This window comes from Thermobia domestica, chromosome 10 (genome assembly GCF_964235325.1).
Source record: "Thermobia domestica chromosome 10, izTheDome1.hap1.1, whole genome shotgun sequence".
NCBI lineage: Eukaryota > Metazoa > Arthropoda > Insecta > Zygentoma > Lepismatidae > Thermobia > Thermobia domestica.
In genome coordinates, this window is record NC_137463.1 from 801,104 (window position 1) to 922,999 (window position 121,896).

Sequence of the window (121,896 nt, forward strand, 5' to 3'; positions counted from 1 at the left end):
GTTTCCACCAGGAGACAGCTGTTTTAGGCAAATTCACTATCTCTGAGACTTTTCCAAAAATATTGTGATGTTTTAGTTCTTTGCAGACCACCATGTTTCACAGAAGAGAAGCACATTATGAATAAGACAGACCTGGCAGACTTTTCACGAAAAAAAAAAATTGATTATATTTTGCATAGTTGCAACTGAATTTCGAATGTGTTTAACTTCATTATTGTCATTAATAACCAAATTTAATTTATTACTAGTACATTGAAGAAATAACGCCTTAGGATATTGTTTTCGTATTATTCTGTTCACACTATCTTCCGCTCCTACCATTGTGTCGCATCCGTCATAACTCTGTCCACATAATTTCGTCATATCAAGGTCACATTTTGACAAAAAGGATAAAACTTCAGTTACAATTACCTTTGCATTAAGTTCCTGTAGAGCCACAAAACCAAGGAATTCTTCTATTTTGGGTTGATTTAGAGTTGAGTCTAAATATCTAATTCCTATTGACAACTGTTCTACACCAGAAATGTCCACACTTTCATCAGCAATTACTCAGAATGATTTTCTTTATGTGCTTCCTTAACTAAAGCAATTCCTTTTCACAAAGTGAAATCAACTCATTTTGAATTCATTGTGAAGTATATTTCGCATTGCCGACCGTCCTTTAATGTGTTCTTTGAACACAGTGAACTCAGTGAAGATTTCAACTAACATATGTTTCCTGCAGTAGTGAGGCGTTTAGTATGACGCTAATCATACGTCAAAACTACTCTGCTCAAGGCGGAATGTCTCCAGGCTCGACAAGAAAGTCTAACACATCAAGGAACACACCCGAATTTGATTTATCACCTCGAAAAGATATATCATGTGTTGTGCAGAAAAAGATGGAAGATAATATCGGACCTAGCTTTCTTTCTGTTACTTACAACTTGCTTAATTCCGGAATTCGGACAACGCTATTCTGATTTTTTTTTTTTTTTTTTTGCCTCTTAGTAAAAAAAAAAGTCATATCCATTCTGAACACTACACCATTAACAGAAATTTAAAAAAAAAAAAAAGCATCTTCGGCTTCCAAAAGGAATCAAACTCAAACTTTTGTCACCAGAAGAGCCTATAAAATTTAACCTTTTTCGAAAATACAAGGGGGAAATTGCCCCCTCTTGCCCACCTCTGTGGGCGCCCATGGTCTATATTAAACTTTAAGTTTTAATATCTCGAGTTCCGGAAGTCGGAATGTCAAAACTCCTTCAGATTCGTGTTCCTCGTGATCTAGTTTACAAAATATATAAAAATCAGATGGGGGCCGGTTTACTTCCGAGGTTACTTTATGTTCGAATATCTCGAGTTCCGAAATTCGGAATGTCAAAATTCCTTCAGATTCGTGTTCCTCGTCGTCTACTTTACAAAATAGATAAAAATCAGGTGAGGTCCAGTTTGCTTCGGTCGTCATTTTATATTCGAATATCTCGAGTTCCGAACTTCGAAATGTCAAAATTCCTTCATATTCGTGTTCCCCGTAGTCTAATTTATAAAATATATAAAAATCAGGTGGGGTCCAGTTTGCTTCCGTGGTCACTTTAAATTCGAATATCTCGAGTTCCGAAATTTGGAATGTCAAAATTCCTTCAGATTCGTGTTCCTCGTTGTCTAATTTACAAAATATATAAAAATCAGGTGGGGTCCAGTTAGCTTCCGTGGTCACTTTATGATCGAATATCTCGAGTTCCGAAATTCGGAATGTCAAAATTCCTTCAGATTCGTGTTTCTCGTGGTCTAATTTGCAAAATATATAAAAATCAGGTGGGGCCCATTTTGCTTCCCTGCAGCCTACTTTTCAAACGAAACTGAGTTTTCCAGAGTGTACATTTTGCTTCAAACTGAGTTCTGCCTTGGCTAATATACGTAAATTCGCATCTATAAGAGTCTTTAAATTACACTTCAAATTGTCGTTCGGCATTCTTGTAGCTTATGAAGGCATGAATAATTCAAGTATATTTGTCACAACATCTACATTCGTATAGAACTTCCAATATAAACACATTAAAAACACATGAACTACACAAAGAAAACCATTGTGCATTAGAGCAGATCTCTTATTAATAAATGTACCTGCACACGCGCACTGCTCAGATAGCCCACAGCCTGAGCCTGAGCGCGAGTCCAAATTTAACTCAATCGCAATTCAGATTGTCAGAGGTGTGGCGGTTTACGTTGAATATACCACCAAGTCGTCTTAGATTTTTCTCCAATCCCAAAAATCGGGTGGTTTTTCGTGATTAAGATATGTTTAAGCGGGGGGCGAATATAGAACCTGAAAATCGGGTGGTACCCGTTAAAATCGGGTAATATGACAACACTAAGCTAAATAGAAAATAAGGTGTATCCGTATTTAAGATCACTCTACATGCAACTCATAAAATTCAATTTGAAATCTCATCCACCTAGACTGAGATCTTTTATATTATCATTACTCTTTCACCTTGTTTTTAAAAATACTTCCACTGCCACTCTTTCTTTTCTTAACAAAAAAAACACCACTTCCCTTTCTTTAAAAAAAGAAAGAAAGAAAGAAAGAAAATCTAGATCGCAATACACAATTTTATTGTCGACTTGATGCCACTCCGATAAATGTGAATGTTGTGGGTTTGCGTGTGTTGACTGGTTTCTTATCGCAAGCCCAGAAACCTGCAATAGTTCATACGTGACGGAAACACTGATCGTTTTATTCTGAATAACACTCATTCTAGCTTTGGAACTTCTTGTATAAATTAACAGACAAATTCTGACAAAAGCATATATTAACTAATAAATAATAGCGTTACAGTTTCAGCAAATTAACTTTGCCTTCATCTGAATGTGTCTGATGAAGGCAAAGTTAATTTGCCGAAACTGTAACGCTATTATTTATTAGTTAATATATGCTTTGGTCAGAATTTGTCTGTTTTATTCTGTATTTTTTTTAACTTCCCAATAATGATAGCCGTGCCTCTTTGTGAGAAATCGTAACTAATTTTTTTATTCTGCCAATTGTAAAAATATACTCAACAAGAATTTCCCTACACTTTAAGACATTTTAAGAAAAAATATATTCTTTCCCCCTCTGCAAATTTTGAGCTTTTTTCCCTACGCCGAGGGAAGTTTCCCTCCATCTGGAACTGTGAGACGAAGTGGGGAAAGATTCTTAGTTGTTTTCTCGTCGTTACTTGATATTAGTGCTGTCGAATTATTGTGACATTTGTGGTTTTTGGTTTTAAGAAAACCGGTTTTCTGAAAACCGAAAACCGCAAAAGCGGTTTTGAAAACCGAAACCGCAAAAACGGTTTCCAAAACCGAAACCGCAAATGCTGTTTTCAAAACCGAAACCGTAAAAGCGGTTTTCAAAACCGAAACCGCAAAAGCGGTTTTTAAAACCGACATTTCGATTTTATGAAATTTTACTTTTTTCAAAAACCGGTTTTCGATTTTTTCAAAAACCGATTTCGACAGCACTAGTTTTTACTATTTTTTTTACCTTGCATCTCCACTTAGTTTTTGTTTATAACTTTGAAGAATAAAATGCATAAAGGAATGTTGTATTGTGAATATTTGATTTTTTTGAAAGATATATTTATCCTGCTTATCATTTTTTTAAATTTCTGCAATTTTTGTAAGATAAGCAACCACACTTTAATATTTTTTACTTTTTTGCCGCGGAATTCAGGACGGTGAACAGTTTGACTTACTTTTTTTACGGATTTTTTTACAGCATAACATACAAAGTATAAAAATTTATTTTAACAATTGTAAAACAACTAGTTAAATAATTACAAACACCAAAACAAAAGATAAAACCATAATTAAAATTACATAAATAAATGAAAACACAAAAATATTATAAACAGAATACTTAAGATTGTAGCGGAAAACTGAACGCTACATTCTCCCCTGCCACATAAAAAAATAATATGAGTAAAAAGTTAACAGTTTTTAAATATTTTTTTCATATTTTAATTTTACCTAAATATTTTACTAAAAGTACTTTAAATATACTTTAAAAGTACTTTAAATATTAAATATACTTAAAAGTAAAAGTATATTTAATATATAAAAGTTTATGCTGAAGAATATTACGAAGTTAACTTACCATATTAACGTTTAGTAAATACACAACTGTTATTAAATAATGTTTATACAATGAAAACTATAAATTTATTAAATATTGATATAGGCTATAAGAAATGTATTAAATAAATTAATTTGATGTAGTTATAACATAATTTTTTAATTTTTTTTGGGGGGGGGAAGAATTAAATATTTTTAAATTTGAAAAATAGGCCTAGAGTTGATCGATGTTCACCAGGTTATGACGTACGCTGATGAAGTAGATTTAATAGGGCATGATAGGAGAACAATAGAAAGAAATGCAGAGTTCTTATTAAACGCTTGCAGGGACATGGGACAATAGAAGTAAATGTAGAGAAAACTAAACATGGAAGTGCGTCGGGACCGTAATACGGCAAATTATATATGCGTTAAAATATTAAATAATACTTTTCATAAAGTGGATAGTTTCAAATGTCTAGGATCAATATTAACAAACGAAAATTATATTCACGAAGAAATTAAATATCGACTAAAAGCAGGAAATTCGTGTTACTATTCGGTTCAAAACAGGGACGTACGCAAGGGGGGGGACCCGGGGGTCCGGACCCCCCCCCCCCCGAAATTTCGACTTTTTTAAAATTTAGCCTAATTTTAGGGGCAATTTTAGGAATTTTAATATAAAATACTTTCATATTTAGTTTGGAACCCCCCGAAATAAATTCCTGGGTACGCTACTGGTTCAAAATATCTCTTGTCGTCGCGAATTCTGTCGAGGAATTTGAAGCTTAAAATATATAAAACGATAATCATGCCTGTTGTTCTGTATGGTTGGGAAACATAGTCGCTTACTCTGAGGGAAGAACATAGACTGAAAGTATTTGAAAACAAGATCCTGAGACGAATATTCGGACCTAAGAGGAACGGGAATGGGAAATGGCGGAAACTTCATAACGAGGAACTACATAATTTATATGGTTTACCCAACATTGTTAGGGTCGTCAAGTCTAGGAGGCTTAGGTGGGCAAGTCATGTAGCTAGAATAGAAGAAAGTAGAAACGCTTTCAAAGTCTTGACTGGAAGATCAATCAGAAAATCAGCCATAATTAACGATTTATATTAAAGGGTTAATATGAACAGGGCCGTGCCGTGGAAAATCAGCGCCTGGGTCGAGAGTATACGACGGCGCCCCCATACATATTTTATATTCCAAGCAATTTTTCCTATCTTTTTTTCCTTTTTTCTTCTGAATTTTTCGCCCCCTTAGTTCGGCACCCGGTGCCGTCGCCCCGCCCTGAATATGAATAAACTGTGTTCTGATGAGCAGGCCTACTTTATTACTAGAAAATAGTTTGCTGATGGTATGTAATGTTGGAGTTTTTTCAGATCAGTTTGCTCATCCTAGAGTTCCATTGATTATAGAGTTTGAAACTAGATTTAAAAAGCATGTGTCGATTTTCGAGTTACTGGCAAGTTTTGATTCATTCCCAGTTCATGTGTACTTATTTTACTAGTTGTACTGTAATGTTCTGTATTGTTAATTTTACATAACAACATTGATATTAATATATAATTAGTTTAGCAGAATAATAATAAGCAACCATTTTTTCTAACGCATAGGGATGAGCACGAGTCAAGCTAAAACTCGACTCGACTCGAATTCAAGTCGAGTTTCGAGTCAAGTCAAAGGTAATATCCTCCAGTCGAGTTCCGAGCCGATTCAGTTTTTCGCGTCGAGTTTCGAGTCCAGTCGAGTTTGATAAATGGCTCGTTCGTTTTAACTCGTCTTCAAATCATGGCCTGATTACACTGGAAAACGAAAGCCATGAGAAATGTAAGCTAAACAGTAATATGGAATACTTTTAGTGTTGCTCACGAGAGGGAACACTGCTCACATCTCGTCTCGTCTCGATAGCGAGACCACAAGAGATTTTTTATAACAAGCTCAGCTCGGCTCGGCTCAACTGAGAAGATGGCTCGAGCCGGCTCACTTGGGGTGAACCATCGGCTCGAGCTGGCCTGGTAGGGATGAGCCATCTGCTCGGTTCGGCTCAACTGAGCCAAGGGCTCTAACCGAGTCGGTTGGGTGAGCTATTGGCTCGGCTCACTTCTCGGTTTGGGTTGATGGTGAATGAGCTGTGAGCCGAGCTGCTCGAGTCGATGACAATTCTAAATCCGGGACGAGCAGTTTTGAAGATATTTGACCAGTGCCCTATAACTTTTAACAGTGTTTAGCTCGAGCCCGAATACTCAACCTAGACCCTCAACCCAAATTCAAAAGCTCGTGGAGCTCCTTCGTGGCTAAGTGGTTAGCATACGCGCCTTTGGCGTGGGAGACCCTGGTTCGATTCCCGGCGGGAGCTCATGTGGTTCGGATTCCACGTTAATCAGTAGGTCCACGTCTCATATAGCCTCGCTGCTGAACGGGACGTTAAAATCAACTCACCTCACCTCAAAAGCTCGTGAACAATGTCCTTGACTCCTAGACTTCACGACTACCGAGGTTGGCAATCAACTAGTTTTTTAGTATTCAAATACAAACCCCTATCTTTCATTTTTATATACAGTGTTGTTATAATTAATAATAATAATAATAATAATAATAATAATAATAATAATAATAATAATAATAATAATAATAATAATAATAATAATAATAATAATAATAATAATAATAAAAGTTGTAGTAGTAGTAGTGTTATTGATAATAATTATACTGTCTATGTAATATACTTAAAGAATGTACTCGGAACTACACACCGGATTTGGCTCGACTCGACTCGAAACTCGACCCCAATTCGAGTCGAGTTAGAGGAAATTTTTCGAGTCGAGCTTAAAGATGTCTGTTTCTAGTCTAATCGAGTTTCAAAGAAAACTCGCTCGCGTCCTTCCCTACGAGTAACGCAGTATGGCATTTTATTAATGTTACATTATATGAAAATGTTCATATATCAAGTAAAAACTTGTTCTTGCATTTATATAAAGCGATTCAGAACGTGCAATAATAATAATAATAATAATAATAATAATAACAAAGCGGTAGTAGTAGTAGTACGGAAAATTGAACGTGTTTTTTTTTTTTTTTTTTTTACATTTTTAAAGTTTCGGACCTAAAAGTAACGCGTTAGTAACGTGTTGCGTTACTTTTAGGTCCGAAACTTTAAAAATGTAAAAAAAAAAAAAAAAAAAAAAAAAAAACAATTTTCCGTAGTAGTAACGCGTTACTTTCGAAGTAAAGTAACAGTTACTTTTTGGGGCAAGTAACGCGTTACTAACGCGTTACATTTTAAGAGAAAGTAAAGTAACTTGTAACGCGTTACATTTTTACAAGTAACTTACCCAACACTGGATAGAAGTCAGTGGAGAGCTTTTGTGAACGCGGCATTGAACCTCCGGGTTCCATAGGCCATAGAGTTAGTTAGATTACGAAGCATGAGTAGATGCCTAGGCTGATACTACAGATAGATTAACTGAAAAGATGGGTTCTACTGACATTGGGTAGTCTATGTACTCTTCGTATGCTAGGGCCTAGGGGAGAGGGGGAGATAAGATTTCACATCAGGTTACCTCACGCACAGTTGCACACCTTCATTTTTCAATAAAAATGGGAAAGCCAAGAGAAACCAATTTCATTTCACTTTCCTTTGTGGCAGTCGGACACAAATCATCACACTTATCTGCAACAAGCACTTTTCAAATCGGATTATTGGGAGAGCCTCCAGTTCCAATGTTGAGGGAGACATGTCTCTCCATTTCCCCGGAATTTGTGCCCGTACCTACAGCTGAGAGAACTTTCCAGCATGAGGGGGCATATCCTCCTCTGGCATTTATTGCAATTTGTGCCCAAGTAGCGGAAGTGGAATTAATGCATATTGATGAGACTACTAAACGCACTATAGACGAAGTTCAGTTTGAAATACTACAGAATACGATTCTTTTTTTAAAAAAATGGAAAAGCCAAGAGAAATCAATTCATCTTACATTCCTTTGTGGCAGTCGCACACAAATCATCACACTTATCCCAAAAAGCACTTTCCATGTCAGATTATTGAAGGGCATCTCCTCCTCGTCCCCCGCCGGGATTTGCGCAAGCAGAAGCAGTAGCTGTTTGAAAAAATGAAAATGAAATCTTTAAGTTTTACGTCCCACGTTTATGCCAATTAGGCTAAAGGAGACGGTGATTATGAGAAATGAATGAAATGGTGGAATGAAGAAAGTGTGAGGAAACAGGTGAACCCCGAGAAAACCTACGCACACGGTGTTTGTCCACCACAAAGTCCACACTGCTCAAGGTGGGATGGAACCAGGGACCTCAAGCACCGGAGGTGAACGCTCTACCACTGAGTAGCTGTTTGAGTGAAAGTCTATAATTTACCTTAAAAAGTGGAAAAACTAAAAAGGGTTATGGTGTGCTTTCTTCTAAGGATTAAGAAGTTCAAATAAATGAAAATGCAAAACTTGAAAGATCACAGAAGGGGAAAAGATAAAACAGCCAGAATAAAAAAAAAAAAAAAATACTGCGGAATATTGTATTTGTAATTTCATTTCTGCAACTGGGAATTCCCGCTCCTGCATGATAAGACAACTTCGTATAACGCCACTTTAACATTCCCTTTCGTCCTTATGTCACTCCCTCCCTCAACAAGGGAATCAGGATCTCTTCCTCCCCCTAGCGATTGTCCCGGAGAAATAAACAAAATATTCATAACATGTTTTGTGTTTTTGCTGCTCTGTTATTTAGCTTCTTTTGTAGTTGCTGCAGTTGTTCGCTGGTGGCGTTTCGCGCGTTGAGCTAAAGGAGAGAAAGCAGGTCTATTGGAGCGTGCGCCAGTGTTAGTAAACGTAGCTGTCATTGACTGCAGACGACATATTAATGAACCAAAGGGCAAGAGGCAATCAGTTCGTTTACAACTGCTGCTGAGATGTTGTCTCATAACGTAAGGAAGTGGTTGGAGATAATGTTGGTCCATTGGAGAACGCTGGTCGTTATTTTAGTGCCTTTGCTTCTTCTGCCGATTCCTATTCTTTACACGAACAAGGTAAGTGGATGGATGTAGGTCACGGTCAAAATTTTTCTTTCGACTGTGACACGCAAAGTGGGCACATTATTGCTTTCTAGAATTAGGTTTTTAAATGAAATGAAATCGTTAATCTAACGTCCCACCATTATGTTCAGGCGGATGATTAATGAAGATAAATCATTAGGGAATAACTAGTGGAATGACCATGTGAGAGAATCCGAGAAAACCCATGTTGTTCACAAATTCAGACGGCCTGGATCGAACCAGGGATCCATCGCACGAGATGTAAGTGTTGTACTACTAAACTCTCGTGACGTCAGCTTGAAAAACTTCTAAAATAAGTGTCTTTTTTTATGTTAATGGAGTTCAATGTACTCTATACAGGAATAATGGATGCAATCCGTAGATTCAATCCCAGTAATTGATTAAGTATTAAATTACTAGATTCAACAGGTGAAAGGATAAGAAGTGCAATGCGAGTCAGAATAGTAGGCAGGGATGTAATGAGCGCCAGAAAGATGTTAATCCTAGTTGACTATATGTGGAACATTAAAACTGAAGGAAAGGAGTGTTCACTGCAACTGAAACACTGACAAACTATTTTCGTAATCAACTGTTAAGGGTCTTCACTACAGCGAAATTAAACTACCGCTAACTTTAGAGTTTTTCTGTAATATCTTCAAAACAAATAAAAATATTCAAAAAGTAGAAACGTAGTAAACTAGACAATACAATTTTGCATGTGATACCTTTACCACAATTCACCTATCTGCTTTTCGTATGCCGCTATTTACAGAATCCGCAAAAAATGCTAAATCTATCTAAGGTTGCAAATCAAAAGCAGATAGATGAGTTGTGATAACGGTATCACATGCAAAATCGTGTTGTCTAGTTCATTACGTTTCTACTTTTCGAATATTTTTATTTGTTTTGAAGATATTACAGAAAAACTCTAAAATTAGCTGTAGTTTAATTTCGCTGTAGTGAAGACCCTTAAAATGTGATACCATGATAATATGTTGAAAATTGCAGAAGACATATTAAACTACGGGCATTGCAATAATGTAGCGTCATTTTCTCAGTGAGTGAGTGTCCGTGGTGATGAATTTTTATAGGCTACGCAGATTAGACTTAATTCGTTAACCATAAACTGAGTGCGTGAGATAATAGATTAGCCTTTAAAATCCATGTTGTTAACTATAGAAGTAACTTTACTATGTTGCTTAGGACATAGGACAATTGCGTGGTCTGACTTCCTTTGGCTCCCTACTAATATATGGAGGAGAACAAACAGAACCATGCAACCAATACCAAATAAATTACATCCCTTGCGTGTTGCTGTTAAAACTATTACCACAAAATATGTATTTTTTGAGACCAATGATACTGAGTTCTACCACCGATTTCGTGCAAGCACGCGGAGGCTCCTTTAAAATTGGTGCGCAAGCTTAAACCCCTCACGCACCCCTGACTGACGCTGAATGGCGGATAGTGATGGGTAAATTCCCGGGAAGATATTTTTCTGGAATAATCCCGGGAAGATTCCCAAAATGGGAATTCATGTACAATCACAAAGAAAATTGCATTCTATTACTATATTATGATTTCAAAGTTAACCCATTAACGCCGGAATTATTTTTTGTTTTCAATTTTGGCTTATTTAGATGTGAAGACCACGTATGAGTAATTTTAAGTTCGTGACGTAAGCTGTTTCGTTGTGGGACCCCGTGATCATATGAACACGCTAGGCGTTCAAGTAAGCACCTTCGGATAACATGAGTATATCAATGCCCTGTTAAATTATTCACACATACGTAAAAGAAAAAAAAAAACGTTTATTGTCTTAGAAACTGTTACATTCTATAACAGCGTTTCCCAACCTTTTTCAACTTGCGGCACACTACATGTGTAACTTGAATTCTCGCGGCACACTCATAGATATTATTATTATTATTATTATTATTATTATTATTATTATTATTATTATTATTATTATTATTTGCAAATATAAAATACCATGGTATTTTTTTCTGTGATTACTGATCATCTTCTCACAGAGATGAAAGCTCGATTACTGGTTTTCCCCTATGCTAATTCATTATGCTTATTTTTTATTCTAATTTTAAGATAGAAAACAATTGCAATTAAATATAGGACTCGGATTTTTAAAAATACACTTTCTTTTTCGAAAACTGTATCCAACCTTTCACTAAGAACGAAGATCACTAAATAACGAACATACAAACAAATGTCTTGTACTTTTAACTTTGCTGTTTTAACCAAAACCGGTGCATATTATTGCAATCACACAGCTTGCTATGCGTCGAAGTCAAAACACAGCTCTTGAACAAAGTGTTGTTCTGTCATTAACGTGAGAATGAGGTTCTATGAACGTTCACTTGACGCGTACTGTACAAGTGCTTCCATTTCTCGGTGAAGTATGACTCTCAATTGAAGCGTAACATAGCAGCTAACCGTGGAAATGTGTACGAATTGAAATACTGTCTGCTACACAGTAATAGATGTAGAATAATATATTAAAATTACAGTAATATTTTTCCATGGTAGAAATTCATAGTAATGTGAAATATAAAAATATGCATTTTTTCCTATGTCTTGCAATTTGGTTGCTATAGAATTAATAATTTTGTTTCTATTTCCTCTTGGCACACCGGTTGGGAAACGCTGATCTAGAAGACAAAATAAGCACAGTATTGGGATTAATGAGTTGTAGGTTATGAATACCATTATCAATGGGACTTTCTCAGGGAGACCGAAAAATTATAGGGGGGCATTCCATGGTTGCTATATTAGTCTGGTATTGAATATAAGCAGTTTGCTATATTAGGTATATATTTTCGTGAGCCATGGGGGAGACAGGCCCCACCTTCGGGCGTACATGGCCTTTATAGATTTTTTTAAAAAAGAAACTGTCTACGTAAAAGCCCTCATTACATTTGAACCATTTCGCAAGAACTGTGCTTGAACACAGGGTATACCCACAACGTTTACCATTAGTGCGAACCTCTAAGTGGTATATGTCATCAAAATGAACGTAGCCACTTACACAGTATTGCTCACTGCTCAACTTCGAAATAGCTGGACCTCCTGCACCTAAGGGAACTGCTTTATATTTCTGCAAATAAGTTCAAAATTATAAACGTGAAATGTTTATCCTATTTCTGCTCAACAGAAGCCATGTATTTCGCACCGGTACATCAATCATCCAAGAGAAAAGTGCCCACAACCACCATTTGGACCTGATTTCAATGCGATGAGATATTCTGGTCTATTTGATCAGTATCTTCCATGTGCTTGTTGTATTCTTCTAATAAATATAGACGATTTACGCGTGTTTTCTTCTTTTCATTCTGGAAATATCGCTCAACATTATAAACAGACTGAGCCCCGTTACATACAGACGCAGTTGTGACCACTTCGTTGTCACAACATCTTCAACCTGTCCAGTATTATCTGTGAAAAGAACTTCAGCGTGATTGGTAAATTGGTGTCCTGTAAGGTTGTCGATTCTCCTGAATCTTCCTCTTGAATCACTGCATTTCTCTTCTCCTGAATCTTCATCCGTTAAGATGTTATGTTTCGGGGGTTCAAAATATATGACTTGTATGTCTTGTACGTCATTCGATTCCAAAATATCAAGGATTTGTTGAAGTAAAAGACCTCTTTAATAAAAGGAAAAAGAAATACCAGTAACAGTAGTAGCAAAAGTCATATAATAATAATAATAATAATAATAATAATAATAATGATGAAGTGAAAATAATAACACAAGTGAAATGAAAGCATGTACAAACTGTTCTAAATGAATTTATCTGCAAAATTGTACTGTACTATCGACATTTTTACATACATACGTAAGAGAGAAAAATATATTTAAACGCCTTGCGTGTTCATACAATCACACTGATGAAAAACTTGATTAAGCATGTCCCAAATATGTTCAGATGAGTGAAATGTACAGTGTTACAACATTTGGCATCTCTAAAATATAACCAAGCACAAAATAATTTGAAAGGATAAAATATAAGAATATTTTGTAATATCTACTGTGAGGACAATGCCGTTTTTATTCTATTTTTAGTGAAATGCCAACAACTGTGCCTCCAGATTGCATTGAAGCTGCAATATGGAACTTGTTTTGTTTGAATTGTGTTACCATAACCTTGTCCTAGTAGGCAATGCATATCATGTAAGGAAACCACTGACACCAAGTTACACAAGACTTGTTTTGATAAGTACTACCTGCTGTGATCACGCACGGCACTAATGGGTTAAATTAGTATTTTTTTTTATCACAGTATATTATTACAGCTGTCTCCAGAGGATTCTTTAAAATGTATATTCTGAACGGTACTATGTAATTTTATTATATTTAGATTACGTAGAATATGTTCTATGAAAGTAAATATGTGGAAAAAATCAAGGATGTTATAAATAGAGGATCTGCCCATATGTATCTTCGTCCTATTAAATCGATGAAGCCAAAAAAACAATCGAGCATCGGCACGTCTGATTGGCTACTCTCGTTTCTGCCATCGTCTGATTGGCTACTTTCGTTTCCGCCATGATTGTTGGCTCAAAACATTGCCATCCTATTGGGCGGAGTGGGCAGAGTAGGGGTGGCGAAACTGTGACGTATGGCTTCAAGATTTTGTTGTAAAGGCAGATCCTCTATTTTATAAGATCCTTGGAAAAAATGGTATAGTAAGTCCACATATTTTCACACCACTAAACAGTTTAAATTTATAAGTAGGGCCTAAGTGGATTTTCTAAACTTCACTCTAATACTGATATTATAAACATATTAAATATTTAAATGTTATAAACGAATTAAATTGGGTAACTGTCAGAAGATACATGTCTCACCAATTTATCAACATTTGCGCATACATATTTATGTTCATAAAATTTGCAAGATACTGACTTATCTTTATAATTTACCACGTAACATTGCAATACACGACATTTCTTCTTACCTATTTCTCGAAATTCGATGCGTAATTCACATGTAAAAGAAGCCCGAGCACCTCTTTAGAGACAGGAGACAGGCCGGCGTCTATTACTAACGGTAATTCGTGGTATATTAATAGTACTTAATCTCTATTTCTACATTACTGTACAAACTGGTTCCTTTCATCATTTGTAAATTAGTACTTTGCTATTTTTTAGTGCAAATGGAAATGGAACTAATAAAACATATGATTAGTTATATAAAGTAGTCAATGAATTTTATTTTTTTATTCTCCAAATTATTTAAAGCCTAGAAGTAAATCATAATAAATGAAAATAAAGTAATTAGTCATACGGTTCTTATAATTTGGAAGATAAAATAAAGAAATTGAAATAAATTCCTTTCCGGAATATTTCCACTTTTTATTTTCCTTCCCACCGGGAATATTCCCACTGCCCATCACTAGTGGCGGATCTAGCCCGGGACAGGGGCGTAACCTCCTCCCCCAGTTTGTTGAGTGACAAAATGTTATCAGTGTGCTAGGGCTGACCAAAAGCTTTAAAGCAGTTATAGAAACAATTAGACCTACTACAGCCTCTGATACATCACTTGGAACTCGCCCCTGTGTTCCTCGAACCACTCCATCACACTCCTGGCCTTATCACATGGTGCATTATCTGGTCGAAAAATGCCACTACCGTTGGGAAACATGGTCGTCATGAAGGGGTGTGCGTAGTCTGCAAGCAGTGTGCGATACGCCTCGACCGTCATGGTGCCTTGCTCGAGCGGTCCAAAGATGGGGAAAATGGTTGCCCAACCATCTCCGAAAATTATAAAACTTTCAGTGTGACGAACCTTGTATATGAGAAGGTCAATAACATCATTCACGTTGCCGTATGTACAGATCTTTCTGAATGACAGCCATTTTTGTTGTCAATGGAGTGCAATTTTTTTTTTTTTTTTTTTTTTTTGCATTTGCAAGCTTTTACCAAAACTACAATTGCTCAGGACGTACGTATCAGACGAACTCCAAACAAGAGTGAATGTTTAGGGGAGAGACTGAAGTACATGGAGAACATACTCTTGCTTCTAAATAAATATGCAAGGTTGCAAACCAATACATGAAATCACTAGAAAAACTACAGAAAATTACACTTTTAAAGGAGCTTTATTTTGGAATGGCATAAACCCAGAGGTTCATAAGTTTTGTGCTGAATACTATTGCATGCAAAGAGTCTGTAGAAATATCCACAGATATGATACTACTTTCACCGTAGATTTATGGGGTCCGAAATTTAAATTTTGCGATTTTGATTTCATTTTTGGGGCGTAATATCTCAGGAGGGCAAAGTGCTAAAAATTGCTGCTTAGACCACAAAGAAATGATGTATCTGAATAAACTCTTGCAAAAAAATGAGAACATGGTAAAAACGCGAAGAAAGCACTCACGTGACGATGGTCTTAGCCCAGAAAATTTAAGTGTTTTTATACGTTTGATGCTAGATCTAAAAAACTACGCATGATTCAGCAATTAGACCCGCTTTTGTTAGTGCTCAGTTGTGCAAAACTTGCGAGTTGCGAGTGGCGTTTGTTCCATCTTCCTAGCTCCATGATCATTGCCACGTCTATATGGTAAGCGATTAGCTTCCCTTTGCACCCACGACACCCATCGTCGAACTGGACCGCGGAATTCAGGCACTTAATGTATCAGCAAAGTATTATTGAAATCCAGTCCCATTTACGGAAGTTAATGTGTTCACTAGGTTGCGTTACACTTGGCTGCTGCTGCCTGCATCTATCCTGTCCTGCTAAAAATGGCGTATTTGTGGAAAACATTTAAAATGATTGTTGCAGTAGCTTTTAGTAGCTGTAATTACATGTTCTCGCAATTACACGAATTAAGCAGTTTGCAAACTTCAGCAATGTTTATCGTATCTCCGGAACGGTTTGAGCTATCGAAGTGCTCTAAACGGCATAATAATTTACACGTACATTACAAGCCATACAAGTAACTAGATATGATACTTACCTAAGCATTTTTTCGAAATAAATGTTTTCAAAAAAAAAAAGTTAAAATTTTCAAGCCCAGGTAACTTCGTTCCTATACATTCGAAACAAGCCATACCATGAGCATGGTATCCAGCACTAAAGTACTTTCGATGTACATTATTCTGTGCATCTCCGTTATGCTGTATTTGCGTTAGAGGTTTCCGAACTTTGGATGTTTGTGATATTATAATACCCTTAGTTTGCAACGCTGACTAAAAAGTGGTATTTTAAGTTTACGTTTGACACGTTGATTTTAAATGTGTAGTAATCTGACGTAATGCCATTTAAAAAAAATAAAACTTTATATTGGGTTGGCAATACTGTTTGCTGACTGTTTAATACACACAAACATCTTCCCTTCTTATAGTTGCTTCGTGCAATGTTTCACTTTTCTCTCTCGTTTGGTTTGTCCGTTGTAGCAGATGGTCAAGATAAATTGTCCACTCTGTAGATGTGGCAATGATCATGGAGCTGGGCCTAATTGCTGAATCATGCGTAGTTTTTGAGATCGAGCATCAAACCTATCAATACATTTAAATTTTTCCGGGCAAAAACCATCGGAATAATAATAATAATAATAATAATAATAATAATAATAATAATAAATACTTAAGGATATCCACGAAATAAGAACTCTTTGAACGGATAGGCTATGATTTATATTGAAACTGAAATAACGAAGTTCCAGAAGAAATATATTTCATCTTTAACGAAATACTTTCTTTCACGGTAAGCCCTCTTCTTCAAATCAATAATTATAGGATGATAGTAATAATTGCTAATAATTCAACCGTTTTTTGTAGAATTAACTGCTTTCTACTCCTACAACTGCTAGTAGCTGTCAACTTAGCTATACTTTAATTTATATAAAGCTTGTATTTTGTTCAAATTAGAATGGATTTGACCGTATAGAAAGGTCGGAATCGCGAATGATGTTTAACACGTACCAAGCACTGCATTCTATTGCACAGCCTGCATATTAGGTAATCTATTATTATTATTATTATTATTATTATTATTATTTTTATTATTATTATTATTATTATTACAGTAAAACCTGTCTTCAACGGACCCTTTATTAAACGGAAAACTGTCTTAAACGGAAATATTTCACAGTCCCATGAATTTTATAGAACAAAACGTGTAAAAGCCCCTTCAGTAAGCGGAAACTGTGTTACGCGGACAACGGAAAGAAAAATAAACATGTAACGGAAAATTCTGAGTTCCGGACTACAGCGTTTAGATGTTTCGACATTCTGTGAGACATATACATTACACTGTTTGCGATTAAATGTTCGTTCTTTTGTTAAATATTTCTGCACAGTGTTGACCTTCCCCTACCACTACTCATATTCACCCCCACAACTTAATCAAGAATCATAAGGAATGTCGGAAAGAAGAAAACGAGGTATAGGAAGAAGAGGAATACGATACAGAGTTCCAAGAAGAGTGTAGAATAAATACACATCAAAATTCTCTCAGAAGTTTAAAGGAACTGCAAAAATTTGCTTTACGGAAAAATGATTCTGATTCACTTAGTATAATTTCTCAGGCTAAAGTAATATATGCGGAAAGTCAAGCAGCCAAGCATCAATGCACACAGAAAACCCTGCTCGACTATTAGAAAGATAAAGAAAACGTGTGCATAATATTTTATATTCATTTTATTATTATTTTTATTTTTATTTTGTATTTATTCGTAGAAGAAAGAGTACTGTAATCGAACAATGTACGTACAGCAATATATTTTCTCAGTATGCCCCTTTATAAGCATGTATTAAAAAATTAGGTCTACCTCCACTAAGCGGAAACCTGACTTTAACGGAAATTTTTGGAAGTCCCGCTCGATTCCGCTAAAGACAGGTTTCACTGTATTATTATTATTATTATTAACCATAGTCATAGCAGGATATCACTACCACTGATATGAAGAAAAAGTCAAAATTGGTGGAATCTAATTTATTAATGCTGAATGTGGAGCTCTCCCCTCCACCATTGGCCCCGACAGGACAACCAACGAACTTTTGTGTTAATTGCGGAGCAGAGTAGTAAAGATACCGTGTTTGGTATCGTTTGGGTTTATTTCGTTAATAAATAAATGACTGCTGTAATAGTTGTCTAGCAACCGTTGCCTGCTGTCAATTATGCATCAGAGGGTTGTGACAAACCTCACCTATGACAATCAGCAACTAATCCTTAGGATAGATGTATTTCAAATATATTTTTTAACACCTTCCTTCTGATAAAAAAAAATCGAATTGCACGTTTCTAGCCATAAAATTATGGCCTGGATAGGAGTACATTTGATAAATATAGAATAAGCCTAGTTACCCTTTTCAATAATTCCGTGGTAGAGCGTTCACCTCTGGTGCATGGGGTCCTTGGTTCGATTCCACCTCGCACCAAATGAGATTGTAGTGGACAAACACCGTGTACGTGGGTTTCCTCGTGTTCTCCCGTTTCCTCCCACTTTCTTCATTCCACCATTTCCTTCATTTCTAATCATCACCGTCTCCTTTAGCCTATCCGTAGGACGTAAAAGTAAAAAATTTATTTTTCAAGAATTGTAATGTGAGGGCTTGGAATGAATTAAATGTAAAGTGAGTACGAAATAATTAACACCTTCTGTTAATATACTAACTTTGTTTCATAGAGTTTATCCCGAAGATCCAATAGCGTTTTACAGGAATCCGGCATTTGCAGAAAGAAAACAGTTCTTGAAAATAATATATGAATTCTTCCATCATTTACTGTAAGTAGTTAGGGATGGTTACTTCTGGCGCATTTCCCCCTCCCACCCCTAACTACCAAAAATTATGAAGCCGCCACTGACCATTGAACTTTAACACAGAAGGATACCCCAAGTGAGACTGAATATGCTTTTATGACATTTAAAATCATAAAAACTTACATCTAAACTTACATCTAAAAACTTAAATCTAAAACTACAACTCTTCTAACTTATAATGTCCCCATGGTAGGGTATTGATCCCATCCTTTAAAACACATCTCTTATCATCTACACAACTTAAAGCTAACTTATTTACTTCTATACTGTACAAATCGTGCTTATAACTTCTAATCAAGTTCATCTTCTTATAATATTCTTTTTGGCTAATCAAACAGTCCTTATATTCGTTAAATGAAAGTTCTTTATACACAACACTCTTCTTAACACCTTTAGCCTTCTTACAACACTTTTCTTTATCGAACTTACCTTTAAAGTCTTTATCTGTTAAATCTATTTGAGGTGCTTTTATACTGTACATCTTACTTCTTAAACCTACAAACTCTTCTATGATTGTGCCTTTAATCTCATCCTTCATCTTACCAAGTATTTTCTTATTGATTTGTGGTATCTTATATTTATTATCTTTAGGGTAATCACTCGTGTCGAAGTAATCAATGTAATTTTTCATGTCCTCGTACACATCTTCTGTTTGAATATGGTATATATAGCTATCAGTATCTGTATAACATACTTCTATTTTGTCTTGGTATTTTGGCTTCATCACATTATAATGGAAGTCGTACATTAAATATTTTGACAAATCTAGAATTGACATACCAACATAAATCGGTTTGTTAAATTGCACTTTAACCTTGTTCATGTGAACTGCTACTAAATTTTCCGTAAAAACTGTGGTACTCTTATAATTCGGTTTTGCTACAAGCTTCTCGTATTTTTTCTCATCACTTACAAGTTTGATATTAACTCTTTTTCTAATATTTTCCATAGTCTTTCCAAAAACTGAATTGTTCATGAGCTTATAAAAGTCTTTTTCAAAGTCATTTGTTGCTCTAGTTCTCATCTGCGTGTTTAAATCAATATATTTCTTTAACCAATCTGATTGTTCGAACTCTATTACTCGATGTATCTTGTTAAGTTTTAATCCAAGTGAAAGACATTGTTTTAGGTTTCGATAGTGAATTACATATTTTTCTTTGTCATATAGGGTTGTTAAGAGTTTTGATTGTTTTGAACCAGGTGGACATATGTTTTGAGGTGCTAATGGGTAGTCTTTGTGATAGTCATGCAATTTTTTAGGATATTCAAGATCAACTTCTAATATGTAACCAGTATCAGAATCATCAGGTATATTTGTGAAATCTATTTCTTCAATCTCATCCTCGCTTAACCATCTAAATCCCTTATACGGTAAATATTGACTCATTGCCCACCCATACAAGTTATTGGCGTCTAGATACATTAAGTAAGAATCTTCTTTATCCTTATCGTAATCTTCCATATACTTATTGTTTGCTTTCACATATCTTTTTGAACATTGGCTAATCCCACCTCTTATACCTTTCTCTACCATTAATACCATATCATAATCCCATAACAGCTCTAATTTTATATTTGTCATCTTTAACATAGCATCCCAAGCTAAACCTGGTGCTGTCATATACCAAGCTGGATCAAGATCATAAGCTTTAAGACATGTTTCTCTAAAGTTCTCAAACACATCTGCTAACAATAATACATCTGTTTTCAAATATAAATCATGGTATTGTCCGAGATTTTTAATGTCAAATGTTCCCCACACTTTCTTTGCATGCTTATAATCCTCATCGCTTATATGTGTGTTGTTAAGCTTGTTGTAGAATGCTTCTTTTGGTGGTAATTTTCTTTCTTTAAACCTATCCCAATTGTTAACATAATCATATGGGTAAACACCTTTTCTTATCACAAGTTGAAACTGTTCTTGATTAGGATAAAAGTGTTGGGTATGTATCATTTGCTCAGGTTTCAAGTTCGATGACAATTTGTCTAAACTGCAAGCCATAAATCTAAATGAATCTACAAATTTCAATTTAATAGCTCCAACCTTTTTACTGAATGATATGTATCTTTCCTCGTTATTGGGTATTAGATCTATTTCTTCTTTATTACATCCAAGCTCTTTTATAAACAGGTGAGAGTCATATCCTGTCAAGTTATGTATGATCACTGGTACAAACTTTGGTACTTTAACTTTTAAATTGCAGTTATTACATAGAGGTGCTACAAACTCTCCTGTTATATGATCATGATGTTTAACTTTGTGGTTTTCTGGTGTATATTTTACTTTACAGTAAGAACAGGATTCGGATTGGTTGAACTCTTTTCTCTGACTTTTTGTTAATGGTAATTCGTTATTTTGTTTGTATATGTTCGATATGTGTTTGGCTTCTTTTGTTAACAGTCTTATGAACTTCTTAGCTGCATCTTTACCTCTATACACAACAGGATTGGTTTTACTTCCATCACTCTTTACTACATAATAACAAAATCCAGATGGTTTATGTTGTTGATATTTTTTGGTATATGGCTCACTATCTGGATAACATTCTTCACAACCCATAACTTTATGTAACAAACATTCAAAATCAGCATAAATCACAAATGGCATTTTCATTATGTATTGGTAGTTTTTAAATTCAACGCATTTACCTTCTTCAGGCATTATTATTTTTACTGGCTCATTTAACGAACAATCTTGCTCATGTTTATTTAAAGCGTTTTGTGAGTAAAAGTATAACAAACATCTGTCACATAAATATTTTCGAGCTCTCTTTTTAGTTAATTGTGTACATACTAGTCTGCTTAAATCCTTAATCCAACAATAGTGTGTTTTAACTTGGTCTTCATTTTGTTCTTTTACATATAATAAATTGACATGATTTTCTTGCTTGTTTTGTGTGTGATGTAGTATATAGATTGAATAGTCTTTATCATATGCATAAACATTTATAGAAATATTAAGTAATTTTTCAGCTCTTGGAATATCGCTTAGTTTTACAGGGAAATGAATATTTTTTAATTTTTCTTGTAAGTATTTGACAGCTTGCTTGTACTTGGAAGGTCGTTGTGGATCTTTATTAACTGGGTATAGTGCAGAACAAATTGAATATAAGAAACATTTTTCATCTTCATTCTTTACATTAATTACTGCCTTTTTGTTTTGAATTTGTTTAGGTAATTCTATGTATGTTGATCCTCTATATGGTGTATATTTGACGATTGCTAGTTGTAAAAAGTTAATGTTTATAAGAGCCCAGCCAGAACCTCTAGCTTGGAACTCATCCATTCTTGTTCTTAATCTTTGTTTCATCTTAGTTATTTCTTCCTTTAGATTACTTGATCGATATATTTCCTGGTTTTCAGTGTTAAAATAGAAGTTTTCAGTTTCTTCACCTTTCTTATATGTACAACTTATATAAAGATTAGCTTTCAATGAACTATGTTTACTTAAGCTAATTTGTAATCTGTTTGATATAGCTTTAGATGTTGCAGTAATATATTGTTCAAGTGGATCTTGTGGTTTGTAATCTGTTGTAAATCTCCATGTTTCTAATCTTGATTTTAATGCAATGTTCTGCCGTTTTACATCGATTGGTTGTGATTCAACTTTGATTCTTGGTTCTTCAATTACTTCTTGTTTAAATGGGAATATATTTCTAATCTGTCTCCTGCTTTGTTCATCATCATGTTGTTTAAGAAGGTCTATCAGTTCTGCTTTTCTTAATCGGGAATATCTTCTGATTCCCCTCTCTTTACATTGTCGCCTTAACTCTACTACAGTAAATCTATTATAATTATTCATCTTATTTATTATATAGAAAATCTTTCTACTCTTCAATTTTTATCTTCACCGGGTTATTTCAGTTCATTTTCATTTGTCCTAGTACAACGCTTAACATTGTACACCCCTGCCATTGTCTACATATTAAGCGTTATATTAGAACACGGCTTTCATGGGATTAACCCATCAAAGTCACATATACACATTTAAAACTGAATCATTTTTGTAAGCTTACTCATCATCATCATCATCAGTATCATCATAATCATCACTACCATATTTATATTCATCATCACTACTCAAATCAGATGTTTTTTGTTGCATTACTAATAACTCTTTTTCCTTTAACAGTATTTGCTTCTCTAGTAGTGTTGCTAAGAGTTTAAGATCATGATGAATTAGTTCAAGTCTATCATGTAATAAATCAAAATGCGCTTCCATATTTGTTATATAGAAAACCAGCAAAAATGAATCAATTTAAAAAATCTAAGAATAAAAACAAACATGACTAGTGCTAAGGAAATATTGTCTTACAAACCTGTATTTGATTGTGTATGTAAATATTTAGATATTGGTGGTTATAATGACAAAGACAAAATAAATTTTAGCATCTCAATAGGTATGTTAGATCATTTGTTCAAGAAGGCCACTAAAGAAAACAACTCATTTCTTACACAAAACATTCTCTATGCAAACGTTATGAACTTGTCCGAAGAGATGTTAGATTCACTGACTGATGAACAATGGTTATCTATAGGCTATGATGATTATGAGGAGGAATATAACTATGATCACATTACAGAAGACTTCATACGCAAATATCTGTCGAAAGTTAATTTGAGTGAAATATGTTTATGGAAAGAGTTATCGGAAGAGTTTATAAGAGAATTCACTGATAAAGTTGATTGGGAGATTATTTCAGGAAGCCAAGACTTATCAGAAGACTTTATAAGAGAATTTGCAGATAGAGTTGATTGGAAAGAAGTATCGTATCATCAAAAGCTATCTGAAGAATTTATTAATGAGTTTATAGATAAAGTTGATTTTGATGCTATATCTTACAAAAACGAACTCTCTGAAGCCTTTATACGAGAACATGCAGACAGAGTTAATTGGTGGTACATATCTGGAACTCGTCAATTATCAGAAAACCTTATAAGAGATTACGCTGACAAAGTAGATTGGGAAATGATTTCAATGTCTCAAAATTTAACAGAAGAATTTATTGCAGAGTTCAAAGACAGAGTTCATTGGTATAACATTTCAACTTATCAAGACCTCTCTGTAGATTTTATATATATATTTAGACATTACGTAGATTGGAGAGCCATAATAAGAAAATATCATAATAATCCTGATTTAGGTAGTATGTTGAATTTAGCATTCGATGTTATAACAGATGGTTTGTTTAACGCTTGAAATTGTACTTTGATGGATTAAACCATAAAAGTCGTAACCTATCATACAAGCAATCTATACTGTTAATCAATTCTTCTTCTGATAGGGGGTGTCCAAAACTCATACCCCTTACCTTTACGAATCTCTTATACTCAAAAACAAATCAACAACAAACTCATCGTCGTATTCTCCTTCAATATCCACGTGACAACCATACGAAACAACACAGCTGTATTTTTCTTTGACTTTGTTTAGGAGGTTGACTGAGTTTGGATCTTTGGTTTCTGATAACACTGACATTCTTGGATACTTTTCTTTAAGACACTGAAGTCTTGCTTTGATGTTGCGCTGCTGAACCCTTCCAACCCAATATTTGTATGACTCGTAACGCCTAACCTGATCATGTTTGTCTATGTCGTACTTGTCTACTATGTCTTGAAGCTGACCAGCTGTGAGGTTCTTTTTAACGATAATTAACTTGTGTACTTTCCCTGGGTCTTCTGTGTGTTCTGCTGCTATATCTCTAAGTTTTGTGTTTTCTATTCTTAAATCGTTCATTTGTTGTTCTATCTCTTCTACTCTTATTTGCAACTCTTCTTGATCTTCTTGAATCTGTTTAAAATTAGAAACGAAATAGTCTTGGATAATATCATAGCACTTGTCATAGAAGTCTTGTGATACCCATAAAGCAATAGCGAGAAATATCTTTTTATACATATACGTTCCTGAGACTAGATTGTTTATTTCGTTACCAGCTAGTTTTATTGTGTAAAATGAGTTTCTGAAGTCCCCAGAACCCCGGGAACTTCGAAGTTTGTTGTAATACTCAATAAGCTCCTTAGAGTGTTTGTTTTCTAACCAATGATCAAACCTCTTACCACCACTCTGACACAGCTTAGTAGCGTTAAAGTATCCTGTACTCTTATCTATAATCAACTTGAAATCACCGAAGATACCATACCAATAATTGTCTTTAATCTGTTCGTAGCAAATATCGTTTAAACTAGAACTATCCATAGTACTCATATTTATTATATAGAAAATGTTGATTTTTAACTTCATTTTCGTTACCAGCTAGCCGGCGCCAGATATCCCGCACCGGCTTTGATTTATGTAAGAGACCCTGGAAATATATGCTATGAGGGTATTCGATACCCTTATTTCGTTCAAACTACCCTTTTATGGCATAATAACCATAAAAGACAAACATTTATATTTACACTACAACATTACTCTTATCTATCCAACTATTATGCGAATCATCAAACCCTAGCCATTTAACATATACTTTATCACCTTTCTTTCTCAACACCTTTTCTACCAAGTATTCATCTTTGTGTTTCGTCTTTAATAGTTCTGGTTCGTAAAATCTACCTTGCACATCCTCTTCTTCTAAATCTTTAATTCTATAGGTAGGCGGATTAGATGGAATAACTTCACTAATAACAAATACTTCTGTTGACCAATTAGGTGTATATCCTTTCTCAAATAACCCTTTCGACTTACTTATACGAACATGATCACCTAACTTGTATTTGGGCTTAACACGCTTATATTCTTTTTGATACACTTTCTCCAATATTGCTCGCTCATTCTTTTTGCTAACTTCTATAGGTTTTAAACCAATTGTTCTATGAATTTGATGATTATACTCTTTAACTAGTGTTGGTAATATCTCTATCCATTTGTAGTTCCCTTGTGTTGTGAACCTTTTCCACATGTTCTGCTTAAGCGTTCTATTGAATCTTTCAACCACAGAAGCTTTCTTACCACTATAGGTTGAGTAGTGATTAATCTTATTTTCTTCCATTAACTTCTTAAACTCTTTATTGTAAAACTCTTTACCTTGATCTGTTTGTAAGTTGCTAGGTTTTCTCGTTCTTAATATGGATTCGAATGCTTCTGTAACATTCTTCCCACTCTTATCTTTAACAGGAACAGCAAACGCATATTTCGAGAACACATCTATAATCGTTAGCAAATACTTATAACCTTTATTGATTTTGGAAACACCTTTTAACACTCCACTATCCATTTCTACAAGATCAGCCTGCCAAAGATCATCGATACCTTTTATAACTACACTTAATCTGTCAAAGTTTTTTCTAGATGGTTTGTGAATTTCTTCTACAATGTCTTCTCTAACACCTTTACCTTCTTCTAGTCAATCAGGTTTTTTAACGAATTGAGTTTTAGTAACACCACATACAGAACAAATACCTTTCTTTAGATATCTTCCATTCTTTGTTTGTTCAATTCTAATAGTATCTTTCTTCGTATCTGTCACTTTCTTACACTTAACACAATACATCCTGTTTATTATATAGAAAATCAATAACTACCGTTGTTTAATATTATGCTTTCAACATTCTCACCATCATCATCACTATCTTCGTCTTCTCTTTCTACATGCATAAGAAGCAATAGTAATTTACCATGTTTGAGACCAGAATCTTTAGAAGGCCTAACTGCTAATAGATCATTTGTATTAAAGTGCAATGGAAAAGTTTCAACTAGAGAATCATTTAAATATAGATCTATATAATACGTATTGTAAGATGACTCTATGTGCATTAACCTACCTTTATAAAGAAATTTGTATGCGATAGATAGATTATGTATTAAAAAGAACGGAGTTTCAACATTTTCTGATATCAATCGACTATGAAGCTCTATAACATAACTCCGTTTGATGAAGTTAAGCTCTTCTTTCAACATAGCAATGTCTTTTCTCACAACTGCATTATCTAACTCTGATGTCATTTTAACATTACCAAAGATATCCATATTTATTATATAGCAAACGTCTTTAGGAAAGCTCTCTCTCTATATACATTACAACAAACAATAATTGTCCTTCTTCCATAGCAGAATTTTTATTTGGTTTAATCGTAATTATATCGTTCTTCTTAAAGTCAAAAGGTATCTCTTTAACCAAAGTATCACCCAAATATATATCTAAAAAGTATTTATCCAAACTTAAGTCCATGTGCATTATTTTCCCATTATAGAGAAATTTGTAACCATTAGAGAGATTAAATATTCTAAAGATTGGCTCCTTAACGTTTTTAGCTCTTAATCGATATAGTAGAGGCATGGTTTCTTTCTGCATAACCAATCTAGTGGTATCCATTCTAATCTTTTGAAAATCTTCTTTCTTGATGTATGTGTCTTGTAACGTTTCTAATGCATCTTCAAATCGTTTTCTATCGTTCTCTAATTGGGTTTCTATTGACCTGAGTTGACTTATGCTAACAATATCATTTAAATTCTCCAACAATTTTATTTTTTCTTCACTAATATCAACATCGCCTTTTCTATCTTTAACATTACCAAATATATCTATACTCATTTATTATACAGAAAATGCCCATCCTAGTTTTTCAAAACATTTCTTTAACATCTCTATTTGTCTAGGTGAGCGTTTAAAATCAATATCAACATGAACATCGTGCTTTCTCAACAGATAGTGCAATACACATTTCAAGTTAATAAATAATGCTCTTTCCGGATACAGCTCCCTAAAGACCTCGTGTAAGTTTTCGAAGTCGTTTATAAGTGTTTCTTCCATATGTTGTAATTTTAATGGTTTTTGATCGGTAAGGTGATAGTGTATTAAATAGACATCATCATAATATTTTGTGTATTTGTTTTTCTGTAGTACTTCTAGAACATCTTTTGTTGATATTAAATCTCTTGGTATATCTCTAAGTTTATCATTTAACACCTTGAGCACCTCTTCGGGAATAATTCTATCCTGTAAAGCTTGCAAACGAGATAGCTGTAACTTAAATCTTTTTATAGTATCATACCATGGTTTTCTTACGCAAGCAGCTTTCGTTTCTTCACAAGTACTGTAAACCCAACCACTCTCTACAGAACAATCGTCACAAATGCAACTACTCATACCTTTTATTAATGACTTACTACCACAATAACTGCATTGTAATGGCTTAGAGCTATAATTCAACAACAAGTCCTTTAAGGTAATTATTGGACGTAACTTTTCCAACTCTTCTTCCGTGTACAAAAATTTCGGTATTAACCTTTTCCATAGATCAATAACATTATATACGTTGTCTTTATCTTTTAAGTCTATCTCGCTAACATCCTGAAAATACTGACAAAAATTATATGTATCTAGCGCATCTAGTTCATCCTCATGCTTCTCAAAATAATCTAAAAATCTATTGTGTATAGCTTCCATATTTATCTTAAAGCAAAACTTTTATGGATACAAAACCATAAAAGCACTTAATCATTTTTAATCATATACATAACGTTACTAAAAGAATATCCTTGATTTAGAAGATTTAAGACCTTAACACAAAGATGACCACATATAACTGAGTTAAAGTCTTGTATTCGTTCGTCATTGTAAAGTAAGTTTTCGGTACCAAGATATTGTACCAGTTGTTTAGGAGGAACACCACCATAAGAATCGAACACGTACTTTATGTTGTTATCTTTCCAATAGCATATCCAATGAGTACCAATGTTTTCTGATTTATCGAGGTTAACTACGCCACACTCATGTACATAAGGTTTTTGTGGAAGTTCATCACTCATAAATACACCTCTAAATCGTTTTATCTTTAATTCTTTAGCCAACCTCTCTATATCGAAGTTGGTCAATGGTTTTAGTTTTTTGACTTCTTTGGTTTACCTGCCCCCTGCTTTTCTTCTATAGCCATATTGTGCCTTCTTTGTTCTTCAAGTTCTTGTTTGTTCTTCTTAGCATCCAGTACAGTTTTAGTAATCGCTGCTGCACCACCTGCTAATGAGCCAACTGCTCCTAAAGCTGCTAGAATGGCTGGAATTGTAAAGATAAAACCGCCAATATGCTCTTTCTTAATCTTTTTCATTTGTGCAGTAGTTAAAGTTAAATCCATTCCTTTACCTTCTTTAATTTTCTTAGCTTTATCGTTAAGTTGTTTCTTTGTTAATACATGATCAATATTTAGATCCTTTAGCTCGTTATAAGGAACACTAAACATACAACCTTTAATAGAACACATCTTCCTATTTATCTAAGAGAAAATCTTGGTTTGTAAAAGTACAGTTGTTGTAGCTCCACCAAAATCAATTAAGGAATCATTCTCATCTGTTATCCTTATCTCAAAATTGTCAACCTTGTCTTTGGATATAGGGAAAAATAATGGATAAGTGGGCTCGTAAATAATACTATGTTTGAACTCAGCATCTGTTTTGAATGATGCTATAATTCCTGTTTCTCTATGTGTGTATTCTGTATCTTTAACAAACATGCCATCTGCTATATTACAGTGAACATTTATAGTATCAAACGGATGAAACTTTGGCAACTTACTTCCAATATGTGTTTTGTTCTTTTCTAAAACTTCAAAAACATTAAACCCGAGGACAGTGCCTATACTCCCAATTGTAACATCATTACTATCAGTTTCAATTTTGACTCTATTTCTTAAATGATCTTCTGATAATGTTATGTTGATGGATTGAGATTTTAAATATTCATTAAGACTGTTTAAGCTGTATTGCCCTTCTGGTATAAAAACTTGTCTATCACCATATGAGAAACTGTTTTTTTCTGTTGTTATGTTTGGAGTTAGATATGTACTGTAAAACCCAACTAGTCCTATACTTAAATAGTTGCTCTTGTTGTCTAATTCGTAATGGAGTTTCTTCTTTAAAACAGAAGTATCGCTCGTTAGCTTAAATACCTTAGCCATTTATTATATAATAAATGAATGAGTTTGATTTACCTAGAGATATTCCAAGGGAGAAAGTAATCAAGTTAATAGAAGATGTCATTCGAAAGTTAGAATGCAGTTTAAAGAAGAAAAAAAGAAAACTACGAATTGTTAAATATGCATACTACACTTTGATCACGTTGTCGGTTATTCTTTCTGCAACAACTGGGTTTATTAATATTTTTATACCTGTAACAATTTACTCAATATTAACAACATCTCTTGCAACTGGAAGTGCTATAATAACAGGTTTGTCTTCGAAGTTAAACATAAGCAAAAGAAAAGACGAATATAAAACCATTGTCACTTGTATTAACTCATTTAAAGAACAGTTAGAGATGATAATAACATTGAATGGTGAAATGGATGGTGAATATATAAAAGATACGTTGCTTAAGATTAGAGAACAACTTAAAGATATAAGATCATAAGATTTGCCCCGCTGTATTCGGAGGTCCAACATGTTCTTAAAGGGTGAGCAAAACGCTCACCCTACAGTTCATCCTCAAACTGTTTGAAAGGGGGCCAGTGCTGGTGGCCCCCTGATTTTCTCTATAATAAATGAGTAAGAAAACTATTAATTGGGATGTAAAAGAGATGATAAAAGAAACAACAGCTAAGAAAAGAAATGGAGAGCTTATACCTGATGATGTTCGTTGTCTTATCGTGGGTCCGTCGGCGTCTGGTAAAACGTTTTTGCTATTTAACTTCTTATTACAGCCAGGTTGGTTAAACAATAATTACTTCTACATATATTCTAAAAGCATGAATCAGCCAAAGTATGAGCAGTTAAAAGATCGATTTGAAAAGGCAGAACTAAAGTTTAAGAAGCAAATAGCAACGTTCTTAAGCGGTAATGATTCTATTGTACCTATTGATGAATGTGAAAAATACTCTGTTGTTGTGTTTGACGATTACATTTTGGAGAATCAAGATACTGTTAGAAATTACTTTACAAGAGGTAGGCATAGACATTTAGACTGTTTCTATCTTGCACAAACATATTCAAAAGTACCTAAACAGCTTATAAGAGATAACGTCAACTTCCTATGCATATTCAGACAAGATGATACTAATCTTAAACATGTGTATAATGAGTTTGTTGGGGGAGATATGTCTTATGATAAATTTAAAGAGATATGTTCAAAATGTTGGCAAGAAGATTATGGTTTCATAGTAATTGATATGACAAGGAAGGTAAACAATGGTAAGTATAGGAACAAGATAAAACACTTCTTAAACGTTTGATGTTTATTGACGTTTTACGTTTTAACGTTTGACGTTCTTTGACGTTTATTGACGTTTATTGACGTTCTTTGACGTTCATTGACGTTTGTTCTTTAACGTTCATTGACGTTTGTTCGTTTGCTATACAATAAATGGATGAGAAAGAAATTGATAAGAATATTAAGCTGAAGGAGTTCTTGATAAAGGGCTTCAAATCTTGGAAGAAAGAAAGAGCAGGTATATACGATAAATTTAAGACACAAGAACAGCCTGTAATTGATGCTATTCAAAACTTGGGAAGTGAGATCAAAGAAGTAGCAGAACAAAATAAAAATCTAATAACTGAACTTGTTCCAGTTGTACATAAGACGGCTTCAATAGATCCTAGTCTACTAGAAACACCTAAAAAGATACCTTATGATAGTTCTCCAAGCAGTAGTGATACACCTATAACGGGAGAAATAAAACAAATGAGAAAACAAATTAAAGACAAAGTGGAAGGAGTAGAACCTTTAACAACAGCACAATCATTTGGTAAGATTGCAACGAAATATTATAGTAAAAGAAATGACACTGTGTTTGGGATAAGAACTGTAGAAGAAGATGGAAAAATAATAAACAAGATAGGAAATTTGGAAGTTAAAGTGAATGGTGATGATTTGATAATTAATGGTAAAACTTATAAAGGAACAGAAGGTCTATGGGAATTGTTAACGACGAATACTAATAAAACCATTGAAGATTATGATGATGATGATTTTGAACAGTACAAGGAAATAATAATAGACTCAGATGCCGCCTTCCAAAAATATAATCGAGATAAAAAGGTAGCATCTAGTAGAGGTTCAAAGTACATTAATATTATCAAGCCTATTTGGGATAATTATATTAAACCAACTTTACCCCCAACTCCTAAAAAGAACACGACGCCTAAAAGGAGTGGTGAAGGAATTAAACAATATACAGAGATACCTAAAGAATATGTATGGATGGATGATGTGAGAAAGTTAATTGATCGGTTAATAGTTATAGATGGAGAAGAAAGGGCTGGTAATCATAACTTTTACAATGAGAAAGTAGGTATAGTGAGTATGATTAATAATAAGCTTTCACAGTTTATTCCTAATGATCCAAAAGGTATAGGTTATTTGATTAAGATCTTAAATACGTTACCACCACGATTCTGGAATGATGAGAAGCTTGGAAAAGGACTAATGAATAAGATCTTAAACATGAAGGGGATACCAGAGTTACATATACCTGGCTTCAGATTTTGTGGGCCTTTTACGAAGCTTCAAGAAAGGTTAGAAAGAGGTGATGAAGGTATTAACCCATTAGATGAGGCCTGTAAAGAACACGATATATACTACAGAGACAATAAAGATACAGAGTCGAGACATATTGCAGATAAGGAACTGGAAACTAAAGCATGGAAAAGAGCATTTAGTAGTGATGCGCCAATTGGTGAACGATTAGCTAGTTTTGGGGTTGGTACTGCTATGAATGCTAAGGTTAAGTTGGGATGGGGGTTATAAGTTTCAGGAAATTTTTCCTCGATCGACTTTACGACAATGCTAATATTTATATAGCTTGATGGTGTATACCATAAAGCGCTGTTTCAAGATTTTCTTTATAATAAATGGATATTGAGAGTTATGAGTTACAAAGTTTTAAAGCTAACACAAGAACATTTAATAATTTGAATGAAGCTAACAAAGATATTGAGTTCGATTTCAACGTGGGGGATGGTTTTATACACCCACACAAAGCAGATTGTCATATGACTTTTGAAGTTGTTGGTGCATCAGCTGGAGGAACATTTGGTGCAAACGATACTATAAAACTTGTAGATAACTTCTTCCCATTCTTCTTTTCTGAAATTGAGGTTAGAAAGCATGGTGTTGTTATAGACAAGATTGAGCTACCAGGGATAACATCTACAGCTATCGGAACATTAAAGATTTCCAAACCAGAAGTTGAATATCTAAAACAAGCAGGATTTGAAACAGATGATAAACTTGGTCTAAGAAAGAACTTTAGTGTTTTGTATCCGTTAAGATTAATTCCAGGCTTTTTAAGTGATTATAAAGAGGTTATGTGGAAAGGTGGATTGAGAATAACATTTACAAAAGCTAACAACAATAACGATGTCTTGTACAAATGGGCTGGATCAGGAGCAGCTCCTCACGATGGAAAAATAACAATAAAAAGTATGGAGATAAGAATGCCTATTGTTGAATACGAGTCTAATTACGAAAACAAGTTAAAGTTGAATATTCTTAAAGAACCTAAAATCATGTTTTCATTCCATACTTATCAATGTGTTCAAAAGACTGTTGTAGGTTCTTTCTTAGAGTTTGATGTTACTACTCAATTTAATTCTAGACAATTTGATATGCCTGATTTCGTAGTTGTAATGTTCCAAACTGATAGAAGTGGCAAACAAACAGCAGATGCAAGTAAGTTTGATCATTGTAAGGTAAAGAATATCTATCTTAAGAATGGGAGGAATGAGGTATTTCCAAAAGAATCAAGAAACTTAAATATTGCTAACAAGGATTACTTTAAGATGTACGAAGATTATACTGCGTTTAAGAGAATAACGTGTGGCAACACCGAAATGTACTATGACCCTAAAGAGTTTATAGACAACAGACCAATGTATGTGATTAATTGTAGTAAGAGGAAGAATGTATCAGTAAATGAAAGAACAAACATTAAGATTGTTGTAGACTTTGCTGAAGTTGTGGCTGCTAATACTATTTGTTATGCGATTTTAATTGGGCGAAAGAACTTTACATATGATTCTAAGAATGAGAAAGTAGTAGAAGAGTTTTAGTTAGTTAGCAAAATATCAACGGGCATAAGGGTATCGAAAAGATACCCTCAAACTGTTTTCATTAACGATTGTTTTATGGAAGTTTTTCCATCAAACGAAATTGACGAAAATGATTAAATATTTTTGATTTTCTATATAATAAATACGATGGCGAGTCACATTGAACTTTTAAACAAGCTTGGAAGTCTTGAGCAAAAACAAGTTATTGGATTAAGAGAATTAGAATTAAATACAGAATATAAGATTGTGAAAATAGAAAAGATTAAAACTAAGTTTGGGAAGAGCATTTTAGTTGAATGTGAAGAGTTTAAGATATTTCTTCCACCTAGATTTACAAAACACTTAACAGATAAAATGATTGATGAGATCGTTAAAGATGGAATAAAAATCAAATACACTGGTCTAAAAGAAAACTATCCAACTGTTGAGTTCTGTATGTAAATCCAAAAATGAATGAAAATGAACAAAAATATGTTGTCAGAACCAAAAAATGGTGTGATTAGAATGGATCCTCAAAAGAAGTTTATACTGACTAACAATTTCAATGTAATTGTGAAAAATGTGCAAACCGAAGTTCAAGTTGTTTTTGATATTAACGGTTGTCTATTCAGCTTGAATTACGATCAGTGGACAGAGTTTAAGAAGTCATTGTTTCCTATAGAGAACGAGATTAACAGAAGATTCCATTATCAGTATCCGAACTTGTAATTTTAAGTATGTTCTAAGTGTTTTATGGTTATAAAGCCATAAAACTGAAATCTTTAAACATACACAATGCATAAGGAGAAGCAGTACTTTTGAATGTCATTCGAATTTTAAAGATACATGTATAAATAAGAGATTTATTTGAGTTTTTCTAATTATATCCTTAGAGTTATGCAACTTATAAGACATTCGATAGATAGGAAATTTATTTGTCTATTGATTGTCGTTTGAATTTTGAAAATCGGTTAATATTTAACGAAGTTACAGCAAGTTCAAAATTTCGGGAATTTTTTACGGGTTTATTTTTGAGTTTTCGAGAAAATGTTATTCTTTAAAAAAGTCTTAGAATTTTGTGTAGATTATGCTAATATTTTTTATTTTTCAAATATCTGAATTTTTATTTTTGCAGTGTTGCAAACTTAGGACAAAATTTGTTACTAGACTTAGTGATTTTTTAATTTTATAGGTTGGCAACACTTATGGGTCAGCCAAACATTAATTGCCAAAAATTAAATATCAGCCCTCTATCTCTTATAGGAACCAAGATATCCACAATTTTCTTATTTTTCGTTTTAGATTTGCCGGGCAGGTGAACATATTCAAGCAGTTACTCACCTACTCAATAGATGACGTTACATATCACTTAGTTTATCACTTTGCTAACAGATGGCGTTACTTGTAGAAGTATTTGTTCATATATAAGGACCGATTTTCACTTGATTTCTTGAGCGTAGTGTTAGCCGAGCTCGCTCGCTTGCAGTCTGGCCAGCTGTAAGTAGTTATCGGCGTGGACGTCGCAGGTTCGAGTCGCCTCCAAGCCAGAAGAAGGATTTTCACTCCCTCATCTATAAGCAGCAAATCAGATTGAGTTGACGTGAATGGAGACTAGCGCTAGTCGGGAAAAGAAAACGAAGGCACAACAGAAGCAGCAGCAGAAAGAGAAACGGAGGCACAAGAGAAGCAGAAAGAGAAACAAACAGAAAAAGGAGCCTGAGAGGCAGCCAAAAGCAAACCAAACAAACAAATAAGAGAAAGGCGTAAGTCCTCTCAGGTCCACCTGTGCACAGGTTTTGCTGCTTTTTACTTTGAAAATTTATGATTTTTAAATGTCATAAAAGCCTATGCGACATACTAAACTTTATCTTCTTATAATTCAGCTATTTCTGAACCGATTTCGATCAAACAAAAACAATTTTTTCAATCAAAGATAGCTCTATAAGTTATAAGTTTTGGATATAAGTTTTTATGATTTTAAATGTCATAAAAGCATATGTGCAGTGCAATTACCCAATCTACTTTGTGCTATTCTTCTTTGTTAAAGTGTAATGGTCAGTGGCGGCTTCATAATTTTTGGTAGTTAGGGGTGGGAGGGGGAAATGCGCCAGAAGTAACCATCCCTAACTACTACTGTATTTGTTGTTAATCTCCTCCCGTCTTCACCAAGATTTCATTTTCTGTCCTCCCTCCTTCCTTTCCCCTCTTCCTCTTCTATATTTCAGTTCTTGCACTCGTGACTCCCTTAGGTCGTCCATACAGATTGAATTTTAATTTTTATTCTTATTCATTTATATATGTACTTTGAAAATGTTTCTTCCCTCTAGAATTGAGCATAGTGTAGTAAACATGCGAATTGACAGGTGTCACTGAAATCAGAACATGTGCATATTTTATCCTGTCTTCGTTGTGTTGTCGATGCTTTCATATCTACTGATGCAGAGACAAACGTGGCCAAAATAAACGATCGAATGACATTAGTTACGTAACATTCATGCTTCCGTTGTTTTCGCAACTCTGATTACAAAACATAACTTGAATGACATTCGTAAATGCATGTACTGAAGACTGACTGTGCGTGCGAAACAATAAGACACGACAAAATAGTTACCATAGGCCTACATACGTAAAGGAAGTAAGCCTAAAAACGTTAAACTTCGTCAGAAGCAGATTTTTATTTTAATTGTGCAATATGTTTGTTCCATATATGACAACTTAGTCCTTGTCATTTACTAGCAAAGAAGAATAATATTCTGTTCGTGAGATACGTATTTTCTGAAATTGAAAAATTACTTTTCCTCTCTGTTTCTTGGCATTCTAGGGGGCACGGTGGCTCAGTGGTAGAGCGTTCACCTCCGGTGCTTGGGGTCCCTGGTTCGATCCCAGCTCGCGCCGTGTGGACTTTGTGGTGGACAAACACCGTGCTCGTGGGTTTTCTCGGGGTTCTCCCGTTTCCTCCCACTTTCTTCATTCTACCATTTCACTCATCTCTCATTATCACCGTCTCCTTTAGCCTAACCGGCATAACGTGGGACGTAAAACTTAAAGATTTCATTTTTTTTCTTGGCATTCTACTACCATTAATATAATTGTATGTTGTATCATGATCTTTCAACTTTTTTATTTTCAGCAAATAACGACAAGTAATACTCCTGCAATGGATTTCGAGAAATTGAGAGGGCGAGGCTAAAATTGAAGCTCCGCCACTGACCAAATCTAAAAATACAAACATTCATATTCTAAATTGTGTTCTCTTGTAGCTTTCAGTTTGCAATTCCGCGTCTGTTATAGATACAATTCGTAGAAGAAAGAAAAGGGAAAGATAACACATCGGAGTGAGGCTTAGTTTTCGTGGCGTAACATTGTAGGTGTGAAACGATTCAGTGAATACATTCAAATCTACAAAACAGTTTCCAGATATGACGACTGCCTCTCGGTAAACATTTCTGCACACGAAATTCATATCACATTAAGAAACGAAATCTTTGAATTTTACGTCCCACGATTATGCCAGTTAGGCTAAAGGAGACGTAATATATGAAAAATGAATGAAATGGTAGAATAAATAAAGTGGGAGGAAACGGGAGAACCTCGAGAAAACGCACGCACATGATGTTTGTACACCACAAAATTCACTTGGCACGAGCTGGGATCAAACCAGGGACACCATGCACCAGAGGTGAACGCTCTACCACTGAGCCACCGCGGCCCCATATCACATTAAGAATGTGACATATAGTTTGAACTTAATCAAAATATGCAAGCTGCGTTCTCCGACATTCTAAAACTCATAAATATTCTATCCTATGCGAAAGCAATAATAACCTTTTCGTTCAATAATTACCCATTTCTCTAATACCTTGCTTTCTAGTACCCTCCTACCTAAAGGTCGCTTCCCAGTTACAAATCGATGGACCCTGCGAGTTCTGCCGAATCCACCGAAGCTAATGGAGATAGTAATGATGCAATGGATGAAATCATGGCAGAAATAAGAAAGTAAAAGCAGTCAGTCTGTCCCTTCGTGTGATCACTTTCAACACAAATCACTGACCTTTCAAACGAGAAAACTTTCTCGAACTGTCTCAGTTCACAGGTCATTAGTTGGATTTGTGTTGAAGATTGTCTCAGTTTTCTTTCTTTCAAAACATTTGGTCAATTTGTTATACACTGTTGTCTATTTTTCTGTGCCTAAATATTATTGTATATTTTGTAAGGTCAAAGAAGAAAGAATGACAGAACTACAAAAGTTGACGGTCGTGTCGTTTGAGGAAATGAAAATAAATGGACTCATTTCCTTTGACAGAAACATAAACAAGTAATAAGTGCAGATTAATTAGTGCGTGTAATAATGGTTCGAGAATTGTATGAGAAGTGAATGCAATCAAATTGTTTTGATTTCGACAAACCAGTGACTACATCAAGCTTGTAGTTAGTGATGAAAGCACTTCAAAACACTGGTTATTAAAGTTGTTACCAAAGTGTGGGACTTTGGATGCATAAACCATTCTTTGTGGGAAGAACTAGGAATAGTCAAAAACCCACATGATAAAACACGACAAGAGTTGGTTTTTGTACTTGTAAAGATAGCAAAGCTAGTATGAACCAGTTGTTCAAATTTGCAAATAAAGTTTGACAAGTGAAAATTAAATGAAGATTGTCTAGAAAACTTCTTTTGTTATATGTGAGGCATGGCTTCAAACAAGGATCATCTGAATTTTCTGTTATTTATAATTTACCATGGAACGAGACAAGACGAATTTTTTTTCTCTCTTCTCTCAAAAGGTTTTCTCCTCTCATTTCGTAAGTTTTTCCTCGAATTGTCGTCTCATGTCGATTCTCAAAGAATTCTTTCTCTGAAAGCTTTTGTCGTGTCGTCTCGAAATTTTTCTCGCCTTATTTTATAAATTTCTGTACAAATTTTGTGGCTTGATTTCCTTATTAATTTCATCTGGAAATTAGTCGTCCAATATAAGAAGGTTTAAATCATATTTATTAGCTGAGTATATTGTGTAATGACGTTGTGTTCATTAAATAACTTTATCGATTTATATTTTTTTTTACTCTGAATAAATAAATGTTTTTAAGATCCATTACTTGAGCCAACTAGCTTTTCTCACGAGACTCGAGAAATTTTTCCTCTCGAAAATGAGACTAGAATTATAATGTTTCTTATCTCGTTTGGAAATGGAATTCTCGCCTCGTGAGCTTCATTTCATACACATCGTCTTGAATTTGTAGCTGGGCAGGTAGTTTTCAAATTTAACATCACTTCCTGTTAAAGAAGTTCGTGCAAATGTGCAATTGGAAAAGTTCATCTTAAGAGTCTTCATCCCAGCGAAATTAAAATACCGCTAATTTTACAGTAATTACGTGATATCTTCAAATAGATAAAATATAATTGAAATATGGAACAAGAGCGCCCTAGACAATATTATTTTGGGTGAGGTACCGTTATCACAAGTCACCTAGTGGTTTTTCGTTTTCAGCTATTTAGAAATGCGAAAATAAATGCCGATTTTCAAAATGGCTCGAAATCCAAAGCAGATAAGTGAGTCGTGATAACGACTTCTTATGTAAAATAATATTGTCTAGGGCGCTCTTGTTCCACATTTCGATTATCTTTTATCTATTTGAAGATATCACATAATTACTGTAAAATTAGCGGTATTTTAATTTCGCTGGGATGAAGACTTAAAAGGAGAATTCATATTTTCGTCAAAAGAACTTTTAGACAATCACAATAGCAAAGAAATATTGTGTTTTGAATATCTCCAAAGGACAGAGCATCATTATAAAATTAATAGATATCATAAATGAAAGAAATTGTTTTGCCTCTAACAGTTATGTCGGTTAGGCACTGTCGGATGAGACAGTGACTATGAGAATGAGTGAAATTACGGAATGAAGAAAATGGGAGAAAATGAAGAGACTCCGAGAAAACCCACATACACAGTGTTTGTTCGCCACGAAGTCCATTTATACAGATATCATAAACAGTGACCTTCATAACACATATGAACTGGAAGTTTTAACAGATTCTATTCGCCTTAGAATGCATTGTATATAAATGAAGAACTAAGAAACCTTTCCTCCAAAATGTCTGTTTACAACAACGTGGTAAAATGATAAAAAGTTCAGTGAGGAAATTCTGATTGGCAAATAAAAGTATATTGAGCATCCCGGGGAAACCATGGAAGGAAAAAAAGGAAAAAGAAAAGAAAGTACGGTCAGTACCTCGAGGCTGGTAAGGAAACTTGTCCAATGACACTCTTATTTTCATTTTTAAAATAAAATATATTCCCATCAGAATAATGTTGCAGTAATAAGCATCTGGACTAGAAATAGCAGGCAGACATCTGTACGACAACAAGAAACAAGGAGACAACAGCGTTACTCCTGTCCCAAGCGTGTGTCGAAGGTGACGTCAATGCGCGAGAAGGATGCAAACTCGTCCACTGATGAACTTACCTTGTTTATTTGTACCATGGAACCAAATGGTGTAATGAAGAAAGTGAAACCCTGCTCGCACTAAGTGGACAAACACAGTGTGCGTGGGTTTTCTCAAGGTTCTCCCGTTTCCTCTCACTTTCTTCATTCCATCATTTCATTCATTTCTCATGATCACCGTCTCCTTTAGCTTACCCAGCATAACCATGGCACGTGAAACTTATATATATATATATATTAAGAAAATGAGACTAATTGAGAGAACGAGACACAGTTTCGTCCATCGAAAAGCTCAGTTCGTGCGAGCAAGAATCGGACCTCGCACCTCACGGACCAAAAATAAGTACTCTATTACTAAACTGCCCCGGAATCGTATTTATTAAGGTCACCTAAACTTTTTTTCTTAATTTCAGTGGGTCACTTTGAAGAAAAGATTAACATCAAAAATGTAGCAAGTGATTAACGTAGTGTGTATGAAGTGTTGTTAAACTGTTTCCAAAGCTTTGCTTATAGATCACACATTTTATGACTACGTAATTGCTAGATATCCATATTTCCCTTACGAGTTGATCAACCCGAGCCTTCGGTCCGCTCTATATTATAGGTTAAAAGCTCTAATTGGTTACAGTTAACTTTTTCCTTTTTTCATACTCCATTACATGTTAACGATCAAATGTACTAGGAAATATGGTTGCAGCTGTTGTTCTATTGTGAAATAATTAAATTGAAATTCTACAGGTTTTAAATCGGGCAGTTGTCTTAATAGTTGAACACCCGATAGCGCAAGTAGACATCTCTATTCACTTAATTATTAGGGTTAGCGTGACGCAGACCAAGACGTTACGATACGAAAAACCTTAAAACAATTCTGATGGAATAGCATTTAGCAGCTTCATTCTCTAAGTTATTGATTAAAACTCAGATAAATGTAGGGGGAGGTGATCGAAGACCCCCCACCCCACCCCCGGGATCTATCCACTTATTATCCTGAGAGCTAATCAGCAACTCCCTCACACGCACGCAAACTAGTTTAGAGGAACGAAACTCGTAACTGTAAAAAAAAGTAACGAGAGAGAGAGAGAGAGAGAGAGAGAGAGAGAGAGAGAGAGAGAGAGAGAGAGAGAGAGAGAGAGAGAAGAAAACTACCGAAGAAACCTGTTTTAATAAAAATTTCAATTCCCGAAAACCTCATGGAAGCAGCTAAAAAATCATCTTAGTTCTCCTTTGTCGATAATAATAATGTTGCTGATAACAAATTACTGAATTGGCGGCCCCCTTCCCCCTCCGATTGTTTCGAAAGATCCTTCTTCCTTGTTTTCAGTGAAATGAAGCTTTTGTATTTAAGTTCAGAAGAGTATAGTATTTTGTCACACTGGTGTTATCTCTGCTTTATCTTTAGAAGTTCTACCGCACCAATCAACTGTGATTGAAAGATAAACATGGAAATATTAGGGAAAAAAAAAACATATTTCAATTTCTTCAGAGTAGGCCTTCTAAAAATAAAAATATTGATTTTCCTTGATCGCGTCCGAAACAAAGAAGAAAAATTATTTCTCAGTGAAAGGGACAGCGCGTGGTGTGTTTGGATTCTAAAGGAAATCACATGTTATGCGAACCAAAATCTGTGAATACCTGTTGATTATTTCAAATACAGCAGAAAGAACAAAATATTGTTTGATCTTTTCATACTTACAGTTAGGTGTGTTGTATTTCCTTGGAAATTCAAATTACAACAATATTAACATTAATATGTATTACGACTGTAGGGTGTAAATCCCGACCTTTTTGAAACTCACCCGGACCATTCTTAAGGCTCGAAAAAGAGATGATGTCCAGGTAAAAGATGACGTCACACGTCAGATAAGCGTAATGTGGTGTAAAAGAGCCTTTTAAGCAAATCTCAGTGACCAAGTTGTTGGAAGTCCTAGTGAATGACGCGTTTACTACCATTAATTTCAGGCATCATCAATGTGAATAACAGCTGGAGCACTGTGTTGTAGAAAGCGACGGGAGATTATTATAGCAAACGTTATCTTTGAATATATTGTCAACATAGACTTCAGTGTTTCAAACGAAGGGCAAATACTGTAAATGGAAATTTCCCGTTCTCACCCTCTGTTATTAAATTTATGTTTCCTGAGGCAAAATTAAAAGTTCTTATCCTCCTGCTTTGTTAATCGTTCCAACTTAGATCATAATTTGCTGATAGCGTGTAAATCAACTTAAAATCTATGAACGCAAGAATAACATTCTTTTATAACTACACGCAACCCCTTGAAGAAATAAAGACTGAGATTTCATTCTTTTAATAGGGGTGACTGGATTTTGGAATAAATCATCTGCACGAATGCACAACAGGTTTCTCTTCAATTTTTAAGTTTTTTTTTATTATTTTCTTAAAAATCTTCTTAATGGAAGTTTCTATGGAATGGAAATGGTCTTCACCTGAAGGCATTTCTAAGGAAGCAATATCTGACGTTTAAATCCTCTGTTAATATGGTCTGAGCATGGCACCGTTGCTAAAGCAATTTTTTAAAGCAAAATAAAATACTTTCATGTTTGTATATCGGAAAAACTCAATATAGATATAATTAAACAAGAAATAGTTTTTCAGAATAAGTAATGTCTAAATGTAGAAGACGCTTTTGCAATCAACGGGGAAGTACTCTATTCAGTCTCAAGTCTCCGCTGACAATTACTATCAACTGACAGTGTCAAAACATTTGTCATTGAGACTCCATAATTTAAAAATATTAATAGCATATTATTGTTATTATGTAGACATAGCAACATTGACTGAAAATGAAATCCGTGCTAAGTAGGCCTACAAAAAATGAAAAAGTTTGCTTTAACGTAGTTTGGTTTAACACTACTGAGTTGAAATCTAGTAGCCACTGTGGAAGTAGTTCAAATAATCGTCAGAAGAGTGCGCGTGGGCATATATGCCACCAGTCCTGAATTAAAATCTGGGCTTTTTACTCAACATTTTTATTTATGGATTTTATAGTCAACCTACATATAGCGATTTTTCTCACAAATTGTTTCTAGGCTTGAGGCTGCTGAAATAGTCCCTACCCCGAACTAATGCGCTGTTCTTTGATATGTGTAAAATCAGTGTTAATTTTCACTTTGTAGTCTGTTTTTATTATTATTATTATTATTATTATTATTATTATTATTATTATTATTATATTTTCTTATTCAGTACTGCTGTTGTTATACCATATGTAAACAATAAGGTATCAACGTTATATATGTCGTCAGTTTCATCATAGGTTGTGCAAAAATCCAGCCTTTGGACATAGAGCACAGCTCTCATAGCTTTTCTGAAATCATCAGTAACTTCGTACTTCTGAACGATTCTCTTATCGATGTGTTTTCTTCTTTCGATTCTTTTTGATTAATTTCAAGTAAGATCAACATCACCTTCATGGTTTCTTTTCCCGACTTTATGCAGGAAATGAAGTCTTGAGTCTTCGGTTGGGGGTCTACCGATCAATGCATTTATTATTCCATCTTCTACAGTATTATTAGTGCTGTCTCCCCGCTGATAGCAAGTCCATTTATTCACAGGACTATCTTCATTACCAATTACTATAAGCTTCGCCACTAATGAGTAACAGACCTTCACACATGTCATATGATTTCAAAAAACTTAACTGCAATTGTCCACTGTAGTTTATAATCATTATTATAACCACAGACCAAGTCGAAGGATCTCTTCATGTGAAAGAACCACCATTCACATATATAAATTGAATCTTTTCTTTTAATGCTAAATATGGCTGCTGCTTCAACCTCAATTCAACCTTTGGAGATTCACACACAACAAATAGCATAAGCAAAGAAATATTTTGCTGATGTTAAATCTCTTTGCTACTTATCAGCTTCGTGAGTAATGCCTTTACGTGAGTAATATTCCACTCAACTCTTCGGTTAGTTTTGACCCTCAATATAAAATGTTAATCCTAAATGTGTTACAAACATATATCTAAGATGATTAACAACTTCCTCGCAATTGTCAAAACTCATTTTTGAAATGATCTTCAAAAGAAAATTATCACATTTATCTCGGGGTTTCACCTAATTGCAATTGTCATATATTCATGAAAAATAGCGTGCAATGATCAACTTTGTAGAGCACCGAGCACTAGAATAAGTTGTCTTATTTTGAATCGTACAAATTAGCCACAGAAAGGCTTTGCTTTCTCTTCATCTGACAGTGTACGGTGTTATTCCCGGAATAACTAATCGTAGAATTGTGTGCTTCAGGTATACCGTATTTTGTAAACAGTAATATCGTACTTTTATGAAGTCAAAGTATAAGAAAAAGAAATAACTTTTTTTTTTAATCAGAAGTGTATTCTTCCATCACAAAAACAGAAAGCGCCGTGGTGGTGTACCTCTCATGCTTAGGGTCCGTGGTTCGACCCGAGCCTATGCCAAGTTGTGTTTGTGATAGACAAACATCATATATGTCGATTCTCCCATTTCCTTCCTCTTTCTTCATTCATTATCATCATCCGTGTTACTTAGTCTCAGGGGTAATCGTGGGACGTTAAACCAGACATTTCATTTCATATTAGGTTGCAATAAGCGGTTGCAGTCACGAAGAGTTTAAAACTCGCCATCAGTAAAGGAAAAGTAATAGCTTATCTCACAGAATCAGTGATAACGTTTAGAAATATTAAGAAAATTCGTAATTTTTCCTACAAAGATCTTTTAATCTCTTATTTTCTCTTTGATTTCCATTGATCAAAGGAAAATTCCCTCCACGTTCTAAGATGAAACAGTAATTTCTGTTACGCCTTGCAATAACATTAGAATGCGAGCGGAAAACATATTTAAGGCAAAACAGCTGTCGACCACCGTCTCTCAACTCCTTTTCCTTTATCCTTGATATTTTTCAACATCATTTTACTCAATGTTCAGCTGTGTAATTTTATGCTTTATCTTGTACGGTATTATCGTATATTACATTATAAAATTGAAAGTGACTATGTTTGTGACTCTTGATTTCTTGAACCACCCGACCAATCTCTATCAAATTTTCAACATAGATGAGGTTCAGGCCTGAGATGGTTTTTGTAATATCACTTTGACGGTGCAAGTTAGGGGAGGGGAGTGCGAGACACATTTAAAAATGATCGAAAGTGACCGATATTAGTGTCGAATCTGTAGTTTTCAAGGTTGCTGGGATAAACAGTGACGCTTCCGATCCCGTTTACGTGCAAATTCAGCCCCGTAGCTTGGGGAGGAAGGATATATATTATCGATAATTGCCATTATCAGTGACGAATACATGTGGTTTTCGGGGTCACTGAGATGAACAGTGACACTTCCGGTGCCGTTTAAATCTAAATTCGGTCATGCAACATGGGAGGGCATGGGAGATAAATATAAAAATGATCGATATCAGAGAACGTTTTAGCAATAGTAGAAAGTGACTGAGTAACGGAACATACTATTTTTTCTTATTTCAACCCAGCGATGCGGCTAATTGATGCTTCATTGTTTCTTTGCAGAAAATTAATTTGAACTTCCTCATTTGAAGTCGTCGTCCCAATCCCTTAATTATAACGTTCCGTTCATTTTGTTGAATCGCCAGAAGCGAAAATTGCATAGTTCCAACTTTCAAAAACAAAAAGAAAGGAAAAACTCGCTTTCCCTCGACGACACGACTCCTGTTCATTTTGTCAGATGATTTTAATTTCTAGGAAAGAGCATTGCAATTTTAAGTACATACCAGTTTTTCCCTTTAAAGAATGGTTTCCTTCAAAGTATGAATTATAAACCATGTATTTCATATGCTTTAATTCACTTCATTTTCGAATTCGTTACGAGCGTAGAACTTAGTATAAATTACTAAATAAAATTAAATAAACACAGCAAACTTGTAGTGTCAAATGCAGATAAAATATTGTTATTCGTCTGAAAACTAAATGCACACGGTCATCATACTAAACCCGCTTTGCATATGATGTGACTCTTGTAAAATCTTGAAAGGAAATGAACGTTAGAAAGTAAAAAGTACCCCTGTATGTCAAATATAGAAGTAGGAGGGTGGAAAGAAGAGATGATTAGTTTTTGATATTAAGTATCATTATTAGCAAAATCATGAAGTGTGAATGTGAAATAGCAACGATAAGAATGGCGAAAGATGCATTTAGATAGAAAAAAGTATTTTGTTGGTGGTTGAAAAAATAGTTAAGAGAAAAGTGACAAAATGTTTGATATGGAGTGCTGTACCCTCTGTATGGGGCATAAACATGACCACAATGTAAAAGCGACAAAAAGCAACACGATACTTTCAAAATGTGAATGTGTAGAAAAATTTAAAAAGTTAGCTGTTTTGAATGAAAAAAGTAGTAGTATTAACAATAGTAGATGACAGAATTTTGGGATTAATTAAAAAGAAGAGAAACTGGTTGGGAGATTGACTGATGAAGAACTGTATTAGATACGTGGTAGAAGGAAAAAGAGGGAAGAGAGAGAAAGAGACTACGGTTGATGAAGGCAATTAAAACACACAGGAATTCCTACAGGAAGACGACGTTGGCTGAGGACTGTCGAACATGAAAGTTTCTAATTTTGATGCAAGTAATCTGCGAGTGATGCTATAATATCTTTAATCATATCTGAAGGCAGGGGCGGATCCAGGACCGACTTCTGGGGGGGTGGTGGGTTGTCATACTGCTACTTTTAAGGGCTCCAAACTTTGGGATGGGTTTTATTTCGATATATATATATATAAAATAAAAAATTCCTCTTGTGGGGGGCGATCGCCCCGATCGCCCCCCCCCCGTGGATCCGCCCCTGTCTGAAGGAGCAATACATGCCACTTATAAAATCGTGTTGACACACAGCTATATACTGAAATGCACCGTACGAAGAGGAGATAGAAGCGACGAGAATATATTGCGTCATACTCGGTGGCTGTACAGATTTAAAACATTTTCTCTACTTTCACAAACTAAATAAATTATAAATCGAGTAAACTTTTCCATGTTTGTGTTGATCAACAGTCAAATGTGAATTGGAGGAAAAGCTTTTTTTTCGTGGGAAGAAAACTTTCAATGGAATTAAATGAATAGCTTGCACTATGTAGAGAAGTGGGTGTAACGCTAAAACCTTGGGGGAACTCCTTGGGAAACCGGGTAAGATGATGTATCATTATTATATATGTTATTCTGTGATAAAGACAGGGAACAATACAGGCCGCTGGTAATCGGAAGAAAAGGAAAACAAAATATTTAGTTTCCTGAGGTAACGTCCTTCAGGCTAAGGAAGACGGATGATTATGGAAAGTGAGTGGTTATGGAAGAACTAATGGAATGAGAATGTAGAAGGAAGTGGGGGAAACTGACATGATGTTGTCCACTATACTCACATCGGGTCGAATCAATGATCCATTGCCCCAGAGAGTGTGTGATCTAATAGTACTGAGACACATGCTCCCTGGGTGCTTAGAGTAATTAATACTCGCGGAATGCTCGTGCTTTCCTTTCCTGGCTTTTTGTGGTTGAATGTTTTATTCTAGACTGGCTGAATAATAATAATTTGATATGTAGTCATCATAGTCAACCACTGTAAATCCATTACTGGATGAAAGTCTCTCGAACTCTCCTCCATAAAAATATATTTTGAGTAATCCTATACCATGCTTTGTTTCGTCACACTACCTATTAATGAAATGACGACATTTCCTAGGTTTCTTTATGTCTCTGTATCCAGTCAAGAATGGCTTTCGTTCATCGATCATTTCTTCCACTTCGGTACCTTTATTTTCATGCCGTGACTCCTGTCATCTTTCTGATCCAGATGATTTCCATTCCTATTTCCTCATGCTTCGTTGTATAGACTGCAAATGATAAATGTCTGAATTTGTTAATATTCACGTTTCTGATCCATATGTCGACAGACGAATTAGTGATGAGCAAATACAAGACCAAGAACTGGAACCCTTGGTCTTGGTCTAGTACTGGAACCCTTGGTCTTGGTCTTGCACACCCAGTCTTGGTCTTGCTTGCAAGAGTCTTGCAAGTCTTGCTTTTAAGTAAGCTTATGCTTTCCATAGGTAAATTTTACTCTGGATAAATTCTACAATGCGCCAATAGTAATGGAAATACAATCTATGTTTCTAAATGTAATATAGTTTCCCTTCGTGTAAGCATGATGATAGTGTATAAGCATAGGCGATTACTTTATTTTTTGTTTTTCAATGCGTGCCCACGCTTCACTACTTATAAGATAAATCACAACGTTTCGTAATCTTTTTATATTTTTTAACAGATCCAATACTTCACTGGTTCCCAAACTGTTGAGGCTACCCCTGAGACGCATGAAAGAAAATCAAGACAGCACAGATTACTAAAATACCATGAACTGCAAAATATTTTTACACTCTAAAGGCGTCAGATCTTTTTCTTTTCAACTACGATTAGGTAACCTTTGTATTGAACAAACTTCCAAATAAATATTGAGTTTTACTGATTTCAATATGTACTCTATGGAGCACAAACATGGACATTACGCAAAAACGATTTAAAAAAATGGAGATTTTCGAAAAAAGGATGAAATAGCTGAGTTGCACAGAAAGCGAATGAGGTGTTAGAAATAGTAGCAGATGGGGAGAAAAGAATTTTAGATGTAATTAAGGAGAGGAAACTGAACTGATTGGCACTTGGCTAAGGAGGAACTGTATTATGAGGGTCGTGCTAGAGGGTATGGAGGTAGGAAAGAGAGGGAGGGGGCAAAGAAGACTAGTTGAAGGAAGGTATTTAAACAGAAAATTGCTACGTCAAGACGAAGAGACTAGTTGAGGACCACCGTACATCGAAGCTTCTGAATTGCAGCAAGTGATCTGCCAATAATGGAAGAATGCCTGTGATGATATGCTTAGCAATATTGGCCAAAAAAAGAAAAAAAAAATGAAAATAATAACGATTATAGTCAAACCTCTTGATATTTTAGAATAGTTTGAGTGAAAATTGAAAACGACTCAACTGTCTGTCTTGTGTAAACTCAATTTATATAAATACTTTTGACTTATATTAGAAATACAAGATAACGATATCAAACCCCGAGTTATTCAAAATCACTCTCACTTGTGAATATGAATTATTTATTGTTGTATAAAGTTATATCGCTCAATCCTCAATGTGCCGTATACCTATTCAACATATAAGCATCCGCCCATAAAATCAAAGTTGCGGTCACATGCACTAAATTTTTGTCAATATCATGAAAATGTTATTTCGATATTAATTTTATGAGTACACATTAAAAATTTCTAACGGATGCTTGAGCCTCGGAACCAAGGACATACGCATGTAGTCGGCACCTATGGTATACGGAATTACCAATGTTCAATACTACATTTCTTCTTAGTTTTGGAAGAACACTACTAAATAGGGGTAAAAGTGGTTCTGAAAAGGTAGGGGGACGGTAGGTAGCGGCATGGCGTCACGCCCGTTCTGCCTACCTATCTTTGCCAATTGTAATATTTTAGGGTCGAGGGGGGCCGTCGTACATATTTTTTCGAGGTGGGGTACTGCGTTCTCCCGTGTTCCCCCTCACTTTTACCCCTGCTACTATGTTTTGAAATGATGTAATATCTAGTTTAACGTTCCACGATTATGCACCGAGGCTAAAGGGAGACGGTGATGATAAGAAATGAATCAAATGGTGAAATGAAAATGTAGGTGGAAAGGGGAAAACCCTGAGAAAATCCACGGCAACGTTGTCTGTCCACCAAAAAAGCTTACATGGCGCAAGCTGGGATCAAACCACGACCCCATGTACCAGAGGTGAACACTATACCACGGACTCAATACTTGTGCAAGACTATTGCGCAAGAGTCTTGGTCTTGCATGCAAGACTTGCAAAAACTGCAAGACCAAAGCTCTTGCGCTCATCACTAGACGGAATACACTCATTAAAAAATTCACGCTGTAGATATATAGAAATTTAAATTTTTAGGAAGCTGTTGCTGATGAATGCACTCCAATTATCTCAATACGTCGATTAATTTCCTTTTTAATCCATGAATATCTTCTGTCCTATATATCTTATGTATTCACCTCTTTTAATTTCAAATTTTCAATTTGAATCTTTGACTTCCTTGTGAATTTCATGAACATTAAATATGTTTTGTATTTTAATTTTCAACCCGATTTCGTTGACTTGGTATTAAGTTCTATCACATCCTGCAGACCTGTTGTTGTTTGAGAAGAGAAAGATGTCATCAGCGAAAGAGATGAGTTAGATGTTCTCAATTTACATTTATTCCATTATTCTTCCAAACACAAGTATGTTTGAAAAAAACTTGAAAAAAAAAAATATCACCCTGTCGTGCACCCTTTCATATTCTTTTGATTTCCGTACATCCAGACAGACTTGTTACCAAATATTATCTACAACTTTTGAATAAACGTCTTCGACACAAATTGATTTAAGAGCCTTAACAACCTACGATGTCTTCACCGAATCGAAAGCTTTCTCACAGTTGATGAAACCAGCATTTAAGGGTAATTCATACTCGTTTGACCTTTCTATTAGTTCCCTCATTACTTATTACTTATTATTTTAAGTTATCCAGCCCCTACAATTAACTACACTATATAGGCCCTTAGAAACAATTGACGCTCGAAGAGATTAAGCATTGTCATTAGTTTAGAGCTTTTGTTTCATCTCAGTAGCAAAAGACAGTGACCGATCTAGAAGGTAAAAACTGGGGGTCAGCCAGAATCCAGACCATGATAAGTATATCATGAATTTACTATAAATTTTCAAAATTTATAAATGCCTTAAATTAATTTTGTCACTCAAAAAACTGGGGGCCTGGGTCCCCTGGCAGGCTAAACCGCCACTTCCAAAGGCAGACAGATTGATGTGGAATCCTTGTGATTCTCAGAAAAAAAAATGTTGTGGAAAATGATAAATTTGAGGTTCCAGTACGCGTAGGAAGGATGCAATTCTCTGAGTTACAGAAAATCGTATTCGAATTGTTCTCGAAGTTTTCGAAAGACGGAGAATGGGACGAGTATGCATTGTTGTTAGCTAAGAAATGAAGATACGAGAAAGAGTTTGCTTATTTTGTATAATCTGAAAGAAAGAGTATTTTCTAAATCTGAATCTGTTCCCTACTCTTTTATTGTAGAGCCAATTAATAAGCAACAAGCTATAATTGAGTTTTGAACTGTCATCTAATAAAGAATGAATAATGATAATAAACGTTTGGTTTTGTTGCAGGAATCCCGATGTGCGTACGTAGTTCTTTTGCTCGCCCTGTATTGGGTGACGGAAGCCCTTCCTCTGGCGGTCACCGCTCTGCTCCCAGTGGCGCTCTTTCCTTTGCTGGGAGTTTTGGACACCAACTCCGTCTGCATGGCTTACTTAAAGGATACTAACTTCATGTTCGTCGGAGGGTTAGCAATGGCAATCGCCGTGGAGCATTGTAATCTACACCAAAGAATAGCTCTTCGAGTTGTCTTGTGGATTGGAACCAGTCCTCGCTTGTGAGTACACTTTTTTATTTTGTTAACTTTCAAAGGAATGACTAGGCGTCGCTTGCATCTAATAATCCGGTTTCGATTCCCGTTTCTGGTACAGAATTGGGAAGTCAAAACCAATTGGAAAACATCAATAGAAAAGGCATTTTTAGCCTAAAATTGACAATTTTTTGACCAAAAACTAAAGTAAACAGCGTAGGAAACCACTTTTGAGGTATATTAATATATTCGTCATAAATGAAACCAAACATTGCCATAATGAAGAAAAAAATACATAAAATAGCCAAATAATGACATTTTCCTCAAATTATGCGTGTTGAATAACAAAAGTATTATGAAAATTTCAAGGTCTATTCGCGCCACCTAAACGACCACCAAAAAATCAGACATCTTTTTGGTCACAAATAGCCATTTTCCGCACTACCTACCTTAACATTTCGAAAAAAGTTTTTTTTTTTCATACACAGTATATATAACTCGGTTGTTAAAAAAATAGAATAACACCACTGGGGGCAAAGATGGCATTATAATGGTGGACTACCTATCGCATGGCGCCTCTATCACCGAAGAGTGCGCTAATCTTCTAGACCAGCTGAAAGGGGCAATTAAGAGGAAACGTCGTGGAAAGCTCACAAAAATAATCACGATATTGCACGATAACATCCGTATACAGGTCCAACATTGGTGCTACCAAATTGGCCACCATAGAATTCCAATTGGTCCACCACTCACCTTATTACTCAAACCTGATCCCTTCTGACTTTTGTATTTCCCAACCTGAAAAAACACCTGAAGGGTCGCCAATTTGAAGACATTTCTGACGTCATACAGGCTGCTGAGAGCTGATTTGAGTTTTTTTTTTTTTTTCATGGGCTACAAAAGCTGTCAAAAGTGCATTGATTTCAATGGGGAATTCGTTTAATATGTAATCTCGGACCTCTGACAGTGTTTTTTTAATTGGCAAAGCCAAGAATTTTTCAGCACCCCTTTAGACACGTTAAACTTCATTAATCTAACATAATCGTGAAGTCAGGTTTCGGCAAGAAATATTTAAAATGTTTTTCATAAGTAGGCATATTTCAGTTTTGTGTACTTTATGCTAGTTTTTGTCACCCTCTTGCAAATGTAAGTGTTGCATGTATGGTAGAGCCGGCCCAGGCTACAGTCAGCCAGGAAACGAGAAGTTACATACTTTCTCATAATTATTACTTCTTAACGTTTAACCGTTATCCAGGACTTCGTTTGGTGTGTCGGTCTTTGGCATTATTCGGTACCATTCGTTTCTTTGTATTTTGTATTTCGGTATCTTTCGGTTTTTCGGTATATCGATACTTTTCGGTATTGAAAAAACACTGAAAGTTGTTATTGAAAAGTGAGTACAAAACACCCCTGTGTATACCTGTTAGAAACCAAAAACCATTCGGATATTCAAAATACATCATGAAACCATTCACTCTTCAGAACCGTGATATTTTAAATACAAGCAGAATGAGCGTAAATAGTATGTGTGTCATAGTTAGGAAAACACAATTTAGGCTACTAGTTAACAATGTTTTCCGCTACACATAAAGATTACGAAAGATTTTTTAAAAAATTGAATTATTCTTATTATTGGCAAAGAAAGACGATTGTGTAGCGCTTAAAAGTTCGTTTATTTTCTTCAATTTTCTCAAACTATGGATAAAGCCTCAATCGTGTTGTTTCGTTCAGCTTGGTATGAAGTATCGATTGATATCTTTGGAGAATGTTTTAGTTAAACATGATTTAATATTTAAAGAATAAATTATAATTTTAGACTGCATGTCATTAGGTATACGACGTTCTGTCATAATGAAGTATCAACTTCACCTCAATGTACCACATAGTTCTCCAATTTTTAGTCTTCAAAGAAATTGGTTTTCCTCCATATTCTCGAAAAGGAAGCATCATTCATCGACATGTACTGAATGGTAGAGCTTATATGTTAAGGCTAAACTATAATAATAATAATAATAATAATAATAATAATAATAATAATAATAATAATAATAATAATAATAATAATATAGTGACTGTAAAATTACGAAAAAAAGACAAAATAATAAATCTTTTCTGTTATGCACAATTACGTCCTTTATGCCATCATTTCTCCAACTTTTTTTTTTTTTTTTTTTTTTGGAATGAGGACCACTTTTATCAGTGAGAATATTTTATGGAGCAACCTACTCTTGTCCTCTTCAAACCAAATTTACTTTTTTTTTTTTTTTTTGATGTTTTGAACACACGCCAGTATAATTATATTTTTCAAACAATATTAGTTGAATTCCCTTAATTTTATACAGGTATTAAGTTATTTTATAATAATCCAAGGCTATCAAAAATATTTACAGTAATACTTTTGAATAAGCTATTATGATTTTGTGTTATCTCTACTTGACTCAATTCTATAATCTATGTTTGTTCGAGATTCTCAACTGTGAGAGAGAAATTCACTGGAATTTTGTATTTTCAGTCTTTGTGTGTAGAATAGTATAAGAGGACCATAAAGGCAGACTTCAAGGACAATTTGTAGTGTGCGTATCACAGTTTGACAAACATTGATTTAAACTAAAGGAAACGAATGACAAGTAAAATTGGAATATGCTAGGAAACTAAAAATTCTGAAGAAAATCCAGGGGCACGATGTAATTGATCACAAACTTGTATAACCTGGGATAGAACTGAAGGCCCCTTATATCACACGAGATGAGCGTTCCAGTGTCCGGATGGACTCTGTAGTATATGAAACAAGAGTATAACAGTTAGAGAAATCTTTCTCTCGTTATAAGTACTTTAGATTTAACTATTTAACCGTGTTTTAAGAATCACTGTTGAACTTTATTCCGTAAGTTAAGTAATGACAAACATTTTCCTAATTCTTTGTTCAGGTTGATGCTTGGATTCATGTTGACCACGATGTTCCTCTCCATGTGGATCAACAACTTCGCTGCTACGGCCATGATGGTTCCCATTTTGAACGCTGTTCTTGAGGAGTTGCATAAGGTGAATACACAAGCTGATCTTTTTCCTTTTGCCATAAATGTCGCCTGAGCTTTATTCAGATTTACAACCAGCATTAAGTTATCTTTCCATATTTCTCAAGACTCTTTTTTTTTATCGCATATCTTGTGAAGTCTTTCGAAACGTAGCCTTGTTTTTAACTAGCAACTTGTTATCCAGTTCTTGATGACTGGAAGTATCCTGCATTTAAAATTTTACTATTATAATTTTTATATTGTTTTTCGTATTCCCACGTCCTGTTTTAAATGCAATTTTTAACAGCTTATTTGTGTAATGCAGTGCTTCTCAACCTTTTTTGACAGACGACACATTTCATTGAACGTGCAGGACATCCAGACACACTTCTTTGGTATTATTATTATTATTATTATTATTATTATTATTATTATTATTATTATTATTATTATTATTATTATTATTATTACTGTTATTAATAAATATAATAATAGATTGGTTATCATAGTGAAACCAATTTGTTTTTATAACTCTATGTAGCTCTTAGTGTTATTGCTACCGCTGGAGGTGTTGACTGGTACAGTCTGTCTCGATTTTAATTAATTACTCCTTTGCGACACACTGTGTGACACACCAGTGTGTCGCGACACATTGGTTGAGAACCACTGGACTAGTTTGGATTTTTAAAGGCAGAAGAAAAGGATCTAAAATAAGACGAAACGAGGGACAAAATTATTTTATTTCCCTCAACTGCTCTTTTATCTTATTCAAAATAACAATATAGGCCTAAACTACATATTTTTCTTTATTCCTTATTTTAAGCTTTCACGACAAGAATTTAACATTTCTTTCACTGGTTTTCAGGACGTGTACATTTCATTGTAAGCTGACCAGCAAAAGATAGTTGGTTTAAAATTAAATATACACAACGTATTACTTGAAAAGCATAAAGATTAGCTCTTATTAGCAAGGAGAAACAAAGCTGTTGAATTTAATAACATTAGCCGTCCACATCTCCCAAAAAGTTCTTAAATGCAAACTCGTTTCTACTTAAAGATAAAAGGTCTTTGTAGCTTCTGTCCACATTAACTCGAGAGCTCCCTCGTAACTAAACGGTTAGCGTACGTGCCTTTAGCGTGGGCGATCCGGGTTCGATTCCCGCCGGAAGCTCATATGGTTCAGATTCCACGTTAATCAGTAGGTCTACGTCTCCTATAGCCTCGCTAAACTGAAAACCCCATCAAATCAAAATTCGTATTCACTCGGAACGTCAGCTCTGTTGATGTTGCAAATTTGACCAACATTCAAGTTCTTCTGAAGATCAACTTCAAACTTTTCTTTGGTAAAAGTTTAAATGTTGTTTCGCCGAAGTAGATAGCCCAGCCTTGTTTTTCTAAACACTATTGTTTCAAGTTTGTAATGGCAACCGTCAAGTATTTGTAAGCCTAGATACAAAATAGTTATCTATAAATCATGAATTTATCTGGTTGGAGAACATAGTGCGCCTTAGAAATTATATGTGCGTCGTTTGGATGCAGAGAAACCACAGGCTGCTTCCAAGGGCGCCCATGTTGTGGTTTCTATGAGGGGGCAAGTATAAGCGACATTTCAAACGTAGTTTCCAATTTTGCGGTAAATATTTTAAAAATCTATTGGGTTTTCGATCTTCCGAAGTACAATTTCCTCTAGAGGGGGGCGAGCCCTTGGCTAACTTGTTAATATTATAGTGCAAAAAAGAAAACACTCAATGCACGATAAGCAGTAATAGAAAAAGAAAAGGAAAGGGGATGGGGGAAATCAAGGGAATAAAAGGCTAAAGAACCCAAACGAAAGGTGCTAAAAGTTGTCTATTTCCAGCTGAAACAACATTTGATACGTACAGTACTTTCGGAGGGTTCGTTTTTGCTTATAAGAAATTGCTCACCTAAAAATTAACCAGTTGCAGTGTTATTTCAGTTCAGTAAATATTCTATGTTGCAATGCAGATTGTGTTTTAATCTTAGTAAGTCAGGAATAGGATAGGATGTGTTAAACTTTATTCCATTCATTATGTTTGAGCATTTCATTTCCTTTCTTTCTTTACATTTTCAAGTCCGTTCCATTAGTTTTCTCCAAATATAACCTAATCGCCTCAGAGAACGGAAAATAGTTGCAAGAAAAATGTTCAACACCTTTACGTGGAATTTCAAACATGCTTGAATCGGTTCGATGTAAACTATATAGCGAATTAAATATAATTAACCGTTTTTTCGGATTGCTTTCGACAATCTGGAAGAGGAGAGAGAGAAAGAGACGATCACGGAAAGTTCAAGAGAGCGCAAAACGAAAGGAAAGTACCCGTCACTATGCACGGGCGCAAGAGGGACTTTCTCTCATAGGTACCAAAGAGCAATCCCGCTTCTCCAAATTCAAACATCGCGCAATCAAAGCTCGCTCTCTTTATCCGTGGATAACAAGGAAAACTCGCCGGAGGAGATTATAAAAATGATCGAAAATGACCGATATTGGTATCAAATCTATAGTTTCCGGGGTCGCTGAGATGAACAATGACACTTCCGATGCCATTTAACCTAAATTCTTGGGGGAGGAGGAGGGGAGAAATATAAAAATCATCGAAAATAACCTTAATGAGAGAGCGCTTCAGTAATAGTAAAAAAGTGACTGACTAACGAAACATATGACTAATTTTTCTTATTTTAACACAGCGAAGCAGGTAATTGGTTCTAGTTTATAATATAAATGACTAATCATGTCTTACATAAACATAACGAACAGCTCTCTCAAATTATGGATTGCTTACCTTACTTTGATAGAAAATATAAAAAATTAGTTATTTAATGGATAGAGAGTAAGGAAACGCATTTAAATATGCTAAATTGTTTAAAATTCCTTGTTTGTTGCAGTGTGAAAAGAAAGCCCAAGAAGAAGAAAGAAAGGTAGAAAAGGAGCCAAACACCTTCGTTTTATCGACGATGAATGGGAACTGCGAGGCGGACACTGAACTTGCTCCAGAGGACAACATTCAATTCAAGTAAGCAAACGAGGCGAATGCTTTTCTACTTTAAAATAGACGGGAGAACTCATACTGTAGAAACAGTTCCCAAGCGTTGCTGGTGGGCATGAGTTTTGTTGATATTCTTCACTTTCCTCCCACCATTCCTTAATTGTCATACGTCTACAGCATAATTATGTCAATCTTTCCGCTTCACTAACAGAACATTCCACGTTTGAACCTGCAGTTAAGATTTTTGCTCGATTCCTCTTGGCGAAAAGTCATACTTTAAAGATCTTGTTTCACTTCTTCTCCCTCTCCCCCCCCCAAAAAAAAAATGTTCTTAACATTCTCAGTGTTAATGCAAAATGGCTTCCGGTTACATTGAAACTTTCCTACTAAATATCTACTCTTGTTCGTTGGGATTCATTATTTATTCATTAAAAATACTTGATTTTCATTATTTTTTTCCAATTTCATAACTATAATTTTATTTTCATTTAGTTTGAGAACAGTAACTTTTCGTGACAGTCGATTAATTTTCCCGTGCGTTTCATTTTGTTCATTAACTTTTACTACTCAAGGTCATTTTCATTCCACAATATTGAAAATTATGCTTAATTTTAATCAACTATTTTTTTAAAGTTAATTTTAACTTTTACTTTTTTCTAACATTCATTTTAAATTTATTTTGTCTTCATTTTAATTTTTAATTTTAATCCCTTAATTATTTTTATTAATTTTTCCAATTATAAATATAATAAAAGCAGATGAAGGGAAACATTTAATACGGAATTTGACAATAGTTATCAGCAAGCACATGAAAGTAGTAGTCCAAGAGAGAGAGAGAGAGAGGGGGGGGGGGAGATGAAGGAAGGAAGGAAAAGTTTGGAAGGCTTTGGTCTCGCAATGTTTCCCTCAAAACCATGATAGGGTAAAGGTTCTATATAACAAAATCTATAGTCATTTTACATAACCTTAATTAAGGTTTACTCGAATCCAATATTACCTAGAAATGATTGAAATAATTGTAGTAATAGAAATGTAAGGATTCGTTGAAATTGTCACGATTTAGTTAACCCAACACATAAACTAAAATTATTAATACTTTACAGGCAGGGGTGTAGCCAAGGGGGGGCCCATCGGGGCCGGGCCCCTCCAAATGGTTTCCTGCCCCCCCCCCAAATGACCAGCTTTTAAAACATCATAGTAAAATTATCTCGTTTCATTCATTTAAAAGTAACAAAGTTTATTGACAATTAATAATTTATGGTAAAATAGTAAGGAGAAATATTGTTTTTTCCATACCGATCGAAAAATAGGATACATTTTTTTGTGACAGCAGATTACACAATTTACTGCGATTTATATTTCACAGTTTGAAGACAAACGTTTTAACAAACTACTAGAAATAGAGCCATAAAACAAAGGTATTAAACTGATTTGTAACTACAGTATATTTTTATATGCTGTAACAAGTGTTTTAAAAGACATAGAAGATGGAAAATTTGGTGGGAAACAATGCTTTTATTCAATTTGGATTTCATTCGCTCTCTCTCTCTTATTTCTACTCAGTGTAATAAAATAATTGTTTTTTAGTCACGAATAATAAATATTTTTGTCAGGAAACCGTAAAGAAATTAAGTGAAATTTCAAAGAAAATCAATCTTGTGTAGATAGGTTCTGTATACAAGGTCTTAAATTTAAATATAAAGGTAACCAAGAAAAGTTTTGTTGCTTTTTCACCCACCACCTTCGAACATCGATATGTCACCTAACCTGGAAGATCAAAAATAGTCCCATCAGCATCGACGACCTACTGAAAACGTTCTGGAAGGCCATGGAATCCATCGCGGTAGAACTTGGTGGGCCATGAAACGAAGATAGTATCACGTGCATTTTGGACTTTTACTAGGGATTTGAACTGGCGTCCTCTAAGGTGATTGTTCAAAGAATGGTACAGGTGATAATCGGACGGTGCAATACCCGGGGAATATAGTGGTTGCAATATTGTTTCCCATCCAAGGCGGAAAATGGTGTCCTGAGTCATCTTAGCCACGTGGGACTTAGCGTTGTCCCGTAAACGAGGACCCATTTGCAATTCAGAAGCGATGGCTCCAGAGTTTTGAGTTTTTTGTTGAGCACAGCTCAACTGCTGGCACTACACAGTTACATTGATACTCTGACCAGCTGGTAGCAGTTCCCGATGCACGATGCACCAAACACACAGAAGGACCTTATTCTGGTACAGTGCTGGTTTCGGCTATTTGAAATCGGTTCATGGGATGTTAACCAATGATGACGGTGCCGTGGAGCTTCGTATAGGACACATTTTTTATCACATGTCAACGACTCCGAAATCACAGAAATGGCTCCGAAACAGTAAATAAACCCAGGCGACTGCCGCGTTGCCTTCTGGCCCGGAGTCAAAATATGAGAGACCCATTGACCCAACTTGTAGTGCTTCACAAGTTGATGGATGTGCTGCCAAATGGTTTCTCCACACACTGAATTGTAGTCCCAGTTCCTCTTTGTACATGTATTGATCTTCTGTCACGTGGTGTTTTCGGGTGTTTCGTCATCGTCCCTAAACTTGTTAAACCATCGCTGGAATGTCCGCGTCGTCACGACACCCTCACCAAAGGCCTGGCATATCTTCTGTCCCGCTACAGCGGCGTTTGACCTCCATTTGAACTCGTTTAGCATACATGCTCTTATGATGCTCTGTGGATGTCCCATGTTCCCTCTGTCTTTACACAGTTCACGGTGTGTCTGAATTGCCCCAACCAGGTAGTATGTTGGATATACCCACACCAACAACTGACGTTCGATTTTTCTCCACTCGCATTCAACTCACGGTGTGAGGTCCAATTGAACACAGACCTCCACAAAAAGGGACAGAACTTTCTTGGTTACCTTTACAGTTATGCACAAAAGTATAGGGTTTGGTCGCGGGCAGTAGTTCTTGATTAAGCATAATAAAAACTATCTTGAATATAATTTATGGATAATAATAATAATAATAATAATAATAATAATAATAATAATAATAATAAGCTAAAATAGTGTTTTTAGTTTTCCAGAAGAAAACCAAAATTTTCCTTTCTTTCAGCCTAAAAAACACTAGCAGCAACACCTTTTTTTTGGCTTTGTACATTGTAGCTGGCCCCCCCTCAAAAACGACGGGCCCCCCCTACACAAACCTGCTGGCTACACCCCTGTTTACAGGTATTCATTATTCCCTATTAGTCATTTAAATAAAAGCAAATCTATTTGCAATTTTCAATTCCTATTTATTGTAGTAAATTTCTGATCATTTTGGGTCAGTTGCAAAGGGTATTACAACGGTAGTGCATAGTACCAAAGACCCTGGGTTCGAGGATCGTGCTGTCCAAACATGAAAATATTATATCCTTAATTGACAGTATTGGCATGAAATATAATATTACACAGATCAGTTAATAGTGAATTCAAAGAGTTATTCGCCATAAAGACGAATTACGAAAGAAAGCAATATTCAGCTCCCTATCTACTCAGCTCCCTATGACACTGGGCCAACGTCATAATGAGAACTAGTTAACTCTATCTCGAGTTATCTTGATTAATCAATTATGCATACTGGAAATATAAGACTTATAATACTTGCATAAGTACAACAATCCGTACACTTTTAATCAAAATATAACGACAAGTAAAAGTGGCATACACTCAAAGTGACTTAGGCACAAGTACACTTTGCCTATAGGCCACGGATAAACGGAGAGATCCAGCTCACTCATAGGTCTGAATCGTACTGATTGTCAACTGGACTGAGACAAGTCGTTATGTACCATCTGAATTCTCTTCCACATTACAAACCGTAACTTTGACCCAACTACATCATAGCCCTGTATCCTATTCCACTTTGGCCAAAATACTATTTTTGATATTTCTAAATTTGGTCACTGCTTTCCTTCCGTCTTTTAATGAGGACGCTCAGATGTATTTCCATCGAAGATCCTATTTCTTCCGTTCCTTTCGACTGTGACGTCACTCAGATTTCTGTACAGTGGTTGTTAATAGTCTTGTGAAGAATTCTCTTCCGTGATGAAGACATTTATTGTTTTTACTTTATATGAAATTGCTCTTTTCTATGTTCACTAATGTTTTTGATGTGTCTCTCTCTCAGAAGTTTTTTGATTTTATATATATCGTCCCTTTTCTCCATTGGAACGTGGTAAAAGAACAACCGGCGGAGTTTCCTTTTTGCACCGAAAGCGAACTGTTTGTACATTTCCGTTCTCGTTCATACTATAGATCATTTTAACAAAGGTATAAAATTACGTTTTAAATAGACTTTTGGGGTCAGAGATGGCTTTAAACTTTTAAAACTTCATTCAACATAGTGTGTTAATTTCCGATCCATGCAGGGGTGCCTACAAAGGGGGGCTATGACGCAAACTGCGTCATTGTAATATTTGGGGGGGGGGTTAAAAATCTATATAAATATGTTTGACGGGGTGCAAAAATTAATCGAAAAGATTATTTTTTTCATGGAAGAACACCTACGGATAGACAATTGAGGGGGGTGCGTCATGGATATGACGGGGTGGGCACCACTGGATCCATGTACTGTATTTTAGTTGTTCACATAAATTTTCTTTTTTACTTCGATTGTATTAACTAGCGCTGATATATTGACTAGCTAATATATCAGCTAGTTCAGTGGCTAATATATTGCCTCCTGTCCTCTTCATTCTTTTCTAAGTCATTTTAAAACAGTTTAGGTTAAATGTGTGTCTACGGATAATTTGCAGGGTTCTTACAGATCTGGAAAACACGAAAAGCAGGAAAAAGTAAGGGAAAATGAAACGGAGGGCAAATGTCAGGGAAAATGGTGCTTAACCTGGAATACCTAGAAATCAAGGAAAATTGGGGATTTTTCTCAGGAAACGAAACTATTGTTCATCTTACCTATTTGTTAAGATAAGGCAATAGTTCAGTCATTATTTGTTGAAAGAGACACTACAAATAAATGATTTTCGTTTGTTTCAAACGTTATATTTATACTATGTAAGTTTAAGTAAAGTAGTTACTACTTCACGTATCGTTGTATACAACATTATTTCTAATATTAAGAATGCAATTTATGAAGATAGTTTGATTTGTTACACTTCACGTTATAAATGGTGGCATTTCTTTCTGTTGAGAACATAATAGTGTAGAAGTACTGTTAAATAAATTAGGGTAATTTGCTACTACTGTATACTTTTTCATACCATAATAGACTGTAAACTTTTTTTAAGAATATATGATAAAATTTAAATGTCGATGTCCAATGAAGAATACCGAGGATAAAACATGCTCCAGTGTGCCGTAACAGACACTATTGTTAGCATTTTCTTTCAGGAAGCATTTTGGGATCTTTTTTGTACATACCTTGGAGCTTGGATCAAAGATTTAATAAATTATATCCTGAAATTCAGGTGGTAATTTGTAATATTTTTAAGTAACATGTGATTTTTTGTTTGTTTTTTTTTTCAACTGCGAAGCTAGTTACAATTCGTGTAAACACGATGGCTTTAGTCTTCAGACTGTTTCCAGACAGTAATAATTTTCACCTGTTAAATGTAGCTACACTATATGTTATTGCCCCATTTATGCAGGGAAAAAAACTGACAAACAGCTTGGAAAAATGTGAATATTTTGTTGTTGCGTTTGACGAGTCGTTTAACAAAATTGCTGGGAAAGGTCAAATGGACCTGCATGTGCGATTTTGGGATCAAATTGAATGTAGTGTTAGAGCAAGGTACTTGACCTTTTGTTTTTTATATAGGGCAACTGCAAGTGATTTGTTGTTGAAATTTAAAGAAGCTTCCCCAGAGAGTTTTGTTTTGACCAAGATACTTCAAGTAAGCATGGATGGACTCAATGTCAATTGGAAGTTTCTAAATTCTCTACAAACTGAAATGTCGATACAGGAAAGTGAAATCAAACTTCTACAGATTGGATCCTGTGGTTTGCATGTGCTACTCGATGCTCTTTTATGGAGACATTTAATGGTTGAATGGAACCTCAACAAGTTTTTACGAAGTCTTTATTACTTATTCAGTGAATCACGAGCCCGAAGAGGAGTGTTTCTCATTTTGTAAGAACAGTGAAAATTCAGAGGAAATTCTGTTTCCCCAAAAAATTTTGTAAAGTTCGATGAGTGGAAAATGCTGAGTGTGTAGACAGGGCTTTAAAAATATTTGAAAATGTGAAAGGTTTCATTGAAAGTCCTGACACTAAACTTCTCCAAAATTGCACCGTGAACAAAGTGAAACCAGGTGTTCAAGATAATCTCATGCCTGTTAAACTTACATTTTTCAAATCTGTGACGTTGGAGCTAACCATTTTAAAACTAAGTTCCAGGTCAAAAAACCTATGGCTCCTCTCTTATATGAAGAATTGTTCACTCTTATTGTAAATTTATTGAAGCGTTTTGTAAAAGAAGAAATTCTTCACTTTATCATAACGGCAAATAAGTTGATGTCTGTAGATCTAAAAGTTAAAAGAATCTTCAAGCCCCAAAGATGATATAGGATTCGGGACAAATCAATGGTTGTCAAAACTTCTCAATTTGCATTCTCACAATTGCATATACATTTTCACATTATTTTGAAAAGTTTAACTCATTGATTCATTTTCTCATTTTATTGAATTCAAAGAAATGTTGAGAAGTTCAATTAAAGTATTGTTTCTTCGTTTGTTTACTAAATTTTTAGGAGCGCGTCTTATTTTCTTCGAAATTAACTGAAGCAATTTGTTGAGATTTTTTAAGAATTCATAAGTTACAGCTGATCACTGGGAAGGAGGGTGACTAATTTCTTCTTCGTTCTTTCTTTTTTAAAAATAAGTGTAATGTGTAATTTTATTTGAAGATGTCTTATAAAGTTTCTTCACTAGCTCAAATAGCAATTCTTTGATTAGCTTACACTGGTTTGCTTGTTTACTCTTATTATCCTTTTGTATGGCTCTGTATCTACTGTATAGTGTTGCAGACGGAAAAGGCTGATCTTTCGCAGCACACAGGTTGAGAACCACTGACCCAAACCTTTATTTTTCTCTTACAGGCATTCATCATCAGTACACCGTTATCTTATTAAATGTCATGGGTCAGGGAAAATGGTTGGTCTTGTACCTGGAAATCAGAGAAAATGATAAAAGTAATTTTGTAAAAACCCTGAATTTGTGATCACAGCGAAAAATATTTTTAGAGTGTGATGATACTGACTTTGTGAAAAAGATCGCTGAAGATTGATCAAAAAATGCAAAATTTACTTTACTGGCGTCCAGCGGCGTAACTTAGATTTTGTTCTGGGGGGGGGGGGGCAATCATTAATACGCGTAGTTGGGCCCCTAGAAAAAGTTATCTTTCTAATGTTTGGGCCCCTCTTGCCATCTTTCACTTATTTCTTGATGCCCTCCCGCATGGCAAGGTCGCCCCTGGGCAACACCACCTCGATCGCATTAACTTCTATTATACACCCTATTCGGCTGCGGGCCGGGGGTCACCGGGGAAGGGGGATACCGGGACATATAAAAGTAATCCAAAATGACCGATATTAGTGTCAAATCTATAGTTTTCGATGTCGCTGACATCAATAGTGACATTTCCATTAGCGATGACTTGCAAATTCAGCTACCATTGTATGCGGACAGTATCTAATGAAGCCAATATGTTCAGTTAGTTGGTGAAACTGTCACACATTTGTTATCAATGTTCCATGTTGCACCACGATGGGGTGCTGAAACGAAGTGCAGATCAAAAATTAATTTGACGAAGTGTATACTATCTGGTGCGCACTCCATTTCTAGACATCGAACGTGCATCCTCGAAGTGTGCACTTTGTCCTAGTGACGTCATTGTCACCGACAGCCACCTCTATTCTGGAATCTCGATCACTTCTTGTCAAAGATGGTGGATGAAGGAACTTAGAGTTACGGACATCCTCGCATCTCAAACTCCACACTTCTTTCGTGATGGCATCCAATTGTTGATTGGGCCATGGCAAAAGTGTGTGGCTGAAGTCTGAGGCTACTTAACAAGGTATCGTAGATTTATTTCCCTTTTATTTGTCTTTCTCTTTGTTTCTTTAGCCTTTGAAATTGGCACACACCAGTCGGTTACTTCAGTTGTCTAGCACAGTACTTAAGTAAAAGTGTAGTATTATTTTTTCCCTTCTTTCGGAATTATATCAATATTCATGTTGCAAGAGGTCGGTATGTTCTGGTACCCAAAAACATATAAAATTGATTTGATCTACCGTATTTACTTATTCTACGCAAGCGACTTCAGCCTCTGATGATTGACTTATTCCTAATAATTTATTTAATAGATATGAAAGAATGTAAGAAAATAGAGGGAATCATAGATAGGAAAGTATACTTTATGAAGAAAGGACATGAAGTAATATAGCAAGTAAATATGATTTAGGAAAATAAGTGGAGAAAAGGTTTTTTTTTTTCTAATTATTTAACGTCCTATGGTTTACGCTCTTTAGCCTAAGGAGGCGGATAACTACTGGAACTAAATTTTTGGTCTCTTTCAACGGGGATCGATTCTAGGACCACGCATGGCAGCCAGTAGACCAGCTGAGAGGAACAATATATAGTTTAGGGAAAATTAATAGTGAGAAGAAGGGGATTGAACTTTGCAGATAGAAAACGTGTTGAATCAGTACCCAAAAAAAAATGTGATAACGTTATTCCTACCTGGGGCAGTATCCATTCAACAACCACAGATATCAAACACACTCCGTAATGATACGTAATAGGTAGAAATATTTTAAAGAACGTGAATATTCTCATTGGATAACTTGTGATGGTTGAAGTGAAATCGAACTGAAAAATAACCACAGGGAAGAGAAGTAGCAGACAAGAAGGTAAATATTGAGCATCTAAATCTGGGGAAGTAAAAGCAAATTCGTTCGGAATTTCGAAAGAAAAATAAGTTGAGAAGATACAGAGACAGAAATTAAATAGCGTTGGGACATTTCGATCTTTCTGGTCGTCAAATAACGATATGATAGAAAAGAGCAGACTGAAGAAGCCTTCAAACTGAGAAAAAATACAGAACCAAACTTGAGTTTGACGAAGAGAGAATGGTGTCTTTCAAAAAAAAAAAAAAAAAAATGCTACTAATCCTTAAACATGGAATTAATGTAAAGATGGTGATAAGGGAATTAAATCTGAATAATGTATCTGAAAGTAAATCCACTAGAAGTATAAACAAAGCAAGAAAGAAATACTACGAGGATATAGAAACTAAGGATTGAAGAACTTTGAATATTCGGGATTATATTTGAATCAGGTGAAAAGGATGAAAAAGTTGTATGAGAGCAAAATGAACTGCTTTTGAAAGAAAACACACTGATGAACGTTTAGAACAATAGACGTTAATTTCGAGGAAACTATAAATAAAATGAAGAAAAAAGAAACTAAGGTACGCATACCTATTGAAATGATTAAGAATACCCGAGTATCTATGAAAGTGGAGGAAAAGGAATTCGGAATTTATAATCAAATTACGAAAAAGTTGCCACAAGATGTCTTACAAAATGTTGAATACGTCAAGTGAACAAAATTCTTAGGCTTATCCACAAAGACACACCACTTCGTACATTGGGGACATGCTCCAAAATATTCAAGTAATAAGAGCATGTTTAAATTATGAAAGAAGTGGAATCAACACAAAAATGTTTTTAGACAACCTTGCATTCTTCCATTAACATGTCTCTCTATATGTTCTATGATTAGGATCTTCTCTAGAACTATGTAGGCTGACATCCACAACCAGAGCACAACATATAAAACTGAACTCGACATAGCAAAATATAAGGATCCAACTACAGAATACAACCATCCAAAATATGCTTCGAATTTGAATAACAAATGCGAACTGACAAACTTTTCGAGTAGGATCCATTTTGGTACATTAATTTCTAAAATATATGTAAACAACCTCAAAAGCTCAATGGTGTTAGCATGATAATTTCGGATTACTCTTCTGAGAAATGGGACACTGCTTTATTTTCTCATTCAACTCTTTTTAAAATAAATGGTGCTCTGTTCTAATATATGAGTTTTCCTTCACAGCTCGAAAAGCGTGTGACAATAACCCGGGTAAGTGGTAAGTTGCAAGATTTTGGTCGTTGTAGGAGGCGTCCGTGCCTAATAATTTGCACACTTCTGCCCGATCTGTCAGGATTTCCCGTAGTTTGACGGGAATTTCCGTAATCTAGGGAAATTTCGTAGGTAAATTTAGCAAAAAGGGAGAAAGGGGATTTTTCGATAAAACTTGGAAAATCCAGGGAAATTCTCTAGCCGAGTGATTGACTAATATCAATGCTTATATTTTTTCTTCTTTGTTCTTCAAATAAAGCAAAACAATAGCAATAGTTTGTGTGTGTTCAAAGTAGCATAATTTTCACCCATTGTTGGCTAGGTATATACAACTTGTAGCCTATGTAGATATCTTGTTAAAAAGAAAAAGAAAAAAAGCAAATGAATAAAACAAATGAGGCTGGCACTTCATTTAATATAACTAAATTAATCATATCGCATAACTACTGCCATATGAATTGAACACTCAACAAATAAGAAAAAATTTATATGGAAAGGGAAATTTTTGAGTCCGTTGAGGGGGAAATTTTCTTAAGGAAACACTGAGTTAGGGTCAGAAACAACGAATACGGAATAATCTCACTATGACGGTAACGCTAAAAATAAGAAATCTGAAACATGTCATGCTGAGTACATATTACACATGCCCCTCTCTATATATGAAATATAGGAAACATTTGTTGATATCATGGAAAACGAATATATACTTCATTATTTTGTGATCTTCCAAGCTATACTATAGGAAATCTTTCTAAACAATTTTCTTCGTCGGTCTGTTTGTAAATAGGTAATAGAACAACCATTTTGAAGACTCTACGAGAAAGCGTCTTAATAGGATGCAGCTCTCCAAGAAAATGCTTGGTCTCTGTCCTTAGGTCTATATTCAAACTGGAAATATAGAGGTAACCAAGAAAGTTCTGTCGCTTTTTCACCCACCACCTTTGAACATAGATATGTCACGTAAGACGTACCTGGAAGATCAAAAATAGTCCCCATCAGCATTGACGATCTTCTGCCAACGTTCTGGAAGGCCATGGATTCCATCGTTGTAGAACTTAGTGGGCCGTGAAGCGAAGAAGGTATAAAGTGCATTTTGCATCTCTATTAGAGATTTAAACTCGCGTCCTCTAAGGCGATTGTCCAAGGAATGGAACAGATTATAATCAGACGGTGCAATGTCCGGGGAGTATGGTGGATGCAATAGTTTCCCACCCAAGTTGTAGAATGGTGTCCCGGGTCATCCTAGCCACGTTAGTCAGGAGCTTAACGTTGTCCTGTAACAGGAGGATCCCTTTGCGATTCAGAAGTGCTGGCTTCAGAGTTTTGACTTTTTCTTGAACATGACTCAACTGCTGACAGTACACAGTTGCATTGGTGCTCTAACCAGCTAGTAGCAGTACCCGACGCACGATGTCGCGAGCAGTCCACCAAACACACAGAAGGATCTTCTTCTGGTGCAGTGCTGGTTTCGGCTATTTTGGAACCGGTTCATGGGATGCTAACCAATGATGACGGCGCCATGGAGCATCGTACAGGACCCACTTCTCATCACATGTCAACACCCTGTCCAGAAATGGCTCCTTTCTGAGACGAGACAGCAAAGAAATACAGGTGTCTGCTCGCGTTGCCTTCTGGCCCGGAGTCAAATCATGTGGGATCCATCGACTTAACTTGTAATGCTTCCCAAGTTGATGGAGCTGCTTCCTAATGACTTCTCCACTCACACTGAATTGTGGTCCCAGTTGCTCACATGTCTGGCCACTGTTCGCCTCAATTGCTGCCTAAAGATCTTATTTTGTACGTATTGGTCTTCCGGCACATGGTGCGTCTTCGAGTGTTTCGTCACCGTCTTTAAACTTCTTAAACCACCGCTGCACTGTCCGCGTAGTCACGATACCCTCAACGAAGGCCTCGCATATCTTCCGCCCCGCTGCAGCCGTTTGACCCCAGTTTGAACTTGTACAGCATACACGCCCTTATGACGCTCTGTGGAGGTCCTATGTTCACTCTGTCCTTACCAAGTTCACGGTGTAACTGAACTGCCACAACCAGGTAATATGTTGGATATACCTACACCAATAACTGACCTTCGCCTTATCTGTTCTCATTCAACTCACGGTGTGAGGGCTAATGAAACACAGACCTCCACAAAAAGCGATAGAATTTTCTTGGTTACCTTATAGTAGGTCCGCCATTCCCAGTTTCAATGTTGGATTTTATCGTTTGGGAGTATAGAGTAGTTCCAACGAAAGGCATTTAGTTTATTTTTGTATACATATCAATGCATACTTCCTGTTACTTACCAATCTAAGAATAAATTGAATCATGTCACATGTGCGTGTGTACAACAGTGTACTGTTAAACGCAAAATAAATAAATAAATATGGAAATTATACCATCATACCAATCTTCCAAACAGACCCGTAGCCAGTGCAAAAATGTAGGGGAGTCCGGTAGAAGTTAGAAGGTGTCAGATCCAATTATATTATAGTTCATTTGCAAACCTATCGTGAAAATTTTATAAGGCCTCTCCCCCCCCCCCTTGTGAATACGGATCTGGTTGCAAACATAACGAAGTTAAGGTATTGCTTTGCATTGTATTAGAATTAAGCATTCAATTTCTTTCTAGCATTCAATCTCTCAGTTATGTCCCAGACTGCTCCGATTCATCATTCTCCATACCATTCAATACGAAAAGTTGCTCGTGTTCTCTAGAACAAATGCTATCTTTACCTAGCTACATTAATTGCATGCAATTTTAGAATTCAAAACCTCTAGTGATATGTTTATTATTTGTTGAGGTCTGTGTTGTACACTATAGATATTATTACATATTATGTTAGACCATTGATTCGTATTTTTAATCACTTCTCATAGTTAAACCTGTATTATTGTTTTCTTATATTTTTATGCGTCTCTACCATCTGATATCTTCTGATTGTTTAGGATGAGCCAATCGGCAGCGGCGAAGGAAGACAAGTCAGAGAAAGAGTTTCGAAAAATGAGAGTAGGGTTTATGCTGAGCCTTGCGTACGCAGCCAACATCGGAGGAACAGGCACAGTCACTGGAAGCACCACGAACCTCGTGTTCCAAGGGATGGTCGAAAAGTAAGTGTACTTATTATTATTTTTTGTTTGTTTGTTTATCGTCACTTTTGAGCAACGTGGGAGCTATAGTTAGGGATGGGCACGAGCGAGTTTTCTTTGAAACTCTACTCGCAACAGATATCTTTGAGACTCGACTCGAGAAGTCTGTTCGAAAAATTTCCTCCAACTCGACTCGAATTCGGGTCGAGTTTCGAGTCAAGTCGAGCCAAATCCTGTGTGTAGTTTCAAGTACTCTTTGCAAGTATCTTACACAGACAATATAATTATTATCAATGATACTACTACAACTTATTATTATTTCCTAGTACGCTTTCCTCCTCTTTTTTGCTCTTTCGTACATATCTATTTAGGTCACCCCCAACAATTAATCTTTTATCCTCAAGTACTTCCATTAATATCTGGTCTAGATTTAACCAAAGCTTTATTTTTTCATGCATCTCCCTGAGGGACATGGGAGCATTAATGTCACCAAATCACCTCCTAACTTTATTATGACACACTCACGTGGTCCCGGGTTCGATTTCTAGTGTGAAAGCAGTAATTTCACAACTTTCATTAATCATCATCTCCTTTAGCATAAAGGGATTAAACTAAAATTTGATTTTATTTGATGCTCTTAATCTATCACAAAATCAATCCTTTAACAATTTTGACTCCATTTTCCACATTTGTTTTTTCCCAACTATTGGAAATAACTTATTCTTCGCTGATTTATCTTACTTTCTTTATCCTCGTGTCTCTTGTACACATAGGATATTCATCTTTTTTTTTTTTTTTTTACGTAACCTTAGTAGCAAAATCGGTTGGCCCAACGTTGGTAAAATGATGGCGTTGCGACATATCATTCTCCCAACGTTCGGCCAACCCAAACCCAAACGATATTGAGAATGTTGGGCCTTCGTTCACCCAACCAAATCCCACCAGTCTCCCTACGTTAGCTCGGCGAAACCTCGATGTTGGATGATGGTTCACCGTCCAAATGTTGACATTTATCCAGCTAAATCTAGCACAATTCCCTGACTTCCCCAACATGTCATCGCGGCGGCTGGGGCAGAATAGTGATGCATTTGGTTTGGCACGTTTGACTTTTTATATGGTATTCCTGAGATATTCCAATTATTTCATAGTTAATCTTGAAATATTCGATTAATTTTTAGTTATACTTCGACCGTGGACGAAAAGAAGAAAAAAACAAACAGCAGTGTATGACGCAAAACCCCAGTTACCCGGTTGGCGAGCAGGCATGCTTCCAACTTTTTTTTTAACTACTGATTACTACTTTTTACTTAATTTTACTTTTTTTACTTATTTTTTTTCAGTAACCTAGAATGACAAGGACACGAACACAGAAATATCGAGGACAGTTAAAATTTCAAAGGAGATCCGACCGAGAATCGAACCCGGGATCCCTTACACCAAAGGCGCAGTTCTAGCCACTAGACCAGCGGGGAGGGCAACTCGGCCATAATCACACACTTTACAAGTGTTGGATATTTGACAGTTGTTGTGTGTTGTAAATCTTCTTTTAAAAAAAGCTTACTATAGGCTACACTAATATAGGAAAATGATTCAATACACACAACACGAACTCATCTTTAGTTTACGTAATTGGAACACAACAATATGGCGGTGAACAACTGCACATGAGCAGTGACGCACACTACCCAGCATCAAGTATGATTGAGTTAGCGACCATTAGCCAACGATAAAACAAAGTGGCCGAGTGGTGGGAAAAGTGCTTTTCATAGAGGAGGTTCTCCGACATTTAGTTAACGCTAAAGTAAAGTTTCTTCGTTGGGAAAACAGTCAGTTCCAGTATCGTTGCGTGAAAGTCGGAAGAATAGTTGGTTTCACAACCATACATTTAACCAACGTTGGGGCAAGGGAAGTTTTCCCGCTATAGGCTCATCACCATCACCACCGTTTTGACCGAATCTCACTCATTTCCCAACGGTGAGCCAACCAACCTTGCTACTAAGGATGGTCTTACGTCGGTCCTTTTCTTCACACTATTTCCATTTAGAGCTCTGATATTCAAGGTTCTAATCCTTACACCGATTCTTTTGTTTTTCGCCTCTCTCGTCTTCTGGCGCAACTTCTTTAACCGAACCTGTTCATGATTCGGTAACCCTTGATCACTTATCGCAGTTCTCGGGCAATCTTCTCCACCCTGAATCTTTGTTTTACGGTTCTTTGTCTCCCACAATAATTTTGGTAGGTTTTTACGACCTGATGCCAGTCCTGACGCTAATCTTTACCATTTACTCGTGTTTGGGACCGAGGGACCCTTGGATTAGATTGTCCTTGAAGTAATTATAGGATGGAAAAAGAGAGGTACAGTTCATGAATAATATTAGACCAATCCTTATGTGGAATCGAATAGGTATTACTGTCATTTTCCTCCATTCGTGGTGAGTGATTGTTTTGATTACCGACTATGGAAAGTGACACTGAAATTCAATATGCAGTTTATTTCAAATTCCATATTTTTGATATTTTGAATTATTTTCATATCTTACGTACCGAGAGGGTAAATGTTGGCTAATATTAAAATTTCAAGATGATTGAGATTGAAGTTTAATCCTTTTCTATTCGTCTCAGGCATTTTCCCGAGTCTCCTCTTAATTTTGCAATTTGGATGGGATTCAACGTACCAGGAATGTTACTGAATACACTATTAGCATGGATATGGTTGCAAATTTTATATACAGGGCTATTCAGGTAGGTCGGAAGAGTTTTAAGTATTTACCTAGTTTCTAATTCTGAATGTCCATTGTCTAGTTATCTTAATAGTGACATATCTTTGAGTTAAATTAAATGACTCTTAACAGGACTAAGGTCTTTCACAAGTATGTCCTGGTATTTTAGGGAATACCAAACCAACAAAGCAATACACTTACAAAAACATTAATTCATTTCTTTAATTTTATGTCATACGTGAAATCGAGATTACAGTGTTAGAATATTGTATCAACAACTGTTTCCTACGATTTCAATACGTGAAAGTTGGTTATTTTGAAAACTCTTATTAAAGTAGTATCCTACACAGAGGAACATATGAGTATCATGAAAAGTAAAGCTCGAAAACCTTTTAAAAGGGCTCCAAAATTCATTTACTGTGTTCATACTAACCACCCTCACGATTATTGTGTACATCCTTATATAACTAGTTATATTATAAATACTGTCACAATGTTTGGAGTGGCGCTGTATCATCCAGAGTGGCACAGTGCTGCCATCTGTGTATAAAGCGGAAGATGCATGTAGTGTGTGTTTAACTGTTCATGGCATACGTTGATATTGTACTGAGTTCTGATGGAGTGGGGCGATTATGAAAATCGTGTAGCAGTAATTGCGTTACACAAGGTCGGGAAGACAGCAGGTGAGATTTTCGACCTCCTGAAACCCCTACAAATCAGCAAGAGATTAGTGTATCGCGACATACAGCGATACACCGAGGCTGGAACGGCAGCTGACCGCGCAAGGAGTGGAAGACCACGAACGGTACGAACCCCGCAGATCCAGAAAGCAGTCGCAGCAAGAATTAAAAGAAATCCTGTTCGAACACAAAGTGTGATGTCTGCTGAGATGAACATCAGCAGAAATTCAATGTCTCGTATGCTCAGGACTAACCTACATCTACGGGCGTATAAGAGGCGAACTGGTCACTTTCTAACCCAAACATTAATGTTGCAGCGGGTCCTTAAATCAAAGAGACGGTTGCGACGTTAGGCCAACAATCTGCACAGAAAGATTCTGTTCACTGACAAAAAGGTGTTCACAATTGAGCAGGCCTACAACGCCCAAAATGACAGTGTGTATGCCACGTCATCTACTGCAGCTGCCGAGGCAGCTGCAAGGGTTCAAAGGGTACATCATTCTGCCTCAGTGATGGTTTGGTGGTGAGTGAGCTACTCAGGCACAATCCAGTTGCATTTTTGTGAACAAGGTGTTAAAACATCTGCCAAGGTATACCAGTACACAGTGCTTACACCTATAGTGAACCCACTGTCTGTAACAATGTTCCCTGGAGAAAGGTGGACTTTCCAGCAGGATTCCGCTCCAGGTCACAGCGAAGACAACCCAGGATTGGCTGGCACGGAACATCCCCGACTTTATTTCTACCACTGATTGGCCTTCTAGCAGCCCGGACCTTAACCCGTTGGACTACAAACTTTGGGCAGTCCTTCAGGCAAAGGTCTGCCATAAACGGTATCCATCTGTCGACAGTCTGAAACAATCCTTGACCCGAGCAGAGAACAATTTTCCCATGGACGTGGTGCGTAATGCTATTGACCGGTGGCCGGACAGACTTCGTGTCTGCATCAAGGCCGAGGGGGACATTTCGAAAAATGATTCGTGAATCAAGTGTACAACATATCAATGTAAAACATGATCAAAATAAATTGCCTTGGTGTTAATACTCTGTGTTATTCACATTCCAACTTGTGACTGTATTTTAAGAGCGAGGTCAGGAGGAATGGGAGCCTTTTATTAAACTGAATCAAAATAAGTTAACTAGATGAGCCCACAATTATAGCTATATGAGTAGTTTTTCAGTTGAAATGTCAATGTGTTTAATGATTTCATCAATCAGCTAGGGAAATGTGTGACGTCATTGTTCGTCATGCATACTGTTTTCTGTTTACATGGCCCATGCGAACTCCTGTAGATTGTCGCTGAAATTATATTCCTTGTTCTGTCTGCAGAGTATTTTACACTTGAGCAATCTTGTTTTCATTTTATAATTTAATACTGTTATTTTTGAAGTAAAAAGAAAAAACTCTTATATTTGCAACAAGTTTTGCAAGTAGATTTCAATTTAAGATGTAAACTACAAATGTGAGCATTGAGTTAATCTCCAATTTATAGAATTTTAGAATTCTTTCTTTTTCAACATAAAATACAAGAAGTTGTGAAAAGAATTGTGACTATTACAAAGAACTTAAGGAACAACAAATAAGATGAACTTTTAATATTATAAATATGTTGTTGTTAAGTTCATTTTAATAGTCACATTTCTTTTGACAACTTGTTTCTATGACCGTATTTAATCCTTAAATTTTATTTTATGTGTTATTAAACATCTCGCAGAGCCTCTAGGTGTCTTTTAAATCTTTTATTTATTTATTTATTTATTGAAATATTGGGTAAAATTACCATTTTAGTGTATCTAGTACTTTTGTGGCTTCCATTATAATGTACATTAATTAAATATTTAGAAGATATTTTATCTTTTCCTTGGCTGGCTCATGACACATAAGCCCTCTTTACTGAAGATGTTGGGCAGAATTAAACCAATTCAAACATATTCATAAGCGACCTAAGGAACGAACCGAACAATAGCAAAAACAAAAGGCCTTTTGTTTTTAAACCAAGTAGTATCCGAATATTTTTTTTAATCTGGCTTTGAAAAGCCCGTCTTTAAAAAGAAAACTTCATAAGTTTGCTCAAACTTCACAAAAGTTTTCAGAAGGTTAAATTTGAGGTACTATTTTGGATATGTTCATTAAATAAATCATTAAATTCACTCACAATTAATTTCAGAAGTACTGAGTAGTTTATTTTGATCAGAGCAGTTTGTTGCTTCCAAAACTTGTGTTGTAATATTCTTGTGAGTCTTGAAATATTTTCAGGATAATGTTGTGGGGTTCACAAACACCCAGACGCCCACTACTATCCTTCATCAGCAGAATCCCATCGTTAAAGATCCACAATTGTAAAGTGTTGGATAATTAGCTATAAGAGAAAATCCATTAATGAGCTATTCAGCTATAAATATACATCTCGAAAATCAAAGAAACCGGTTTCGTTCAAATTCATGTTTAGTTATTAATAATGGCAAAGCCTTACCTGATATTTCACAATTGCTCGTAATACCTGCAAATATAATTTTACAGGAACAAAAGATCAGAGAAAATAACACTAATTGAAAATACAGAGTGATTCTTTTAAAACTCACGTATTTCATTTGGGTATAGAATCTCTAATGTCCGATTTTCATTCGGTTTGTGGCAAATGATCAAGTAAGGATGGGAGATTTATGGGACTATGTTTACTGGTTTAAATTCATCCGGAATAATATCGGCCACGCCTCAAGAAAAACAGCAAATATTCATCAGTGTACCTTGCAATTGGAATGAGGTTTTGGATTTTTAAAGCGAAATTGCAGAATACAAATTAAATATTAGCAGTAACACCCAAAAATCCCATGTTGAATAACTACAGCCGATTTCTTACGACAAACAACGGAGAGATATCTTGGGCGACCTAAGGAGTCTATAAATGACATTTTCCACAAGAGCTGCCTATAGGGTCCGATGCTTCCCTGTCTTACTCAGAAGCGATCCTGTTTCTTCTAATTTATTCTCTAGCGACCATAGGTATATTATGTTACTATCTGGAGCAGAACGTGAGACAAATTTGTTTCTAATGACCTTCGCGAAGCAACAACAGATTCCGTTTACCAAACACTTTTAACGATAAACTTAAGTTGCTCCAAAGAGTACGTTATTCTCACTGTGTCCTGATCATACTCAGAGAGTAGCACAGAATTGTACAGCGCAATTCCTAATACAACATCCCAGTTTCCTATTTCTTATTTTTATTGATCTTGGCAAGGTTTCCATGTACGAAGAAAATCAAATCTTCACACCGCACCGCACTTGATTCCAATTGTAAGGTACACTGGCGAATATTTGCGGTTTTTCTTGAGGCTAGCCGATATTAGCCCGGATGAATTTAAAACAGTAAACATGGTCCCATAAATCTCCCATTCTTCCTTGATCATTTGCCACGAACCACATGAAAATCGGACTTATATTAGAAATTCTAGAGCCAAATGAAATCCGTGAGTTTTAAAAAAAACACCCTGTATAACAGCGTGTCAAGTAAAATATAAGAAATAAGTATTTAAAAACATAAGATTTTAACTACACTAATTAGGTTAGTATGGTCAAATGTACAGTTTCCATTAATTATATATATTCAGTCGTTACATGACTTATACAGAAGGCTGTTTCAGCCTTATGGTAGTGAAGTACAGACCCGTGCCCTAGGGCGTAAAACCCCATTTCCACCAGCGATCATGTTCGATATGAGAGCCTCGGTGGTGAACGATTGCACGACATCGTAGTTTCCACTGAAGGAGACCTCTATTGAGCACTGCCTGATTGAATTTCGCCCACTCCTCCTTGCACACTTTCCAAAGGCCACCAAGTGTGGTCGGACGATGCTTTTATTGATGTTCCGTTTGAGGAGGCCGAAAGCACAGAAGTCCATAGGGGATGCATCTGGTGACTTGACGGGGATGTTTCGAAATGGCATAGCGTTCACACCTATCTCCTGTTCCATACGTGTAATGTAGGCCACCGTTCGTTTGGCAGTATGGCTGCTGGCCTTGTCCTGGTGGATGAACACTCTGTCAGTGTCATTGCCATACAAAGCCGGGGCATGTTGGCGATAAATGGGTTCCAGTACATGCTCGATATAATACGCTGCATTCACCTTGACATTTGATGACACCCGGTGTATCGGAAGCTTTCCTTTTGCACAGAAACCCGTCACTACCATAAATTCCTTTGGAAAACTCTCCTTGTAAGAGCGCCTACTTTGCATTATCGGTTCCATCACTGCGGCGGTAGTAAATTGCACGCATCTGCTGGGATCCTGTCACACATGTTTCATCTAAGGTGATCACATAACGCCATTTGTCACCTGCCAGGTACCCTTCATACAGCCTTTTGCATGCCACCTGCCGTTCTCCGATGTGCGTTGGCTTCAGAACAATGGACCTGCCGCTTGTGTGCACTTCTGAGTCCCAAATTGTCGCATATGATTCGATGTACAGTTGCAGTTGACCGTCCAACACGCCTCGCTATGTCACGTTGGGTGGGTGGATTCTCCTGGGTCACAAACCGGCGGACATTGGCAATGACGTCTTTACTGCGTTGTGGAGCCGGTTGCTTCTTTTGCCCCTTTTGACGACGCATGGCAATGGTTTGCTCTGCGTTTGCATTGCGATGGATGGCTGCATTAATTCCCTTATCAGACTCTGTGAAACCTTTCTTCTTGCACTGTGTTCTTATTCGGCTATACCTGTCCCAAAAACGGTCGATTTTCGGCGGCATTCTGCTCACATACGTCTCTCCTTTGCACGACTTATGCACAAGTGTCTGGCTACTCCGTACTGCGTGCGTCACGTTGCTGACGCGAAACTAGCGCCTCTGGTGGCAAATGCAAAGTGCTACCATAAGGATAAAACAGCCTTCTGTACAGTATTCATATATTAGATTGCTTTAATAAGTTGTGGAACTAATTTTGATTGTGCCATCTCTATATCAATTCATCCTTCCGTTTGCAATATCACTCTTATTGAAAACGCTTTTTTAGTAAACTACGTGTTAACACTTTCTTCACGTGCTTCCTAAGATATGCATACATTTTGAGTGCTTGGATAAAACATAATATATATTTTGTTATCATCTAATTTTGTTACTTATGCATAAGTGCACTTTAATTTAGTATTCAAAAGTATGCAGGAAACCTTCGTTAAGATGGATCTTGCAGAAATAGGAATACAAAGTGGAAATTGGATCCAGTTGGCTAAGAACAGAAGTCAGTGGCGAGCTTTCCTGAACGCGGCATTTGCACCTCCGGGTTTCATAGCCCATAGAGTGAGTGAGTTATATATTTTAGTCTCAGAAAGAAGCAAAAATCTGAAACTATTGAGGGAGGCATTAATTTACAAATTAGGAAAATAATTTATGAAGCTTTTTTTTCTTTTATTATTTTACAGAAAATCCTGTACATTTTTCACGTACTATGTTCTTTCCTTCTATATGGTGGACTAATTTCATTATGTTGATCATGTGTAATAATACCTAGGTAGAAAAATTGAACAGATTCTACGCTTGCGATGCCAAATTCACAATGCATTGCGAGCAGAACACAGAAAAAACCACATTTCATTTTCGTTATACATTCCAAACCATAGCATACCGGGCCATGTTTCATTTCCCTTCACCCGCTGACGTAGCATTTGCTGAATGTGTGTAGGTCATTGATTTTATGAACCTTCGTTCTATTTTGCGTATCCTGCTTCTTGTTTCATATGTCAAGGCTACTAACATCTGAAAATAATCCTATGAAATCTCCATTATTTTCTGTCGCAGCACGAGGTCTTACTTTGCAGAGTCAATAAGTATATTACAATGGAAAGCTACACTCTTTGGGCTACACATAAACATTTTTTAAAGTACAAATCGTACATGTTCGTGAGTTGGATGCGGGCCACCATTTGCCCATCACTGTTTTAGACCGTTCAAGGATGTTTGTTTTAAATGAAGTTTTTCCTGTTTAATCTTGTAGTTCAAGTAAAGGCAAACGCCAAATTACCAACTTAAATTCGGCTGAAGGAAGTTTTTAGTCAGGTAAGTCTTTAAACATAAAATAACATAGAACTCAAACAGAAATAGAGGTTCTTTCTTTTTCGATAGACGAAAGGGTGACCAAGCGAAGGAGCTACAGATGGCAGCAGCTGTGAGGAAACTCTTAACAAAGACATATAATGATCTGGGACCAATGAGCTTTCAAGAGTCTATGACATTGGCTTTATTTGTGATACTGGTTCTCCTCTGGTTTTTCCGCGATCCACAGTTTATTCCTGGATGGGCTTCTCTTTATCCTGCTGGGTGAGTGAGTTGCAATAAACAAGTGTAAATAATAACAATCTCCTTCCTTCTTTTTAAAATAGGATCGTGTTAGGTTTTCTGAAAACATTCTAATGGTTTTATTACAAAATCTAATAGGATGACTGTCCCATTTCATAAAATTTATATTGTTTCTGTTGCTATGACGCAAGTTTTGTAAACATATAACATAATACTATTTTGTCTTAAGTAAAGATTCAGGTAGAGAATAGTGTTTAAGCCTTACTAGGGATTGTTGACACATTATTCTGAAAAATCTAAGTTGTTTATGAAGTTTGGTCTCAGGCTCTTCAAAACAAAGTCCAGAAATCATGCTTACCAGTTTTGGTGAACTTCCGCTTGTTGAACCGCTGGACATCATCTCGACGTCGGTAAATTTGGCCCAAATTTCTTTAAATCTTGAATGTTTATGTTCTGGAGTGGAACAGATATAATATGACTAAATTTGTAACTGCCTTGTGAGGGATCTCCGCGTGTTTTGTATTTGGACTCTCAGTGTCCACTTCGTAGACTTTGTATTAAGTAAACAATTTATAATATGTATAACAATACATAGATGTGGCACTGCTTATGCCAAACGAAATCTTTCCTCCTATTTAACACATCTGTTCTGTTCATCTTAAACGCTCTTATAACATGTTATATGCTGGCTTTACTAAGATTACTGTAAATAAAAATAAATATCCCCGCCTGAATGCCTTCTTGTTAGTCTCCTTTGCTGAAAGACCATTTTAGTGGTCGTGATTTGGTGGTTGCAAGTTTTACAGCAACATTACTTCCAGAAAGAGATGACATGTGGATCTTACCTTTCCAAAGCAGCGTCCGACTTGACCACTATTAGTTATTTAATACAAGATTAACAAAAGTTCACTAACATCTGCTTGTACGTTTCTCTTCATTTTAACCTATAATTGGTGAACTTTTCATTTCTTGTCTAAGTTCCTCAAACTTCTCAGAGTAAAGTGAAAAGAGAATATACAGTGAGGGCGCTAGAACAGAATTAAATCATATTTATGAAAAATGGCTGTAGTAACTTTTGAAAATAATTAATAATCTTGAGAAAATCCTAGTTATTTGTTAATACGGCAACGAATAATCTTACGGCCTGTAGTAAGCTTGAATTTGAGGCTGAACTAACGTATAAAAGTCACGAATCGTTTCCAGAACAGTGGTACACCATTCTTGATTGTATTGTATTGTATTGTATTTTTTTCGTCCTTTTTTCATATATTTAGCACTGTATTGCAATGCATATGAAGTGGACACGTCATTTATATATAAACACAAAAGCAAAAAGAACAATAATAATAAAAATTACACACACTAGGTTAATAATTAAACATTACACCTTACATCTTATCCATTACATTTTGCATGATATTATTAAAAATAAACTAAGAGTAATTATTACTTGCAGTGTATGTAGAAATCCTTGAACATATAGCAAATGCTAAAAATAAGCAACGACACTGGTTACTGTAGATAATGTTTTTTTTTTTTCTGTTAGCAATTCATGTATTCCTCTATCGAGTAAAAGCAGTGTTTTAGTAAATATTTCTGTAGTTCTTTTTTAAATTTAGCGACAGAATTTTGAGTGTATATATCTTTGGGAAGTTTATTGTTTAGCATGATACCCGCGTATTTACACCCTTTTTCATATAATACGGTTCTGTGTTCTACAATGGAAAAGTTTTGTTTGTTTCTTGTATCATGATCATGTTTTTCTTCTACCTGTGTAAGGACACTCTCTAGGCGTCTCTTAACAAATATCAGTAGATTTAAAATGTACAAACAAGGTACTGGGAGTATACGAAATTTTTTAAATATTGGTTTGCAGTGATCTTTTGGTTTAGCAGCCGCCATCATTCTTATTATTCGTTTCTGTATTGTAAAAATTACCTTGGCTTTGTGTGTATTTCCCCAAAATATAATGCCATATGTTAAATTTGACTGGAATAATCCAAAGTAAATCGTTTTTAAAGTAGACTCTTTTAAAACATTTTTGAGTACTTTAATTGCGAAATAAATTTGATTTAATTTTTTACCAAGTTTAATTATTTGTACATCCCAGGAGAGATTTTTATCTATCCAGATTCCTGAGAACTTAGTGGAGTTCACATAGTCTATTCCGTTATTTTCAATTGAAATATTAACAGGCTGCGTATGTTTGTTGCGGATATGATGAAAATTGATTGCTTGTGTCTTTTCAATGTTTAATTTAAGCTTATTTTCTTTAATCCACTGAGATAGTTTATGAAGGATTTCATTTGCATTACCTTCAACATCCTCATTTGTGTTCCCTTTTACTATGATATTAGCATCGTCTGCATAAAGGGATAGTTCTGCTGGAGCAATATTACATGGTAGATCGTTAATGTATATCAAAAATAATAATGGACCTAATACGGATCCCTGTGGCACTCCACATGATATTTCTTGTTTTCCTGATATGTAGTATGTAGTTTGGTTTGTATCTTTGTTACTGTATGTAATTTCTACTACTTGCTGCCGATTTTCCAGATACGATTTAAACCATTTGGACGCAATGCATCTTATTCCATAATCTTGGAGCTTTGAAAGAAGATTCTATGTGACGCTAAGTCAAATGCTTTGGAAAGATCAAGGAAAACACCTATACATTTCTCCTTACTATCTAAACTTTTATGTACAATTTCTACAAAATTATATATTGCTGTTTCTGTTGATTTCCCTTTTAGGAAGCCATGTTGCTCGTGTGTTATTAGATCATGTTTAAGTAAAAAGGACGATAGCCGGATACTCATTATGGTTTCTAAAATTTTTGAAAAAGTTGAGAAAAGTGAAATAGGCCTATAATTTTCAAGCTCTGATTTGTCGCCTTTTTTATAAATTGGTTTTACTTTTGCAATTTTTAATATACTAGGGAATTCTCCACTTAAGAACGTCATATTTATGAGGAAACACAGGGAGTCAGCAATATATTTAATGCTTTCCTTTACAATACTTGGCGGTATACCATCTACGCCAGCTGACCATTTACTTTTCATCTTCTTCACCACTTTTATTATTTCTGCATTTGTAACTGGATGCAGATAGATTGTTGCAAGTTTTTGAGAATATTTTCGTGGGCATTGCTAGCTCACTATTGTACGTTTTTGATAAGTTGTAATAATTATTAAATAGGTCAGCTATTGTACGAGGATCTTTAATTACGTTGCCGTTTTTAATTACCTCTAAATTAGTCATCATTACGAGTGTTTACACTTAACTCGCTTTGCACTAGTTTCCACAACGCCTTCGACTTATTATCGGATTTTTTAATGATTTTGTCATTGTGTAACTGTTTTGCTGCTTTCAGAACTCCTTTATATATGTTATTATATCTTTTGTAATATGTCTCTGTATATGGTGATAGATTTCCTTGTGTTTTAGCCTTGTTAAGAAGTCTCATTTTTTTTACTTGCTATTCTGATCCCTTGTGTTACCCAGGGTTTTGATTGTTTTCTCGAAGTTACACATTTTACAACAGGGAATGCTAGATTGAAATAGAATGTTATGGTGTCAATGAAGTAACTGAAAGCTTCATTGACCTGGTTATACAAGTAAAGCTCGTTCCAATTTTCTTCCCTGAGGAGGTGATTAAAATATTGTATATTTTCATCATTAAATTTTCTTTTGTACGTTACATTACTTGTTCTTGTCTTACAAAAACTTTTATTGGGAGTTACATGTATATCGAGTACTTGGGCAAGGTGGTCTGAAAAACCACCGTTGAAGACGTCTACTGTGTTGTAGTTAAGATGTTTGCTCACTATGAACTGGTCAATTGCACTTTTGGAGCATTTTGTGATTCGTGTGGGAACTTTAACAACTGCCTCCATATTAAATGAATCTAGAAGAAGTTCCACCTCGTGTTTTATCGGCTGTAAAAAATCTATGTTGATATCCCTAACAATTACGACAGTCTTCTTGATTTTTATAAAATAATTTAGTATGGTGTCCATCTTATTTATAAAGATTTCTATATCACTGTCAGGAGTTCTGTATACACATACAATTACAAAGTTATAATCTACAATTTCTAATGCACAACTTTCAAAGTGTTTTTCTACATTTAAATATTTAAACCTAGTACATTCTCTCGTTTTTAGGTCCATTTTTGCATATATACAAGCCCCTCCTCTATATCTATTATGTCTGCAGTATTGTGCTCTTAGCTCAAATTGAGGAATGCCTAGGTATTCTAAGCAGCCTGATTGTAACCAGTGCTCTGTTATACAAATTAAATGTACTCCTAACAGTCTGTCCAAAAGTAGTTCTTCTAACATGCTCTTTTTATGAAACGTAAATCCTTGTACATTTTGATGAAAAATGACTATATTATTGCTATTATATTTGTAACCTAAGTTGTCAGACTGTATACTTTGATAACATGTCTGCACTCCAACAGTATCACTCTTACTAGACCGTAGATTTAATTTATTGTCAATTAGACGTTTATCAAAACTGGAATTTTCTTTACGGATGTCTTTGTTTTGGGTTGATGATCCTACCATAAAAAATAATCCAGACGATGTGTTGGAGGCTTTCTTTGTCTTTTTGATTTCCTATGTATATTGTCCTGATGTGATGTAATTTCTTGAGGAGAAACAATGTCATTTGAAGCACCCCTATTTGCAATATTCGATTCTACACTGATATCTTCTTCGTTAGATAGTATGGCATAATTTTGTCTTCCATTTACTACTCCAGAACAGATCGTTTCGTCGATTGACTTTTGCGAAAACTTACTGTTACATGACCTAGCCGGTGTGCTAATGCTTGTTTTCCTGTTTGTACTTACAATATTGCTAGCTTTTGGTTCATCTTCTACACTATTACTCGCTAAACAAAGACTGTTGTGATTTGTTGGAACTTTCCATGTTGCTGGAATAGCATGGCATATTTTCTTCTTGTTCTGGATATACTTTGCCAGTAGCTGGCTTACCTGTTTCTTACCTATCTTATGCAGCCAGATTAACCAGCAATGGTTGAGAAGCAAATCTGCAACGGATTCACTTTTCTAAAACTTACCATAGATGTTCAGTAATAAGTTTGGGGATTGAATAGACCACAGAATATGCAAAATTTATCCTGATGTTCCTCCAACCACGCCTGACATGTAATTTAAGACTATGTAGTTGTTAGAGATGGTCAGTAATTTCTTTGAATGGTAACTGAAGTTGCATGAAATCACGATACACATCAGCATATGTTCAATGGTAGAAAGTAGTCAGTCCTGAGCACATGTTTCTTAGAGTCTCTGCTAGAATGAACCTGATCACTGAAAGTGGCTCATCGAATCAGATTCTCTCTTCCAATTATACGCGATTCAGCCTATGTTCATTATCTTCACGCTACCACGTTGGCGGTGGTGAATAAACAGTTCTAAAATTGTAACCTCCAGCTTGGATGTCGAGCTTGTGGAGCTCCAGATGCTGAGTGAATCCTCCAGACAGTTGTTCCATTAGCTCTACAGTTGTTTGTTACAATCCTCTTTTAATGTTCTGCGGTACTCTCCAACATGGCTTTGGTTCCCATCCACCATTCATCTGTTCTGATAATGTCTTCCCATGAGTTATGTATCCCTTCAGCACCTTGGATACTTTTGCTCCCCATACATCTAATACAATGGCAGCCTTAAGTGCAGTTCCTAAGATTCAGTGTGTTAATACATATCAACCAACCAGATTCTACTTTAAATTATGAATCACACCTATAAACCCTAAGGTTCATAGTGTAAAGTTTGTAGTTGGTCCTTAAAGTAAAACTTTAACTTTTTTTTACATTTCCCAAATTTAAAAGATGATCCTACGTTCACTTCCAAAATTTAAGAAGTTTACACTATGATACCTTAGTCCTATTGAGGTGAATGGAGCCCTGTACTCACTCATATAAACATATTAGGCAATCAAATAGCATACATTAGGTCCAAACCTTTCCGTGATAATACATATGAATTACATTTATTTTTGGTAATTGTTACCCATAAAGAAGACAACCAGGACCAATTTAATTTATAAAATTAGATATTCAAGTTCTAGAGAACATTTACTAATATTTATTTTCTCAGAATTCTCAATTTAAAGGAGTGGGTCAATGTACACTTCCCGAAATTTAAGAGGAATGTATCAATGTATTCATGTCGTACGAAAGAGAATAAACTCCTTTACTAAATTATATAACCACAAAATGTAGTAACGCATCGTCAAAGAGAATATAATAGGTAAAATCTCCAAATTTTGAATTCTTGATATTTTTTTTTTTTATCCATAAAAGAGGGTAAACAGGATCAATCAAGCTTATAAAAGTATATATTCAAGTTCTAGAAACAAATTTAGCAAATTTTATTTTTTGACACTTCCCAAATTTAAAGGATGGTCATATGTACCCCTCCCAAATTTTGAGAAAGGAGCATCAGTGTACCAGGTTCTATAAAATGAATCGAGCCCCTATATTCAATCATAACTATATCAAAGAGCATAATTAAAGTGAGAAACCTTCGAAATTTACATTTTTTCCCTAATGAAAGGGAATGAGATGGACCAAACAAACTTAAGAGATACATTCTTTGGTCCTATACTGCCATACCAAACTTTGTTTTTAGCAATTTCCAAAATTTAAGGTGATAGTTAGTCCTAAAGTACCCTTGCCAAAATTTAAAAAGGTAACTAGAATTTAAAATTTCTATCTACCCCTAAATCATCGACTCTGAGCCAGGAACTCTGGTTTTGAAGCAGAGACCACCAAAACTTTGTGCTGACGAAGTGTTCAAAAAACAATAGGTACTAACTATTATGATCCCTATTTGATCATGGGTTAATTCTCGCTGTCCACTCATTTCAATTACAAGCGCTTGCATGAGGTTTCTCTGACCGTTCTTTTCTTCAGTCGCCACGCGTACTGCATTTGTGACGTCTGAGCCGATCTACTGATCATTTGAAGGATGTCAGGCTATTAATTGCAATGCAGTGTACAACAGGTCTGCTTAAATTAAAACTGTATATTGAGAGGAACGCATACGAAGCTTACTATAATTAAAGCTAGTAATCCAACCACTGGCGTCTCTGGCATGTGAAATTTAAGGGGGAGGGGCATCCAAGAAAGTGATTTTAGTCATACTAACTAGCCCAATCTCTTTATCATCTTCGATTCCATTTGTTACCTTTCTGCTTACCTTCACGGACCCTCTGAGGTATATCAAGAACTGTTATAATAGTTTCACAGCCTGAATATTATATTCCAAATAAATATAATTTTTATTATTTATATGTTATTCTGGCGTTAGTAAATAAATTAAATTGGGATAAAATATTGAATATTTTGTACTTCAAAATATTGAGGGGACGTGTCCCTCACGTCCTCCCCTTCGCCAGAGACACCCATGAATCGAACTGAACACTGCTAAAGGCAATTTAAATTAACTTTTGTATTCGATTATAGATAAGTTTCGTTAAAATCTTTCAAAAATAATATCTGGTAATTTTAGCACGTTTTTACAGACACACAGATTAAAAGTGTTAACGAATGCTTTTATTGTTTGTTTCTTTTTCACTTTACTTGCATTTTAAATTCTCAGTCAACATCTCTAAGTTGTAAGAGAAAAGAAGCTGTGACGTTATGAGAAGGTACTAACTGGATGAATTTCTTTTGTACAGGATAACTGCCCCAAAGGATGCCTCTACAGCAATATTGATGGTCTCTCTACTTTTCTTTATTCCTGCCAACCTCGATTTCTTAAACTTCGAAAGAACTGGTACGTACACCACAAGACTCTTTATCATGAATAACATAAAGTTTGTGTACAGTACAGGGTGTATCAAAAGTCCGAACCCATATGATAACTAGATCATGAAGAAGGTTGTCGGAAGAAGAATTTCAATCTAAAATGATGCGATTTGGGCTGCGCATTGCTAAAGTGCCGTGTGTTAATCAACGTTACCAATTCAGTAAGCTATTCCATTGGGCCCTCAGTACACCATTACCAGTGTGAAAAACGCGGCTTGTGCGATTGCAAAAATCCTACCATTTTACATTTAAAATAATTTATTTCCAACAACTTCCATTTTCTTCGTATGTTTACTAATAACTGAGTTGGCATCAGTGGCGTATTTAGGGGGGGGCTTCCGGGCTTAAGCCCCCCCCCGAAATCTTACTTACTATAGTAAAGTATATGAAATGTCTTGCAGAATTTTCACATTTTCAGGCAAAGCCCTCCCCGAAAGTTAGCAAAGCCCCCCCCGAAAGAAAATCGTAAATACGCCACTGGTTGGCATATTGCCACGAACTTTCGATACACCCGGTATATTAGAATATTTTATATTCAAAATAGAAGTCTCTCCGAAGCATGCTATTGATTTCGTGAAAATCGAAAAGATTTGTATTTGAGATGTATTTAAGAATCTCTGTATGCATTTACGGATCTGACCGAGAGTTTTAATACACAAAAAAAAGAAAAAAAGAAAAAGAAAAGAAAGAAGGAAGGAAAGAAAAAGAAGAAAGTAATAGCAGGTGATAGTGATTCCAATAGTACCCCGGACATGTTATTCAAAAACTCTCTCGAATAACACTTATCATCCCGGGCGGTAGATAGGGGTATATATAGATCCTGATGATATGGTATCCAACAATGTCCGTAGATTTTGATGTAACTGGACGATGGTCGTTGCTGTCTGGGTATGCACACGTGTTTGATAGGGCTTATGTGCAGAACTTATGTAACCCAGAGTTAAATGTGCATGTAAATACAACATGTATTGGTTTTACTTGCCGTATCAAGACGTGCGTTATTCTGCTACAAGATGGGGTCCCACAGAGCTTCTACATAATATTAGAAGACAAGAATGACGTCACGAACAACGCACAGATCATATTCCCCTGCAGGGCCGGCGCGAGGGGGGGTCGAGCCGTGCCACCGCCCGGGGCGGCAAGTCTGATGGGCGGCAAAATTTGAAAAAAGAAAAGAATACAGGGGCGGCAAAATTTGAGAAAGAAAACAATAAAAGGGCGGCATGTGAAAGAACCGCCCAGGGCGGCAAAACTTCTACCGCCGGCCCTGTTCCCCTGAATGGAGGCGAGGCAGTGTAGCTCACAAATCAGAATGTCAGGTGTTGGTCCTGCAAGAGAGTGTGAGGGCCCGCTGGATTTGCCTGCTCACGTCTGATTGCGCGTCTACGAAACACATGCGACCGTCACTGTGCGAACCAAATTACTGCCAACTGTGAATACCACCGTCCTCTATTCTCATCTCTCAAATAGCCTAGCTGTTGAAGTCCCCACTAAAGCATAATCATTAATTAATTCTCTTAGTCTTTCTCCACGCCACAAAAGACTTCTCAGCGATGAGTAGGTGTCAGAAGTAGTCTTACAAAAAACACACAGAAACCTAGATCTATGTTGAACAATAGTTTGGTTTAGTGTTCATATCCTCACATAGGGGACTACCGTAACTGATTGCGCTAGCAATTGCCGGCCTATTTGTTAGAATGTCCCGAACAATACTTCTGTTCAGATGTGTCGTAATGACACTAGAAGGCTCCATCTCCCATCGTGTACACTATTGACTCGTCAAGAGCGGTAATGCTAGAGAGCGACCATAGGCTTTCTGCAACCCAGCCACCTGGCCACATTCGAACTCGATTAATTGAACAATAGGCGTTCGCTGGCATCGTCTTGGCTTACAAATACAAGCTGTGATCCACACACAACTGCATGCACTCATCGTGTTGTCCGATAACATTTAAACTAGTAGTAGCATCCACTTTACAAACATTGCCATAAACTTGTCCTTTATGTTCGTTGGTGTACAGGGACCTTGAAACTTCCAGCATTCTGTGGTATGAATTTGTTCGAACGGCACAGTCTGTATGAAATGTTTTTAAATGTGCTTCCACCTCTCTCTCATATATTCCGAAAATTTGTGTATAAATTTCATTTTCGTGTTCCATAGAAATGGTAAAGCCTAGGAAAGTGAAAGTTGATATAAACAAAGGTCCGAAGTTCTGTGAAATACTAAAGGAAGGAAGGAAGGAAGGAAGGTTGGGGAATCAAGGATTAATGAGTTACAGGGTCAAAGGTCAAAATGTTTTTTTTTTTTCTTTCTTTCTTTTGCTTGTGGGATTTTAATGTTCAATTCTGATATGATATAAAACTTTTGCAAATATCCACACAAATTGGTTTATTTGTATAGCTTCTTATATGGTAATGAGAAATGGTTAACTGTAATCTTTGATCTCTATCAAGTCAACCTTGACTTTTGTTGCGACAGTACTCATTGCAGCAACTTCTCTTAATAATTCAATTCAGCCAAAGAAAGTGTCATTCAAGATACACTTAAACTACCGACCCAAGAATAGTCTAAATCGAACAATTAAGTCACCAATGTCAAGAAGTTAAAGGTCACGAAGCTTAGGTGCCCTATTTCAGATACTTGACTGATAGAGCAATAAATTCTGTGAGAAGATTAGATTTAAAAATAATAACTTCGGTAGTTGAACACTGTGACTCTTGGCCTCTTCCAAGGTTATCTGTGACATTTGTTTGAGCAACAGAAAATTCAACAGCTAACTGCACAGATAATTTGAGTTATGTGTAATCCAACGTACAGATAAAGGACTTATCTAGTGTTTAGTATAAGCCTAAGAATATCGCAAATCTCAAGAGGTCAAATGTCATGAAACTAAATGTCCTATTTCAAGTAATGAAATAAGGCAGATCCCAGTTCTCTCTGGAAAAGAACGCAAACTAGAGCTCGATTAGCCCAGGTAAAGATTTTGAGAGTATCGTAGCGATTATCCCGGAAAGAACGTAGCTTCGGATCCTTCAATGGGTGCGAAACAAATGAAGGTGGGTGTTTTCCCATCGTACGATGGACAGATACCGTGACGAACTCTGCCATTACCGAGACGCTAAACTTAACAAAAGATCAAAATTCAAATGAAGCATGAGATGCAATAATCAGTTTCATAAAGTTATATTGTTACAGAAGTATTAAATTATATCTGAATATAACGAAGTAATATGAAATAAAGTAAAACGAATATGGAAGAAACATCCGAAGTTTAATTACAAATTTCTGAATAATAAATTCACATCATCATGTCATAAAGGTAATTATTATTCAATTACGTATTATAAGTAATTAGTTTTAACGTATATTGCACACTTGATATATTTTCTTCGTGAATAAGTGTATGGTTGATGGACATGTTCTGGATGTGTACTGCGTTAGAATTAGTTTAAGCTTTGATATTAATTTCATTACATTAAGTTGATTAGGTTAGGTTAAACTTCATTGATTATTCGTTACTATTTTTTTCCTTTTCTCTTCGGGCGCGTCGTTGTAGTTTATCATCGAGATGTCTACAATCAACAATGTCGAAATTGAAATTTAAAATTCTAGAACTTTTTCAATAATTCTCATGTATTATATTAAAACGAAATTTAAATAACCAAGTGAGAAATGTTTTTTGGAATTAAGAAAAAACTTTTCAATTTATTAAATAAAACTTCAGTATTTTATGTTCATAAATCATAATTTTTCTACTTTAGTGATTTGAAGATTTTGAACTCTAGTTGTTGAAACTCAATATGATACTTTTATTTCAGAGTATGAGCTTACCGAACATGATAAATAAGATTCTCCATTAAGACTTGTCATATATATTAACGTCAGTGCTTTATTTATTTTAGAGATGGTTTTGGAATCATATACGCACATCGACTTTTCGTAATAGTCAGTGTGTTGAAGCAGATGGAATTTCGAAGAAAATTTATTATTATGTGCTAAGTAAAATTATTTCTTTACAGCTGGATTGATTTTTCCTCAAATTCTGTGTATTCCACATGAATTCTTCAAGAGTATATTTTTTAAATTACATTTTCTTTTCTTTTCATAATGTGGTCCTTATGACCTTATCATTCAGCATGGGGTGGAATCGGATTGAACAAACTGGGAGGTATCAGCCGTCTCAGTAAGCAAGGATGTTAGATCCTGGCATAATCTACGTAGCTGAATTGCTGTAAGTTTAGACGGATTATATCTATTCTTGTGCTCACCAACCAATTTTTCAGATAATCCGTGTCTGTACTTTCTGATTGAAAACAACTTCAAATCGAAAGCACAAAAATTATTTCAAGAAGATATATATTCATATTTCTTTCACATCACTTTAAACCTAATACTTTCTATACAGACGACTTTTTTTTGTTAACTATAAAACATATTTTACAAAACAAGCTAATGAAAGTCTCGGTACACTCATGTCTAAATTGATTGTCGCATGTCTATAGATATGTTGTTGTAGGAATAGAATTTGATAACGATTTCGCCCGGTATTTCTTATAATGTTAGTATATGTGTAATCGGCAAAGACATGTATGTGGCAAATTTCATGTCAAAAGAGCAATAAATAATAATAATTTAACGGAAAAACTTTCTTCTTGTTCATTTAGCAATATTTTGTTTTACTCATTCTAATTTTCGTATTTATAATTATTTTCCTATGAAATTTACTACAAATACACATTCACATAGTTCCTGATTATACACATAGTAACAGTATTAAAAGTACCCTGCGAAATCGCGATCAAATTATATTCCCACAACAAGGCAGTTATAGATATGCGACAATCATTTTAGACATGACTGTATGTTGCACTTTATAATATCGTGTGTACATTGATGTTTTTATTATGTCTATTAATATTTGTAATTTTTAGGATTTATTTGCCAGAAATTAAAAATATTTACATATCCTATTTTATTTGCAGATACTGTAATGTATATGTAGCTTTTTAAGAATTTTTTACTCACAATAAACGAAACAAATTTGTTTAGTTTAAAGACAGTTACTCCTATGTTATTGTAATAATTTACATTATGCTAATGTAATTTTGATTTTTTAGAAATTTTATTAGGAATTTTTAAGTATTAAAGTATTACACGAATTCAATCATGTGGCAATTGTATTGTATTTATTTTCATCCTTTTTCATACACATTGTTCACAACGTGAACGTATGAGTTGGACATGTCATAAGAACATTGAATGTGTACATATTTATAAATTTAAATCTTATATACAATATTACAAATAGTGTCACTTTAAGTTAAAGAGGTGCATTTTTTGCTTATTCTAATTTACATATAACGATATAAAAGCAAAATAACAGTTAATAAACCCTCACATTATACATATGTAAAAAATATATATACTTCAAACCTTATTAACTACAGACATTTTTTGATATAACTGATTATGGATTTGCTAGATACTTCTACACAATAAAAGCAGTGCTCGAGTAGGTAGTACTTGACTGCTTTATCGAAACGGATGTTTTGTTTTTAAAAGTAGAAGGAAGCTTGTTATAAATATTCACTGCCATAGCATATGTACTATTCTTATGCACTTTTAAACGTGAAGACTCTACATGAAGATCCGACGCCTGACTTGTATTATGCAAATGAATATCTGAGTTCAACCGGAAGCTGCTTGTACCTATCTATATATCTTTTCTTACAAATTTTAAGAATTCATATATAACATGGAAGAGATAAGTTTTCAAGAAATTTAATAAGAAATGTTTTGTAAAGCAAGACCAAAATCATAATAGTGTTTTGTTTTAGCATTAGAAGAGAAGAAGAAAGTACGTTTATTATATTTGAATGAGAAATGTGTTAGAATTATGAATCTGTTTCGTGTATTTAAAATTTATTTCAGAAATTCATAGCAAAATTACATGCATTTAAACTTTTGGTAACGATTTTATTTTAGCTTAGTCAGAAGAATGTTACAACATCCTGACAACAAACTGTTTCAAGTAAGTTAGAACAGTTGCAAACAGTTACATTTTACGACCTTAATTTGAAATTTATTAACTAATATCATCATATTTCCAGCCACACACAGGAAACTCGATGAAATATTTCTCAGCATTTGTAGTTTTGATATATTGAAGATTTAAAGTGTATTTTATTTCAGCCATGACGTCATATTTACGAATACATAAAAGCATTTATTGCTACGAAGGATATTTCATTTATGTATTTTTGTTACAGTCCACTCATGAACTTCGAATGAAGAAATAAGAGATACTATTAGTACATTTTCTTATAGTCATAAGATTATGAATATTAGATTATGTATTTTGTGTAATAAACAATTTTAGACTTAGAGCACGCATTTTAGATACATCAGTAGTGTTCTATTGCGTCAGGACGACTCAATTTTGCGAAGATGGGCCGAAGTTACTAAAGGAAGTTAGTATTTTTAGCACAACGACTATATGAAACTTCATTTAATAAGCAATTATTGAAATATTTATGAGGACAGTGTCTATCCATTATGCTTCTAGTATTTTTTTCAGATGTCTATACTATGTATTGAACTTCAAGATTACTAGTATTGTAAAAGGAGAAGCAGCATAATGCCAAATATCTTAATAGCTTCAAGTATGTTTAATATTGATTTAAACCTTTTTCAGGATTATAATGTCCGACGACTATTATTGAAACTAACTTTTAATAGGTCGAAATGTATTTTAGCAATATGTTCAGTAACAACTAATTTATATTTTCATTTAGTACATTAGCCTATATACATGGGACATTTGAAAAGTATAGGAGATTATAAATATAACTCGTAACTAATACGAACTACATAGGAAGTTTGGAATGTGGTTTCGTCCATGTGTTGAAAAACGGAATTTATTAACTGTAAATACTTTCATGATAAAAGTTTTGTGGGTGTTTTCCAGATCTCTAATTTTTTCGAAAAAGATCTTATTTTAATATGCAGATTTGCTGTTCCTATTTACACATAAATTTCCCGTAATTTTCTCAAATCCTCATGCATAAAATAATTTTACAGGTTCAATATGCATTAGAATGCGTGAGTAAAGGGGTCAATATTTTAATATTTGTATTTCGTTACGTAAATTTCGGTAGGTGTTTACGTATATATTCACGTATATATTTGGATTTGGATTAATATATATAGAATTAAACAAAATGAAAAGTGTCCGAATTGTGGACACACAAACTTTTATAATCTCATATAAAATCATGGGTGTATTATCATTTATTCAGAGTTATTTCAAAACTTTTTTTTTATTAATATTCTTAGTAAATGCAGAGAAAACTAAATACATAGAAGTACGTCTGGACCGTAATACAGCAAATAATAGATGCGTTAAAATATTAAATAATACTTTTTGATAAAGTGGATACTTTCAAATATTTAGGATCAATATTAACAAACGAAAATCATATTCACGAAGAAATTAAATGTCGACAAAAGCAGCGAATTCGTGTTATTACTCAGATCAAAATCTCTTGTTGTCGCGAATTCTGTCAAGGAATGTGAAGCTTAAATTATATAAAACGATAATCATGCCTGTTGTTCTGTATGGTTGCAAAACATGGTCGCTTATTCTAAGAGAACATAGACTGAGAAGATTCTGAGACGAATATTCAAACCCAAGAGGAACGGGAATATGGAATGGCGGAAACTTCATAACGAGAAACTACATATTTTATACGGTTTCGCTGAACATTGTTAGGGTCATAAAGTCTATGAGGCTTAGGTGGGCAGGTCATGCGGCTAGGATAGAAGAAAGTAGAAACGCTTTCAGTCTTAACCGGGAGTGTTAGTGGAGTGTTTGTGTCTGATGAAGAGGACGTTAGGTCCTTGAAACTGTAACATTGTAAGTATAGTTTTTAATATATTTCATTCTGCTCTGGTCAGAACTGTGTTTTATTTGTTGCTTAAGCATGCTACTAGCAAATTATTCTATGTCGAGTGCCAGTTGTGACCATTCCACCGTTCCATGATTTTTACCCGGGTGTACAATATATTTTTAACCAGCATTTATTTGTTCGTAACATTTCTAATTTTATTTGAGAAACGCAGATGATAAAAACATTCTGAAATCATTTTTTTTTTCTTTTTGCACTGAACAATATACTTTTTATTCATGGAAACCAGCCGGCTGCCTCTCCAGACGTTTTGTCGTCAACGAACTTTTGATAACACACATAGCTTGGGAACACAAGTGTTTTGTGAATTTCAGAACGTAACTAGGCAGAAAGCCAAACCAACAATAACACAATCAAAATTACCAATTTATTATTGTTTTCTGAACTGTCTTCAACTTCTCACATTTTCCATTGAAGTCAGTTGGAAATATTTATAGAAGATTGTGGATCGTGAGAAATACCTATTGGACATATTCTCAAGAAGGTAAAAGCGCGTAGTGACTCGAACTAAGCATATCAGTCTAAAGGCAATTGTCATACACTTTCATATAGATTTTCATTTGTCTACTAGTAACATCTTAAGGAGGCTTAAGAATTTTCATGTTTTACTGATAATGCCCAAACTAAACGCTGAGAAACTTTGTATTTCTCATGGACAGGGTATCCGTATAATTCATCGATATAGAAGCTTAGTTAGGTCGTTCTTCATTTGAATGTAGTGCAATAATGTTCGAAGTTTTATATTTGATAGAGATAATGTAGAGAAAACGCTCTGGTTAATGATTTTCCATTAAGAGAGAAAGTTGAATTGTTTCCTGTGTTCTTCGCTGGCTGAGAGATTTCTGTCAAGCTGTTACAAACAGTTCAATTGTGGTAGTTCAACCAACCATCTTCAAGCCGCTTGGAGGACTAGTAGAATCATCATGGCAAGGAATGACCAATTCCCCCTACGTCACCGATCCCTTAAATTGTACTCCCTCCCACTTGTGAAGTAAATATCAGTATATTTAATTGATTCGAAGTGTCAGAATAGATAATAGTGATAAATTTTAAGTATTTTAATCATCCATAATCGTAATATCGTGCTTAGTGCATGCAAGTGTTCATGTTATATTTTCGTATATAGTTTTCTGAATATAAACAATAACTATTCAGTATCTAGGTAAATTATTTTATATAATTGTTGACATTTCATGCGTTTCCTACATCGTGTATGTATGACATTTACCAATTCGAAGAGAAGAGAATTTTATCCTCTCTAGATTTATGACGATAAATCTACAATCTTTACGATATATATTACATCTACAATACATATTACGAGTATTGAGGGTATTCTTTGATTTTTTCTTTCTTTTTAACGTACAACGTTCCTGAACAGAGATTACCTTGACCGAGATATGAAGTAACTACTACTCTTCCGGGCCAGATCCCAATTTTAAGGTTACCAGGAGTAACTGAGTTTGACACTTAAGCATTCTTTTTCCAAGGATTACACCCTAATTCAGTTGCTCATGAGTATATAAAGAAATACCACACAAAACATTCCATTAGTTCCATCAATTCATGCAGCGAATTTCTAGACTTTCCTACTTGTTCAATAACAATTCGGTAAATTAATTATTTGTGATTGTAATATTATTCTTTGTCCATTACTTTTATATTTAAAAGATAATAAATTATTTTTATCGAAAATTTCATAGTTTCACCAACATGAGGAAAATAATATTTTTAATAGCTTTCTAAAGCAATTATTTACTGTAAACTTTAAAAATATGGATTAAAATAGTTTATTACTATTCGTTAATTTACACAGACTTAGAACATTAGGTTAGTCCTGGAAAAGTAGCGAAAGCATTGAGAGAAATACAAAGATCTATACTTACTTCCTTGTATACTTAATTTATTTGTTTCCATTTTATATACTACTTACCTTTGACTTTATTTATGTACTTGCTTTGAATTGACTTTTAACGTTCTTTTTTCACAATCTAATTTATATGAGGCGTAAACCATAGCTTAACGTGGGATCGGAGGCATATGAGCTCCTTACGAGAATAGAACGCATGTATGCTAACAAAAAGGAGCTGACATTTGTTTATTAATTTCTGGTGCCCCTCAAAACAATAGGCAGGAAGCCTGTCCGGTGTATATTTCAAGCATACTTTTGGTGAGAATGAAGGAAGTCTGAAATCCTATCTTAACCGGTCGGCTGGTGGATGAGCTATGGAAGAACGTAGTTGTTTTCTTGTTAGGTAGCTGCAGGCTCATGCACCTTCCTCACCGTAATTTTTGATATTTACTTGCTTGCTGTGGCCACTGACTTATGGGAACTTTGTTAAATGTTTTACACACTTGCAAAGATGACATCGATACACGAGGTTGACGAGGTCTATTTGCTTTTACAGAAACATCAATTTTCGAAGATCGGAAGGGCCTGATACGTTTGTGTTGTGCGTCTTGCTTTGAATTTGGTTACAATGCGGGAGTAACGAGTTCTGGATATTTAAAATGAAGCACATACAAAGTATTATCTTCGAAATTGTCCCTGCAGTAAGCATGAGAAGCTGACTGTTAGTAGCCCGTAAGAAAGTTTCTGCTGTTGATGGTGTAAATTGCTTTCGTATGAAGAGAGAAATAGATCTGTTATTTACTTTTGAAACTGTGCCGTTCTTGTATGCACATTCTGTACAATATTCCCTATATATAGAACTATCGAAGTTAGTTCTTTGATTTTATTTCTTAGCTTTCAGCAGTTTTATTGCCATTAATTGCTAAGGATTCCGTCGTAAATTAGCCTCGTCAACTGGCATTTGGAAAATGGTTAAATAAATAAAATCGGCTGAATTATTTCAGTTAAAGAGTAGAAAAATACCTGTAAATGATGTATTATCAAGATTTTCAAATCACTTAGAAAAATAAGTTTGTCATAATTTGTTTCTGCAAATGTAGGTTAAATTTTTGTAATAAAATATAGAACTAATTATATTGTTCAGAAATATACCAAGAAACATATTGATTTATCGCAGGAACACCTCGTGGACCAACTCCAGCTTTACTTAATTGGAAATTATTGGAAAAGAAAATGCCATGGGGAGCAATTCTACTGGTAGGTGAGTTGATGAATTTGTTTTAGTAAATATCAAACATTACTACATTTATGAACCTCAAATGAATTTACAGTAGTCACTTGTGAACTGTAGTTTCGTAGAAACAAAGAAAAAACGAATTGTAGAACTAAACTCGTGGTGTTCTAATGACGGCATTGTTATATTCTTAAAATTTCTTTAATGAATCTGTAGAACAAGGAATACTTGAATATAAAAAATTGAGAAACCAAGACACACAAAATTATAAAGTTGTTGTTAGAATTATTCAGATCTAGTCACTCAGAAACACGATTAATTTATTCGAAAGCAGTTTAAATAATTGTACAATTTGCGATTATTGCCATTACAGTATAAATGAAATTCTGTTGACTGTTATTGAACACTATATTCAACTTATTTCGAAGCCATTGTTTAATATTTCCAATTATTCGTTTGAAACTGGCATCTTACCTGATAATCTAAAAATGGCGAAAGCTATACTTTTCATAAAATGGGTATTACTGATGATATAAAAAATATCGACCATTATCTGTCGTTTCTGTATTTTCAAAACTTTTCGAATATGTTGCACTATCACGATTAAACAAGTTTTCTGCTTCCCACGAAATTATCCCTCCCCTTCAATATGGTTTCCAAAGATTCAATTCCCGTACACTGTAGTGTTCGATTTTGCTGTGGAAGTTTCCTACACATTAAGTGTCAAGGAATAATTATATATCCTAATGTTTCTGACATGTTCTGTGTACTTGGCCTTCTATAACCATTATGTACGGAAAGGATGAAATAAACTAAACTAGAACTTAAACTTTCTAATTTTTAAAAAATGTCTGCGAAGTCTTGTTATAGTAAAATATACTGAGGGTCAAAAATAGATTTAAAATTATGCTCGATTGTGTATGTTTACGTATACAAAGCAGTTAATTAGAAGAGAATATTGTAACCAAGTTGTTTGTTGACTGTAATCGCTGTCCTAAAGTCGTGTTCCTATCCGAGCACTGATTATGTAGTTGATAAATGTATCGATTGTTCTAGTTCCGAATTTTGGACATTTAAGATTTTACTCACGAGACTGAAATAAATTATTATTTTCCTGTCGAGAGACTCTCAGGACTATTTGACAGATTGCATGATGTGAGACCGTCCAAAATTTAGGATGTCAATAACTATTTGTAATGAAAATATAAAAGTTTATTTTAGGTTAAACATTTATTGTTGTAACGATATGATGGCAATAGCTAAACAAATATTTAAAAAAAAAAACTTCCAGTATCCTGTGTGTATACTTTAAATTTACTGATATTTGTAGACACACCTGGGAGGTGTCCTTACGTGAGTAGAACATCATCATGACCATGATACAAGAAACAAACAAAACTTTTCTATTGTAGAACATAGAACTGCATTATATGGAAAAAGAGTGTAACTACGTGGGTAATCATGCTTTACAATAAAGTTCCTAAAGACACAGACTCAGGACTCTGTTGCTAAATTTAAAAAAGAACTCCAAAAATATTTATGGCGCGGGAGACCCGGGTTCGATTCCCGGCGGGAGCTCATGTGGTTCGGATTCCACGTTAATCAGTAGGTCCACGTCTCATATAGCCTCGCTGCTGAACGGGACGTAAAACTCAAAATCAATTAATCAATCCAAAAATATTTATTATAACATTGCTTATACTCGGTAGAAGAATTCATGAATCTCTAAGTACATTAAAATTTTTACATGATCTACAGTAAATCAGTGTTATTACTTGTTTTTAGTACTAGATATAAGTGCAAGGAGATCTACATACACTGCAAGTAATAATTACTTACTTTATTTTTAATAATGAGATCATGCAAAATGTAAAGTATAATATGATGCAAAATGTAAGGCATAGTTATTAACCTATAGTCCGCGTCCCCGAATTGGCGTGTGGCATCAGCCAATAAGCTCACAGTGCACTGTTACTAAACCTTCAGAGAGGAACCTAATCATTCATAACTGTCCACAAATACGAACAAAACCAGTTATGAATGATTAGATTCCTCCCTGAAGGTTTAGTAACAGGGCATTGCTAGCTTATTAGCTGATGCTACACGCGAATTCGGGTGACGCGGACTATAGTGTGTAATTCATATATATTAACTTTTGTGTTTATATATAAATGACGTATCCACTTCAGATACATTGTAATGCAGTGCTAAATGTATGAGAAAAAAATACAATAAAATACTCGAGCATTTAATACACAAATAAAAAAAAAAATCTCAAATATTTTTTGAGAGAGAACAAGAAATTCAATGATTACGTCAGTTCTATCCAAATTTGTGTTTTGATCAGTGAATATCAATACAGAAGTTCTTTACTTCTCACAACGTAAGTTATTTTTATTTTGTAAGAATAAAACTTAATGAACCAATAGTTCGTAATCCTTTATAAAACACAATCTGATTCGATATCTTGAGTAAGCCTTATCATGCTAGATTCACGTGAGAACTTAAGAATAATGTATGCAAACTCTTGTTGAAAACAGTTGTAAATGCATTGAGTTTATTTCAGGACGAGTCCTTGACTGTTTGCCATACGTGATTCCTGATATTACCGCTTTGTGGTGCTGAATACACTCGTTGAAATGAACGCTATTTCAACACGCCATAATTGTATCCCAAGTTACACAGTGTTCTCGCAGCTGTATTGTTGACCTTATCGCCATGCACGTATAGGAGAATGCCGTAGAAATATCATGTTGATGGTTTCATGTATGGAGAGTGGTCAGACCCAATTAGAAGTGCGTATGAACGCAATGTCCCACAGTGTTTTTTCATGGGTCTGGCAACGACTTCAAGATGATGTAAATGTTTATCGGAGGCCGTCGAAGGAGTACCACTGCCCAGAAGTACCGTTTATTACACCTAACAGCTAGGCGCAACAGTCACAGCATTGCCTTAGACCTCGATAGTGATTTTACAGCTGTTAAAGTGACACCATTTCAAGGTTTGCTGTGTACAGACGGTTAGGTGAGGGACATCTACATACCTGACGAATAGCAAGACGCCATTCGTCTCACTGCAAAGAACAGTCTTTGAATTGGTGCAGGGAACATAACGTATGAGCCAAGGAGTAATAGTCATGTCCTGTTCAGAGAAATCTCGATTTAGTCTTCCTATTGACTCTCGACATATATTAGTCTGCAGAGAACCTAGAAAGGTTTCTTTCAGCTAACCTCTTTTCAAAGCTCCAGAAAATTCTCCAGAAGGGAAAATTCTCCAAGTCAATCAATATTGTTATCACCTCACCCAAACATAGTACATGGATTTCACTAAATATCATATGCATGATTGTATCACATATTTATTTACCTAAACTGGCATTCAAATTAGCATATAGTATCTCAATCAAGAATATAATCATCAACAATATAAGTCCCCTGTACCTATGTATTTCAACTTGGACTATTATACGTGAATAGAGAATAGTTTACACAATTTATGAAAACTCGTAGGTTTACTATTACTCCGCCAGAAATAAAGAAAAGTTATTGCAATTGCAAACTTGTTTCTTAAATTGGACAGGAAAATGTACAATTCTTCAGATTTTAAATATATTGAACCAGAACAGAAGTTGAATATAGACGTAACTTATTAGTGAAGATAATTTCTATTCTATGTAAAATGTTTCAAGATTCTCATTAATGTATCCTCGTCGCCATAAGTGCCTTTACATCGCAGTGACGGGTATGTGACCGCGCAGTACTCCAAGGAAGGGATGGTTGTATAAGAATTTTTTATTAATTTTGAAGAGTTTTTATTTTGACTAGGGAATTAACATAGGTATAGGGAGTAAAGACAAAGATTTGAAGCATCAGTGCACGAAAAGATTCGTATTCTCAGTTTTTCTATTTATTGCTTTATATGTTAAGTTAAACACCACAATATGTATCACTGATATCACAGATCGAATTATTTTGTAAAATCGTGTCTGTAACCTATTGTCAAAACACTCATCTCAAGACATGATGTAGAGAAAAGAGAGAGAGATAAGACATCTGTAATATATGTATAATTACTCAATAAGTAATTATAAGTAAATTAGACTCAATAAGTAATTGTAGAAATTAGTTAAAGGACACGTAAGAGAGCGAAAAGTAGGTCTAGAAGTCTGAACTTTTTAGAAACGTCCTAGATGAGTGAAAATATAGTTAAAAATTGCAGAAGGTATCATGTAATTTATCTTTCTTTTCTTACATCGTAGTATACTTTTTTCTTTCACATCCAAACATCTCTATTCAGAATTACGAGATAAAGATGAAGAGAGAAACATTTCAATCTCAAGAATTATATCAGAAAAAAATCTTTTGACTTAGGCTAGATTCGAACTCGTAACCCTTGAATCCATAAGTCTGCGCTCTACCGATTGAGCTAACAATTGCTGTTGCAAAAGACTGATTTCTACAACTACCGATTGCTGAATGGTGTGTATTAACGAAATTGGCCTAGATAATGGCTTCATATAGCTATTGCAATAATAATAATAATAATAATAATAATAATAATAATAATAATAATAATAGTAATAAAGATGATGAACAGAATTTAAAAAGTCGCATTGTTAAAAGTTTAGTGTGCGAAGTTAGTCCTAATATGAGATTTTATTAATTATATATAATAAACGTAAGCGTGGTTTATTCGTGCGTGCTACTCAAACTGCGCAACTCATAAGGGTTGTACGCGTATGGTACAGTAGCATTGCATCCTCCAACCGTGAAGAAAGATTCGGTTTGAACCTATGCGTGTCCTAAGAGGAAGGAGGAGATTCAAAGAAAGAGAAGTGGTTTAGAAATTATGCAAAAATAGAATATCTCACGAGGTGAGGTGATATAGAGTTCAGCGTGTCTTTCAGCTGTGACTCTATACAAGATATGAATCTACGACGTAACGTGGAACCCGAACTACACGACTCCTGCCGGGAATCGAAACCCATATCACCTCTAGCTGTATCATGGAAGACACAGGGACATGTAAATATAATCGAAAATAAACGATATTAATGTTAAATCCATAGCTTTCGAGGTCCTAAAAATTCCTAATTGAAAGATATGAGTGTCTATTCAATAGTTTTCGGGGTCGCTGAAGTGAATAATGACACTCCCGATACCATAAAAGCCCAAGTTTTTATTCTTCGTTAGCGGCAAGTTAATTCATTTGCTCCTGCTGGAAATGGATTCGTACTATTTCATTCCGATTCAAATATGTATTCTACTGGGAAAACTAATCTCAAATATATCTTTGAAATATAAACCTATTCTTCCCTTGCAACGCCGGGTATTTCAATTAGTAAATAAATAATTTAAGAAACAATGAGTATATTTAATGGAAACAGACATATGTATTTTTGAATGTTGTATATGAATTGCTAATTCATACTTTATCTAGTAGAAAATGGTGCATCCATTATATATTCTGAAGCAATAAGGAGAACTATTGGAGGTGTATTTTATTTATCTACTGTCGAATTTAGTGTGGAATAATTTCAAATAATTTATTTCGGAACTATCGAGACGAGACTGAGACCGCTATTTGTCGGTTGAAAGGAGACTAATACTGTAAATAGTCTCGTATTGTCTCGTTTTGATAGCAGTCCTACTTCGGGGTTTGTTCTCTAGTAACTGGTTGCGTAGTGCACCTACAGTATATAAGACGTCGTATATTTAAATGTTTGAGAACTTACCCCACCTCCACTTGACGGATCGTTCTAACTAAAACTACCAGACCGTTTATGTAATTTTGCGTTTAAGTACAGGTCCTATCCTTATGTCAATTATTTTCTTGCAACAGAGAATGAAAAATGTAACAGTTATAATGTTGATCGCTCATAATCCTGTATAGATAAAAGGCACTTTATAGAGTGTCTGACTCCGTGGTGTAAATACAGTACAGTGGAGTCCGGTTAATTCGAACTTGGATAATTCGAAATATTGGATAATTCGAACAGAAGTCCATTCCCCTTGAAAACTGTATTGAAAACAATAGTAAAAAGTCGTGGATAAATCGAACTTTTGAACCTATGTTTTGGATAATTCGAAGTAAATACAGTTGAAAATGTTTAATGTTGGACATATGTAAACAGAGAAATACAGTTTTAATGTGTTTTCAGTTATCCAGATGCAGCCATAGGGAAGAGTAATACAAAAGATAAATAGAAAATCTATGTAATGATAAAGATGAAGGTGAAGATAGAGAACGTGTGCCAATCTCATCTTGTTTCAGGATTAGTTGAAAATTTAAGATGAATTATTGATATAGTCAACCAAATGTTATTTATATCGCATTCCACGCAATACATGAAATTCAAGATTTATTGACGGTACAAAAACAATCAAATTTAAGTAAATGAGGTTTACGACTTCTTAAAAGTGAGAACAGAATATTCAAATTGTTACTGGTGTTTAATTGTTTGGGCTTCAATGTATGTTGTAGTGTTGTACGTAAATATATTTTCCATTGTGCACGTAGTTTGAATTATGTGGAGTCAATGCCGTTTGTTAGTTTGCGGTATTCGATCACGCAAATAATAAGCTGCTTTAAAGGTAAAGTCTACACCATATGAATATGTTTTTGATGCACAGTACTTTGGTTTGTTTGTTGTTATATATGTGAAAATGAATGTTGTCGGATAATTCGAATTTTGGATAATTCGAAGTTTTTTCTTGTCCCCTTGGACTTCGAATTAAAAAGAGTCCACTGTAGTTACTGGCTTGGTAAGTTCATCACTGAACGCGTTTCCGTCATATCGTGCAATGACGTCACCTTTGACACATGCTCGGGACAGGACCACAGGAGGAGTAACGCTGTTGTTTGCTTACTCGGTGCTGTTTATTCTCTTTGGAACCTGATGTGAAATTACTGCTTTCTCCTTACTTTCAGCTGTTTTTGCTATTTCTAATTTAGATGTCTATTATACTGTATTAGTGGAATTTTATTCCATCATGGAAATATATTTTATATCTTTTTAAATGTAAATAAAAAGAAAAGTCTATTTGGACAAGTTTCCCCACAACTCTAGAGGTATTGTCTTGGGTGCGCTTTTCTTTTCTTTTCCTTTAGGGCCGCGGTGGCTCAGTGACAGAGCTTTCACCTCTAGTGCTTGGGGCCTCGGTTTCGATCCCAGTCCCCGCCAATTGAACTTTGTGGCGGACGAACACCATGTGCGTCGGTTTCCTCGGGGTTCTCCTATTTCCTCCCACTCTCTTCATTTCATTCATTACTCATCATCACCATCTCCTTTAGCCTAACCGGCACAACCGTGGGACATAAAACTTAAAGATTTCATTTCATTTCTTCAACACAAATGCAATTAAAACCTGACTCTGAGAGCGCAACAATGTTATCTTGTTCGAAGGGTCAGTGATTTTGTGTCGAAGGTAATGCCACGCGAAGAGACAGGCTGCGCGTGGGCTTACATTGTCTTACGTTTAGCAACATTGCTCTTGGTCAAGTGGCCTATTGCTTATGCCTTTAGGTATTTGCCCTAAAGCCATACAGCGAGCTGTGTGCGTTCTGTTACTCCCTCCCTGCCCCTCGCGGTGTTTGCGAAAATATTATTTGCTTTTCATGCATTGGGATAAGGGGTAAGGCATAGCGTCGGACAATGGAAGGGAGTAACATATAAAATGATCGAAAACGACAAGCGATGTTAAGGGTCTTCACTACAGCGAAATTAAACTACCGCTAATTTTAGAGTTTTTCTGTAATATCTTCAAAACAAATAAAAATATTCGAAAAGCAGAAACGTGGTGAACTAGACAATATGTTTATGCATGTGATACCTTTACCACAATTCACCTATCTGTTTTGGTTATGCCGCTAATTACAGAACCCGCAAAAAATGCTAAATTTATCGACAGTTGCAAATAGAAAGCAGATAGATGAGTTGTAATGACGGTATCGCATGCAAAATAATATTGTCTAGTACACTACGTTTTTGCTTTTCGGATATCTTTATTTGTTTTGAAGATATTACAGAAAAACTCTAAAATTAGCGGTAGTTTAATTTCGCTGTATTGAAGACCCTTAATGTAGAGTTCGTAGTTTCGAGGTCGCTGAGATGATTAGGCGTAAAGCTATCAGCTATTTTCTGTTAGTGGTTTCTTCATATACGTCTACCAAGTTAACAAACCTAGACTTATCCGCGTACAGTAGTTGGTTAGTGTGTCCTCGATGGCTATTTTTACTTTTTCCATGATCATCCCATACCATACAGTATTTTTTTATGTTTTGAAAAAGCTTGATTTTATCAATTCGTTAAACAATGTTTCTTTTTTTCTAACCATGTTTCTTAGTATTATCCTCTTCATTCTAACTAATTTAAATATTTTCAATAATTCAGAATTTTGACTAAAAACGTTACAATGATCAAGATTTGTATAAGAAGAGGAGCCTTCATTTCTAATCATTGTCATAAACGGAAGGGAAAACTTATAAAAAATTGAAATAACTTAGTAGACGTAGAAAATCGATAGAAATAATGAACATCAACTATTAGTTGACTGTTAGAAGTATAGTAGATATAGTTCTCAACCCAAGTAGAAGATGCACTCTTTGCTTCATGAAAATAATAAACATTTTTGAAAAATAATTACAGAAAAGTAATTTGAAGACATTTACTGAGCGAACGAAGGTTACTGGTTAGTGTTGACGCTTCGTAATTGAGAGTCTCCCGGTTCAAATTTCGATACGAGGCATCCTGACTAGTGATTTTGCAGTACCACTGGGCGAATACCAGGATACCTTTAATACATAAGCTTTGGCAAAAATTTCTTGAAATCTTTGTTCTTATGTTGTTAATGTTTCAGTGTGAAATGGCATTTTGCTGCATGGAAAATATTTTTAGTAAACAAAATATAGTAGATGAATGGTTAGTGTTAGGAACTCCTACTTGTATGTCTTAGGTTCAAATCCCGACTGTTCTTATTGATTTTTTCTTTTAGCTACGCTCATATGTTGCACTCCAGAAGTTTAATTTTGAATTAAATATAGTCGCAGCTAGTTTAAACTGAAATTATTTTCAAAACTATTTGCTATTACATGTTTTTGTTTTACTTGCGATGTTTCAACTTTGATGTTAGATCTTAGAACCGTAATGTAACTCATTTCCCTACGTCATATCATGATGAATGTTTCCACAACAACGATAATCGGGCGGTAATACAGAATTTCATTGTTACTGCAGGGTCGGATCTTGAAGCCTGCGAACTACGCGTTCGCAGGAGGCGCCAGGTGAACAGGGAGCCAAATTAGAAAAATGAATTTTGTTTTAAATGTAAATATTTATTTAAAAAAATATTATGATGAAAAATTTTCCTCATATAGCTTCAAATAAATATTGTACAGACTGAGATATGGATAAAATACATCAAAAGGACAATAAAGTCGAATCTTTGCGTGGTTGGCTGTAAAACACCCTTTACAAATGAAATGGACTCGTACATCAATTGGTGCCAATACCACACGCACAAGTGATGCTAGTTTGAGGAAAATTTCCACGGCACAGGATAGACCTTTTTAAAGAGGGAAAAGGGATATTTTACGAATATGAGATAAAATGAAGGTAAATTTAGCTTTCCAATAGATGTTGTATTAAGCACTATGACCGTAGAGCTAAAGACAGTGGTATTCTTTCCACAATCCCACCATATGCACAAAATACAAATATAACAGACTCTTCATTCCTTCCTCAACAATCCTTCCGACACCTTGCTAGAGAATATCATTGCCAAATATGTCTTTAAAATCCGAATGGATCAACAAACGAAAGGAATTCAACCGCAAGTATTGCTTATGGATTGGGTGGCATTATCACAGTAAAAAGAAATGTCTCCAAGGGTGCTTCTCCATCTTGTCTTAAACAGTGTCTTCGCATAGTACTTTGGTTCAATGACCTCAGTTAAGGGTTGAGAAAGATCACCGTAAATGAAATTCACATTATCAAAGTTGAAGCAAGCATGGGCGCCCAAAAGGGGACGAGGGGACCGGGCCCCACCTGGCTTACGACAAGTATAATATATATGTATAATTTCTTAAGGTTTTCTTAATACAAATAAAAATACCAAACGTAATATACCAACCAGGAAGATGACCCCTCTAAAAAATTCTTCGGGCCCCCATGCAAGCAAGTAGGCTTTTCTTGTCCATTCGCCCCGGGAGTGGAGCGAATACTAAGAAAAGACGGGCGGTACAAATGGATTTTTTAAAAATCATTTCTGAGGGAAATTTTAACTTAAGTTCCTAATGGCTCAAATCGCTGTCCACTGCTTAATGCTCACTTTGTTTAATATCTATTAGTTCATTTGTCGTTCGTCAAGATTTTCATTTCTATCCTAAGTCATTTCGTTTTTGTTTTATTTTTTAAATTTATAATGATGTGTGCTTTCACTTTTTAATAGTACTTTGTTTTTCATGTAATAATAATGAGCAACGATATAAAAACAAGTGAGCATTTTATCGAAAAAAAAAAGCTAAAACATGAAAGAAGATAAGAGGCAACAGAAGGCTCTAAAAGGTTTCTTTCGCGTTCTGGACAAAATCATACAAATGTTGAGGTGGGGAGTTGTCAATACCAGTCACTGTTAACGAAGCATTTGCAGGTCGACATTCTTTTAAAACTGTAAGGTTATTTTACCTGATTGCAGTAATTTAATTGTTGAATTAAAATGTCACGATACGGTCATTTCTGTTACGGGTCTGAATTAAATTTCATGTATTTCAAAATATGTTTACATGCGGCATATAAGTATATAACTTGAAAGGATATAATCGAAAGCGATGAAAGGTCATTTGGATGACAAGTAATTTTTTTTTAGTACTCTCACTTTCAATCACAGCAGCATATACAGATGCTTGTTTTATTATAACAGTATAACAATAATTATTAATCCATTCTCTGTTATTAAATTTAGATGGAGCGATATTTTAAATTAGTAATAATTCTAATGCAAAGTAGAGTTTTGATTATTACTTACTTGTGTTCAGGGATGCACCGACATAGGTGCTAGGGATGCGCACGAGACGAATCGAGACAGGATTTTCCAGACAAAATTCGAGTCGAGACACGGTTCTTCCAATAGAGAAATATATATTTTTCGAGTCGAGACCACTTTTACAACACATTTTCGAGACGAGACAGCTACACATCTTGTCTCGTGTGCATCCCTACAAGGTGCAGTGTTCCTTTCAGAAAAAATCTTCCGGGGGGTACACTTAGTATTCAGAGAGCCACTGCTGCTACTCTTTTATTTATTATTATATTACAGACGTGTTATTTTGATCTCCTCCCGGGGGAAAGTGGCCCCTTAAAAATATGTGTGGACGAAACACTGCACAGGTAGTCTGAGAGTCTGGATCCTTCAATTAGCACAATTTCAGGGGCAGATACACAAAATTATCTGCAAAATTACAGGAAAAGTGAGATTCTGTTATAAATGAGTAGGGGTCTAAACAAATTAGCAATGACACTACTCGAAATGAGTTTTCGCAATATAATGGAACAGTATTTTATTCGAATGTGAAGGAAATCATTGCATAAATTGGCCCTTCTCCTCCTTAGAAGTCTAAGCTACAATACGTATCTAATAATTTTGAATTAGAAATATATGCATCGAGTTTCATATCCTTAACTTTAAGGTCTCCTGAGTTAAGTAAATGAATAACCTTCCTGCTAACGAAAGAGTAAAGCTTTGGGCTTTAATGGTATCTGGAGTGTAATTATTAATTTCAGCAACCCCGAAAACTATTGAATACACACTCATATCTTTCAATTAAGAATTATTAAATTTTCACCCCTCCCATTAAACCTCCATGCCGATAATGCTAAACTTTGATGTGAACGATATAGAAAGTTTCATAATTCATGTACTCAAAAGCTATGGATTTAACATTAATATCGTTTATTTTCGATTATTTTTGCATGTCCCTGTGTCTCCAGGGGCGCCCATTAAGGGAGTAAGAGGGGGCGATTGCTCCCTCTAGAGGAAATTATACTTTGCAAGATCGAAAACCCAAAAATTGTTTGAATATTTACCCCAAAATTTGGAACTATATTTGAAATGTCGCTTACACTTACCCCTTTGAAAACCACAATATGGGAGCCCTTGTGTCGGCAGGAGTCGTGTGGTTCGGGTTCTACGTTAAGTCGTAGATGCACATCTTGTATAGAGTCACAGCTGAAAGACACGCTGAACTCTATATCACCTCACCTCGTGAGATATTCTATTTTTGCATAATTTCTAAACCACTTCTCTTTCTTTGAATCTCCTCCTTCCTCTTAGGACACGCATAGGTTCAAACCGAATCTTTCTTCACGGTTGGAGGACGCAAGGCTACTGTACCATACGCGTACAACCCTTATGAGTTGCGCAGTTTGAGTAGCACGCACGAATAAACCACGCTTACGTTCATTATATATAATTAATAAAATCTCATATTAGGACTAACTTCGCACACTAAACTTTTAACAATGCGACTTTTTAAATTCTGTTCATCATCTTTATTATTATTATTATTATTATTATTATTATTATTATTATTATTATTATTATTATTATTATTATTATTATTATTATTATTATTATTATTATTATTGCAATAGCTATATGAAGCCATTATCTAGGCCAATTTCGTTAATACACACCATTCAGCAACCGGTAGTTGTAGAAATCAGTCTTTTGCAACAGCAATTGTTAGCTCAATCGGTAGAGCGCAGACTTATGGATTCAAGGGTTACGAGTTCGAATCTAGCCTAAATCAAAAGATTTTTTTCTGATATAATTCTTGAGATTGAAATGTTTCTCTCTTCATCTTTATCTCGTAATTCTGAATAGAGATGTTTGGATGTGAAAGAAAAAAGTATACTACGATATAAGAAAAGAAAGATAAATTACATGATACCTTTTGCAATTTTTAACTATATTTTCACTCATCTAGGACGTTTCTAAACAGTTCAGACTTCTAGACCTCCTTTTCGCTCTCTTACGTGTCCTTTAACTAATTTCTACAATTACTTATTGAGTCTAATTTACTTATAATTACTTATTGAGTAATTATACATATATTACAGATGTCTTATCTCTCTCTCTTTTCTCTACATCATGTCTTGAGATGAGTGTTTTGACAATAGGTTACAGACACGATTTTACAAAATAATTCGATCTGTGATATCAGTGATACATATTGTGGTGTTTAACTTAACATATAAAGCAATAAATAGAAAAACTGAGAATACGAATCTTTTCGTGCACTGATGCTTCAAATCTTTGTCTTTACTCCCTATACCTATGTTAATTCCCTAGTCAAAATAAAAACTCTTCAAAATTAATAAAAAATTCTTATACAACCATCCCTTCCTTGGAGTACTGCGCGGTCACATACCCGTCACTGCGATGTAAAGGCACTTATGGCGACGAGGATACATATACGTATTAGTGAAACCTAGTTTTAAATTAATTTGGACCTAATTTTAATATTCTGTTTTTTTAATTTATATTGATAATCGCAATTATGTAACATATATTACAACATACAATGATTTATACTTCATACTTGTTTTCATGATAATTTACTTCAGAATTGCAATTTTATAATATTTTATGTTACTATAAGGTACATATAAGTGAAAATAAACATGTTGACAAAAATAGATATATATGACAAAACAATAATAACTATTGTAACATTATAAAAACATTAATTGTTAGCTACTATACTATAAAAAAATATATGTAGATATTTTTTTATATCTACATATATGTAGATATATATGTAGATAGGAAGATAAACATTACTATAAAAAAAATCCTTATAGAATTGTTAATTTTCAAATAGTTGGAATGATCCCCAAATCTATTTGTATCAATCAGTTTTAATTTGTTGTTCCTTGTCGCCTGTATACCTTCAAGATTTTAGTAAATTGAACAATACCTGATTGTTACATATTAAAAATTTAAAATTGTAAAATAAAACAATACGATAAAAGTATAGCTTGCCAAGTCCTTATTAGATATCACTATTTTTTGCCTAATTATTTCACATTTCAAATTTAACAATCAAATATTGTGAAGATGTTTCCTTTATTTTTTCAAGAAATATACAATACAACAGGCACTTATAATTTAAAAATATATAGTAAAACATGCTTTTAAATATATTATTCTGTTGTTTAAATATGGTTGCTTTTCATCTTGAGTACAGTAACTTACTGAATGTTTGTTTATTTTATATTTCATGTATGTATTTGAGGATAAGTTATATGTAAAATTCTTAATGTCAGTGTATTTTATTCAATGATACTCACGTAATTGCTTCAATTTTGACAACTTTTGTTCCATTATATGAAATGTGTGCTATCAGTATAAATTAACTTCTGCTTTATAATACTTGAAAATTATTTTTCTGTAATACACGTTACACACGTGAAAGAATTAAAATATTTACGATTTGTGACCTGTTCGTTAAAAATACAAGTTACACAGTTTCATTATGAAATTATAGCGCACTTGCTAGGGCTTCTGATAATCAAAAGATATCTTTCAGAGAATTGCTCTTAAGCACTATATAAAAGAATTGTTGTTGAACTTCCAGTAATTCCAAAAAGAGACTTTTTCATGAATTTTTTTTAGTCTTCGAGTGAACAGAGATGTCTTCATAGAAAGCTATTGAGCCTCCAACAAAAGAATGAGGGGCGTCTTTTCCGGGTAGTTTGTCGACATCCAGCACTTGTGTAAATGAACCTTTCCAGGAATTTCGTCTCACAAGAGATGAATCATTAGCGTTGTAACTGCTGTCGAACGTTTGTCATTTGTTAGGATTTGATTACTTTAAATTTTATGATGTTTGATGTAAAAGAGTTCACCTTTCACTAACTGTTCCAATTTAGGAGTGTTACTTCAACTCGAAAACTTTGTCTCTCTCCCTTCCATGTCGAACATCACCTTCATGCACACGGAACACTTGCCTGTAACACCTGTAGATATCAGAGCAATCTATCGAATTTGTTTCCCTGATGAGAGAATACAGGATTCGATCTGAATGAAAATTGAGTCCTCATTACATATAGTTCCAAATCATTATGAAAGAAGCCTGATTAAATGTTGAGTGGTAATTTGGATCTCACTTAAAACATTAATTCGCTCCCGTATCATACAGTCTCATAGTGAAAATGGATGTTAAACTCCAATCAATGAGTTAAACAGAATGGCATTGGAATATTTGTTATCTGAATGACAAACAACTCTTAGTATATTATTTGTAATAACTACTGGAGTAGACTAATAGTTGATTAATGAATGATTAATTTACAATGGAGGGAAAGTTATCAGAGTAATTTTAACAGCATTAATTTTATATCTACGGAAATCGGAACTAATACCCTTTGACATTTTTGTTATGTTTGGTGACGGCTTTATCCATAGGTTTGGTTGCACCTCCTGTGGTATATGGTGGTATAACCAATTACCAACAAAGTATAAGGACATTAATGTGTTACAATTATTGCTAGAAAAGAGTTATTACTCTGTTGAAACTTTCCTTACTGATAACCTATAGAGAATGTATCCTTATATGACAACTGTAAACCTTAATTGGGGAATATCCTCATATTGTAAGCTATGAACAGGCAAATAAATATAAATACGAATATATAAGTAACCCATTTCGTCTCTTCCGTACCCATAATTTGTCCAGATGTAGACATTTTCATAGATGAAAAAAGGAAAAGATAGAAGACTTATAGCAACATTTAAAAAAATTCTGACACCAAATGAAACAAAATCTACTTGACATAAGAGTCCTTTGTCATCAGATGCGCTTGGTCGCCCAATGCTTTACCGTTTACATAGACAGCCATTATCATTAAACTAACTTCAGATGCCAGCGTAGAATACTTCGGTGACCTGGTCTTTCTTTTAGGTCTTCTGTTTTGAATGCAGCTCTGCCGTGTCGTGACAAAACGCTGTAACTTTGGCGAAGAAGTTTTGCGAAAATGAGCCTTAAAGTTTTCATCCGAAAATGTGATCTGTATCGTGTAGAACCAGTGTATCTTGACTTTGGAAACACGTGGTTACATGTAATGTTACGTAAATGCATGTTGTGTGATTAAATTTGGTGAAAATTGATTGGTTGACCATTATTGCCTAGTTACACTGGTTCTACACGAAACAGATCACATTTTCGGATGAAAACTTTAAGGCTCATTTTCGCAAAACTTCTTCGCCAAAGTTACAGCGTTTTGTCACGACACGGCAGAGCTGCAGTGCAATAACAAAATATTACCTCCTATATTTCAATGTACAAAATCTTTCTTTATACATTATCACCTTCTTGTAATTACAGTTGCAATGGACAAAAGTGAATTGTACAACATTGCTAAAAGTAATAGGTTTCTGCATTTTTCACCGATTAGTTAAAGACGTTAACCAAATAACGGTTGATATTTAATTATACATTTTACCGTTTACAGGCGGTGGATTCGCCCTTGCAGAGGCTAGTAAGAAGTCAGGACTGAATGAACTGCTGGGTCAAAAGTTAACTCTTCTGGGAGCGTTATCTCCTGAAGTAATCGTGCTTATTGTGTGCTTGATGACAGTCATGGTTACACAAATTGTTTCCAACACAGCTACGTCCAATATTTTGTTACCCGTTTTGGCTGAATTGGTAAGAAAAATGTCTCACAGACTATTGAATTAGATCTATAAAAGCGTAGTGTGACATTCGCAATTGGTGGAATAATATCGTTCAATTAAGTTTAGATTAATATTTATTAGGATGTTCATTTCAAATTTAATGTCCATATAAAATAACGCTTTGTACAGAAAATGGAACCAGTGTGTTAAGACTTCCCGACTGTAAAATGGGTTTACAATAATCTGAAAACAAATTAACTAGCCCCTCCGAATCTGTAACACATAGGCTCCCAATGGATATAAATAATGAAGTTATGATACAAACGATAAAGTTTTGAGAACCGTGAACCCAGACAATGTAAAGTTTTAAGATAAAATCGTTTCAAATATATTTAAGCAATCTGTAAGATATTTTCGTAGTAGGCTATCCAAAAACATTGTTATCAGTGTTGTAAATAATGCAGTGTTCTCAGTTTGGTATGAACTTTGTCATATTGGACAAGAATATAGCTCTCATGTTGTGTATGTAGGCCAGCTGAACAATCGTGAACAAAAATATGTACCAGTGTTGCAAACTGAGTTATTTGAGGAGATTGTATATGAGCTATGGATTCAATCCCATATGTCCCTGTGAGAGAATCGCCAACTTATAAGAGTAGAGGGTCAATTCTGGATGCCCCTGTTCGGTAAAGAGCCAACTTATTCAATTACATATGTCCTGCCAATTTATAAGTTGACAGTTCAATCCAGAGGAAGCAGGGGAACTCCGAGAAAACCTATCGACATGATTATGTCCATCATAAGCTTACATGAGCTGAAACTCTTCACATAGAGTTGAGCGCTCCATACCTCTCACCCAATGCTTCATATAGATTTGAGACGACTCCTAATACCTAAATTTAAATATTACTTTTCCTCTCAACAAGATGTACTAAGACAATGTAGATTATGGTTTATCTTTAGAAATTATGCTTGAGCGCTCTTCAAATTTCTACATTTTTTTTTCAGGCTGAAATAAGTTTCAAAAATAACTTTATACATAATGAATAAGACTCGTTTTTTTAAAAATGCAAAATTTGAAGGTTAGTGCATATTCTAAGAGCAGCCGCGTATTTTACGTATATTTGAAGAGATAATTATTTTAATATTCGTAATATCCTCAATCGATAATTACTCGTTTCTTGGACATTCATTAAGAAAATATTTCTCCTACCCTCTGAGTAATGGGAATAGCATCAAGATATTAATTTCGTTCAACATTTTTCGACAATTGTTGAAACATTTAAGAGTCTGCAGCTCGAACTGAAGAAAAACTTGTACCCGAAGCCAAGTTCGAAAATAAGTTAAAGAATAGTTGGATAATGTGCTTAGCTTAAATTCAAGATTAGGAAAAATTAAGTCAATCAAATACTACGTTTGTGGAATCAGGAAATCTTTGTCCACAACCATCTGTCAATGTATAAATATTGTCCTATCTCGTCATTTGATGTTTTAATGGTGATTTCCCGCATGTGAAGTTTAAGTTGAGAAAACCTTCAAAAGGTCCAAGTAGTGTACTGTAGAAATTAAATGTATTCTATGCACATTAAACATTCTAAACAAGTGACGGAAAGCAGCTGTTTCATTGGGTGATTATTTTATTCACAGTACATATTTTCCAATTTTTTAGTACATACGGGTCCTGATAATAATTAGATCTTTTATTCCTGCATTCTACGCTTTGTTGATGATAAATTACAGTTGAGGGATATCTAACAGAATAACTTTTTTTTTTCAGTCTGTGGCGATTGAGCAGCATCCATTTTATCTGATGATTCCAGCGACTATTTGTTGTTCGTACTCGTTTATGCTTCCCGTCTCCACTCCTCCCAACACGATCGTCTACACCGCATGTGAAATGAAGACTACTGACATGGTGAGTTGTAGCATACTTAAGATTTTCTACAAAACTACCAATTATCTAGTCGTTTACTTTGTCATTGAAAAGTGTCGATGATCATTTACCCGCAAGAGATGAAGTGTTCAATAAACCCTTAACCCTTTATTTGCTGGCGACTGTTGTAGCAGTCCTCTCAAGTAGTCATTGCTCTACTGCTGATTGCTGCAGTTAAATTCTGCGTCACATGTAAATTAATCTGCATTTTCATGCTCAAGATATTGATCTAAATCATTCAGACAGGCACATAGCCAGGATTTCGTGAAGGGGAGAGTCCGTGACATGAAATACTGTGATCATCACAGCAGGGGCTCCATCATTCTAAACTATTTTACTGGAACATATATTGGTTCGTTTACCCAGGATTTCGTAACGCGAAGGGGGGGGGGGAGAGCTGACATGAAATTTCCAAGAAAACTTTTGTAATTGGAAATATGCTAGCCAACATGGCAGCCATAGTGACTAAACCCGACGCGGGATTTTTTGGGACTTCCTCTGAGTTACTGAATAGAGTATCATGATCATTTTAGAAAAGGTTTCGGCTTGTTTTTTGAATGCCCAGATTTTGTCCTTTTTTGGTCTAATTGCACTGAACTAGAAGAGAGAAGCTTCTTGAGGTCTTCATTTATAGTTGACGATTTCACTTTCACTATCTGTACGTCAGTCTTGTTTACCATTTCTTTGCTCCTTGTTAATTTTTGATTGATTACTAGAAATTTTAATTGTAAAGCATAAAAATTTATTTTTTTAATATTACAAATTAAACACAACTAAGGAAATACAAGAATTTAAAGTCATATATTTTGTAGGAAATGAAAAGTTAAGATTGATATGATTTCGTTGAGATGTAAATTGAATTTGGTAATTGAACAGAATAAAATGTATCTCTTCAATAAAACTTCCTTTCCCGTAGAAAAAAAAAAAAACTTTTTCACATATTAAATGTAATTTATTGTGAAATATAAGGCCAGAATAAGGTTGATATTTTATAAATGTGTTGATTCTATAAGAAGGTGTATTACTCATATATTAATGCACCATGTTATAATGTTCTTATCTTCAATAGATTAAAAAATCTACTTGAAGAAATAATAAATGTTTAAGTTGAAATTATATTTACGAATTGTATGAATTTTTATAAGTTACGTAAAGGTTTAAATTTGCTAATAGTAAAAGCAGCGCCAAATCTCTATTAATTAATTTTAAGATGTCTTAAAACCTGTTAAGATTCACATTATGTTTTGGAGGAAGCGATTAAGCGTTTGATACTTGAAACTCAAAGAAAGAAAAAAAAGTTACGGAAATCAACATTTTTAGTCAAATTAAGTAAAAATACTACCATTATTTCCGTTCGAGCGTAGTGGCCATTGACGGAGCATGATTATTTGAACTGATGTAGTAAACTCGATATTTTATTTAAACTTCTAGAGTACCTGTTTTGTGTTTCAGATGAAGGCTGGCTTCGTAATGAACGTCCTATGTATGCTGGTTATCATCTTATTCATCAACACACTGGGTGTTGTAATATACGATCTTCATACTTTCCCGCAGTGGGCCAACTCAACCCATAGTCTTACTTAGGAGTTCCATCATAGCACAGGAGACTAAGCACTGTCGAGATGCATGGTACAAAGGATTCATCGGTGCTTTGGTGACTAAAAACACGGTACATGTTGTCAGAATCAACTACATCTGAATAGATTATTCCAAAACATCGAACATAACAGAGGACACAGGTTATATTCTCTTATGTAACTGACAAAAAATGTACCACGCATGAATCAATCCATCATTTTCACATGTGATATGACAATTCCTCTTTAGTTCACGTAGCAGGTTTGAACGCCCAAAGTACGTGAAGCGAATTTTTAAAATCAATCTTAATTCATTACGTTTTATTAAAGAATGAAATACTAGAAGAATTATTTTTAGATTCAATTTTCCATTTTGATATTAGTTTATCGAGGTTTGAATCACTTATTGTGGACATTTGAAGTCTAGTAATTAACAAATGCTTGTTAGATCACTTTCTAAATGTTAATATCTCAGGTGAATGTACTTCACTTGTATCCGTCCAATAAGTTGGCTTTTTCGTGAATAAGACGGAAAAGGTTTAGATTCGTCTTTATCAATGAATTAATTGAAATTATATACAACTTACTTCTACACTATTTTAAATTAGATTTGTAATTAAAAGTTTTATCATTCCTCAATGCGGAGGGCCAGAACGGGTTTCAATCGTAGTAAAAGCTTTGCTCTGGAACTTTCCGTCGACTTCAAATAACGACTGAAATAATGCTGGAATTTGGTATATTGACAAGATATCATTCTACTAGAAAAGAAGCCGTGAACTGCTGTTACATCTGAAATAAGGTCTTGTTATAAACAGCGTAGTAAACAAATAACGTTTTAAATTTACGCTTACGACTGTTGGTAATCTACTCTTAATTCCAATGTGAGCAAGTGTAGTGTAACTTTAGCTTGGAATTATTTCGGAGACTGGCTGAAGCCATGAGTAGGCACAAGCTTGTGCCTATATTAAACCTATTTCTTATTTTGTGCTGTCTGTAATAAATTTAAGTTTATACTTCATCAAAACACATGTACTTTGTAGGGACTCTACTTCTTTCTTTGACTCCAGGGAATAAATTTTCCTTTTGAGAACCTTCGACTAATATTGAGTGCAATATACATCTCCAATATAGAATAAGAACAATAGTTTTCTTAGATTTGGAAAGCAAAATTAAGATCGCAAATTGTAAACATTTACTATCTCTTGTAACACAATAAATGCTGTTTGTTTGATAAAAATTTTCCTCTTAATTTGTGAAGTTTTGTTCACCATAACACATCGATATTTATTTATTTGTTTGAGATAAGTAATCATAGTTGACCATTGTATAAACTGTCGAGCATTAGGAAAAATAATTCTTAACTCATGTGTCCTAAGAGTGAAAATTCTGCCAATTCTGCTTTCCTTTCCTTTTCTTTTACAATTTTAAAATTCTATAGCTAATTTACAAATATTTATTTATGATATGGGACCATTCATATACTTTGGTTGGAAAGTAAGTTAATAGCTTTTCTGAATATTAAAGAAAATAGAAAATGCGTAAAACGGTCGACTACTTAATGTTACACTTGCCTTTTCATACATAAAACAAATCACGGCATTATTTTATAAAAATAGAAAGGCAACTTCTATTAATTACACAATAAATGATATCTTTTAATTGTTTGTCAGTTTTCTTGTATACGATACATGTCTACATAAATTTACACAAGAATGAATTTGTACATTTTATTAAACTGTGACGGTGAAAGTACGTATTGTATATTTTTTAAATAAAATAAATCGGATACTTATTTGTGTATTATTGAAACTACCCGAGAAAAGTTTAACATTTAGAGGAAAATTCTGCCTTTACGCTAGATAATATTTACGGTAAATTGCGCAATCAATACCTCTAGAAAGGATTTCTTCAAAATGTTGCACGAAGTTTTGGTTAACAAGTGAGAATATGATGTACAAGACAGCGGATAGTGAGTTTCGCAGCGCTTGGAAATATCTGACAACACTATGAAGGTTATTCCTAGGCTGATTATCGTTATCTGGTTCTAAATGTACGAAAAGCCTATACCGCAACATTA

The 121,896-nt window shown here is 35.0% G+C and overlaps 1 protein-coding gene across 2 annotated transcripts; it reads left to right on the forward strand.

The window, feature by feature from the left end:
• The first annotated feature begins 8,860 nt into the window (after positions 1-8,860).
• LOC145662226 (solute carrier family 13 member 2-like) lies at positions 8,861-121,607 on the forward strand. 2 transcript variants are annotated; one of them, XM_081727567.1, is made up of 12 exons: positions 8,867-9,116; positions 51,564-51,829; positions 54,730-54,844; positions 57,721-57,848; positions 70,902-71,063; positions 73,665-73,784; positions 80,561-80,755; positions 88,450-88,547; positions 99,577-99,660; positions 116,147-116,340; positions 118,087-118,224; positions 119,695-121,607. In XM_081727567.1, the coding sequence occupies exons 1-12, from the start codon at positions 9,000-9,002 to the stop codon at positions 119,824-119,826; spliced, it is 1,749 nt and encodes a 582-aa protein (XP_081583693.1). In that variant the 5' UTR covers positions 8,867-8,999; the 3' UTR covers positions 119,827-121,607. The 2 variants fall into 2 exon arrangements, with proteins under 2 accessions (XP_081583694.1, XP_081583693.1); XM_081727568.1 differs by lacking the exons at positions 118,087-118,224; positions 119,695-121,607 and having other exon boundaries at positions 8,861-9,116; positions 99,577-99,656; positions 116,147-116,334.
• The last annotated feature ends 289 nt before the right edge of the window (positions 121,608-121,896 follow it).

Coding starts and splice junctions, on each gene's coding strand:
- LOC145662226 (XM_081727567.1), top strand. CDS start 9,000: ATGTTGTCTCATAACGTAAGGAAGTGGTTGGAGATAATGTTGGTCCAT. Junction 80,756..88,449: donor GCTTCTCTTTATCCTGCTGG/GTGAGTGAGTTG, acceptor TCTTTTGTACAG/GATAACTGCCCCAAAGGATG. Junction 116,341..118,086: donor TACCCGTTTTGGCTGAATTG/GTAAGAAAAATG, acceptor TTTTTTTTTCAG/TCTGTGGCGATTGAGCAGCA.